Genomic DNA, 144,179 nt, shown 5'->3' with positions numbered 1-144,179 from the left:
TAAGACAGGACATCACGCTATGCCATATGGAATCAGCCTTTGAAGCCTGACACTCAGCTGTTTCCAGGTCTGTCTATGCTGGGAGGTAGGTGGGTCACATACAGAAGCTGGTGGGGTCCAGGTCCCTCCCCTGTTCGACCTCTGGGACTCACCTCTGTGGTGCCGGGCCACAATCACAGACGGTACACAAAACATCACATCTGCTATCAAGTCCAGGAACAGGTCTTTCTTTTTGACAGGGTCGTCTGTTCCTCCTAAGTATTTCTCAGTGGCTTCTGGAATCAGTTCCTTAGCAATGTACTGAAATAGATCAATAAAGTGACCACAACCCCCTGGTGAGTGATGCACCATCTCCAGCCCACTGGGAAGGGCTGCCTCAGTGGTGAACCTTACCAGCTCTGTGCTACTTCCTGCTAAGGTGGAAAGCGAAGTGGGAAAGGTGGAAAGATGGGGGAAACCCTGAGGCCCAGTATTCATTTTGCCATTTAATTGCTCTATGATTTGTGGCAAGTCATTGTCCCTCTCTGGGTCTCAGCCAATTCCCATGATTCCTAGACTCTTACAACAAGGGGATAGGACTTCCACAAGAGTGACATGGCTGTCTTCTGGTCCAGTTTCCCTTCGGAGAGTGGATAGCTCATTAACTGTTAAAAAAAAATTAAGCATTTATGAATCATTGGGAATTAATGAGAAGAATCAAACTGACCAACCAACCAAACCAACGCAGACTGAAAGTCCTCTAATTTTGGGGGTTTCTAAGGGCATGAGTTTTTACTGAAATGGGCAGAATCAATGAATCAAATGGGCTTATATCCAGAAACTCAAGCATTGCAAAGATTACAAAAAAAAAAAAAAAATTCGGAGAAGCTGTGGCAGTATTTTGCTGTGCATGTGTGTGTGTGTGTGTGTGTGTGTGTGTGTGGCTGGGATCCCTATAGTGGTCAGTGACATGGAGAGGCAAGGTGTCTGCCAGGCCAGTGTGGAATGGAGGACTCTGGAGAAGAGGACGCAGACCTCCCAAGTACTACCACGTGTCACATATGACACTGAAAGCCTTAGATCCTGCCTTCATGGCTTTGGTCTCTGGTAGAACCTCTGAAATCCTTCTGAGGGGCGAACTTCATATCTCTTCTCATAAAACAACTCTGCCCAAACCTCTGCACTCAGAGATCACCAAATTCTAGCATTGCTTCTAGCAGCTTAAGGCTGTGTCCCTAGAATGACCCCAGTATTCTTAACATACATGCCTGGGAAGGCTCAGCCCTGTCAAGACAATTTTCTCTGCTCCAGCCAAAACCTAGAGAGAAGCTGACACGCCCCTGAACCCAACTAGAGCAGTTACTCTAGAAGCCTGAAATGATAAACACTTTCTCTGCCCTTTGGGATGTGAATCTACCACCCAATCCTGTTTCCCTGAGGACCTGAGAGCCTTCTCTTCGTAATGCAAGCATTCAGGGAGCTCACTCCTGATCTTCCCAGTGCCTGTAGAAGGAGTAGAGGCTGACTTCAGTGGGTTCTTCCTGCAGTCTAATGCATGGCTTCCTGTCCTGAAGATAAGAGAAGTTTGTTTCTGCCCCAGGTGAGCCAGGATGAAGACATCCAGGTGGCCTAGTCACACGGACCAAGCCCCTCCCCACAGACCACACTGTGTTTCCCTTGGCACACCTGGCCTATGAAATACTGTCAGGCTTCTGTTTTGGGGATGTGAGTCCAGTCCATACTGGACTCTTCTTTCCCTGTGCAATCATGTTACTGAATAAACCCGTCCTACAACTTTAACCAGGGTCAGCTTTGTTTATCTTCAACTGGAAGAAGAACCCATCTTTACTTTTAGAAGCCAATCACTTTTTCCATTTATTTTTTTCCATCTTTTATTTGAGGTTTGGGGGTACCTGTGCGGGTTTGATCATGAGTAATTTGAGTCTCTGGAGTTTGCTGCATAGATTATTTTATCACCAGGTATTTATCATGGCACCTGATTAGGTAGCTTTTCCATCCTCATCTTCCTCTGACCCTCCACTCTTAAGTAGACCTGATGTCTACCATTCCCTAGAAGTCAACAGTAACTCAAGAAGAAGCCACTTTCTTTGGATATTTCCAATGAGATGATGAAGAACATGAGTGATTTTCGGGGGAACTATGCATAGCCAGCCCGAGGTGGGAAGCCAGGAAACCCCTGACTGACTGCCTCTCTGTATTCCTCAACTCCTTCCTCCCCCTAAGCCCCCTCCGTTTTCCCATCTGCACAATTATTTTCTCTACGGGCCCTCCCAGAACAGACACTTCAGGATTCTTCAAGGAAGACAATAAGAGAATCTAGGGAGAGGGAATCCCAGGGCCCTGAAACCCAGGTGGCCTCTGTGCCCTCCTGGAGAAGGTTTCCATGGAAATGGTAACACCTTCTGAAGGGGACAGCTGCCCGGGACTCAGAGTGGGGCTCAGAGAGGGAAGCACTCCTGGGATCAGAGACAGGAGGGCTGTTGGGGGTGGGTGAGCCCCTCCAAGAGGCCTGCGCCTTCTCACCGTTGGAAGATTCCAGCCAAACTCTTGCTTGTTAATTCCGACCATGTAGGGGACAGTGTGGAACTTTCTTTCAGCTTGAAGCTCTTCAGGTGTTTTCGGCAGCAGCACCCCATCAATCACGGTGGTAAACAAAGAGGGACTCTGGGAGAGAGCAATGCAGTGCCTGTAATTCCCTCCCTGGTCACACCCATGTCCCCAACTCTGCCTGTCTGAGGGTGAGACAGGTACCACAGATCAGCATGGCCATGGGCCATGGCTGCACATGCTCAGGGTCCTAACTTAAGGGGGTAGGTCTCTGTGACTCAAGGGTAGAACTTCAGGCAGAGACGGACACTGGTCAGGTGATGAGGAGAGGAAGAAATCTTCACTCAGATTGAAATATATGTATTATCTATATAAAATTACATGTCTATATATTTCCATTTGAAGTGCGTGCATTTCCCTCTCTCTGTCCACAGTTGATTTTAGGTAGTCCTGGCAGTTGCTTCCGATAAAGCTCCCATGAGTGCTGAATTAGAGAATACAGAGTCATCTCTCAAAGGGGAAATACTGGGTTAGGCTCTTGCAAACCTCTGGCCACAACATTTTCATCAACCTTCTTTTATGTGTGGGTTCCTGTTGAAAGACACTTCCACAGCTCCATCCCACACAAGAGACGTTACTTTAGCCCTTTCCACCACAGCCTCATGTATGAATCAGCCAATTTCCTTCTCCTTTTTCTGAACGTGCTATTTTGTGGATTTTTCAACACCAAATGCATGGCCAGCAGCACTGCAGCTCCTGCTTTACCCAAGCTTGTCTCACACAGGCACCTTCCCCGTAAGGCACAGCACAGCCTGCTTAGCTCAGGAATGCCAGACAGCCACGCTCCTCTTGGGGCCACTCTAAACAGTGACATCACCATAAAAAGCACAAAAATGCAGAACACATGGCATTAAATAGACCACGAAGAGGACGCTTGTTAGCACGAGAGATGAAACGAGAAGACAGGTGGCCTCGCCGGATCTCAGATGGAACGTGCCCATCATGCAAATCCAGCTTCCCCTGCTCTGTACCTGCCTGTGTGTGACCATGAAAGTGCCACCAGTATCGATTTTGGGGTTACAAGGACATTTTAGCAAGCAGGTGAATTTATAAATGCAGAATCCATGATTAATGAGGAGAGATGGTGCTATCTATCTGAATTTAAAAAGGAGCTGTTACTGATCCATGGCTGGCTTTGAGGAGGTACTGAACAGTCATCACTCAAAGAGCCTAGACTAGGACTTGATTCCCTATTAGAGAGAAAATCATTAAGGAAAGAATCAGTGATGAACTCACAGTATACTGATCCATGTCTTAATTTTAGGTTTTACCTTTGATGAATAATTTTTATACTGTCACAGATTAGAGAGAGCCTGACTCACGTGTTGCCACCAGGGCAGCTGGTTCTGGGTACAGTTATATTTTTATATTTCATGTTTAGTCACCGTGGTGTTAAAAATGGAGCATGGACATTGAAAGCGGATTAACACCATCTGAAGCCTGGCTCTGCTACTTACTGGCTGGGTTTCACCTGTGTGGGCCCCAGTTTTCTCATCTAAGAGATGAGTTATTGTGAGGATTAAATGGCTGAACACATGTAAAATACTTAGCACAGCACCTGGTGTCTGGAAGGGCTGAACGAATGTTAGGTATTACTTGTTAGCAGGGTTGCTGCGGGTCCCTCTCAGAGACATCAGTCCTCTGTGCCATATTCCCAGTTCCACACTCCATGGGCTGCATTTCCCTCCTGGATATCAGATGGAACTGGATAATTCCTAGCCTTTGAGACCCTATGGCTTCAGGGACCTTTGATCTGCTCCACAAAAGCCAAGCTAGTTGATAAGCTAGTTTTGGCTGCCTGGGGGAGATGTTCTGTGATGGGGACCAGACCCAGGTGGACAAGGTACAGATCCTAATCCAATATGGCTGAGAATACAGAACAGGATTGGGGTGCAAGTCTGGCCTCCTTGAGAGGCTGTCCAGTTTAGGTAGGCCTGCCCTGGGAGGGCAGCAAGAGGAGCAGCCCCTCTGGAAGGAGATGCAGGGCAGGCTATGTGGAGGAGGCGCTGCCCGCCTGCGGTGGGGTCTGGGCAGTGAATGATATTGACAGGTGAGGAAAGGAGGGAGAATTTCTAAACAGTGGGAATCGCATGAGCAAAAGGACACAGGTGTCTCTCTACAGGGTCAATTCCAGAAACACCCAAGAGTTCGGGGCTTGGAGAAATGCCATGGGGCAGGGTCTAGAGGGAGGGACAGGTGCAGAGGCTACCTTCTGCACAGTTTGGCACACAGTGTGCATGCAGGTGTGCTTTGAAGGACTAACTCCATGGAGGGAAGGGGATTTGTCTCATAAGGAAAGCCAGGCTTTTAAGAAGTGGGGGTGACATGCTCTAACTCTGTTAAGGAAGGCGAGTCTGGCTGCACCAAGAGACATGGAAATGGGGATGGAAGGTGAAGTAGAAGATATAAAAGTTGAGGAGAGAGACAGGAGCACCCCAGTTGGATGGCAGCCATGCGGAAGACTGCCATTAGCAACTATGACAAGTGATTGCCGCTGTCCACTCTGAGTTTTCAAGTGGCTGCCCTGTGTGGGCATGACCTTGCTTGTGTCAGAAAACTCAGGGCATCCTCCACTCCTCTCTCTTTCTCACCCGCTGCATCCTGTCCATCAGCAAATCCTCTCAGCTATTCCCTCAAAGATATCCAGACTCCAACCACTCCTGTCATCCCCACGGCCACAGCCCTGTCTAAGCAGCCAGGAGCCCTGGCCTGGATTATGGCAATACAGTGGCCACCCAGTTGGTCAAATGCATCCACTCTCCCCCTTTCCTGCAGTCTACCTGAACACCAGAGGCAGAGACCTTTGTGAGATCTAAGATCATGTGACTCCTCTGTTCAAAACCTCCAAAGGCTTCCCATCTTGCTCTGAATCCAAATCCAAGTAATTTGGATTCAGTACGGGAGAGTACAGTCAGTCCTCTCCAGCCAGACTGGCCACTTCCATCAGGGTCTCTGCAGTGGCTTTTCCCTCTGCCTGGAATAGGCTTCTCCAGGTTTCCTGACAGCTGGCTTCCCGCCTTCTCCAGAGCTTGGCTCAAATGCCATCTTCTCACTGAGCCATTCCCTGATGCTGCTACTTCAATTGAAACCACACACAAACTCTATCCCCTAATGCTACACACCATCAAACAGAATACACACTTGATTTGCTTTTCTTTTGCACTCTCCCTGCACTGTAATGGAGGGTCCCAAGAGGGCAGGGAATCTTTCTTGTTTCACTGCTATATCCCCAGCTTCTAAACAAGTCCTAGCACATATGAAGTGTTTATTAAGTCTTTGCTGAATGAATCTCATGCACTCCACCCAAGACCATTTAAGGAGAGTGCTGAGACCTCCAGGGAGGCAGCATAGAGGACAGGATTGTAAGATGCTGCAGAGGTGATGTCATCAGAAACAGTCAACCCACTGGGAGGTAGGGGTGGGGGTGAGGAGTTCGGGGGGATATGTTGGAATTTCCTGTGTGCTGGGAGGAGGCGAGTGTCCTTGGACTGAGATTCAGGCTTCCCCTCTCCATGCCTAATCATCCCTGCTATCTCTGCCTCCTGATAGTGGAAGGTTCTGGTTCAGCCTCCTCCCATAGTGCCATTTTGAGGAGCAGACAATGCAAAATAGAACGGGAGTGGGCAGAGCCCAGTGCACGCAGAGGTGATGCCTGGGAGCACTGGACTGGGAGTCAAGAAAATGGGTTCCAGGCCTGCCGCTAGTCCTCCTGGCTGTGTTACCCAGGTGAGTCACTGCCCCTCTCTGGGCCTCAGCAACAAACACACAGGAGTTACTATAATTACCCGAGAGAGGATTCTTTCACTCACAGTTAATTGGAGCTTAAAGGTGCTAAGACTCAAAACCTGTAATCAAGAAACAAAAGGTCCTTACCTCTCTGGGGTCTCCATGTAAATCCAGGGAGAAGGATATCTGTGAAGACAAAGGCAGACAAAGTGGGTTAGAGGCTTCCCAGGAGAACACTGACCTGGGTGACTGGGACAACAGAGGTTTCACGTTCTCCTTCCTGGTGCCATGCTGGCTGGGCTGAAAGGAAGTGGGCAGGACTCTGGCTCTGCTGGGCCTGAGCACAGGGTGAAGGCATAGCAGGGAGGGGTGGGCTCCAGCATGGGAAAGATGGGCCGGGGACTCTGAGCCAGAGTCGATGGAGCTCTGGAGAGGAAGCCCGCTCGTTGAGGCTGACTGGCCCCCCATCCCTCTCCCCTTCCTCTTCCCCTGGGAAGTACTCGCCAATTCTCTTTCAGAGACCTCCTTCTTCCCTCATCACTCCATGAATTCAGATATTGATATGTGACCCAGGGTGCTCTATCTCCCTGAACATGAATATTAGTTCAGGGATGGGCATACACCCATGTCAATCCAATAGAGTTTACCACAAAACTTCTGCAGGAATTGTTTAGTAACAGAGTTTTTTTTTTTTTTTTTTTTTTGAGACGGAGTCTCGCTCTGTCACCCAGGCTGGAGTGCAGTGGCCAGATCTCAGCTCACTGCAAGCTCCGCCTCCCGGGTTTACGCCATTCTCTCGCCTCAGCCTCCCGAGTAGCTGGGACTACAGGCGCCCGCCATCTCGCCCGGCTAATTTTGTATTTTTTTAGTAGAGACGGGGTTTCACCGTGTTAGCCAGGATGGTCTCGATCTCCTGACCTCGTGATCCGCCCGTCTCGGCCTCCCAAAGTGCTGGGATTACAGGCTTGAGCCACCGTGCCCGGCCGTAACAGAGTTTTTAAGTAGCTAGAACATAAGTGCCATTGTCTTTAATCTTCCCAGGAGACATATCTGCCTAAGAGTGAAGCCAACACAGAGATGTGCAAATCTGAAGGATAGAGAATGGTAGATTTTCAATAATATCCTGTGATCATCTGGATCCAGCCATGCCTGAAGCCATCAACTCGTGACATTTTCAGTTTACGCGAGAATGCTATCGCAACACATTTCTTTTTCTGTTCAAGGCACTTGGGGGAGTTTGCTCATCTCCTATTAGAAAGTCCTGACTCACACAAGCTCACTGAGACTCATCCTACCCCATGCTTCTCTTTGGTGTGTGTTCACCAAGATTGTGGTAACTGTAGTGTTGCACTGCAGTTCCCACACATCTGACCTGTGCTCAGGACATAACCAGTGTAGGTTTCTCCATTAAGGATTGCTGTCCCACTAGCCAGGAGAGAGGGAGAGAGTGTGTGTGTGTGTCTTTGTGTGTGTGTGTGTCTGTGTGTGGGTGTCTGTGTGGTGTCTGTCTCTGTGTGTCTGTATGTCTCTGTGTGTGTGTGTGTCTATGTGTGTTTCTCTCTGTGTGTGTCTATGTGTGTTTGTCTGTGTGTCGATATGTGTGTGTACCGGAGTCAGGGGATAATCATGGAAGTGCTTCCACAAGATCTCAGAAAAACTCAAAAGGATGTCCCAGGATCTTAGGGATGGGTTCCCCAAAGACTCAACTCTTCCCTTTTAGTCTGGGTCCTCTGAAGCCACATGCAGAATTGCTGGGATATTTCCCTCCTTCCAGGCATTAGAAAACAAGTGTGTTTGAATTCCTTGAACACTTTGGTCACTTAGAGTCTGAACCAAGACCTAAGCCCCAAGACCACATTGGACTCAACCCATGGAAACACAAGCAGAGTCCAGTGGTAGAGGCTGGCCCTGAGACCCAGGAGTAGCCAAAGGTCCAAGGAGAGAATCCAGGGATCAGGCTACTCTTGTGCTTGGAATTCACACTCTTCCCCCTCAAAGGCAATAGTTTACAGTGTCCCTGGGTGCTGTATCCTCTGGGTGTTTGTCCTGCTGGCCTTCCCTGTGATGAGAGACTGCCATGGCCGTCCATCAATCCTAAAGGTCCACAAGTCCTAATATGTGAGGACAGCAGGGGCAGCAGAAGATACTCTAGACCTGCAGGTGTGGGTTGTAGATCCCACAGTGTTGCTTCTGTGACTAATTTGAACTGTAACATGGGCCAATTACAAAATTCATCTGTCTTTGTTACCTCTTTTAAAATGGGCACAATGATCTCAAAGCTGAATTTCTCAAGAAAGATAAGGTGGAGTCAGGGTTAAGGGCATGAACTCCCAAATTCCGCTGTCTGGTCTCAAACCTGGCTCCTCCACCTTCCCTGTGAAGCATCCCTGATGACTATAATGAATGCTTCCCCTCTGTGCTGCCACCATACTCAACCTGCGAAGTATACGAATGTGTTTCTCTTTGGATAGTTCCCTGTGAGCGGGGAGTATGTCCCCTTCATGTCTGTTTCACTACCACTAACACCCACCCCTACATACTTATCATGGATGGATGGGTGGATAAACGGTGGAATGGATGGGTTCGCCAATATATGAGGTACAGTTGAGTTGGATGGATACATGAATAGATAGGTTTAAACTAACAGGTAGGTGACAACTGGATTGTTGGTTTTGGAGGAATGGATGATAGAGTTAAGATATATGGTGGCTGGATGATGCATGAATGGTGGATAGATTGAAAATAGATAAATAAAAAGTTGTGAAGAAGTTGATGTTAGATTAATAAAAAGATATCAGTGAATTGTATGAATTAGTGAACAGATAGATTCATAAGAAGATCATAGTGGATGGATTCATGATTGAGTGGGTGGATGACTATCCTAGAATGACAACTGAGTCAGAGTCTCAGAAAATCTAGAAAACTGGACCACTACCAGGTCTAATACAGAGAGTTTTTAAGTCAACGAAGATAAATTGTGACAGCTTTCTGAAAATCTTTGAGCTTAATATCTCCATTCCCCAAATTCAGGATGATGGTGTCCCCCGGGAATATGTACTGTTTAGTTTCTCAAAAATACATCTGAAAACAAGAATGGCAAAATATTAAATTTTGGTCAAATATCAAATTTGGTCAATTTTTTATCATGTTGTTTTTGGACTTTTTTTTTTTTAACATTTGTGCCATTTTTCAATAAAAAAAGAACAAATTAGATTCCCCATTCAGATACTGAGACTCCTGAGACTTGAAAAATTGTCCCAGGTAACTGTCCCAGGGCAAGAGGACAGCTGAAATGAAGTCTGGGACCAAGTTTACAGGATTTGGGCTACAGGAGCAGGCAACTTAACCATTTTCAATGTCGTCTCCAAGAGCTCCTCTTCCGTCTTCTGTCGCAGACAGTGAACCATGACAGCTGAGCTGGTGGTTTGACACCCAGCAGTGTTAGCAATTTTCTGCAAAAATCACAGGCAACAATAGAGTTCAAGAGTGAAGTCCCTTCCCCCCATCAGTATGGAAAAACGTGTTCTATCCCAATCCGGGCTTGTACAAGTGGCTGGGGTAGCAGAAGAAACTACATAGGGCCATGTAGTGTCCATGTCCCCTCTACATGGACATCTGGCTTTGAGCCAAAATGACCTCTGCACACCTCTTGTTTTTGCCTTCACTTATTCACCTAGTTTTGTTGTGTGAACAAATGAATCAATGAGTGAATTCCCCAGGAAGCAACCCTGGTTATCAGGCGCTCAGTGTGGAACCGCTCCAGGCCAACAGCCCACAAGTGGGTCTACAGAACTCAGACCCTGAGAGACACAAGACACCATCACTGCCCAACATGGTACCCGGCCCTGGCACAAAGGAGGAGTGAAGGCACAGACAGGGCACTGTATTGGCTGTCTAGGCCCATAAGCTGGAGTCTCAGCTCTGCCCTGATCACCTGCTGCCCTTGGAAAATCCCTTCCAAGCCCTGCACTCATTTGCCCGGCTCTGAAACTGAGAGGTTGGGTGTCTCCTTGCCCTTCCTGCTCAGCCACTGGGGCTTCAGTGGTTCTAGGAGAACATCAGCTAGAACCTATGGCAAGAGTGACCCCTGAGGATTCAGGAGCATAGAACCAAGGGGGTGGGGGCGTCCACCGGGGAACTTACCTCAGCCAGGGGCTTGATGTCAACCTCCTCCAACAGAGCAGGAGTGAGGGCCACACCACTCTCAGAAATGGCCCGGTGGAAGAGATTCTTTGACAATGGAGAGAAAATCTGGGAGCAGAATGGAGGGGAGGAGAGTTCATGTTCAGAGGTGGGGTCAGTTACTCACTCGCTCTTCCAGACTACATCCACCTCAGCTCTGCCCTGGTCCCACCCCAGTTCTGCCCTGGCCCATTCCCCTCAGATCCTGGGGGTCACTGGACACGGTGTCTCCTCCACTCACTTGGCCCGCTTGCCAGACTCACCTCCCACCCAAGAGAACCTCCCACCCAAGAGAACCTAAGTGGGATCAGGACAGGGCACAGGGCAGGGACATGACAGGAGGTGTGTGGCAGCTGAGCCTAACCAACAAAGGTATTGGAAAGGCAGCTTAGCATCTCCTAACCACAACTTCTGATTCAGCATCTCCATTACTCAGAGCTTATCCTATAAAATGATCCTGGAGGCACACAAAGATTTCTAAGGATGCCTCTGCTGTTTACAATGGTACACACTAGACATAACCCAAGGGTCCAATATTATGAGATTGGGCAAATAAATGGTTTTTCATTCTTATCGTGGAATACTGTACAACTGTAAAATACATTATTAAGGGACAACATTTAATATTTAGTAAAGTGTTTGTGTTGTATTATAATATTCAGGACAGTATTTTCATGAATAAAAAAGACAAAGATTGATAATAGATGATAGACCTATTGATAGGTAGATTGATGGATAGATGGATGGACAGATAGATATAAAGTCATGGAAAAGAAGACTAGAAAAATCCATGTCAAACTGAGCACAGTGACTATCCCTGGGTTATGGGATTGTAGATGGCTTTTGTCTTTCTAGGGCTTATCTGTATTTTTCCTTTTTCTCTACTTTAAAAAGTATAAAAATGTTTTCCTCTGTGTATTCAACTACAAAGCCAACACAGGAGTGAAGACTCCAGCAGTGGGCTGACCCTCTGCCCACCTTGTGGCAGGCGGAAGGCTTCCTATGGCTCCTGGTACTTCTCATCTGGTTTTTCACCCCAGCTCCCCCAGTTTCTCCCGCACCCAATCCCTCACTCCAGCAGGATCCCTCACACCCACAGGTCGCGTCTGTGTCCCACAACCCCTGCCCCATCCCTCCCTATCCCCGGCTCCATACCTCCTTCCTCTAGCCCGCCTGCCCTAGCTCACCTGGTCTCTCAGTGGCAGAGAGTGTTGCCTCCTTCCTAGGCATTAACCAGTCGTCAGACCACCGCAGAGGAACCCCCAGCCTGCTCAGTGTCCATGTCCCCTCCACATGTAGATCTGGCTTTGAGCCAAACAATACCTCTGCCCACCTCTTGTCTTTGCCTGCCCTTACTCATAATTTATGCCTATCCCTACTTCCCAAGAGAAGGGAAGTGAATCCTCATATTAAAATGAGTGAGAGAGAGAGAGACAGAGAGAGAGAGAGAGCTCAACCAAGCTAGAAGAGGGGAATGCCACCATTGCAGGCTGCAACTGGAGATACATAGGGCCCTGGGACATTAAGCTCAGCTCAGATTCCTGGGGGCCAAGGAAAGCTTGGTTTTTAGCTTTCCACCACCTGATGCTGGACAGTGAGTAGGGTTGGTCCTGAATACAGGTATTATAAGCAGAGGTGTGCATAGCTGGATTGACAGGTGTCTAAGAGGTCTCATCAGCATCACATCCAGTGTGGGGTTGGGCCTGATGCCAGGAGCACTCACAAGAACAGAGACACTTTCTCCTCCCGCTGACTCTCCAAAGATGGTCACAGAGCCTGGGTTCTCTCCGAATCTGGCAATGTTGTCCTGGACCCAGCGCAGGGCAGCCAGCTGGTCCAGGTGACCCCAGTTCCCTCGGCTGTGTTCATCCCCTGTGCTGTGAGGAAGAGAACAGATTGAGGGTGGGGAGCAGAGATGTCATGGCAGGACTAGAGATGGGGCTGGGGGCTCTCAACGAGAGCCAAGGCGGGTGAATCATGATGTCAGGAGATCGAGACCATCCTGGTTAACATGGTGAAACCCCATCTTTACTAAAAATACAAAAAATTAGCTGGACGTGGTGGTGGGCACCTGTAGTCCCAGTCACTCGGGAGGCTGAGGCAAGAAAATGGCGTGAACCTGGGAGGTGGAGTTTGCAGTGAGCCGAGATAGCGCCACTGCACTCCAGCCTGGGCGACAGAGCAGGACTCCATCTCAAAAAAAAAAAAAAAAGAAAGAAAGAAAAAAATAGAAAAGAATCAGGCTGGGCTTCATCCCACAAATGGGTATATACCCAAAGGATTATAAATCACGCTGCCGTAAAGACACATGCACATGTATGTTTATTGCGGTGCTATTCACAATAGCTAGACTTGGAAACAACCCAAATGTCCGCCAGTAACAGACTCTGGATTAAGAAAATGTGGCACATATACACCATGGAATACTATGCCGCCATAAAAAGCTATGAGTTCATGTCCTTTGTAGGGACATGGATGAAGCTGGAAACCATCATTCCGAGCCATCTATTGCAAGGACAGAAAACCAAACACCACATGTTCTCACTCATAGGTGGGAACTGAACAATGAGAACAATGAGCTGAGAACACTTGGACGCAGGGTAGAGAACATCACACACCAGGGCCTGTTGTGGGGTGGGATGTGGGGAGGGATAGCATTAGGAGATATACCTAATGTAAATGACGAGTTAACGGGTGCAGCACACCAACACGGCATATGTATACATACGTAACAAACCTGCACATTGTGCACATGTACCCTAGAACTTAAAGTATAATAAAAATAAATAAATAAATAAATAAATAATAAATTAAATAAATAAATAAAAACAGTAAGTTTTATTAAATTAAATAAAAAATAAAATTAATTAATTAAATAAATAAATAAATAATAAATAAATAAAAAATAAAAAAAGAATAAGGCTGGGCTTCAGCAACTCTGAGACCCTGCCTTGCCTTGCTACAGTGGTGATGTATGGTTCTACATTCACTCAACTGGCAACTATTTACTGAGCATCTACTGTATGTTTGACACTATCCTATGAGCTAGAGCACACCCGAGAGCAAAACAGGCAAAACCTGTGATGACACAGAGCTCCCACTACAGATCACAAGCAGATAAACAGCTGTATAGAGAGAATATAATGATGTCAGGTAGTCAAAGTGCATTAAGGTAAATACAATGGAGGAAGGAAAAAAACAGGGGTGGGACAGCGGGTGCCATTTCAGATCGCAATCAGGGAAGGCCTTCTGGAGGCAGTGGCATTTGAGGTTTTGGAGGCAAAGACCTTCAGAAAACAAGCACAAAGAGCACATGAGCCTTGTAAATCTCCGAAGAAAGGAATTCCAGGCAGAAGAAAAAACAAGTGCAAAGGCCCTGGGGCCCAGTAAAAGAAAGTGTGAGTCAGGAGGTGCAGCTAGAGAGAGCCCTAGGGCCCTGGTAAGAACTTCGGCTGTCATCGTAAGGAACATGGGAACCCCTGCAGGGTTTTGTGCAGAGGCATTGCATGATTCAATGCACATGTTAAGTGATCACTCTCAGTACTGTGCGACTCAGCCTCAGGACAAAAGGGGCAGGGATTTGAAAGTAAGCGTTAGGATCATAATCAAGGTGAGAGACAGAGAGCTTTGACCAGGTAAGGAGCCAGAGAAAGGGTGCGAAGTAGTGGATTCTGAAGGTGGAGCCAAAAGAGTTATGAGAAAATACAGAGTCCAGGCTGCCCACAGGGCCTTCTCCTGAGCCCCCGGAAGGATGGGGCAGCAGCAGCTGAGTGGAGGTGTGGTGGGAGGAGCAGTGGGAGTCAAGGATTCAGCTTGTTCCTCCTTCCGGCACCTTTAGACAGCCAGGGGTGGGGAGAAGAGAGTAAGTGATGCCTGTGGATTTCAAAGGTGAGATGGGCTGGAAATGGGGGCTCTGGGCTGCTCCCTGGGATCACTGGGAATTAGTAGGGAGGGAGAGGGAGACAAGAGAGGCCTGTGGACAGGGAGGAGGAGGGACCAGGAAGGGGACTGGGAAGGAAGCATGTCGCACAGGCTGAGCAGCCATTGGCTGCTGCTGGGAGGTCCTGTGAGGTTGGGTGGAGAGCAGAGGCAGGTCATTGGTGACTGCGATGAGACCAGCTGAGTGGCATGTTCAGGAAGAAACTTGACTGACATGGGTGGAGGAGACACACGGAGGAGAGGAAGTGGAGAGAGATCATGAAGCAGCTTTATTATAATGGGGAGCAGAGACACAGGCTGTGGCTGAAAGGGATGAAGATGATATAGCCAAGACTGACCTGGGATTCCTTGGTCATGGGTAGACCAGAACCCATCCTCCATCTCCCTAGGCCTCTTCATCAGTGAGGAGAATCCCTCCCACAGCCCTTCCAGCACTCACTCGAGATTGGGGTGCTGGGATGGTAACACTTAGAAAAGGTTCATAGTAGTTGCACCTTGAAGGAGACCTGACTCCTGTCCCCATGGAGACCTGATGGGGAAGACTCAATCCTTGCTTCCCGCACTTGCCAGATTTCAAGCGGAGCATGGGGTGAGAGGACGCCAACGCTCCTCCAGGAAGGGGTCAGATGCTCCCACACCCCACCATCTGCAGCCCTCATTTCTTCACCCACAACATGCCCTGAACTCCCTCTGTGACTCTGCCCCTTCCCTCCTTTCCATGAGAAGTCAGATGTGTCAACCTTCAAGAGCTGGGCTGCCTCCTAAGTGTCATGACAGAGAAATTCAATGTGCTGGAGAAACATAGGTGAAGAAGAGATGAGTCTTTCAGTGGAGGTAACTGGGGGCTGGGTCTTGCAGGATGATGAGCAGTTCCTCAAGTACTTAGCATTCCAGGCAGAGGAGTAGCACATGCAAAACCTCAGAGGCAAGTGGATGAGTGTGGCTGGGGAGTGAGAGGGTAGGTAGTGTCCAATTATGATGAGGTTTGTATGCTACAATGAGGAATCTAGCTAAGGTCTCCTGAGGGTTGACATGACCAGAGCTGGGTCCTAGCAGCCTTATGTTGGGGGTCAAAGTGCAGTGAGGAGAGTCTCATTTCTTACCTGAAGAATCCCCAGATGCCCAGACGGTACTGAATGGTCACCACCACCACGTTTTCATGGGCAGCAAGGGCCAGCCCATCATAGGTTGATGCCGCACCCATCCTCAGCCCCCCTCCGTGGATCCACACCATCACCTGGGCAGGGGGTAAGCAACATACCAGTTACAGAGCGCAGAGCCAGGGAGCACTCAGGTGTCTTGTTTGGTGACCTACCTGTTGGTCACAACTGAAGGAGGATGTTATCCAAAGTTCACCAGTGCCCAGCAAGGTTGCAAAAGCCAGTCTCTCTCCTCCAAAATTCTCCCAACCCGGGCCCGAGCCACCACCCCACTGCACATACCCTGGCTGCCCCTTTCTTTCTACCCAGCCTCCAATGCCTCCTCCTCCCAAGGCTCTTCATGCTGAGAACATCATCATGGGTATAGCAAAGGCTAAGGATGTCGTGTTCTCCCCCTCACTCCCATCACCCTCAAGCCTGGACTGTTCATGCACTCAGCGTATCCATGGGGCAGCCCTCGTATCTCAGCTTCATCTCAGTTTACTCTCTCATAGTGAAGTAAACTTCTCTGTGCATGAATGACTGTCTCAAGAAGCACACATACCTGTGATGGTGTCTCTTCCTTAAATGCCTCCTCTATGACTCTGCATCTCCAAATCCTATCCATCCTGCACAGCGCAGCCTAAAACCCACCCGCTTCAGGATGCCTTCAATCAATGGACTAATGCTGTCTGAGAACTTCCTATGTGCCAGGAACTCTGCTAATACCCGAGGATGAGAGTAGGTACAATTCCTAATGGAAGGTTCTTGCATTTTAAAAGTCCACATAGTGGGGAAGTAGTGAGAGTGACTAAAATAATAATATTGTAATAATATTATTCATGAATATAAAAGAACTCATAATATAAACTATGTACTAAGTGCTGTTCTAAGCACGTGTAGTTCTAGAACCTGTGGCCATTCCTGGAGGTTCTCCTGCCTCCAGGTTCCCAGAGCCCCTGTTTCTCCCACACATCTAATCCCTGCCTGCCTCCTGAGGAGGGACTCAGTGTGCATTCATCTTTGTGTGAAGGCTGAGCCCACAGGCTGGTCTGCAATAACATGCTGAAGAGAGGATATGTCTCTCTACAGCCCAGATGGCAAGATATTTGAAGGCAGGGGCTGCGTGGAGTGGGTTCATGTTCCTCCTTTTGCTGAAGCCCCAGGTCTAACTGTGTATATGGGGCACTGAGTACAAAATAGAAGAATGAATGAATGAATGAATGAATGAGTAAAACTTTCTCCCACTTCCTGTGTCTTACAAAGCACATGTAGGGCCAACTTCTAGTCACACGTTCACAGACCTGCTCCCCCACTCCTGGGCACCATGCCACAGTGCCCCTGGGAGACTGGCTGGATGTGACACTCCTTCCTCTTCCACCCTGGGGTGGCCTTCTTTGCCAGGAGACCCTCCCTACCCTGCAGCTGGCAGCCTGCCCCATCTCCAGCCCTTCATTTATTTGGGAAATGCTGACACATTGGGACATTGGGTCATCAGCCTTTATCAAGACAATTACGGAGGGAAATTACGTACAAAAAAATCCCAGATATTTGGCCAAAGGCAAAAGAAAGAGCTTCTGGGATTGTCCCAGGCTCCGCCCCCAACATCTGTACCCAGACAGTGAAAGTTACACCAGATGAACGTTGGTGTACTGGAGAAAGGCCACATAAAATCTCAATGCCCTACTCTGTGTCAAAAGCACTGGTTTGAAGATCAGAAGACTTGAGCCAAAATTACCCTACTGCGTGACCTCCCCTTCCCTGTCTGGGCCTCAGTTTCTCTATCTGAAAAGAAAGAGTTGAGGTGTTGGCTTTTCTCTAAGTTCCTTCCACCTCTAACATTATTGAAAATCATGTCTTAACCACTCTGGGTGTCAGCTTTTTAATCTAATAACTATAAGTAATCATTTACATCCTTCTATTAGCATGAGGGAACTTGGAACAATTAAGATGTTCATAAAGATACACAGCAAACTCCCCCAGAGTTCCTGTGTCACGAGGGGAAACTGAGGTGTGGAAAACCTGTGTTACCTGTGGAGGCCCTGAGGTCCTGGCCTGTGCAGCCCCCTCCCCAAGCTGCCTTCATCCCCTTCCGATCTACACTAGAAGATCCGGGGTACTGGAACTGACAGGCCTTGACCAGGGGATCCCACAGCTTACCGGAAGCCTGTTTTTCTTGGTCAAGTCAGCAGGAGTGTAAATATTGAGGTAAAGACAGTCTTCGGAAACCTTGAGAGAAATGTTCTCCTTTCTGTTAGTCAATAGGTCTGAGAGAAACTTCCCCCTCTTGGGATCCTGGGAACACCTGGGGAGGGGGAGAAAAGAACCCCTGAAGTTCAGCTGGATCTAAGCCAGGTGTCTTCTTTGGCAGCACCTTGGACTGGGAGGTTTAAGCCTGAAAATGGACTTGATATTTACAGACTTACCACATTGTAGTGGGTAGGCGGCTATCAGGGGCTTCAGGTGGGGGCGCTGGGACTCACTAAGGTCTCCTAAGACCAAGCAGAGTGAGAAGGGCTTCACACCTCTTTCCTTCCCGGAGCCTTTGGGACTCCCAGCATCAAGGAGGGGAGACAACAAATACACTGATCCTCCCTGGGAGGTGACATTTCCCTGAGTAGCTCAGGGGTGAAATCTTTGTGGGACAACATCAGGAGAACTGTGCTCTAGTCCTCTCTCTGCCACTTATTTGCAGGGTGACTTTGGGTGAATTCCTTTCTCATTCTGGGTCCCAAATCTACCAGGTCTAAGTGAGAGCAGTGATTTCTACATGGTTCTTGCAGCCCTGACACGCCAAGATTCTATCATCTGGCTCTTCCAGGAAAGTGCTGTTGCGTTGCCCTGATAAACGATCTCAAGGATACAACATAGATGAACATTGGTAATAGTTATTGAGTCCTCCCAGTGTTCCAGGCACTCTTTTAAGTACCCTTTGTATATTAACTCATTTAAGCCTCAGATCAGTCCCATTACATAGGTTCTATTATCTCCATTTTACAAATGAGAAAACTGAAACCCAGAGAGGTTAGAGAACCTGACCAATGTCATATAGCCAGGAAGATTCATGCCATGTGGTTCTTACACACAAGAATAGTATAAGCCACAGTCCCAGATCTCAAAGTACCAGAAGGCAGGCGTCACCGCCCCCAGTAGATACATGAGGAAACTGAGGCACTCAGGCTCTGGGATGACACAGCTGTCAAGTGACAGAATCAGAGCCAGCAAAGATGACTTCTTGATTTCCATCCTGGGAGATTTTCCTACAGAACACCAAGTACAAGCGGCATAACAATAATAATAATAATCAAAAGACATTCCAATGGGAAGAAAGGGAAAAAGAACTCAACTTCACTGGTCATCAGATAAATGCAAATTAAACAGGAAAATAATATTGCTGTTATTGTTATTATTATGTTGCCTATCCAATAGCCAAAATCATTTTTTAATGATCCCAAGCATTGCCAAGGGTGCACCAAATGGAGATTTTCATACATCAATGAAAGGAGTGTAGTTGGAATATTTTGGGAGGGAAATCAAACAAGAGATATATACTCTTTGACTCAGAAATGTCATTTCTGGGAAGTTATCCTAAAATATTCATAAATGTGCATAAAGGTTTCACATTCATGATGTTATGTTATTAAAAACATCACATGTAACTTAATGAACCCAAATACAAGCTTGGGGAAATTAGTTATGGTTCAATACCCAATGTAATGCAGCTGTTAACATCAGGCTGTGCTATTTCATGGGATGGAATGATGCTCATCACATACTTATAAATGAGCAAAGCAGGCATCCAAATTATCTCAATGTAGCATTCCATTTTAAAGGGAGAAAGTATAGCAACAGACAAAAAACTGAAATACAGACAACATATTAGATCATAATACTTTACCATCTAAAATATTGACAGTTGTTCTCTCTGAGTGGTGGGATATTGTATGTGATTTTAATATTCTTACTTTTCCTTCTCTGAATTTCCTAAATTTTCTGTAATAAGTATATATTACATTTGCAGTCACAAAACAAAAACAGAAAATATTAAAAAAAAAAAAAAAAAAGCAAAGTAAAGAAGGTAGCCAGAGACGGACTGCTGGAAAACCTCCGAATGCCTGGCTGCCGAGATGAGTGGGGTCTGCTCTGATGCCTGTAGGGTCCTTGGTACCCTGGGGAGTGGTGGTGAGGCCAATTAGAACCTTTGGGCTTTTCTTCCCAGCTTGGCCAGGGTGAATGGACACACCTGCCATCGTTCTCCTCAGGAATACGGAACTGGACACACTTGAGAGTTGAGCACTTACCGAGCGGACACCTCAGTACACTTGCCACCTACACACTTCCTGGCCCTCCCCTCTACCCAACTATGTCAGAATTCAAGACAGAGGAATTCATGAGATCCTTCTTTCTGATCTCCCTCACCTGCTTAACTGCTTCTTTGTTTCCAAGGCATTTATCCCATTCTAACATATCACATAATTCATGGAGTAATTTGCATGTTGTTCTTACCTGTCTCCCCCTGCTAGAATGCACACTCCATGAACCTAGGGATCTTGGCTTTGTGCACTAATGGATCCCAAGAACCCAGAAACATGTCTGGCACACAGTAGGTAGTCAATAAACATGTGTTAAATAATGGACTCCAGAATGCTGTGAGACTTCTGGAATGTTCTTAAGGGTCTTCAATGATCTTAAGGATTCCAGAGCAAAGGATCAGCCCACTGGGGAACTGCCTTGACTCCTTCCTGCATCACTTTGAGGCAAACATCCCCCACAGACACACCCACAGCCACCCCTGGCTTACATAGGAGGGTAAGAGGTGACATTCCTCACGAAGCTCCATGGCTCTGCAGGCTGCGGTGGAGTAAACCTCAGGGGTCCAAGAGGGGGCTTGGCAAAAGGGATTCCCAGGAAAACGGCCACAGGCTGTGCAAATCCTTCTAAGCTGACGAACTTCCCCAGCACTTTGCCATGCAAGGTGTCCACCACAGGTGGTGAGGATGGGTGCCCTGCTGGACGTGGAGAACAAATCAGGATGCATCAGAGGCAAAAGGCTGGACCTGGATTCCAGTTGGGGTTTGCCACTTTCTAAGTGCATGACCTTGAATAAGTCACCTAAACCCTCTAAGCCTCAGTTTCTTTTGATGTACAATAGGGATGAGGATCACTGTCCTTACTAACTCATTGAGGTGGTTTAAAGCGTAAATTAGATTTGGAGGCATAAAAACATTCAGCCAAAAATAAATGCAAGAAGGAGAACTACTAGGAAAGAACAAGACATTTATCTTCCCCCTTAGAAGCCTCTGGAAACATTTATCCATTAGAATCCTGGCACTGAGCCACATGCTGGATGAGAGGATGAACAAGAGGTGCCCCGAATTCTCAGACGCACTGACCCTTGTAGGGAAGGGTCACATATACACCTGGGCCTATAGACGGGAAAGAAGCGACTGTGTCCTGGGAGAGGTACCCATAAGGCAGTCTAGGAATTAGAAGAGGGGGCAAGACCTTCTGATTGCGGGCATCATGGAGAAGCTGGGACTTGCAGTAGGGGAGAATTGAATAAGGGGAGATGAGACGCAGGGAGTGGTACCCAGCAGAGAGAAGGGAATGTGCTGAGGCTCAGAGCAGCAGAATGCAGAGCTTGCCTGGAGAAAGAGGCATGGCCCACATGCACCAGGTGGTGTCTGAAGGGAGTGGAATACATTCCTGGAATGAGACAGCGCATGTCAGGGAGGGCCTAGAATGCCAGGCTAAGGGCTTGAGTTTTCTTTAGTGGACAAATAAGCAGCAGGGACCTTTCCAGATAAGGGAAATGATCAGGTCGAAGAACATTTTTCTGGTGGCCCTGGGCACATCTGATCCATTCTTGCAGCACAGACAACGCTTCCTCATTGAGCTGAAATTCATTTCCCAGCCTCCACATCAGCCCTGATTCTACCTGTCATGGGACCGCACTGGCCTGATCTGATCTGTGGCCTGTGGCCTTTCAGACACTTGAATACGCAGGCCAACCCCTCAGGTCCTGTCTGACTCCAGTGACCTCAATTTGTCTAAGCTTCCCTCCTACGAAACGATTTCCAAACTCTTGTCCTCCCAGTTGCTCTGCTTTGGATATAGGCAAGAAGGCAATATCTCCGTCAAAGTGGGGCCAGAGCAGAACAGAACAATTCAGATTTGATCTTACAGGGGAATATCCAATCGCAATGGAAACTCCCTATGCAAAGCCCAGATACACAACAGCATCCATGTCTCGTTATCAGCCAGCCCCACACTAAGAATATTTAACTTGTTTTCTTCTGTTGTTGTTGCTAATTACAAATAATATTGAGATAATTTCCTCGGAAGCATGTTTATAAACATAGCAATGGGTGGTAGCATTACATGTGGCCTGTTTTCTTGGTGATTTCCATGTTTTCTGCACTGTATGGGATTTCTAGTCTTCACCTGAAATCCTTCCCACCCCCATATTAATTATTTTAAAATTTTAAATAAAAAAGAAAATATTTATGAAGAAATATGATGATGTCTAAAAGGTACTTTGAAAGACTTGGAGACTGGGCACAGGGGCTCACATCTGTAATCCCAGCACTTTGGGAGGCCGAGAAGGGCAGATCACTTGAGGTCAGGAGTTTGAAACCAGCCTGGCCAACATGGCAAAACCCCGTCTCTACTAAAAATACAAAAATTAGCTGGGCATGATGGCGTGCGCCTGTAATCTTTGTTACTTGGGAAGCTGAGGCAGCAGTCCAGGAGGCAGGGATTGGAGTGAGCCAAGATTGCACCACTGCACTCCAGCTTGGGTGACCGAGTGAGACTCCATCTAAAAAAGAAAAGAAAAGAAAGAAAAACTTGGTCCCTGACCAGTTTTGGGGGACATGGAAGACGAAGACCAAAGAGCTGGCTTGTGATGCTGGATCCTTGTTTACATAGGCTCAGTGGAGATGTCAGTGGGTTATCCTGGCAAGATGGTGCCAGGATGTGGGCACTTCAAGACTGGAAGGAAGCCTGGTGAGAGAGCAGGGTAGAATTTTCTCCTAGATGGTGAGGGTACACACCATGGATGTGTATGGCTTCATCGAAGATGCCAGTGTGAGAGGGAAGGGAAGAAAACAAAGATCAAACACAGGGACCACTACAGCCAAGACCAAAGATCCATCAGAGTGGGAAGAAGAGAACATCCCAGCATCCTGGAAGTCCAGGGAGAAGAGGACAAGGTGCGAGCTAAGATTGCTGAGGGCTTCAGGGAAGTGGAGGAGGGTCAAGGCAGAGAAACCACTGGGCTGGTCTTTCTCAGCTCAGGGATTCACTTCAACAGGATGAGGTGGATGGCAGCCAGATTGCCAAGCATGAAAAAGTGGGTGAATGGGGGAAAGCAGAAAGAAGAATGGGAACAAGAGCAGTTGTCGCTGATGTTATATGAAGCATGAACATGGTGGGCACCTACTATGTGTCAGGCATGCATTCCATTTTGTTTAATCTTCAAAAAAGCCTTGCTGGGTAGGCATCAACACGCCCAATTTACAGAGAAGGAAATTAAGGAAGTGGAGGCAGCCTGTATGGTCTTCCTAAGGAAGGAAGTGGATGGTATTGCCAGGAGTAACCAGAAGTAAAGGAACATTCAGCTCCAAGTAGGGTTCCTCTCTTCCTCTGCCCTTCCCCACAATTCCAGAACTCTCACAGTGTCAGGCTGTCAGAAGGAAGACAGGATGCAGATGGGGCCTGGGCTGTCAGGATTCAGGATCCAGAGACAGACCCAGACATGATTTGTACTACATTTCCCTATGTGAGTCTCAGTTTCTCTGTCTATCAAGTGGCACAGGGATATTTTGAGGCCCCTTGCTGCACCCCCTCTAAGTACCACGTGTTTTGCTTTCTGTATTCTGATGCTCTGGCATCTGAGGCTTTGCTGACGTTGGAGAAACTGTCCCTCCCAGGGTCCAGCCAACCCGGATCCCACACCCCAACCACCTCTTTGATCCGGTTGCCATGCCCTGGCCACTACCCACTTGCCCTAATTTTGCCAGAACTAGGTACCAGACAACTAGGAACAGCCCCTGTGCCCCAGAGACCCCTGAATTATCCCAACTCGCCAGTCCTCAGCCTGGGGATGGCCAACTGAGCTGCCTAAATTTCTCGTGTGTGCAGCGTGAGGTGGTCCGGCCACCGGCCTCCTTGGGGCAAGCAGTGTAGGGCGGTCTCAGGGTGTTCACCGTCTGTGCGTCTCCGCCCGGGCCAGGCTGACTGGGCTTAGCTGCTCCAAGTCCAAGTCCAAGTCCAAGCCCGGAGGGCACGCACCACCGCGGAGCCGGACCTGTTGTGTCTGCCTTTTTACTCATCTGCGTCCACCTCAGCCCAGAGCAAGGATTTCAAAAAGTGCCCGGCATCTTTATGTTTCAGAAGGACTCACCCCAAACCGTGGAAGCAGCGAGAGTGCCCAGGACAAGAGCGCGGAGCCACATCCTGGAAGGACCACTGGTCTCGGGGCCTGCAAGGTCTTCTTGCAGCTGATCGGGACTGCGCTGTCCACCCAGGAGCTTAGCCCCGCCCTGAGCTACCGCCCTGCTCTAATTGTGAAATTTCAGAAAAGCCTTCCCTATCTCCAGAACTCCCTGGGCGACGCCTACCTACAGTCCCAACTCGCCAGTTCTCAGCCTGCCTGTCCTGCCTTTCCTCTTCTATCCTTGGAAGCCGCAACAAAAACACCTTGGCCTGTTTCATCAAAGCAGTCTGGTCTACACTCTCAAATTACAGAGAGCTAATAAATTCTACCAACTACTTGTTGTATAAGGGTTTCTTCCTTGCAGGACTCTAACTTCAGTACACTATGAAGGCCCCGAAAGTCCCGCACCAGCAGGCGGATGCTTTCAGGCAAAGGGATACTTTAGTCTGAGATCCTCAGAAAAACTTTAAAAATTTTAGAGCCACTCACAGTCCCACAGCTCAGCTGGGTAACTTCACACACATCTCAGCTCCCAGGGCTTGTGTTTCATAGCATTCCAGGTTCTCAAGATTGGAAGCGATCTTAAATTTTAACCAGTCTCCTTTCTAATGCCTGAATTAGCTTCACAATATCCTGCCGACTGGCCTAGCCTTCTGTCACACAGCTCCAATGTCAGTTAAATCACTATCTTCCAAAGCAGGAATTTTTGGACAGAATGTAAAAACGATTCCATCTCTCAATAGCCCCTGGCTTTAATCATTCATCCATTCATGTACCCATCCATTCTGTGAACACTTACCAAAATGCCTGGCACCTGGCCATGTATAATGGATACAAAAGCCAATTCAAGACATGGTTCAGTGTCTGAAGGGACCTCCATTGGTAGACAAGACAGATGGGGGTGGAGAAGCAGCAGGGGTGATGTCAAGGCAATGTGAAATCACCAAATCAGGGTGATACTGAGTGCTCTGGGCACACCTGGAAAGCTGTCATTTACAAGATGCTGGGGACACAAGGAAGTCACTTAAAGTCTCTTTCAGGAAATACAATGTATTCACTCAAAATAGTGATGTGCACAGCTGTTTGCTAACAATGAAGACAGGATGCGTTGTGAAAGGAGAAAATAACAGGTTGCAAACTGTTGTGTGGTGTAGGCAGCTCCTCAGAAAGTTCTACATAGAGTCTCCATATGACCCAGCAATTCCCCTCCTAGGTGGCTACCCAAGAGAACTGAAAACATGTCCATAAAAAAACTTGTACACAAAGAGCAGTGTCATTCATACTAAGCAAAAAGTAGAAAAAAACCCAAATGTCCATGACCTGATGAATGTGGAAATGAAGTGTGGTCTATGCGTGCAGAGGCATATCATCCAGCCATAAGAAGAACATGCTACAATGTGGATGAAGCTGGAAAACATTTTAAAGGAAAGAAGCCAGCCACGAAAGGTCACACGTCATATGATGCTTTTTATATGTAATTTAGATTACGTATTAATTTACTATTTAATAGGCATATTAGGCAGAATAGGCAAATCCATGGAGACAGAAAGGGGTTACCAGGGCCTTTGGAAGGGGAAAGAGGAATGACTGCTAATGGGCATGAGTTTTATCTTGGGGGTAGTAAAAATGTTCTGGGATTAAATAGTGATGATGTTAGCACACCTCTGGGAATATACTAAAAACCACTAGCGTGTACACTTTAAAAAGGTGAACTTTATGGTTTGTGACTTATATTTCATTAAAATAATGAAATATTTTTGGAATATCTAGATAAGTATAATATCCCATTTTAGTAGTGACATATGTATTTGTCTGCATAGGAAAATACTGGAAGGCTATATACCTAATTAGAATTACAACAGCCATTTTCTGGCTGTAACTTTGTCAGTGTTTTTACTTATTTGCATTTTCCACTTTTATTTCTTCATATATTCATTGACAAATATTTGCTGAGAGCTTACTGTGTGGCAAACACTATGCCAAGAGTTTTGTATGCAGGATCTCAGTTCTCAAAATAAACCCGTGAGATTAATGCTGTCTCACGATCTTAAATTGATTTCTGTTGTTTAAGCCACCCAGTCTGTGATATTTTGTTCTGGCAGCCTAAGCAGACTAATACATAGGCTCAACCAAGTCCGTTCTTTATTCCCAGAAGAAATTAAGGCCCAGAGATGGGGAGGGATTGCCTAAGGTTACACAGCAACTCAATGGCAAAGTCAGAACCAGAACTTGAGGCTTCTGCCTTCCAGCACAGTGTGGCTGGCAGCCATTTCTCTTGCTTTAATACATCAGGAAGATGTTCTAATTGGCAGCCTTATCTAAGGTAAAACACCATGACTTTGTACACAATTGGCTTGTCAGTTCATTGACCCAGGCTGAGCATGGTCAGGCTAAAGGGTTAGAAATGGCTAGGGGAGGCTGGGCATGGTGCCTGCCCCTCTGTAATCCTAGCAGTTTTAAGGGGCCAGTGTGAGAGGATTGCTTGAGACAGGAGTTCAAGACCAACCTGGGAAACATAGCAAGACCCCATCTGTACTAAAATAATAATAATAACAACAACAATAATAATAACAATAATAATAAGAAGAAGAAGAAGGAAGAAAGAAGGAAAGAAGGAAAGAAAGAAAGAAAGAAAAGAAAAGAGAGAAAGAGAGAAAGAAAGAGAGAAAGAGGGAAAGAAAGAAAGAAAGAAAGAAGGGGGTGGAGCAAGATGGCCGAATAGGAACAGCTCCAGTCTCCAACTCCCAGCGCAAGCGACATAGAAGACTGGTGATTTCTGCATTTTCAACTGAGGTACTGGGGTCATCTCACTAGGGAGTGCCGGACAATCGGTGCTGGTCAGCTGCTGCAGCCCAACCATCAAGAGTTGAAGCAGGGCGAGGCATCACCTCACCTGGGAAGCGCAAGGCAGAAGGGAATCCCTTTTCCTAGCCAGGGGGACTGAGACATACAACACTTGGAAAATCGGGTAACTCCCACCCCAATACTACGCTTTAAGCAAATGGGCACACCAGGAGATTATACCCACGCCTGGCTGGGAGGGTCCCACAGCCACGGAACCTCCCTCATTGCTAGCACAGCAGTCTGTGATCTAACCGCAAGGCAGCAGTGAGGCTGGGGGAGGGGCACCCGCCATTGCTGAGGCTTAAGTAGGTAAACAAAGCCGCTGGGAAGCTTGAACTGGGTGGAGCTCACAGCAGCTCAAGGAAACCTGCCTGTCTCTGTAGACTCCACCTCTGGGGACAGGGCACAGCTAAACAACAACAACAAAAAAAGCAGCAGAAACCTGTGCAGACGCAAACGACTCTGTCTGACAGCTTTGAAGAGAGCAGTGGATCTCCCAACACGGAGGTTGAGATCTGAGAACCGACAGACTGCCTGCTCAAGTGGGTCCCTGACCCCTGAGTAGCCTAACTGGGAGACATCCCCTACTAGGGGCAGTCTGACACCCCACACCTCACTGGGTGGAGTACACCCCTGAGAGGAAGCTTCCAAAGTAAGAATCAGACAGGTACACTCACTGTTCAGCAATATTCTATCTTCTGCAACCTCTGCTGCTGATATCCAGGCAAACAGGGTCTGGAGTGGACCTCAAGCAATCTCCAACAGACCTACAGCTGAGGGTCCTGACTATTAGAAGGAAAACTATCAAACAGGAAGAACACCTATACGAAAACCCCATCAGTACGCCACCATCATCAAAGACCAGAGGCAGATAAAACCACAAAGATGGGGAAAAAGCAGGGCAGAAAAGCTGGAAATTCAAAAAATAAGAGCGCATCTCCCCCTGCAAAGGAGCGCAGCTCATCGCCAGCAACGGATCAAAGCTGGTCAGAGAATGACTTTGACGAGATGAGAGAAGAAGGCTCCAGTCCATCAAACTTCTCAGAGCTAAAGGAGGAATGACGTACTCAGCTCTTGAAAAAAGAGTGGAAGAATTGATAGCTAGAATAATTAACGCAGAGAAGGTCATAAACGAGATGACAGAGATGAAAACCATGACACAAGAAATACGTGACAAATCCACAAGCTTCTTCAGTTGATACTCAACTGCTAGAAAGAGTATCACCGATTGAGGATCAAATGAATGAAATGAAGTGAGAAGAGAAACCAAAAGAAAAAAGAAGAAAAAGAAATAAACAAAGCCTGCAAGAAGTATGGGATTATGTAAAAAGACCAAATCTACGTCTGATTGGGGTGCCTGAAAGTGAGGGGGAAAATGGAACCAAGTTGGAAAACACTCTTCAGGATATCATCCAGGAGAACTTCCCCAACCTAGTAGGGCAGGCCAACATTCAAATTCAGGAAATACAGAGAACACCACAAAGATACTCCTCCAGAAGAACAACTCCAAGACACATAATTGCCAGATTCACCAAAGTTGAAATGAAGGAAAAAATCTTAAGGGCAGCCAGAAAGAAAGGTCGGGTTACCCACAAAGGGAAGCCCATCAGACTAACAGCAGACCTCTCAGCAGAAACTCTACAAGCCAGAAGAGAGAGGGGGCCAATATTCAACATTCTTAAAGAAAAGAATTTTAAACCCAGAATTTCATATCCAGCCAAACTAAGTTTCATAAGTGAAGGAGAAATAAAATCCTTTACAGATAAGCAAATGCTTAGAGATTTTGTCACCACCAGGCCTGCCTTACAAGAGACCCTGAAGGAAGCCCTAAACATGGAAAGGAACAACTGGTACCAGCCATTGCAAAAACATGCCAAAATGTAAAGACCATCGAGGCTAGGAAGAAACTGCATCAACTAACGAGCAAAATAACCAGTTAATATCATAATGACAGGATCAAGTTCACACATAACAATATTAACCTTAAATGTCAATGGACTAAATGCTCCAATTAAAAGACACAGACTGGCAAACTGGATAAAGAGTCAAGACCCATCAGTCTGCTGTATTCAGGAGACCCATCTCACATGCAGAGACATACATAGGCTCAAAATAAAGGGATGGAGGAAGATCTACAAAACAAATGGAGAACAAAAAAAAGCAGGGGTTGCAATCCTAGTCTCTGATAAAATAGACTTTAAACCATCAAAGATCAAAAGAGACAAAGAAGGCCATTACATAATGGTAAAGGGATCAATTCATCAGGAAGAGCTAACTATCCTAAATATATATGCACCCAATACAGGAGCACCCAAATTCATAAAGCAAGTCCTTAGAGACTTACAAAGAGACTTAGACTCCCATACAATAATATTGGGAGACTTCAACACTCCACTGTCAACATTAGACAGATCAACGAGACAGAAAGTTAACAAGGATATCCAGGAATTGAACTCATCTCTGCACCAAGTGGACTTAATAGACATCTATAGAACTCTCCACCCCAAATCAACAGAATATACATTCTTCTCAGCACCACATCGCACTTATTTCAAAATTGACCACATAATTGGAAGTAAAGCACTCCTTAGCAAATGTAAAAGAACAGAAATTATAACAAACTGTCTCTCAGACTACAGTGCAATCAAACTAGAACTCAGGACTAAGAAACTCAATCAAAACCGCTCAACTACATGGAAACTGAACAACCTGCTCCTGAATGACTACTGGGTACATAACGAAATGAAGGCAGAAATAAAGATGTTCTTTGAAACCAATGAGAACAAAGATACAACATACCAGAATCTCTGGGACACATTTAAAGCAGTGTGTAGAGGGAAATTTATAGCACTAAATGCCACCAAGAGAAAGCTGGAAAGATCTAAAATTGACACTCTAACATCACAATTAAAAGAACTGGAGAAGTAAGAGCAAACACATTCAAAAGCTAGCAGAAGACAAGAAATAAGTAAGATCAGAGCAGAACTGAAGGAGATAGAGACACAAAAAACCCTCCAAAAAAATCAATGAATCCAGGAGTTGGTTTTTTGAAAAAATCAACAAAATTGACAGACCGCTAGCAAGACTAATAAAGAAGAAAAGAGAGAGGAATCAAATAGACACGATAAAAAATGATAAAGGGGATATCACCACCAACCCCACAGAAATACAAACTACCATCAGAGAATACTATAAACATCTCTACGCAAATCAACTAGAAAATCTAGAAGAAATGGATAATTTCCTGGACACTTACACTCTTCCAAGACTAAACCAGGAAGAAGTTGAATCCCTGAATAGACCAATAGCAGGCTCTGAAATTGAGGCAATAATTAATAGCCTACCCACCAAAAAAAGTCCAGGACCAGATGGATTCACAGCTGAATTCTACCAGAAGTACAAGGAGGAGCTGGTACCATTCCTTCTGAAACCATTCCAATCAATAGAAAAAGAGGGAATCCTCCCTAACTCATTTTATGAGGCCAACATCATCCTGATACCAAAGCCTGGCAGAGACACAACAAAAAAAGAAAATTTTAGACCAACATCCCTGATGAACATCGATGCAAAAATCCTCAATAAAATACTGGCAAACTGGATTCAGCAGCACATCAAAAAGCTTATCCACCATGATCAAGTGGGCTTCATCCCTGGGATGCAAGGCTGGCTCAACATTCGCAAATCAATAAACGTAATGCAGCATATAAACAGAACCAAAGACAAGAACCACATGATTATCTCAATAGATGCAGAAAAGCTTTTGACAAAATTCAACAGCCCTTCATGCTAAAAACGCTCAATAAATTCAGTATTGATGGAACGTACCTCAAAATAATAAGAGCGATTTATGACAAACCCACAGCCAATATCATACTGAATGGGCAAAAACTGGAAAAATTCCCTTTGAAAACTGGCACAAGACAGGGATGCCCTCTCTCACCACTCCTATTCAACATAGTGTTGGAAGTTCTGGCTAGGGCAATCAGGCAAGAGAAAGAAATAAAGGGTATCCAGTTAGGAAAAGAAGAAATCAAATTGTCCCTGTTTGCAGATGACATGATTGTATATTTAGAAAACCCCATTGTCTCAGCCCAAAATCTCCTTAAGCTGATAAGCAACTTCAGCAAAGTCTCAGGATACAAAATTAATGTGCAAAAATCACAAGCATTCTTATACGCCAGTAACAGACAAACAGAGAGCCAAATCATGAATGAACTTCCATTCACAATTGCTTCAAAGAGAATAAAATACCTAGGAATCCAACTTACAAGGGATGTGAAGGATCTCTTCAAGGGGAACTACAAACCACTGCTCAGTGAAATAAAAGAGGACACAAACAAATGGAAGAACATACCATGCTCATGGATAGGAAGAATCAATATCGTGAAAATGGCCATACTGTCCAAGGTTATTTATAGATTCAATGCCATCCCCATCAAGCTACCAATGAGTTTCTTCACAGAATTGGAGAAAACTGCTTTAAAGTTCATATGGAACCAAAAAAGTGCCTGCATTGCCAAGACAATCCTAAGTCAAAAGAACAAAGCTGGAGGCATCACGCTACCTGACTTCAAACTATACTACAAGGCTACAGTAACCAAAACAGCATGGTACTGGTACCAAAACAGAGATATAGACCAATGGAACAGAACAGAGTCCTCAGAAATAATACCACACATCTACAGCCATCTGATCTTTGACAAACCTGAGAGAAACAAGAAATGGGGAAAGGATTCCCTATTTAATAAATGGTGCTGGGAAAATTGGCTAGCCATAAGTAGAAAGCTGAAACTGGATCCTTTCCTTACTCCTTATACGAAAATTAATTCAAGATGGATTAGAGACTTAAATGTTAGACCTAATACTATAAAAACCCTAGAAGAAAACCTAGGTAGTACCATTCAGGACATAGGCATGGGCAAGGACTTCATGTCTAAAACACCAAAAGCAATGGCAACAAAAGCCAAAATTGACAAATGTGATCTAATTAAACTAAAGAGCTTCTGCACAGCAAAAGAAACTACCATCAGAGTAAACAGGCAACCTACAGAATGAGAGAAAACTTTTGCAATCTACTCATCTGACAAAGGGCTAATATTCAGAACCTACAAAGAACTCAGACAAATTTACAAGAAAAAAACAAACAACCCCATCAAAAAGTGGGCAAAGGATATGAACAGACATTTCTCAAAAGAAGACATTCATACAGCCAACAGACACATGAAAAAATGCTCATTATCACTTGCCATCAGAGAAATGCAAATCAAAACCACAATGAGATATCATCTCACACCAGTTAGAATGGCAATCATTAAAAAGTCAGGAAACAACAGGTGCTGGAAAGGATGTAGAGAAATAGGAATACTTTTACACTGTTGGTGGGATTGTAAACTAGTTCAACCATTATGGAAAACAGTATGGCAGTTCCTCAAGGATCTAGAACTAGATGTACCATATGACCCAGCCATCCCACTACTGGGTATATACCCAAAGGATTATAAATCATGCTGCTATAAAGACACATGCACATGTATGTTTATTGCGGCACTATTCACAATAGCAAAGACTTGGAATCAACCCAAATGTCCATCAGTGACAGACTGGATTAAGAAAATGTGGCACATATACACCATGGAATATTATGCAGCCATAAAAAAGGATGAGTTTGTGTCCTTTGTAGGGACATGGATGCAGCTGAAAACCATCATTCTTAGCAAACTATCACAAGAACAGAAAACCAAACACCGCATATTCTTACTCATTGGTGGGAACTGAACAATGAGATCACTTGGACTCGGGAAGGGGAACATCACACATCAGAGCCTATCATGGGGAGGGGAGGGGGGGGGATTGCATTGGGAGTTATACCTGATATAAATGACGAGTTGATGGGTGCTGACGAGTTGATGGGTGCAGCACACCAACATGGCACAAGTATACATATGTAACAAACCTGCACGTTATGCACATGTACCCTAGAACTTAAAGTATAATAAAAAAAAAAAAAAGAAAGAAGAGAGCCAGGTCCCTGGAGAACCATGTTCTATTTTCCCAATGTTACTTGGCAAGCCTGCCCTTGTCCAGGCCAGACCATGATTGACATCAGGAAAGACCGGGCAATCAGCAGCCATAAATCACACAACAGTCCCAGAGCTGCTGATGGGTTCTTGCCTAAGGCTATGGACTGTAGCTGAAATGAAGCTTCTGGAGACCCAAATTCAAAAACGGATGCTCATTAGCACTCATTCCAGCCACTTGCAGGCTGGTGAGGGTCATTCTGTGATGGGAATGAGGATGCTGTGACAGCATGAGAATCAGTCCCCATAGCTAATTGACTCTGCAAAGATTGACCTGAGTGTTAGGGTTCCTCCCTTGCTTTATCCAGGACAGAAACCTGGTTGATAAACAGCATGCTAATAAAAAGCATCCTGGCCAGGCGCGGTGGCTCACGCCTATAATCCCAGCACTGAGGGAGGCCAAGGAGGGCAGATCACAAGGTCAAGAGATCATCCTGACCATTGTGGCCACCATGGTGAAATCCTGACTCCACTAAAAACACAAAAATGACTTGGACATGGTGGCATGCACCTGCAGTCCCAGCTACTTGGGAGACTGAGGCAGGAGAATTGCTTGAACCCAGGAGATAGAGGTTGCAGTGAGCTGAGATTGCGCCACTGCACTCCAGCCTGGCGACAGGGTGAAACTCCGTCTAAAAAAAAAAAAAAAAAAAAAAAGAGAGAGAGAAAGAAAAAGCATCCCTATCTCTATCCACAGGCGAAAATCTGGGTGGTTCTCCTAAGTAGAAAACAAGGTTACTCCTACTCACTCAGCACAACACACAAGTGCATATGCGCACACACACACATACGCACGGGCGTACATGAGCACACACGTCCGTTAATCATCCTGCCTCATGCCCTAGCCAGCTGGCCTTTGCAACCAGGGAAACAGCCCTGGCTCTTGGCTTATGATTTTCACGACGCTTTGCTCACAAAATATAAAAGGTAAGAATGAATTCTCCTCCTCATCCACTGCTCAATCACATGCCCACTTGGAACACCAGCCAATTCTGCAAACAGAGAATTTTTTGGCCACTCCTAGGTTTTGCCTGCCTCTGGCAGCAGCCTCTGAAACTCATTTCTGGTTCATGATGACTCTGCAGATGTGATGGGTGAGGCTGGAGCCTACCAAGCCTTACAATAGATCTCTCTTTTGCATAATAAGTATAATTTCCCTACATTACTTTAACTGTAAGCAATACATCTCTTGTTTAAGTGGCGGTTGATTTGGGTCATTGCTTTTCCCTGGGGAATCCCTCTGGTTTCCCATGTGGAACTATATGACGTGGAAAGTAAAATTCTAGGAACTGGCCTTAACTTCTAAGCAGTTGGGCAGGACTTGGGAGAGTGGGCATATCTGGGGCTTTAAATGAACTCCCCCAAACCCCTCCACCTCCATCAGTTTACCCAGCAGATATGTGGAGAGCTCACATTAGAGCAGGCATTGGGCGCAGCAAGTCCATGTCCTGCTGGGCCCCTCACTCAGCTTTGTCTCTGAACCATGGGATTGATCAGGTGTAGATTTTGTGGCGGAGAACACTGATCTGAGAGACAGAAGTCTGAGAATCCACTGGATGACATTTGGGAATTCCTTGTGGAAAGACAGGGAGTGGTTCTGGGGGAGGGGCTCTCTCACGCACCCTTCACGGTGGCTCCGCACTCCATGAATCCAGGATTCTATGACATTCTCCACTGCAGCCTAGGCATATGCAGTGTTTCTGGAACCTCAATTATTTTCATACTAATATCATGGTTTTTCGCCTCATCAGTGTATCATCTGTACTTTCATGAGCAGTTTTCTTTAAAAGAAGTCACTCTTTTTACTTCAACATGCTCACTCAAAAAGGAGACTTTATACCGTTTCCATAAGTGCAAGACCTGTATAACCTGCCATAAATTAGAGGTATGCATGGAAAATGTGTGACTTCGTTTTTTAAATTAAAATGATGGTAAAAATAAAGCAGTGCATAAAGAAATGCCAGAAAAAACACTTCTAATTTATAAAAGTGTGTAACTGAAAAAAGTCACTCAATGGGAAAAGTGAACCATTGAAGGCCAGTTAGTCACTTGAAAGCAGGGCCAGCCTTGATCGCCATCATGATCACCAGGTAGGTGACAAAGCAAGGTTTACCTACCTTTGGCAAGGTCATTGTCACCAGGGTCATTTCCTTCTGCTTCACAGGACGTCTTCCTGTTAACATTCAGTTCAGTGGGCAGAAATTGTACTATGTTTACACCTTCCCAGGACCGTTATACTTAGGGGGTCAGACTCCCTGAGGTCAATCAGGTCCTAGGACTGACTGATCAGAGTATCTGGAGGAAATTTTGGCCTGGTGGTGGGTCTCAGAGGAGAGAGCTGTACTCCCATGGGCATAACTAGTCAGCCTCAATGGCTCAAACAACTGACGATTGGGCCATGTACATTCACCAGTCAATCACCCTGTGACTGCTGAGCAAGAATTATTAGTGAGAGTAGGGTAAACTATGGTAGCAAATAGGCCCAGAATTTCAATGGCTTATTTTTCATTTACGTGAAGAAGTAGAGTGTTGTTGTTCAGGTCAACAATGTGGTTGTCCTCCATATGGTCACTCAGTGATCCAAATTAGAGTATCAGCAAACTTTTTCTGTAAAGTGCCAGATAGTAAATATTTTAGGTTTTGCAGGCCATGTTCTCTCTTTGGCAACTGCTGTGATAGTAAAGGCACCCATGGATGATACCTATGCAAATGGGTATGACTGTGTTTCAATTGTTTCATTCTTCTGCATATGGCTGGCCAGTTATCCCAGCACCACTTACTGAATAGGGAGTCCTTTCCCCATTGCTTGTGTTTGTTGACCTTGTCGAAGATCAGATGGTTTTAGGTGTGTGGCTTTATTTGTGAGTTTTCTCTTCTGTTCCATTGGTCTGTGTGTCCATTTTTGTACCAGTATCATGCTATTTTGGTTACTGTATCCTTATAGTACAGTCTGAAGTTGGGTAATGTGATGCCTCTGGCTTTGTTGTTTTTGCTTAGGATTGCTATGATGATTCTGGCTCCCTTTTGGTTGCATATGAATTTTAGAATTGTTTTTTCTAACTCTGTGAAGAATCAGCACAGGTAGTTTGATGGGAATAACATTGAATCTGTAAATTGCTTTGGGCAGTATGGCCATTTTAATGATATTGATTTTTCCTATCCATGAGCATTGAATGTTTTTCCACTTATTTGTGTCATCTCCAATTTCTTTGAGCAGTGTTTTGTAGTTCTTCTTGTAGAGATCTTTGACTTCCTCAGTTAGCCGTATTCCTAGGTATTTCATTTATTTGTGGTTATTGTAAATGGGATTGTGTTCTTGATTTGACTCTCAGCCTGGATAATTGATGTACAGAAATGCTAGTAATTTTTGTACATTGACTTTGTATCCTGGAACCTTACTAAAATAATTTATCAGTTCTAGTAGCCTTTTCGGGGATTCTTTAGGGTTTTCTAAGTATAGAATTATATCATCAGTGAAGAGAGATAGTTTGGCTTCTTCTTTTCCTGTTTAGATGCCTTTTATTTCTTTTTCTTGCCTGATTGCTCTAGTTAGGACTTCCAGGGCTATGTTTAATAGGAGTGGTGAGAGTCAACATTTTTGTCTTGTTCCATATCTCAAGGGGAATGCTTCCAGATTTGCCCATTCAGTATGATGTTGGCTGTGGGTTTGTCATAGATGGCTCTTATCATTTTGAGGTGTGCTCCTTTAATGCTTAGTCTGTTGAGGGTTTTTAACATGAAAGGATGTCAGATTTATTATTGTCTATTGAGATGAACATATTGTTTTTGCTTTAAATTCTGTTTATGTGATGAAACACATTTATTGATTTGTACTTGTTGAACCAATTCTTGCATCTCAGGGATAAAGCCTACTTGATCATTGTATATGAACTTTTTGATGTGCTGCTGAATTTGGTTTGCTAGTATTTTGTTGAGGAATTTTGTGTTTATGTTCATCAGGGATATTGGTCAGAAGTTTTTTTTTCGTTGCGTCTATACCAGATTTTGGCATTAGGCTGACGCTGGCTTCATAGAATGAGTTAGAGAGGAGCCCCTCCTCTTGGATTTTCTTGGAATAGTTTCAGTAGAATTGGTCTCAGTTCTTCTTTGTACATGTGGTAGAATTTGACTGTGAATTCATCTGATCCAGGACTTTTTTTTGGTTGGTAGCGTTTTGTTGTTGTTGTTGTTACTGGTTCAATTTCAGAGTTTCATATTAGTCTCTTCAGGATTTCAATCTCTTCCTGATTCAATCTTAGGAGATTGAATATTGCCAGGAATTTATTTATTTTCTCTAGATTTTCTAATTTGTGCACATAGAGTTGTTCATAATATTATCTGAGGATCATTTGTATTTCTGTGGTATCAGGTGTAACATCATTTTTGTCATTTCTGGTTGTGCTTGTTTGGATCTTCTTTGATTTTGTTAATCTAGCTAGAGGTCTATTGATCTTGTTTGTTTTTACTAATAACCAACTTGTAGCTTTATTGATCATTTGTATGAATTTTTACAACTCAATGTCAACTTCTTCTCTAATTTTAGTTATGTTTTCTTTTGCTAGCTTTGGGGTTGGTTTGTTCTTTTTTTCTAGTTCCTTTAGGTGCAAACTTACATTGTTAATGTAATCTTTCTAACTTCTTGATGAAGACGTTTGGTGCTATAAACTTTCCTCTTAACACTGCTTTAGCTGCATCCCAGAGATGTTGATAAGTTGCATCCCTATTTTCAATAATTTCAAATAATTTTTTGATTTATGCCTTAAATTTTATATTCACCCAGGAGTTATTCAGAAGTAAGTTGTTTAATTTCCATGTATTTATGCAGTTTTGAGAGATGTTCTTGATAATATTTTTATTTTTATTGCACTGTGGTCCAAGAGTGTGCTTGGTATGATTTCAACTTTACAAAAAAATTTTAACACTTGCTTTATGACTGAACATGTAGTTAATCTTAGAATATGTTCTGTGTGGCCAGGTGTGGTGGCTTATACCTATAATCACAGCACTTTGGGAGGCCAAGGCAGGCAGATCATTTGAGGTCAGGAGTTCGAGACCAGCCTGGCCAGCATGGTGAAACCCAGTCTCTACTAAAAATACAAAAAAAATAGCTGGCCGTGGTAATAGGTGCCTATAATCCCAGAGATACTCAGGAGGTTGAGGCAGAAGAATCACTTGAACCTGGGAGGTGGAGGTTGCAGAGAGCCAAGATCACACCATTGCAGTCCAGCCTGGGCAACAAGAGTGAAACCCCCTTTCAAAAAAAAAAAAAATAGAATTTGTTCTGTGTGCAGGTGAGAAGAATATTTGTTCTGCGGTTGTTTGGTGGAGTGCTCTGTAGCTGCCTTTTAGGTCTAATTGGCCAAGAGTCAAGTTTAAGTCTAGAGTTTCTTTGTTTGTTTTCTGCCTCAATTATCTATCTAATGCTGCCAGTGGAATGTTGAAGTCTCCCACTATTATTGTGTGGTTGTCTAAGTCTTTTTGTAGTCCAAGAAGAATTGTTTCATGAACTGGGGGGCTCCAATGTTGGGTGTGTATTTATTTAGGATAGTTAATCCTTCTTGTTGAATTGTACCTTTTAGCATTATGTAATATCCTTCTTTGTCCTTTTTTTGTTTTTTTTTTTATTATTATACTTTAAGTTCTAGGGTACATGTGCATAATGTGCAGGTTTGTTACATATGTATACATGTGCCATGTTGGTGTGCTGCACCCATTAACTCATCGTTTACATTAGGTATATCTCCTAATGCTATCCTTCTCCCCTCCCCCCACCCCACCACAGGCCCTGGTGTGTGATGTTCCCCACCCTGTGTCCAAGTGTTGTCATTGTTCAGTTCCCACCTATGAGTGAGAACATGCAGTGTTTGGTTTTCTGTCCTTGTGATAGTTTGCTCAGAATGATGGTTTCCAGCTTCATCCCTGTCCCTACAAAGGACATGAACTCATCCTTTTTTATGGCTGCATAGTATTCCATGATATATATATATGCCACATTTTCTTAATCCAGTCTATCATTGATGGACGTTTGGGTTGGTTCCAAGTCTTTGCTATTGTGAATAGTGCCGCAATAAACATACGTGTGCATGTGTCTTCATAGCAGAATGATTTATAATCCTTTGGGTATATACCCAGTAATGGGATGGCTGGGTCATATGGTATTGCTCATTCTAGATCCTTGAGGAATCGCCACACTGTCTTTCACAATGGTTGAATTAGTTTGCAGTCCCACCAACAGTGTAAAAGCTTTCTTATTTTTCCACATCCTCTCCAGCACTTGTTGTTTCCTGACTTTTTAATGATCGCCATTCTAACTGGTGTGAGATGGTATCTCATTGTGGTTTTGATTTGCATTTCTCTGATGACCAGTGATGATCAGCATTTTTTCATGTGTCTGTTGGCTGCATAAATGTCTTCTTTTGAGAAGTGTCTGTTCATATCCTTTGCCCACTTTTTGATAGGGTTGTCTGATTTTTTTCTTGTAAATTTGCTTAAGTTATTTGTAGATTCTGGATATTAGGCCTTTATCAGATTAGTAGATTGTAAAAATTTTCTGCCATTCTGTAGGTTGCCTGTTCACTCTGGTAGTTTCTTTTGCTGTGCAGAAGTTCTTCTGTTTAATTAGATCCCATTTGTCAATTTTGGCTTTTGTTGCTGTTGCTTTTGGTGTTTTAGTCATGAAGTCCTTGCCCATGCCTATGGCCTGAATGGTATTGTGTGTGTTCTTCTTAATAGAAATTGATTTAATGTCTATTTTATCTGATATAAAAATAGTGACTCTTGTTCTTTTTAGTTTTCCATTTGCATGGTAGATATTTCTCCATCCCTTTACTTTGAACCTGTGGGTGTCACTACATGTGAGATGGGTCTGTTGAAGACAGCAGATGGTTGGGTCTTCTCTATTATCTGGCTTGTCACTGTGTGTCTTTTCAAGTGGGGGCATTTAGGCCATTTACATTCAGGGTTAGTATAGGCATGTGAGATTTTGAGCCTGCTGCTGTGTTGTTAGCTGGTTATTACGTAGACTTGGTTGTTTAGTTGCTTTATAGTACCTGTGGGCTATATTCTTAGTGTGATTTTGTGGTAACCAGTATCATTCTTTTGATTCCATGTTTAGCACTCCCTTAATGACCTCTTGTAAGGCTGGTTTAGTTGAAACAATGTCCTTCAGCATTTGCTTGTCTGAGAGGATTTTGTTTCTCCTTCACTTATGCAGCTTAGTTTGGAGGAATATAAATTCTTGGTTGGTATTTCTTTTCTTTAAGGACACTAAAAATAGGCCCCCAATCTCTTCTGGGGTGTAAGATGTCTGCTGATAGGTCTGCTGCTAGCCTGATGGGGTTCTCTCTGTATATTACTTGACCCTTCTCTCTAGCTGCCTTTAAGATTTTTTCTTTTGTGTTGAAGTTGATGAATCTGATGACTATGCTCCTTGAGGATGGTCATCTTGTATAGCATCTACCTGGGGTTCTCTGTGTTTCCTGAATTTGCATGTTAACCTCTCTAGTGAGATTAGAGAAATTTTCGTGGACTCTAACCCCACATATATTTTGCAAGGTTGCTTATTGTCTTTTTTTTCTCTCAGGAATGCCAATGAGTTGCAGATTTGGTCTCTACATATTTCTTGGAAGTTTTGTTCATTAATTTTTTTAAAAATTTTTGTCTGACTGAGTCAATTTGAAGAACTGGTCTTTGTGCTGTGAGATTCTTTCCTCATCTTGGTCTATTCTGCTGATAATACTTTTAATTATATTATAGAATTATCGTAGTGAATTTTTTAGCTCTGGAAATTCAGTTTGGTTCTTTCTTAAAATGGCTATTTTGTCTTTTAGGTCTTGGATTGTTTTACTGGATTTCTTGGGTTAGGTTCCAACTTTCTCCTGAATCTTGATGAGCTTTCTTGCCATCTGCATTCTGAGTTCTATGCCTGTCATTTCGGTCTGGTTAAGAGCCATTGCTGGAAAGCTAGTGGACTCATCTGGAGGTAAGGGGATGCTCTGGCTTTCTGAGTTGCCAGAGTTCTTGCACCAATTCTTTCTCATCTGGGAGGGCTTATGTTCCTTTTACTGTGGTGTAAGTTGAGTATTGTCAGTTGGCTTCTGGGTGTTTTCAAAAGGTCAAGGTTCTGTTCAGGGTCTTTATTTGTGGTTAAATTCATGCCCTTGGTTTCATAGGAGGGCATGATAGCAAAATATTTTTGATGTGACAGTTTAGGCTATGATCTACTAGATCTTAAAAGATACAGAGTGGCTTAAGGGTAATGGGCAGTAGATAGGCTCTTAGCAGTGTGTCTCCTCTGTATTTCCTTTCATTTGCAGCCAGACTCTGCTTTGCAGTGGAGGAGAGAGGTAACCCCCTCACCAGGTTTGCTCCTGGGCCTTGGAGGAGGCCCCTCCTATCACTGGTGCTGTGCCCATGTTTCTTTTGTTGGATGTTCCAGACTGCAAGGGTCCCTGGCTGAGGCCAGGGCCCAAATATGCATTTCTTATGATGTCACAGCCCATCCTTTTGGGTCACTCTGGCCAGAGACCCTTTACAGCAAACAATATAGAACTCAAAAAAATACTGACACATTACTAGAATCCCATTCTATCATTAATAATTAGTCTCACTCCATCACTGCATTGTATGAAAATGTCTTCCAAGGAGAGACCACTTGGGTTGGTAGACTTATTGGAGAGATCTTGTTGGGTTCCAAAAGCAAGACTGGACTCTACAAAAATACAGTTTTAGCCTTTTAGGCATCTGTATAATTGAGCTAAGAGACAATATCATCACTTGCTCTGAGCCTCTTTTGAGGCGTTAGTATATATTGGATTTCCCTCATTACACAACCCATTTATTCATTCCTTTGCCCTCAGCTACTCTTCCTCCTCCCCATTTTTGCCTAAACTTTCCAACTTTTGGAAGGTACATTAGTTTTGACCACTGTGCTGGTCCAGCCAGATTGCAGGCAACAATGCTAGTCTAGCAAGTGCCTCCCCCTTAGTCCACTCCCATTCAGATAGGGTGAGGTTACACAGGTGCAGAACTAGTAAGATATTTCTACCACCTGGTAAAATATAAATGCATTTACTATGAACCCCAATTTTTACAGATGGGATCAGAGCACAACCCACCCCATCAGGCCCTTAGGAATTTATACTTTTTTTATAGTTGGAATCAGCCCTGGTCCTATAACCACTGCATCAGGTAGGAAAAAGAAAAAAAAGTTGATATAGTGTGAAGAAGATAAAAAATTTATAGTCATTATATCAGCATATTCTTTCCCTACTAAGAATTGCATAGTCACACCAGCATTCTCCCCATCTCCTCCTTCCCAGATTCACCAGGAAATCAGAGGAATTTATCCAGTGGGGGCACTCCTTCATCCCCTCCTGCTGAGTGTGAGCACACACCTGTGAAGGTATGCAAGTCAGCCCTTCAGCCTTGATCTCCCTGCATTTCAGATAACCAATGTTTTAGTTATCTGTTCCAGTTTTCTATCAAACTATTATTCTGAGGAGGAGATCTCTCTGCCCACTGTTGGACATTATAGGCTATATTGTGTATTTCTTGGTCTGAGGAAATGTGACTCAGCCATCCAAATTGGTGCAATATCTTCTATTCCAGTTCTTTTATGGCATTCTGAGTATTTGCATCTTCCACCAGGTAAGCAAAGCCCAGTCCAGAGACAGTGTCTATTCTGGTCAAGACCCATTTGTATCTCCCCGACCCCAGGGCTACCACCATCAGTGTCACTTGCCAGCTATGTTCAGGGCCTTCACACCAGAGTCTGCCACATAGCCCTCTGGAATGTCTGCCTCTTGTTGGTAAGCAGAGCAGTTCTTATTGGCATTTTGTGCCTCAGAGGATGCAAAAGGAATATGCCTAGATTCATTCCAGCTGCATTGCTGCCCTACCCCAGCATCCGTTCATTTCACAGAGCCAGGTGACCACCTTAAGCAAGCACACAGGGACATCTATTTACCAATTCCAATTACCTTTCAAATCTGGAAAGGGATTCTTCTGAAGGGCATTGACATGTCCTACTTTAATGCACCCCTCAAATTCCCATAGGACCATGCCCCATATGACCATCCTTTTACTAGGCCAGGTTTCCATTGCCCTCTGGCCTGAGTGTGTGGCCAGGCCACTGGCCCCAATATGGGGGCTTTTCCCACTGTTCAATTCTTCCATCATGCTAGGTAAACAGCATGCAATTCAACCCATTGAGCTGATTTGGTTTTGCCTACTTCAAACAAAGTGGTGGCCTTCCAAACAGGATGTTTGTTCACCTTGGAATTGCTGTCCACAGAACAAGAAGCTCTTAGTGCTCAGTTAAGAATGGTTTATAGGTCACTGTACAGCTAATACAACTCAGAAGGTCCTCACACAGCTCTGGAATCAGTCCTAGGGTGAAAGAGACTCTCTGTTTGTGAGTGCCTCCTCCTTGCACTCCCAGATAGCATGATCCTGTATAAACCATTTCCATTGAATTCTATTTCCACTGAACTCATTTTAATGGAATACTTCTGAACACTACCTTCCCCTAACCCCAGAGTGTTTCTTTCACATCACCCAAGATATCATGGGCATTTCAGGATTTAAGATCACTTTATGTCCTTCAGCCACTGAAGTAGCTTCAATTAATGTCCAATCACGAGGTAATAAGTGACCCTCAAGTGGAAATTCTCTAGTTCAAAGTCCCAGTGTTCATCACTGGGAGGTACTCACAGGCTTTTGCCATAAGTCCCGGTTTATGTTATCCCCACCCCACCCCCGCCAGGGCTATCACACTGAGAATTTGTTCCTACCAGTGTTCCAGCTTCTAGTTTACACTGTCTGGGCTCAGACAATCTTACTGGTTCCCGTTTATCATGTTCAATTAATATTGCTTGGAGGTTGGATATATATGCCTTCTGTTTTACAGTGCTAGGTAGGGTAAACATTCCCCAGTCAGATACAATGTCTATTCCCATAATACAATCACCTAAAGGAGATGCGAGCAGTTCACATAAAGCCTGCCCAAACATATTAGTTTTCATCCAAATGTTCACCTTAATTCCCTCAACTCTTACATTCCTCTAACTGTAGTCTCCATTAGGACTTCATCAACAGATTTCAGTTTTATAATACTAGGTAGGAGAAGTATTCTCCAGCTAGACAATATCCCTTCCCACAGAACACTCAGGCAGGCCAGGCGCGGTAGCTCAGGCCTGTAATCTCAGCACTTTGGGAGGCCGAGACGGGCGGATCACGAGGTCAGGAGATTGAGACCATCCTGGCTAACACAGTGAAATCCCGTCTCTACTAAAAATACAAAAAATTAGCCAGGCGTGGTGGCGGGCACTGGTAGTCCCAGCCCGGAGGCTGAGGCAGAAGAATGGTGTGAACCCAGGAGACGGAGATTGCAGTGAGTCGAGATCGCGCCACTGCACTCCAGCCTGGGGGACACAGCGAGACTTCGTCTCAAACAAAACAAAACAAAACAAAACAAAAACAAACAAACAAAAAAAGTATTCAGGCAAAGGAGAAACTGCTTCCTTACGTAAAGCCTGTTCAAATAATCCAACTTTCATAATCCTATCAGCCTTTACAATGGTATATTCTGTAAATCTAACCAGAGCCCATGTCAGGGCTTCACCACAGCACATGGGGGCTTTGGTATCAAGGAGCGCTGGAGTTTTTCTTCTCCAACTCCTAACCATTTCACCCACTCTTGTGCACAAAGCTTGGGTTTCCAGCAAGATGTTTAGCAAAGGGACCTTGGCCCTTTTGTCAGTTGATTAACCTCCCTAATCATAGCTCCCTGCAATTTTTGGTCAGGTGTCTCATTGTAATCTTTCCTTTCTGGCCTTTAGGGTAAATAGATCAGACTTCTTTGGGGGTCTTTTATGTTGGGGTATGTTTGGCCTGCCCAACCTTTTGTAGTGTTTTATTAAAACCTTTGTTTTAGGAACATAAAGTCAAACAAAGCTTGTTCTCACTCATAGTGAGAAGCTTTAAAAGTTGATCTCATAGAAGAAAAAGCTAGAACTAGGGGCTGGGAAGGGTAGGGAAAGGCAAAGACAGTGAGAAATTTGTTAAGGGAGACAAAATTACAGTTAAAGAAGAGGAATACATTCTAATGTTCTATAGCACTTTAGGATGACTATAGTTAACAATAATGTACTATGCAGTTCCAAATAGCTAGAAGGAGAATACTGAATATTCCCAATACAGAGAAATATTAAATGTTTGAGATGATAGCTCTCTTAATTAACCTGATCTGATCACTGTACATTATGTGTAGTGAAACATCACTACATGCCCCCAAAAATGTGTAGAATTATTAGGTTAATGCAAAAGTAATTGTGGTTTTGGATTGTGAATTTTAAATTATTATAACTAGGCTCAAACACATCTTTATTAATCAAAATAAAAACCATTACAATTAATACATTTTTACCAATGAGAAATAAGTTTGTTTATTCCTGTAGCATAAAAGTCCATGCTTCGGGATTCGATGAACTCTTGGAAAGCATTTTCTGCATCCTGCTGGTTGTGGAAGCATTTTCTCTGCAAAAAGTTGTCAAGATCCTTGAAGAAATGGTAGTCAGTTGGCTAGAGGTCAGGTAAATTTTGCAGATGAGGCAAAACTTCATAGCCCAATTAGTTCAACCTTTGAAGTGTTGGTTGTGCGACGTGCAGTTGGTTGTTGTCGTGGAGAATTGGGCCTTTTCTGTTGACCAAGACTGGTTGCAGGAGTTGCAGTTTTCAGTGCATCTCTTCGATTTGCTGAGCATACTTCTCAGATGTAATGGTTTCACCGGGATTCAGAAAGCTGTAGTGGATCAGACTGACAGCAGACCACCAAACAGTGACCATGACCTTTTTTTTTTCTTTTTTGATGCAAGTTTGGCTTTGGGAAGTGCTTTGGGGCTTCTTCTCAGTCCATCCACTGACCTAGTTGTTGCCAGTTGCCGTATAAAATCCAATTTTCATCACACATCACAATCTGATTGAGAAATGGTTCATTGTTGTTGCATAGAATAAGAGAATATGACACTTCAAAAAGGCAATTTTTTTTTTAATTTTCACTCAGCTCATTAAGCACCCACTTATTGAGGGTTTTCACCTTTCCAACTTGCATCAAATGCCGAATGATCGTAGAATGGTCAAGTTGAGTTCTTCAGCAACTTCTCCTGTAGTTGTAAGAGGATCAGCTTCAATGATTGTTCTCAATTGATCGGTGTTAACTTCTGATGGCTGGTCACTATGCTCCTGGTCTTCAAGGCTCTTGCCTCTTTTGCAAAATTTCTTGAACCACAACTGCACTGTATGTTCATTAGCAGTTGCTGGGCCAAATATGTAGTTGATGTTGCAAGTTGTCTCCACTGCTTTAGCATCCATTTTCAACTCAAGAAAATCGTTCAAATTTGTTTTTTGTCTAACATTATTTCCATAGTCTAAAATAAATATGAAATAAACAGCAAGTCATAAGTTATTAGCAAAAAACATAAAGCGAGATATGTGCATTAAAATCATGTATAGCATAACCACATTTATTTAAAGATGTATTCCAATATCAAACAGCACATTTCAACAGTGCAAAAACTGCAATTACATTTGGAAGAACCTAATACTATATGTCAATTAAAAGTTAAATTTGGGAGCATTTCCAAGATGGTTGAATAGGAACAGCTCCAGTCTATAGCTCCCAGTATGAGCTATGTAGAAGATGGGTGATTTCTGCATTTCCAACTGAGGTACCAAGTTCATCTCACCAGGGCTTGTTGGACGGTGGGTACAGGACAGTGGGTGCAGCCCACCGAGTGTGAGCCAAAGCAGGGTGAGGCATCACCTCACCCTGGAATTCCCTTTCCTAGCCAAGGAAAGCTGTGACAGATGGCACCTGGAAAGTCGGGTCACTCCCACCATAATACTGTGCTTTTCCAATGGTCTTAGCAAATGGCACACCAGGAGATTATATCCTGCGCATGGCTCAGAGAGTCCCAAGCCCACGGAGCCTCGCTCATTGCTAGCACAGTAGCCTGAAATCAAACTGCAAGGTGGCAGCAAGGCTGGGGGAGGGGCGCCCACCATTGTTGAGGATTGAGTAGGTAAACAAAGCAGCAGGGAAGCTGGAACTGGGTGGAGCCCATCACAGCTCAAGGAGGCCTGCCTGCCTGCCTCTGTAGACTCCACCTCTGGGGGCAAGGCATAGTTGAACAAAAGGCAGCAGAAACCTCTGCAGACTTAAATGTCCCTGTCTGACAGCTTTGAAGAGAGTAGTGGTTCTCCCAGCACAGAGTGTGAGATCTGAGAATGGACAGACTGCTTCCTCAAGTGGGTCCCTGACCCCTGAGTAGCCTAACTGGGAGGCACACCCCAGTAGGGGCAGACTGACACTTCACACAGTTGGGTATCCCTCTGAGACAAAGCTTCCAGAGGAATGATCAGGCAGCAACTTTTGCTGTTCAGCAACATTCGCTGTTCTGCAGCCTCCACTGCTGATACCCAGGCAAACAGGGTCTGGAGTGGACCTCCAGCAAACTCCAACAAACCTGCAGCTGAGGGTCCTGACTGTTAGATGGGAAACTAACAAACAGAAAGGACATCCACACAAAAACCCCTTCTGTACGTTGCCATCATCAAAGACCAAAGGTAGATAAAACCACAAAGATGGGGAGAAAACAGCGCAGAAAAGCTGAAAATTCTAAAAATCAGAGCACCTCTCCCCCTCCAAAGGAATGCAGCTTCTCATCAGTGACAGAACAAAACTGGTTGGAGAATGACTTTGACGAGCTGAGAGAAGAAGCCCTCAGACGATGAAACTTCTCTGAGCTAAAGGAGGAAGTTCAAACCCATTGCAAAGAAGTTAAAAACCTTGAAAAAAGATTAGACGAATGTTTAACTAGAATAACCAGTGTACAGAAGCCCTTAAATGAACTGATGAAACTGAAAACCATGGCATGAGAACTATGTAACAAATGCAGAAGCTTCAGTTGCCAATTCAATCACCTGGGAGAAAGGGTGTCAGTGATTGAAGATCAAATGAATGAAATGAAGTGAGAAGAGAAGTTTAGAGAAAAAAGAGTAAAAAGAAATGAACAAAGCCTCCAAGAAGTACAGGACTATGTGAAAAAACCAAATCCACGTCTGATTATTATACCTAAAAGTGACAGGGAGAATGGAACCAAGTTGGAAAACACTCTTCAGGATATAATCCAGGAGAACTTCCCCAACCTAGCAAGGCAGGCCAACATTCAAATTCAGGAAATACAGAGAATGCCACAAAGATACTCCTCAAGAAGAACAACTCCAAGACACATAGTTGTCAGATTCACCAAAGTTGAAATGAAAGAAAAAATTGTTAAGGGCAGTCAGAGAGAAAGGTCGGGTTACCCACAAAGGGAAGCCCATCAGACTAACAGTGGATCTCTCGGCAGAAACTCTACAAGCCAGAAGAGAGTGGGGGCCAATATTCAACATTCTTAAAGAAAAGAATTTTCAACCCAGAATTTCATATCCAGCTAAACTAAACTTAACAAATGAAGAAGAAATAAAATCCTTTACAGACAAGCAAATGCTGAAAGATTTTGTCACCACCAGGCCTGCCTCACAAGAGCTCCTGAAGGAAGCACTAAACATGGAAAGGAACAACTGGTACCAGCCACTGCAAAAACATGCCAAATTGTAAAGACCATTGATGCTAGGAAGAAACTGCATCAACTAACGAGCAAAATAACCAGCTAATATCATAATGACAGGATCTAGTTCACACATAACAATATTAACCTTAAATGTAAATGGGTTAAATGCACCAATTAAAAGACACAGACTTGCAAATTGGATAAAGAGTCAAGACCCATCAGTGTGCTGTATTCAGGAGACCCATCTCACGTGCAGAGACACCCATAGGCTCAAAATAAAGGGATGGAGGAAGATCTACCAAGCAAATGGAAAACAAAAAACGTCAGGGATTGCAATCCTAGTCTCTGATAAAACAGACTTTAAACCAACAAAGATCAAAAGAGACAAAGAAGGCCATTACATAATGGTAAAGGGATCAATTCAACAAGAAGAGCTAACTATCCTAAATATATATGCACCCAATACAGCAACACCCAGATACATAAAGCAAGTCCTTAGAAACCTACAAAGAAACTTAGACTCCCACACAATAATAATGGGAGACTTTAACACCCCACTGTCAACATTAGACAGATCAAGACAGAGAGCTAAAACGGATATCCAGGAATTGAACTCAGCTCTGCACCAAGTAGACCTAACCAACATCTCCAGAACTCTCCACCCCAAATCAACAGAATATACATTCTTCTCGGCACCACATTGCACTTATTCCAAAATTGACCACATAGTTGGAAGTAAAGCACTCCTCAGCAAATGTAAAAGAACAGAAATTATAATAAACTGTCTCTCAGACCATGGTGCAATCAAACTAGAACTCAGGATTAAGAAACTCAGTCAAAACCACTCAACTACATGGAAACTGAACAACCTGCTCCTGAATGACTACTGGGTACATAAGGAAATGAAGGTAGAAATAAAGATGTTCTTTGAAACCAATGAGAACAAAGACACAACATGCAAGAATCTCTGGGACACATTAAAAGCAATGTGTAGCAGGAAATTTGTAGCACTAAATGCCCACAAGAGAAAGCAGGAAAGATCTAAAATCGACACCCTAATATCACAATTAAAAGAACTGGAGAAGCAAGAGCAAATGAATCCAAAAGCTAGCAGAAGGCAAGAAATAACTAAGATCAGAGCAGAACTGAAGGAGATAGAGACACAAAAAACCGTCAAAACATCAGTGAATCCAAGAGCTGATTTTTTGAAAAGATCAATAAAATTGATAGACCACTAGCAATTGATAGGCCACTAATAAAGAAGAAAAGAGAGAAAAATCAAATAGATGCAATGAAAAATGATAAAAGGGATATCACAATCAATCCCACAGAAATACAATCTACCATCAAAGAATACTATAAACACCTCTATGCAAATATCCAGAAGAAATGGATACATTCCTGGACACATGCACCCTCCCAAGACAAAACCAGGAAGAAGTTAAATCCGTGAATAGACCAATAACAGGCTGTGAAATTGAGGCAATAATTAATAGCCTATCAACCAGAAAAAGTCCAGTACCAGATGGATTCACAGCTGAATTTTACCAGAGGTACAAGGAGGAGCTGGTACCATTCCTTCTGAAACCATTCCAACCAATAGAAAAAGAGGGAATCCTCCCTAACTCATTTTATGAGGCCAGCATCAGCCTGATACCAAAGCATGGCAGAGACACAACAAAAAAAGAGAATTTTAGACCAATATCCCTGATGAACATCAATGCAAAAATCCTCAATAAAATACTGGCAAACCGAATCCAGCAGCAGTCAAAAAGCTTATCCATCATGACCAAGTTGACTTCATCCCTGGAATGCAAGGCTGGTTCAACATATGCAAATCAATAAATGTAATCCATCACATAAACAGAACCAAAGACAAAAACCACATGATTATCTCAATAGATGCAGAAAAGGGCTTCGACAAAATTCAACAGCCTTTCATGCTAAAAACTTTCAATAAATTAGGCATTGATGGGACATATCTCAAAATAATAAGAGCGATTTATGACAAACCCACAGTCAATATCATACTGAATGGGCAAAAACTGGAAGCATTCCATTTGAAAACTGGCACAAGACAGGGATGCCCTTTCTCACCACTCTTATTCAACATAGTGTTGGAAGTTCTGGCCAGGGCAATCAGGCAGGAGAAAGAAACAAAGGGTATTCAATTAGGAAAAGAGGAAGTCAAATTGTCCCTGTTTGCAGATGACATGATTGTATATTTAGAAAAACCCCTGTCTTAGCTCAAAATATCCTTAAGCTGATAAGCAACTTCAGCAAAGGCTCAGGATACAAAATCAATGTGCAAAAATCACAAGCACTCCTATACACCAATAACAGACAAACAAAGAGCCAAATCATGGGTGAACTCCCATTCACAATTGCTTCAAAGAGAATAAAATACCTAGGAATCCAACTTACAAGGGATGTGAAGGACCTCTTCATTGAGAACTACAAACTACTGCTCAAAGAAATAAAAGAGGACACAAACAAATGGAAAAACATTCCATGCTCAAGGATAGGAAGAATCAATATCGTGAAAATGGCCATACTGCCCAAGGTAATTTATAGATTCAATGCCATCCCCATCAAGCTACCAATGACTTTCTTCACAGAATTGTAAAACTACTTTAAAGTTCATATGGAACCAAAAAAGTGCCTGCATTGCCAAGACAATCCTAAGGAAAAAGAACAAAGCTGGAGGCACCATGCTACCTGACTTCAATCTATACTACAAGGCTACAGTAACCAAAACAGCATGGTACTGGTACCAAAACAGAGATATAGACCAATGGAACAGAACAAAGACCTCAGAAATAATACCACACAACTACAAACATCTGATCTGTGACAAACATGACGAAAACAAGAAATGGGGAAAGGATTCCCTATTTAATAAATGGTCCTGGAAAAACTGGCTAGCCATATGTAGAAAGCTGAAACTGGATCCCTTCCTTCCACCTTATACAAAAATTAATTCAAGATGGATTAAAGACTTAATTTCAGACCTAAAACCATAAAAACCCTAGAAGAAAATCTAGGCAATACCATTCAGGACATAGGCATGGGCAAGGACTTCATGTCAAAAACACCAAAAGCAATGGCAACAAAAGCCAAAATTGACAAATGGGATCTAATTAAACTAAAGAGCTTCTGCAGAGCAGAAGAAACTACCACATAGTGAACAGGCAGCCTACAGAATGGGAGAAAATTTTTGCAATCTACCCATCTGACAGAAGGCTAATATCCAGAATCTACAAAGAACTTAAACAGTTTACAAGAAAAAAACAAACAACCCCATCAAAAAGTAGGCGAAGGATATAAACAGACACTTCTCAAAAGAAGACATTTATGCAGCCAACAGACACATGAAAAGATGCTAATCATCACTCGCCATCAGGGAAATGCAAATCAAAACCACAATGAGATACCATCTCACACCAGTTAGAATGGCGATCATTAAAACGTCAGGAAACAACAGGTGCTGGAGAGGATGTGGAGAAATAGGAACACTTTTACACTGTTGGTGGGAGTGTAAACTAGTTAAACCATTGTGGAAGGCAGTGTGGAGATTCCTGAAGGATCTAGAAATACAAATACCATTTGACCTAGCCATCCCATTTCTGGGTATATACCCAAAGGATTATAAATCATTCTGCTATAAAGACACATGCACATGTATGTTTATTGCGGCACTATTCACAATAGCAAAGACTTGGAACCAACCCAAATGTTCATCAATGGTAGACTGAATTAAGAAAATGTGGTACATACACACCATAGAATATATGCAGCCATAAAAAGGATGAGTTCATGTCCTTTGTAGGGACAGGGATGAAACTGGACACCATCATTCTGAGCAAACTGTCGCAAGGATAACAAAAGCAAACACTGCATGTTCTCACTCATAGGTGGGAACTGAACAATAAGAACACCTGGACACAGGGTGGGGAATATCAGATACCAGAGACTGTGGTGGGGTGAGGGGAAGGGGGAAGGATAGCATTAGGAGATATACCTAATGTAAATGATGAGTTAATGGGTGCAGCACACTAACATGGCTCATGTATACATATGTAACAAACCTGCACACTGTGCATATATACTTTAGAACTTAAAGTATAATCAAAATACATAAGTAAATAAATAAAACTTTTTAAAAAGTTAAATTTGAACTTAAAAAAATAAACTAAAATCTTTGTTTTAAACCCACCCTTTGCCTTTCACCTGGGCTGGTGTAAGACTCCTAATTGGTCTCTCTATCACTACTCTCCCTGCTATAGAGGCAGAGTGAGCCATCTGAATGGCCACATTTGTTTTTACCTCTCTATGTATCAGCCTTTGCATGCGGTTTTACAATAATATATGGCAGACATGACGGTGTGCCAGTTCTCAGCCAAGGCCGTAAAAGACCTTACAGGTGTCCAATCACTCCCTTGAACCCACATGATTTCCCTGGGGAATGAGACACTGCATGGAAGGAAGACATCCCAGGGGAGGCAATATAAGACCAGCCAGTTTCCAACTGGCTACAGACACATCAGGAAACCCAGTCAACATGTGGAACTTGGTCCATATCTGCAGAACTTCCTAGATGGGCTGCAGATTTACAAATTAAATACATGGTTGTCTTTATAAGTTTGGGGGTACTTTGCTACACCACAATCATTCACTAATGCACCATCTACACCCAATTATGATTGTATCATTCCACCCATCTAAAACCCTTGGCTCCTTTTTGCCTTTTGGAAAAAGTTCCACTGCCTTATCTCAGCACAGGATGCCTCTCACATTCTGAATTTTATGGTCTCCTACAGCCCCTTTGCTTGGACCCTGAAAATTTCTGCAGATCTTGTACTCTCTGCTACTGATTCTTGCTTCTGTGCTGTCACTTTTGCTATTCTTATGACCTGGAATTTCCCTAAGACACAACTCTAGCACCGCCTGCTACAGGGAGCCCTCTCTGATCTACCCACATGGGGCTCTGTGCATGATTTATCTGCTAGGTTATGAGATGCCCTTGTCTCATTCATCTCTATAAACCCAACCATCCCCTGAAGGCCTACATGTGCCAGATCCTCATCTAAGCACCAGGCATACAAATATGAATAAGCAGTTATTGCCTCCTGTCTCAAAAGTTACTCATCCCCTGAAAAATCATTTCAATAAACATGGCAAATGTAGTGATGGATAGGTTAGGAAAGGCATTTTTTAGGGCCTGATATCTTGAGTGATAGACAAGAGTTAACCAGGTCAGAAAGATGAGAGAGGGGGAAGAGCCCAAGGCTGAGCCTCAGGGAGACAGGGTGTGCTTGGATTATGTGCAGCTAGTGTAGGGTGATGGTGCAGAGAGGTGGGGTGAGATGAAGACAGGGAGGTAGAGGACTTGAATTTACCTAGAAGGAAATGAGGAGCCACTAAAAGGCTTTCCATGAGCATGCAATAGGTGCTCAATAAATGTTTCCTTATCAACACATAATCCCTCTACCCATTAGACTGAGAGCTCCTCCCGAGCAGGACTATTCCTTCTCTGTTTTCCATTGTTCTTTCCTGGAACTTAGTAGGACCATGTATGATTCTGATCAATGAATAAATGAATGAACGAATGAGTGCAACCAAGATATAATAGTAACAAAACAAAATGGATCTTTTCATTCATACAAAACTGTTTTTCACTCCCCTGGTTCCAGAGAGTGTTGAGGATTCAGATGGGCTCTGAGTAAGGGTCTGGATTCAGCCTCTGCTTAGTAGCAGAACTATGTGTTGGTGCCACCTGGTGGCCATGGTGCTCATATTATCAGTTAGAAATCTTCCTCCGTTGTTGCTAAGGCACCTGTCAGGCCGGGAAAGGGGAGAGGGAACTTAGAATGGGCAGAAATACTCTGCTCAATGAACATATCTAACCACCAGCTCAGTGGTGCCTCTGCGAATGCCATCCCCAGGTCTGTCTGTCTTCCTCCTGCAAGACCTGAGTCCTGAGTCCCCACAACTTGAGCCAAGGGAGTAACTAATATCAGACCATAGAACATAGATGCCCTTATCTGTGGCCTCGCTGTCCAGGGTGCTTTCCACAGGGATGGTCTTGTTCTCAGCAGATGAGGGAACCTGGGGCAAGGAAGCTGCAGAGAGGGAGGCAGTGATCAGTATCTCCTCAATGTCCTTCCCATCCTCTCCCTAAGAGAACCATGATTCTGTTCAGGGCAGCAACGTACCCAGCAAAAGTTCTTACTTCTCCAGACTCTCTTATAGTCACAGGTTGCTGTGTTGCACAGATTTAGCCAATGGGGTGTAGGCAGACTGTGGAGGGGTTCCAGGGAAACCACTCTTCTCCAGCGTGACAAGAGATGATTCAACTGTCTTCTGCCTTTACCTTTTCTCTCCCTCCCCCTTCCTCCTGCCTGAAACGTGGGCAAGGTGTCTGCAGGTGGCTTCACCATCTTTTCTCTATGAGGATGAGCACTACATGCTATGGATAGTGGAACAAGAAGCTGGAAGGCATCTGATTTTTTAATTACTTTTTAAAGCAGCTTCAGAGCCATCTGAGGCTTCTGGACACATCCAGGCAGGGGCCACTGTTGAAGTCCTTCTCTAGGACTAAAGTTAATTCTCCATCTTCTTCCTGCTCAACACCTTCTCCCTGACCCATTGCCTGTTTGTTACAAGAGGATAAGAAAACCCCATTTATGAAGAAACAATAGTTACATTTCTGTTAGATGCAGTCACTTGCATCCTAACATATATGTGCCTAATCTTTTTGCTTTTGGCTAGTAAGCCCAGGCTAAACCTGTATCTGGCATAAAGAACCAAAGAGTACAGGATTGGGGTGTTTCTGGAGAAAGCCAGGACAGGTACTTTTCCTAGGAGACAGGGAGCCTCTGTCCAAACTGAACTCCCTCTTACTATGTGATCTAGAGCAAGTTGTTTGCTTCCTAGCACATTGTAGGCACTTAAATGTGTGTGTGTATATATATACGTATACGTATATGTACATGTGTACATGTACATACGCACATGTACATGTATACATGTGTACATGTACATACGCACATGTACATGTACATGTGTACATGTACATACGCACATGTACATGTATACATGTGTACATGTACATACGCACATGTACATGTACGTATGCACATGTACACATGTATACATGTGTCTAGACACATGTACATGTGTATATACACACATCTACATGTATATACACACACGTCTACATGCACACACACGTGTGCACACACACGTCTGCATGTATATTCACGTGTGTATATACATACACACGTCTGCATGTACATACACGTGTGTATACACACACATCTACATGTACATACACGTGTGTATACACACATCTACATGTATATACACGTGTGTATATACACACATCTACATGTATATACACGTGTGTATATACACACATCTACATGTATATACACGTGTGTATATACACACATCTACATGTATATACACGTGTATACACATACACACATCTACATGTATATACACGTGTATACACATACACACATCTACATGTATATACAAGTGTGTATACACACACATCTACATGTATATACACACGTGTATATGCATACACACATCTGCATGTATATACACGTGTGTATATACACACATCTACATGTATATACACGTGTGTATATACATACACATATATACATGTATATACACGTGTGTATATACATGCACATATATACATGTATATACACATACATACATGTATACATGTATATACATATACATATATACACATATGTGTGTATATATACACACATATACATTTACATATTTTTGTTAAAAATAGGCATATATGTGTATAACACATATGTGTGTGTTAAATTACATATATGTGTACAACTTACCTATGTATACACATAAGTAAAGATATTTATTTAGTATTATGCATTTGCAATTGAAGAAGGGATGGAAGTAGAGGAGGACTCACGTCCATACCAGCCTGACCGTGTTATGCCATGTGGCCAGGAACCAGGGAAGGGCGCAGATCATTGAATGGTTAAAGACACAGACTGGAACCAGACTTCCTGGGTTCAAATCCCAGTTCCAACAACTAGTAAGTTATTTCATCTTTTCGTGTCTTAGTTTCCCCCATTTATAAACGAGAATAATCATGCTATCTCATGGAGTCATTAGGAGGGTTCAGTGACTGATATTTGTAAAGCACTCAGAACAGTAACTGACACAAGGTAAACCAACCTATTTGCTAACTAAAGGCAGCGCAGCCAATTGGCCTTGTCCAAGGTGCTGATGCTCTAAAGCCTTGGAGGGCATGTGTGACCGGGATGTGGCCTTATCCTCTCAACTGTTTTAATGAAGCCACATACTCTTTGTGCTGTGTTGTACTTCCAACTCCAAAACTCAAGGACAAGGGCTCCACAAATGTAGCTGTGGAGCCCCAGATTCCCTAATCTTGTCTCTGACACTCCCTGGTCTGGCTCTGCAGCTCATTTGACAGGCCAGAGCTGCAATGCTCTCCTTATGTGAGTGGGTATGCCTCAAATGCTGGCCCTACACTGTCCCTTCTCCCCTTGATAGGGGATTGTTACTACCAAGTGACTGCAGATGTGGGTCAGGGGTCAAAGGCAACTACAAGGGGGCAGTTTGGTTGCCGTGGTGCAAGAAAAGAGATTTAGCAGGGTCCTGGGAATGGCTCGAGGTGGACGGCAGGCAGGTGCCCTGTTGCTGGGCTGACTGTGACCAGGTGCTACGGCTGTGTTAGGCCTGTCTTCTTCTGACTCCATGTCTGTCCCTCCTGGGCTGGGGTCTGGACTGCAGCCTGGAGCTGCAGGGGTGCGAGGAGTACTCCCCACCTAACAACTATCCTTTGCTGCAGAGATGGTGGCTCTGTGACTCCTGGGCATTCCAGGCTGTGGCCCTTCCTGGGCCTTCTCTGGGGACAGGGTGGTCCTCTTTGATGTACTGCAGCCCAACCCTTACCCTCATGCCCTGCTAGTCTGACCCAACCCAGCCTTCCTCAGGCCTGAGGCTGGCAGAGCTGGTAGCTGATAAGCAGGACACCAGGACCCAGACAGTTGCCAGCTCTTTGAGGAGTCTGCCTCTGTCTCCTCCCTTTCCAGGTCATAGCCAAGACTAGGGCCAGGCTAGAGTAACATCTACCATGCCACTGGTCTAATGGGGGCTGACAGCCGAGGGCTTACAGGGGAGCTGGGTCCTGCAGGAGGAAAGGTCTGTGGAGCCCGGGATTTCCAGAAGCTTGAACTTCCTGCCCAGGTGGTTGCATGCACTCGGGCCCAGGGAAAACTGGATTTGGCTACCCAGATCCAAATTCAAGGACATCATCCAAAGGAGGGCACCATCCTAAGGAGGGGATCCAAGAGGACGAGGAAACAGACACCGATTTGGCTTTGTGAAAACACGGTGGTAGTCGGGTTGCCTTTGAAATGGGCAGAGGTGATGAGAGGAGGAAATAGACATTCATCCTGTAACAGACATGAACCAAATATACAATAGGATAAACGGTGTAACTGGTACTATTCTGAATACAATATTAACATTTAATTCTCCCCATGGTCTTATCAGGGGTCACTACTGTCTTTCCCATTTATCAAAGATAAACGGAGGCAAAGGGAAGTTATGTAACTTGCCCAGGGATTCACACTGTGGAGTGCTGGAACCAGGGATTGAATCCAGGTACTGCAGCCACAGAGAGTTGCTCTAAGTGTACATCACCTTGTTTCATCTTCCTGAAAACTCCCTTGTGGGAATCGTATTCTCACTCTTCAGAAACAAGAAAGCCTTTGGAAGTTTTACATAACTTGTCCAAGTTTTCACAGCAGTCAGTGGTAAAGCTGAGACTCAAACCCAGGTCTAGTCTAACTTCAGACCCTTCACTCTTTCCACCATACCAAAGGTCTGCAAACCACAGACCTCAGACCAAATCCAACCCACCACCTGATATTTATAAATAAGATTACTTTCATGCTACAACAGCAGTTGAGAAGTTGCGACAGAGACCTTTACAGAAATAGTTTGCCAAGCCCTGCACTAAACTTATAGGATGAACAAAAGGCAGCAACTCTCACCTTTATCTGTCACTGTCTGCCTGACAAAGTAGCCATTTATGTCTTCATATGAATTAGCCCATCAACTTCATGCAGGCTCCCTGAGTGTATCCCATAGAGTCAGAAACAGAAAGGACTTTAGAAAATCACCCAATCCAACATCCTAATTTTACAGCTGGGAGAGTCAAGGCTTAGCAATGACTTTTCCAACATGACTCAGTCATCACATCAGAGTAGTTGGTCTCAAGTGGGCACTGGGATACCAGAACTTTTCCTGAGCATTGATCCCTAACAGCATTGATCCTTCCAGTCCTGTTTGAGACTGTGTGACGAAGCAATGTTCCCAGTCCCCTGCAAGAAGCTCCCATTAGGTGACCAAGTCCTTATAACTCTGCAGTCTCTTCCCATAGTTCTTTGGTACCCGTCAGGACTTGTCTGGTCCCTACTCTACCCTATTTCCATAGGGCAGCGAATATAATGTGAAGAGCATTGACCCAGGCATGAGGGGACCTGACTTTGTCCATCAGTAGCTGCGTGACCTTAGGTGCGTCACTTCTCAACTCCAGCCTCAGTTGTCTCATCTACCTAGTGTGCACGGTGTTCTTGTTGCTGCCTATCTTGCAGGCTCATTGTCAGGGGAAAAAAATGAGGTATTTGCTGTGGGATGATTGATATGAAAAGTCAAGCCAGGCCCAGTGACCTGCACCTGTGATCCCAGCTACTCAGGAAGCTGAGGCAGGAGGTTTGCTTGAGACCAGGAGTTTGAGACCAGCCTAGGCAACCTAGCGAGTCACTGTTTCTACCAAAAATAAAATTAGCCAACTGTGGTGGCATGCACTTGTAATCCCATCTACTCAGAAGGCTGAGGTGGGAGGATCACTTTGAGCCCAGGAGGTCAAGACTGCTGTAAGCTGTCATCGCACCACTGCACTCCAGCCTGGGTGATAGAATGAGACGCTCTCTCAGAAACAGACAAAAAAACAAAGTCAACATAATGCAGGGCAATTGAGATTCAGAAATAAGGTCTATTGTCATCCTCATTTAGTTTGGGGTGAAGGGCAGAGACCTATGCCATGTATCATCAGAAGAGAGAGGCCCCACGGTAATATATACTTGTGGGTTTTAAATATTTGAAAACTTGATGAATGTATGGATCCTCTTTCCCCCAAATTGAGCACAAATTCATTCAAACAAAAGTTTGAATTTAATCTCAGAAGATTCTGAAAAATTTTGAAGCCCATTCGTGAGCACTCAGTTCTGAGCACTCCCAAGCCACTGTAGAGAGGAACAAATGGAGCCCCAGAGAGAGACTACGTGTATCAGTGCCTTTGGGGAGGAGATAAAAATGAAGCTATCCAATCTCCAGAAGTAGGATGGGGTGCAATTAAATTGGGGAAAATTCAGAAGCCCACCAAGTGCCTAAGGTGAGGCTTATCTGTGTTCCTTTGGCTTCTCCTGCCGTGTTGTCAGCCTAGGGGACAGGGTGGAAGCCTGGGCCACCAGATCCTCCATCACCCCCACAAAAGAGTTGCCCTTTCCCTCTCTGGACCAGCTGCTCTCCCCTCCTCCCACAGGACCACTGCTCACCAGATCTCGTCAGGCACAAGGGAATGCCGGAAGTGCAGCTGCCTTCTGTTTGACTCACTATAATAAAGCCCAACTCCAATTTTGGGTTGAAACAAAATGATCAGAATGATAATAGCCTCTCTGGGATATCTGCCCAACTCTAATTTGTGAGGCTAAACCACTCCTACCCCAGGGTCCTTGGCATGAATATATTTGCATCTCCCAGTGCTGCTGTACAAGGCTGGTTTATGACTGTCAAAAAAAAAAAAAAAAAAAAAAAAGCAAAAAACAAACAAACAAAAAACCTAGGAGCTCCAAATGGAAGTGATCTTAGAGGTTGTGCAACCTCCCTCCCCCCAATTCCACCTGACATTGCATCCCCAGGAGACATTGCCTCCTATCTGCTTGCATATCTCCACAGCTGGGATTACCACTTCCAGCAACAGCCCATTCTCTGTTCTGGTCGAATGTTGCAAGTTATCTTCCTGGACTTCCTACCATTGGCACCATTTCAGCACTTGGACCCACCACACACTCTCTGAGAGGCTTTACATATTTGAAGACATTGACTGAACAGTTATTTGACAACACCTCTTTTATATTGGTATCACTATCTACTTGCTGGCTTGCATTAAAAATAATCACCTGCAAGTTCACATCTTCCCCAAACAATGACAATATTCAGTTTACATCTTCCTCAGACAAAGACTTAGATCTTCTAAGGGTCTAAATGTGAATGTATCCCTCTCCCCAGAAAACTTCACACACGCACCAAATTGTGCATTTAATTCAATCCAACAGGAGGTTCTGAGTCCCTCGAAACTCAGCCTTAGAAATGAAAACTAAACTGATCTAAACTTGGTATCACTTGGTGACCTCTTTTTATTTAAAAATACATGTTAATCTCAAAGCTAAGATTACAGATTTAACCCCTTCCAATCTCCTTTTCCATAGGTTATAAAAAGAGTTATTTGATGAAAAGATGGGTCACTATGACCAGACGCTCTTCTTTACTAGTAGGAAGTTGATCATAGACTCACCCACCTCCCTTACATAATTTGTAGCATTCCACCTTCATGAAGAAAGTATTCAGAACTCTACTACCAGAGACACAGCCCAGGAAATATTCTTTATTATTCTGGACACTTATATTTCCATGAGGAGAACAACTTTTAAAATAAATCCAAATCAGACACAGAAATCTGCATGACATTGGAACAGTCCATGACACAGAGAGGACACAATTGAAACAGTCTTTATTTACACAGAAGCAGAGAGACAGAGGGATGAGGGCAGGCACCCCAAAGTGACTTCACATTCACCAATGTTTCAGTGGCTTCTGAGACCACAGCAGAGCTGTGGATCCAGGGACTCACAGGGTACGACAGTGTGTTACCTCCAAAACAAAAGGGTTGGATTAAAAACAAATACCAAGTGTTTCTGGCATCAGCTGAAAAATATCTGAGAAAGAGGAACTATTGAATGTCCAGAAAAATCAAAGTTCTGGAGGCTAGAAATCTGACATTTCTCTGATAGAGAGATCATTGCTCATCAGTTCAGTTTGGAAAATTCTTATGGTTAAGTGATGTGCTTCCTTCATTGTAAATTTAACAGGAGAGCATCATTATGAGACATGTAGGGCTTTCTTTAATGGAATGGAAACTTTCATGATCTGATATAACTCCTGATTTTAAAGACAGAGAATCTTGAAGCCCCAAAAGATGAAGCCACTATCCCCAGGCCACTCAGCTAGTCAGCTGCAGACCCAAGTCTGTAAAACTCTATGCTGTGCTTTTTCCACCGTACCACACACCTTCTCTGTTTTTCTCTCTGTGACTTTCAAAGGAAATAAACAAATGAAGTGAGTTCAATGGGCTTCTTTACTAAGAGATGATTTCTTTGGTAAGAATGCTTCAGTCTCACATTAGTAAGGCTGGAAAACAGATCATATAGCAGGAACTGGCTCCCATCTGAGTGGTAACTCCCTTTGAGAATTAAGGCAGCTTCAGGGATTTCTGTTCAGCAGGATATCTGGCAAGAGTTGGTAGCTCTCCTTCTCCCTTGTCTCGTTTTCATCTAGAATGAAGGCTAAAAGGTGGGTGCTAAATAACTAGACATTGAGTAGATGTAAATGTGATGTTCTCAAACTAATATTTTACATTTCATGAAAAACAATAATTCTTTAAAAACCTGACAAAATATCAAAAGTGTCAAGTGTCATATACAGTACACAGCACCCTTGTCCCGGGTGACCTCTGCTATTTAAAAACAAGCTGCACAAAGGAAGTCAAAGATGACTTAACATAAAGCACATACTCTCTCTCCATTATATGTGGGTGAAAAGGTAAACCCAAATGGTCTCCGAGCACCTCCCCGAGAACTTCCAAGGGCTTTCTGGGTACCCCCACCCTCCCAGGGGACCCAGGCTTGGAGCCAAGTTCTCATCCCAGATTCAGGAGCCAACTTCTGCCACAAGGCAGAACCACTGCGCTGGTTTGGTGTTGGTTCAGCTAGCACCACATCCCCGATTCACGCCGGGACAAATGTCTGGAGGCAGAAGGGGCCACATGCAGATGGCAAAGAGGAAATGGCAGGCTGTCTCGGAAGCATGCCCCTGCTCTAATGCACAAGGCTTTGCTGACTGTTTGCTCTCATTTCAGAGAAGAAGACTCAGCTTTTCACATCCAACTGTTCCAAAGAGTGATTATTTTCATCAAAAGAGAGTAGCTAAATAATTTCCTCTCTGGAAACCAGCTAGAGGAAAATAAATGGCATTCTCTCCCCTCTTCCCATCCTCCAACACATTGTTCTTTTGCTAAGAAATTTTCCTTTGCCGTTTGAATGAGTTTTTACAAATGACAGCCCTGGGTTGGGTGAACCATATTGTGCAGGGAATTTCAAAATAACCTGGGCTGAGAGTCAGGGGATGTGAACTGAAGGTCCAACTTGATCTCTTAGTTGCTAAGAAACCTTGAGCAAGAGTGACTAAAATGCTGGGTCTTGGTTTTTTCACCTGGGAAATGTGGAGACAGAAGCTATAGCCCTGCAGTCCTCACTGGGCAGATGGCAGGTAATGTGCATAAAAGTGCTTTATTACAAAAAAAAAGGGGGAAAAGAAAAATGGTAACACGTAGGAAGAAGTTACCTTTTATGGGAGGATTTAAAGTCACTAATGGGACCCAGAGCCCGACCTGATTGTTCTCCTCTATTCTCAAGCCTCACTGTTCACAGGGCTCCAAGACACCTGCCACCTGGGCTGTCTCAGGCATTCTGCTGACCTTTTTATATGGAAAGATTCAAAGTCTCTCAATTTTCCCTCTTTTCTCTATAGAATGACCTGAGGACCCTGACCCAGCAAGGAAACCTCAGAACCCTGGGAGACAAAACCATCTTCCTGCTCCACCTTCCTGCATGAACCCTCTTCATGCAGGATCCACCAGGCTCAATGACACCCCAGTTTGAGGCAAAGCACCTTCTTGACGTGCGAGTGCAGTGACTTCTTTATTTTTTCCCAAGATCCTTCAACAGAAGCTCCCACAGTCAGAATAAGAATCCCTCCAACAAGGGTATAAGAGACTCTAATGATAAACAGAAACCCCTCCCAAAGATGCCACCAATTTAGCAAACTAGGAATCACTTCTCTTACTGAACTATGAGTAACCACCACCACCACCACCAGAGGGCACCAAGTGCAAGTTTGTATCAGAAGTAGATCCAAGTAGAAACCTAGAAAGTCTCCGAAACCACCAACCTGTCCCATCCACTCTCAATATTCTCCCCTCCACTTGAGAGAGTATTTCTGGGCTGCTTGTCTCGCCCTACCCTCCAAGGTGCTACATCTAGTGCATGAGAGTTTTTGCAGCCAACTCTCCATTTCTCAAGACCCCTGGTCCACTCCAGGTGGGACTCCCACAGGGAGGCTGTGCAGGTGTCCACAAACAATAAATTAACATGACAGCCTGTCAGGCTCCCTTTGGGCACCCACCTGGCCTTGTGAGGAGAGCACGGTGAAGACACACATGTGGCCTCACTTGGTCCCTGTCCCCGTTTCCCCAGGCAGATCTCAGCAAGTACAGATGGGTTTCTGGGCTCCGTGTCTTACAGACCAAGAGCAGCATGAGGCCTCAGTAGATGTGGCTTGCCACGTGGCCTCTACCAGCTTATCTGATGTAGGTACCTCCTAGAACCTGCTCACTAAGGTTCATTTACCCTCTTCCTCCTGGCTCCCATAGCTCTGGGCCATCTGACCACCAAAAGCTGGAGGAATGTTCCAGAACACACAAACCAAACTCAGATTGCCCAGAGTGAAAATCAACTATGAATGTTTCTACTCAAAATCCCTCAAAGCATCTATCCACTGACTTCATTTTAGGGACAAATAAATCTAACTCCCAGGCTGAGGCTCAGACATGAGAGGGCTGTCTAGGGTGGGCAAGAGGAGGGTCTATGTACCTTCCCTAACCACCCCACTAAACTCAGCTGGATTTTGTTTGATTTTTGGGTTTTTTGGGTGTCTGATCAAAAGCCCATCCTCTCTCTGATTTGGTGGACTAAGAATTTCTGTGCCCAAAGTCTAGGCAAATGTGGTGGAGGTTTCCGACCTCATGAACCTAGCTTCGGCAGGATCCCAAAGTGGGAGAGATTTCCCCCAAAACAACGGGGACAGAACAGAAGTCATTTTCCTGTTTGTTCCTCTCCTCTGAGCTAACAGCCCCCAGGCCAGATGCACAGAAGGTGAACAAAAACTACAGTCACGAAATCATTTGTAATTGGGAAAAGAAGAGAGGATAAGAAATGACAGCTTCCAGGGGAGGAATCCCAAGACGGTGTCCGGGGTGGGAGCGAAGTGGATGCCTGTGACCTGGACATTGGCATGGGGTTCCTCCTTCTCCTCCAGGCAGGCTCAGATGGCCAGCCAGTGTTGCAACTGCAGAGAAAGATGGTGAGGACTTGATGACATGGTGGGGACCGACAGGAGCAAGGGCCAACTGGCGGGGGCAGCAGGAAGCCGAAAGGAGGCAGAAAAATGCCCCCTTCCTTCACGGACCTCAGGGAACATGTAGGTCGATTCCCTAATTGTCACAGAGGCCCAGAAAGGGCAGCAGAACCTCCCCAAAGTCACACAGCAAGCCTGAGGCCATGGGCTCGCAGGGAGCCTCCCTGTCCCCCATCCCGATGTTTCTAAAGGGAAAAGGCAGCTCACACTGGGTTTCTGGGTTTTCTGGCTGTGAGGTCCAGCCTTGGGCAGTGCACAGCAGGAAACAGTCAGGGCCCGCCTTTGTGATCTCCACCCCAGAGGTTTAGGCTGCACCCACCTGGAACTGTCTGACATCCCTCTGAGCCACCAGGTGGTGCTCGTTCTCTGGCGTGATGCCATAAGCCAGTCTCTGAAAGGAAGAGAAAGGGAGGAGGCCTCAGCTTGGCCCCGGGACACCCTTCTGGCAGCCTGATTGCACCCCCAGATGAGGGCCACCTGCTATTTGACCCTGCAGCCCCACGTGGATAGTATTCAGGGTCTGTACAAGACACCTCCAGCCTTGTTTGTGGAGCTGGTCCATTGAGTCATTCATTCAGCCACTGTTTCTTGAGCTGCCTACTGTGGTCAGACATGGGGCTAGGCCCTGTGGATCCAGACTTGAAGGAGACCCATGCAGTCTCTACTTTGGGGGAGCTTACAGCCCATGTAAGGGATTGGAAATGAAAAAACACACACATCGTCTTAGACCCAGAATGGAGAAAGTACGGCAGGGAGAGTGTGGAAGGAAGCCTCTGGCCCTGCAGGGAATCAGGGAAGCCCTCCTGCGGTGGAGGCACTTGTGGGGTCTCAAGCCATGTGTTCTGAACCAACAATTGATCACTGATAGCGGGAAGCCTCTCCACTCCCCAAATGTGGAGAATAGAAGGCTCAGGCCCCAGTTCCCATGTCTAGAATGAGGTCACCGAACACTGATCCTCCCAGTGACCAGGAACAGAGGTCCCCAGACTTAGGGATTTCATAGACAGGAAACGTATCACAAAGAATGAGAGTGAGGACTCTCTGTCTGGCATGCCCTTCCTTGAGTTTCTGCGCAGCTCCCAAGGATGCCATCCATCCTCATTTTGTTTACCTGCCCTTCGTTAGAATGTGAACTCCATAAGGGTAGGAATTTTTGTCTAGCGCCTCGAATACTGCCCAGCATATATCTGCGTCCCAATAAACACCTTCCAAGTGAGTGGATAAAGGAATGAAGGAATGAAATCTTTGTTTTGTAAAGTAAGGATATGAGGAAAAGACTACCACTATTAGTTTACGAAAGAAAGAGTATTTTAATCAAACAGGAATGACATAATTTCAGAATTATGGGCAGTTTCCTAAATATTTATATAAATGTGTGTGTATGTATATATGTATGTATATATACACACATGTACATATATACACATGTATAAATATTGGCATATATGCAGAATGCATAGAAAGAAAATATAGTTCAGAAATCTTTGGTTTAGGCTGATCAGATTATTAGGTTCTGGAAAGAGGCAGGTGAAAACCAGAAGGAGGAGATCACAGTGTGATTGGATGGGGAGAGCTGGGACATCTGGGGAAATGACAAAGCTTAGACGGAGACACGAGAGTGAGCTGGGTCCAGGCAGTCTGTCTAATCAATCCTTAGTGAACTCCAGGGCTGAGCTCACCCCCAAGTAACATGTACTGAACACTTCCTGCGTGCCAGACACTGTGCTAAGTACTTCCTTTTTTCCAGGGTAGGTAATACTATTCTCAAGATACAGATGTGGAAACTGAGGCTCATGGTGGAAAATAACCTGGGCAATGAGGTGGGTCCATCTGACCCTAGTGTCTGTGTCCTTCTGTCTCCCTGCCCCCACCCCAACAGGAATGAGAGTCCTCCCGTCAACCCCCTCAGCCACCTCCCACCCTATTCCCTTGGGGAGGCCCAAAGCTCACCTCCCAAAGAGAGCCCTGCGTGCTGAGGAACTTGTAGATGACGTAGATGGGCACCAGGACCATGGAGGACAGGGCAATGCCCCACCCCACCCAGTTGGCCCAGGGCGGGAAGATGTAGTCGTCGTACGTGAGTGGCTTGAAGTTAATGATGCTGACCACAACCACGAACTAGAGATGGGCAGGGAAGGAAGAGAAAGGAAGACAGGGCAGGAGAGAGACAAGAAAGGAAAGAAAGAAGGAGGTAGAAGAAAAGTGGGAGAGAAATGAAGAGCAGTGCGCATCACAGCAAAGGGAGGAAATAAGGAAGGAGAGAAAGAGAGAAAGATATGGAGAAATGAGAAAGAATCAAGAAGCAAGTGGTAATCAAAAGGAGGCAGATATGACAGGGAGCAAGAAAAGAGTAAGAACAGAACGTGACTTTGGAGGAGGCATAACAACCCCCAGGGACCTGGCCCCAGCTCAAGAACCCCCGAGTAAGGTGGATGTCTGCCACATTGTCCACAGGGCCAAGCAGCCCAAGTGACCCTTCTGAATGACCAGGGCCTCTGGATCCCAGAGCCTCCTCCCATAAGAAGCAAATATCCCCACCCAGCTCCATCCTGGACACAGCCCCCTCCCCACACACAGGGCTTCCCTGCAAACACTACACACCAGGAGGAAGGCAGGACTGACGAACTTCCAGCATAGTCTCCAGTATAGACCCGGCCTGAACCCCATCATCTGCTGGATGTCATTGCTGAACCTGTCCACTCCTGTGCACACACAGAGCAGGGCTGTTACCATGGCCCCCGCGATAGCCCAGCCAGGGCCAGGTCCTCCCATGAGGTTCTGGCCCGAGCTGGAGAACAGGGCAGTGAGGCGAGATGCTGACACACAGAACTTGGGAGACTTGGGGATAGGCACTTTGTAATGCAGAACAAGGGAGAGGACAAACTCTAGGACAGTATCCCCTTTCATGTGCCACCCCAATTAACCTATCAGAGGGAAACCTGGGCTCAAAGAGGTGAGGGGATTTGCCCCAAGTTCCAGAGCTAGTTGGCCTGACTCCAAAGCCCAGCTCTTTCCTCTTGCTCTGAAAATAACAACAACAACTATGCATACAGCACATTCCCTGACTTCAATCTGATAGGAGAGCCCAGACTCTTCCATTGACTCTCTTTCTGAGTGGCAGCAGAGTGAGAACGAACATGTTGGTGTGACACTTGTGGGGAAAAACAAACAATGAACACATTTAAGGGTTTGTAAAATATTCTCTCGGTTCATTCCTGAATAAGTTTGCCAGAAAAAATACAGGATACCCAGTTAAGTTGGAATTTCACATAAATAATGAAAAAAACTAGTATAAGTATGTCTGATGCAATAGTTGGGCTATACTTACACTAAATAATTGTTATTTATCTGAAATTCAAGTTTAAGTAGGCAACCTGTGTTGTGTTTGCTAAATCTGGCAACCCCCTGGCAGAATGAATTATATGACTCAGGGGTCAGCATTTTCCTAAGGGTTCCTCTTTCAGGAGCTGATGCTGGATACCTCAGCGGCCTTTGCAGCCTCCTGTTAAAGGCAGGTTCATCCAAAGGTGAGCCAAGGATTGAGATTTGGTCCCAAAAACTGACTTGCTGGACTCTGGAATTTTCGGTGGCTGTTCTGGAAATGGAAGGCCTCTCTGCACCTCCAGGTTAAAGGATTCTAGGAGGACTGGGAGCTGAGGCTTTTCCACACACTCACATACCATAAAACCAGGAAACTCCGATGGCTTCCATGAGGACAGCAAAAAGGATGGAGGTGCCCGCAGCAAAGGTGTCCAGGAGGGTCAGCACATAAATTCCACCCTGGTACAGGAAGAGAAGAAGCCAAGAGGCCTTCTTTGGTCAAACGTGGGAACTGATTGTTGTGTCCATCAACTCTTACCTGCCCTGTCCCACTTGCTCAGAACCCTATTTGAGAATACAGGGCATAGGGTTGTGGTGCTGTTGAACTGACGTCACAGTCACCTCAGTTTCAGCCAATAAAGAGTTAGATGGGTTCCAAAGGGACTTTTGCTGCCCTTCAAGTCAATAAGCAATAAACAGAGCTGTGTGGAATCCTCAGCATCAGAGATGGAAGAAGACAACTGGGCCTAACCCTAGTGGGTCAGGCCGCTGAATTGAGGATGCTGGATCCCGCATTGTTCTCCCTGAGCTCAGCCCCAGTTCCAAGGCTAGGAATGTTTGACTTTATTGAAATGCAGCCTCAGAGGCCCCCAGGTGACCAGAAACCAGCCCCTACTCACCTTGGTTATGCAGAACAGGGCAAGAAGGAAGGTGCCGAAGGTGACGCCAAATGTGAAGAGTTTCCGGTGTCGCTTCAGGACCTGGAAGTCGTCTGCCAGGCCCGTGATGATAGCCTCCATGCCTCCCATCTGGAGGGAACCAGGCGGGGTGGGGTGCAGGAATGAGGGTCTCTTTGGACCTCAGTCTCAGGCCCCAGGGTTCCTAGCGCCTCCTGCAGCCCAGGACTCACGCAGGCTGCCTTGCCTCTCTTGAGAAATCAGCATGTCCTGCCTTCTTCCCCATCCTCTTGTCCCATTTCTGTCCTGTTCTGAGGCAAACTCAGAACTCAGAAACTATGCGGGAGAGGGTAAGGGTTAAGTCAACTCCTGTCTCCCCTACTCAATAGCTACCTGTCTCCTGCCTACTCAGCCGGAGTGGGTACAGATAAGCTGATAGTGGAATGAAAGCAGTAAAACACCAAAACCCCTGACACACATTTACATGTCAATAAGGGTCTCTGGAAACAACTCCTGCAGAAGAGCTTCTAGTGATGGGAACTTCAGGCAGCAGTTTTTGATATGGATTTTTGGCTGCCTTTCTAATGATCAAGCAAAGTGGTCACTTCAAACTCCAGACTCTTAGAGTCTGAAAGGGTCTCATATCCCACTGCTATGGGCAGATTGCTTCCTTATAAGGACACTGTGAGGGTAGACAAGAAGCACACAAGCTACCACTCTCCTCTCCTCTCCCCTCCTCTTGGCAGACAGTGCTAATCAAAATCAGTATTCTTCATTATAAGCCCAGAAGCAGCCTCAAAATCCTTCTCAACACCCTGCTCCTGGCAGATCTGATGATTGAAAGCAAAAGGCAGTGGAGGGAAACCCAAGTGCCAGCTCTTCCATAAGATTTTTTGCAAACTTCCAGGCATGATGTACTAAGTAAGGGTAGACATATCTGAATGTCAGTACAACAGCACCACAACCCTATGCCCTGTGTTCTCAAATAGGGTTCCGAACAAGTGGGACGAGGGCAGGTAGGCATAAGGCTGACTTGTCTGAAGTCTCTTCTTACTTGAATTTCCAAGATGTCAAAGGGATTCCTATGGCTCTTGGCTTTGGCCTAAGTCTTATCTTTTTGAGTGAGGACTCACTTTTTCTTTTTTTGTCTGCATTTAAATAGGGCCTTCTGGAAACAACTATTAACCTGGTGTTTGAATAATGGGAACTTTAGGCCCAGCACTGTGTGTTGGGGAAGGGAGTCAGGCCCAGTGGGATGGGGGACAGGTATCCTGAGGAGGGTCACTCACTGAGCTGTCAAGGCCCAGCGCCAGGAGCATGATGAAAAACACGACAGCCCAGAATGTAGATCCAGACAGGGTAGAAATGGCCTCTGGATACAGGATGAACACTAGGCCAGCTCCTGTAAGAAACATCAAGGACTTCATCAATGGCTGAAACCATTGGTCTGAGCTGCACATAGTAGGGGAGCATCTGTGGGCCCAATTGTTCAGTCATGTGTTGGTGGACAGAACACAGGTCTAGAGATAACAGATGAAACCAGCATGAACTTACAGCTCACCTGTGCATCGGAGAGGTTGACCCCCAACAGCCAGGCTGGAGAGCAGTTCCCTGCCTGGACAGCTACAGGCTACATGCTGCAAACCCCACCTCCTATACTCTACAAGGGATCTACTCTTACAAAAGCTTGGGGTCCTCAGAAACCGCAATTCAATTGCTCACTAGCTGGGTGATGCCAGACAATGTATTTAGCTTGAGTCTCAATCTTCCCATTTGTAAAGTGAGTCTATTGACACTTGCCTGGCAGCCTTGTGAGAACTAAGTGGAGATATTTCAAGTGCTTAGCCCAGGGCTGGTACAGAGAGGACATTCCAAAATCTGTTCCTTCCATCCTGACTTGCAGGGTGCATGGGGCCTGGGACTGCTTGGAATTCCCACTAATAACCTCAGGGGAAAGTCAATCACATTGGTGGTTTGGACACCTCCATGGACAGCCTAGCGGTCCTACAGCCATGTAAGAGCCATGCAGCCAAGAATAAGGTGGGCTTTTCAGCTCCCTCCTCAGTGGGCTGGGGCCCAGGAGGGCTGCCCACCCACCTTCTGTGGCCACATCCTCAATGTTGACCTTGTGTTCATGGGCCATGTAACCGAGGATGGAGAAGATGGCAAACCCAGAGACGAAGCTGGTGATGCAGTTGATGCTGCTGGTCAGCAGGGCATCCCTGGGGGAAGAAGCACAGTGAGGTCAAGTCCCTTGACACCCTCAACCCTATGCATTGACTGCTGGGCTGGCTATAGAACCTGCAGCCTGGCCCCAGCATCAAAGGCCATCCCCCTTCAGCAGCTCCTGCTGCCACATGGATCCAGGGCCCCACCATCACTGGTGCAGGAAGTAGGCTAACTGCTTATGGATGGAATAGCCTGATACCAGAGTCTACTGGCAAACTCCTGCCAGGGAATTGAGTCACCAGTCTCCTTCAACAAACCTTCCATGGCTGCTCCCCAGTGCCTCCAACTCCTCATCCTGTCATTCAAGAGCTTTGCGAAGAAGACCCAGCCTTCCTTATACATTTATCTTCCAAGACTCCCAAGGTGTACTCTGAACAAACCATAAACTGGTCCATAAACAAACCACTTCTTTGCATTTGCCTGTGTTGTCCCCCTTCTCCCCCAGTGCCTGCTGTCCACTCCACATCTGCCTAGCATAATCCTAACTATCCTCCAAGGCTCATCTCAAATTCACCTCCATGCACTGGTTTTCTTCTGTCAGGGGCTGATCACCCCATTTCCTTACCTCCCTATAGCCTGTCCCCCTGGTATGAATTCATCAGACTCTGTCATGTACCAAAGACACTGTGATTCTGCCTTAAGCCTTGGATAGAGTGTAATGGAAGCGGACCCAAATTTGTGCCTGTGCCTGAAGTCCCCACAGCACTGGGCCAACAAGATGTAGCATTGAGTGCTTCCTGAACTGAGCTAGATCATGGCCTTCTGAGTCTCAGTCTCCTATGGAGTCTCACATCTGACCCTGCCAGGCCCTCAGCAGCTGGGATATTCCACCCCTGCCTGCCTGGGCATCTGATGGACAGAATCCATACTGAAATCTTCACAGTTCTGCTCTGTCACAACTACCCATCTCCCAGTACTGGTAACCTCAACTTTTCCCGTTCCACACCCCACGTTTGTTTAAGAGGCATCCTGAAATGAAATGTGGTCATCAGAATCCTTAGAGGACATGTTCCAGTTTATAGAATGCCCAGGATGGTTCACAAGAAGAAAATTTGGCTTGCCCAGGGAGAGTTGGCTTCCAGACCAGAGCCCTCTCTGCCATCCCCACAAAAGTCAATCCCCAGGATTTACAGCTTCTCGGAATTCTGAGAAGAATCTTACCTGTAACAGTTGTTGTCAAATTTGTTGTAACTGGCAAATGCAATCAACACTCCAAATCCAGCCCCCAAGGAAAAAAATATTTGAGTTGCGGCATCAATCCACACCTGAAACCAGCAGACAAAAGCCATCAGCCTCTGCTTCCTACACCACTGGAACACCTCACTGCTCTGGAAGGGCTGAGAAACCCTGGGGATGCTCTGAGACCAGAGGAAACATGGTCTGAACCAGAAATGGGCAGCCCTGGCAACTCCTTCCCCTGCATCCTGTACAAAATGACTGCAGAGAGAGGCTGGGCCTCTCCAGCATCTCCCAGCCTTGGGTAGTCAGGAGTGAGCTCACCCTGTAGGAACTCATTCACTCCATTTCATGCCCTGATTTTCAAAGAAAGTTAACAAAATGAAAAGTTCTAGGCTAGAGTGTGAATGGGGCAAGAACACAGGGTTATGGCCGTCTTAGGAGTTATGGAGACGGCACTGTCAGAAAGTGAGGACCATTCCTAGTGGGCTTCTACAAGCCATAGACAATGGTGACTCCTTGGGGGCCAATGGGGCTTACTTATTCCATCAGTTGGGTGATAAAAGCCCATGGCTGGAGGCCTGAAGATCTGAATTCCTTTCCAACTTCTCTGTCTCATGTTCTAGCCCTGGTGAAGTTCATTTCTCTCTGTCTGTTTCCTCATCAGTATAATGGGAATAATTATACTTCACCCACTCAGACTAAGAGCTGAAATTCAGATTTTTTTTTTTTAAAGCCAGGGTCTCACTCTGTCACCCAGGCTGGAGTGCAGTGGTGTCATCTTGGTTCAAGCATCCTGAGTAGCTGGGATTTCAAGTGCACGCCACCATGCCCTGCTAATTTTTGTATTTTCAGTAGAGACAGGGTTTCCCCATGTTGGCCAGGCTGGTCTTAAACTCCTGACCTCAAGTGATCCGCCCGTCTCAGCCTCCCAAAGTGCTGGGATTACAGGCGTGAGCCACCACACCCAACCTTGCAATTCAGGTTTGAGAGATGTCTGTCATGCCCCTACTGGTGTTAGTCCAGGCTTCCCCAGCTGTGCAAACAGAGGGCAGCATGATCTGATGGGGGAAGACAGATCTGCTCCTTGATACTGCACTGAGGGCTTAGCTTCTACACATCTGAAAGGCTTAGCATAAACAGTCACAGAACAAATAGAAGTCTGACTTATTTTGCAATTTACAAGGCTGATTCTTGTCTTATGCTCTGTTATCTTTCTGGCAGCTACTACGAAAATAGGTTTTCTCTTGGTTACTGGTCTATAACACTGCAGTATGTTGGAACATTACAACTACGGAGATGCATATTGGGATGCATCTCTCTTCATCCTGTGCTGCTTAGGCCTGCCAGGATTATTATGGGTTCAAATAAAGAAGCCCGGAGAATTATAAGATAGCAATTGTAAGATGTTGAAGTGTTCTCACTGAGGGGCCCTGCAAGAGGAGGCTGGAAGTAATCTCAGCAGTTATCTTAAGATGCTCAAGGTACTGAGTACCTCTATGATAGTCTCTGCTCCCACCCTCCCTGCCCTGCACTGGACTCCACTACCAAATTCACCCACTTTCACCATAATTTGGGTCTCTGGACAGGGGCAGTGGTTGGATGAGGGTTTTGGGGAAGAGAGTTGGCAGGGCCTCCCTGGTGGCTAAAACTGTCCTTGTGCCAACATCACAGGATGGTAGCAAAGACCAGGTTTGGGGATCTGAGAGTAGCAAGAGGGCAGGGGGTGGCTGGGGTTGGCTAGGGAGCTGTGGGCACAGGACAGGAGCAAGGTCCCAGGACATCATGTCCTCTTCACAGGGAATTTCTCTCCTCAAAAAGAGTAGTCTGTGAAGACCACCAGATGGAACCGCAGAATCTCAGGCCTCCAGAGAGAGATGGGTGGGCTTATGGAGCCTATCAGGTGCAAATCCACATTGGTCAGATGGGGAAGCTGCAGCTCAGACAGGGAAGGATCCTGTCCAAGGCTACACTGTACATTTGTGGCAGAGCTGGGACCAGATTTTCCATCATCACCTGCTCCTGAAAACCCTCCCACAAGCCTGGCCCAAGGCTTGGTGGTCACTGAGCACTGACCGTGGCCTCTTTCAAGCGGTAGAAGTCGATGTGCAGGTAGGCATTGATGCCGTTGGAGGCGCCGGGCAGCGTGACGCCGTGAACCAGGAGCACGAACAGCACGAAGTAAGGCAGCGTGGCTGTGATCCACACCACCTGGGCAATGGATAAGTTCAGGTGAGAGCCTTGCTCTGGCCCCAATCCCGTGGTGGGCTGGCGGGGCACAGAGTCCTTTCCCAGGGAGCCAGTCATGCTCTTTCCCACCTTCCTTTACCCAAGGCACATGCTACAAGTTCCAGTTCTAGGCAAGGCCCTGAGGCAGAATCCAGGGCTAGACCAGTAAACGGACACAGGTCACACCCTAGAGAAGCTCAGAACCCAGAGTGAGAGTCAGCTGCACTGGGGATAGTACTATGATGGAAGCCAAGGGCACAGCGGGGCAAAGACTAGGTCCTCATAGCACAGGATGCCGCCTCATCCACAAAGCCACCTCTCCTGACTCCTTCAAGGAAAGACTCTTGACTCCATAAATGAAGAGCTTTCCCATAGATAGAGCTCTCTAAAGGAAAAGAGTCTAGAGAGGTGGTGAGGTACCTGTCATTGAAGTTGTCCAAGTGTTGCTATGAATACAGGCATTGGCAAAGGATTGCCTAGATCAAGGTGCAGTTCATGGACCAGGTAGAACTAAGTACACCCACCTTTGTGCTCTCCCCTTTCCCCCTCAGTCCTGTGTCCATCACACCATTGCTACTTGTTGCTGCATGCACCTATCTGACTGGCAGGATATTTAGAAATATCAGTCTCTCTCTCTCTCTCTCTCTCTCCCCCCACTCTCTTTTTCTCTCTCTCCATCCTCCCTCTCTCTCTTCTTGCCCTCCCCTCCCTCGTCTCCCTCTCCTCCACTCTCTCCCTTTTGTTTACATCTTCCTCTTTTTCTTTACCCCCCCCTTCAAGTATATTTTCTTTCTTAAGCACATTGCCCAGGAAGGGATGTGGCTGGACAGAAAGCAGAACCTCTGACCATTTTTCATCTTAGTGGGAACAGATGTGGGACACAGACAATGGATCTTGTTCAGGAACACACAAAGGAAGAGATTATTCCAGACTAAAAAGAAACACCCCACCCCTTGTCCAAGTTGGAGGAACAGAAAAGAAAGGTAGAGGCAGGGATGGGGGTGTTATGTGGGTTTCCTTGCTGTTCCTTCTCAACCTCGGCTACACATTCAAATACCCTGGGGGAAGTTATAGGTACAAATGTTAAAGCTCAGCTCTCATTCTTGGGAGTTTCTGATTTAGTTGGTCTAGCGTGAGCCTGAAATGAGTATTTTTTTAAAGCTCCCCAGATGATAAAATTGTGCAGCCAAGGTGAGAAATCACCACTAGGTAGAGACAGCCATGGGTAGCCTTGCAGAAAGAAGGCTGTGCCCAAGTAAAAACTCAGGTTAAGGTCAACGTAGTCAGACTCAAGGAGGACTCAGCTGAAACATGAGAAAACCTATAACTTAAATGCCAGATGGTTCCACCCCCGCAAAGCCCTCGAACTACGTAGCCCCAAAAATCTTCACACATCCCTAAGGAGAAAGTGGAAACCTTGAAACATGAAAGTTCTTTGCCAGGATAAAAAGATATGGGCTCTAAATGAAAATAGAGACATAGAAAATAAAGCCATATGTTTTTTATACTTGTGTTTAAGGATGGCGATTTATCCTCTTCTTTTACTTGTCTTTCCCACTACATCATGAGCCCCTTAGAAGTAAAATCCTATATTTTTCAAACTTGAATCCCCAGAACCTGGCATATATGAGTCCTAATAAATGTTTATTATATGAATGATTGGACTAGGCAGCGGTGCAGATGAATGATTGGATTGTTAGGTAAATGGATGGATGAGTGGATGGTTGGATTATGATTGGGTAGCTGGTTAAAAGGATGGATAAGATGATTAGGTGGGTGGAGGGTTGAGTAGATGGATGGATGAATGGATGGATAAATGGATGGATAGATGGATGAGTGGTTGAGTGATAAATCAGAAAGTTAGTGGATGACTAAGTCAAAGAATAAATGCATGAACAAGTGAATGAATGAGTAACTGAGTCAGCATGGGAGTGAGTAAATGCACAGTGGTAGACACATCTTCTGGGCTCAGAAGTAATCAGGAAAGCCTCCTCTGTTTCATGTTATCCACTTGTTTCTCCATCACTCCCTTGTTCTAAGAAGGTCTTTGTGGAAATGGGATTTCCACTTGTTTTCTTTCAGGGAGGCAAGAACAGGAAGGCCAAATTGCATAACAAATAAGGAGGGAAACATGCCCTGGAAAGTGAAGCTGTTGCATCTGGGTGACCTTATGTTAATCAATCTTGGATTCAGTCTCCTGATCTAGGACAAATAGGTGTAAGCTCTTGGCAAAAGGCACAAGGAGGAGCTCTCACATCTCCTTGTGATTGGTTCTAACTGCTCTGGTCTCCTAAAGCTTATGTCAATAGCTGCAGCCCAGCTGCAATGCTCAGCCCAGCAAACCAGGTGAGACTACACTCCTGTCATCAGAAAACAGTATCTTGACTTCTGACTCCAAGGAATCTCCCATTGGGCCTGGATATGGCCCTGCATTGGCCATGTTTGATGGCTATGGATTCAGTTTCCCTAAGGAATACATCAGGCCGTGACTGAGCTAAGACCCTGACTATTATAGTCAAGCATCAAGATAGCAGGAAACTTGTTTTGTCTGTGCCCATGCGTTCAAAGCTAAACCATCTGAGTCCTGTTGAAGATTCTCAGAATTGGCAGTGGGTGTTACTTCAGCTGCCTAAGATCTTGTGTTGAAAGAAGGATTCCTGGATCTTTGGCCAACAGTTCACTCATGTTCACATGTACCCTGAATGCACAATGGGTAAACAGAAGAAAGGCTCGGGTTCTGTCATCTCCACCCCAGGCTTCTCAGCTCTCAGAATTCCAACTTGCAACACAGCTCTGGCCATGAGAACCTAGACTTAGTCCAATTTTGAGCACAAGATCAAGAAAGTAATGAGCAGCCCATTGGTCTTGGCAAATGTCCTTAGTCCCTAAGGGAGGTCACTGCTTTCTGTCACTTTAAATCCATACCTGCTGGTGTTTCTATGGATAATTTGTGGGGTTCTAGGTTACCAAATTCAAACTGATGGCTCACAATCAAAATGAGGACCTTGGCTCCATAAAAGAAGGAACTTTCAAATTGATAGAGCTCTCTCAAGGGAAAGAGCTGCCCAGGAAGGTGGTGAGGTGTTTGTCACCAAAGTTGTGCAAGCCTTGCTATGAATCCAGGCATTGAGCAGAGGGCTGCCTAGATCAAGGTGAGGTCCACAGACCAGCAGCATCAGCATCACCTGGGAGCTTGTCAGAAATGCAAATTCTCACCTCATACCCACTGAATCAGACTCTCTCAAAGAATGACCCAGGAATGTGAGTTTTAGCGAGCCATTTTGGTGATTCTTACACACATGAAAGTTTGAAAAACACGGCCCAGGACCTGCTCTAAGGTTGACTTGGAAACAGATGACACATGTCTGCACTTCATCACTGTGCATCTGAATCAATTTACCCTTTACTGATTAAGAATTTGTGATCCTCTGAACTGGGTTTTAGGGACATTTTCACTAACAATAAAGACACGATTTTACAAAGCGGGATTTATGAGGTGTGGGGTAGGCTCTGATGTTACTGAAGAAAACACCAAGCTACAAATATTTTAGTCTACGCCTCACTCATGTGTGAACGATGCTGTTCATTATAATTGAGTCCAATCCAGTCACTAAAGTAAGCCAGGACCAGCACAGCCTTCACTTGCCAAGACTGGAGGTATGAACATTTGCAATTCATTTGAGGCCAGCTCTGAGGCTATGGAAGCCTGCTAAGAAAAGCTCAATGTCCTGTTCCAGGTTCAGTCTGGAAAGAAATAAGCAATACTCTTGGTTTTCTCATAAGCCAGTTTATAAAAACAATTAAAGACAGAGTACAGGAATGTCCTGAGTGAAGCTCCCCATTCTAGAAATCTCGTCTAGAAATCTCGTCTCCATGGACTGCCTGTGGCATGCCTGCTTAGGGACTTATGCAAAATGTGGGCTGTGGCTTCAGATGGCACATGCAGAGGGGACTCATATTCCTCTCTCATTGTGTTTCTACATGGGGGACTTTCCTAGTGTAACACCCTGGTTCGTGCCTCACCACCTTCTCTGAAGGTGCATTTTAGAAAGAACTGAGCATGCTCAGCCCCACTCCTCCTGGTCTCTTTTGCATCAGCCTGCCTGCAGACAACATATACTCCACTCTAGCCAAGAGCTAAACTAAGTGGGACAGGCTCTACTCTCTTTGGTGATGGCCATGGGGAACCCAGTCTCGGAGTGTAATATTAGAAGTCTATGGTTGTCCTATGCCAAGGCCAGAAGCAGTATAAAGCTCATACATCTTCTGCAGTTCACAGGAGTGGGCCCTGTCTCCCCTCGGGGTCTCTGTCTGTGCCTGCAGAGGCCAGGAGAACTCTGTTCCTGGTACCTAGGAAAGGTGCAGAGAGTGCTAGACCAGGCTGGCCTGGGACTTCCGCATCTCTACGACTTTGCTTATGTAGTTCCTTCCACTGAGAATCCCTTCCCTCCACCCCACCTCTACCTGTGCCTGCCTGACCTTGTAGACCCAGCTCGAATGCCACCTTCTCTATGGTCTTTGGAGACACTTTCAGTTGAAAGAGCTTCCTTTCTCCACTAATGCAGCATCTCACACTTTTTGACCACGACTCATGCTAAGAAATACCTTCAATATCAAGACAAAATACACATAAACTTACAGATAGCTGTAACTGAAACAAAAATTCCAACAGACAGCTCTTACTTTACTATGTGCAATGATCTCTTATTATCTAGACTTTTTCATTTTTAAAAAGTGTGATGACCCACTAAGCTGATTTAATTACGGTTTTTAAACCCACAGTTTGTATTTCTATTGAAATGTAATTCGACTACTGGATGTGAAATTATCTCCAAGGTAAAGTTAAGCTTAAAAAATAACAAGATATATAATAGTGCACATAGTTTGTGACCACTGGTTGTTATTAAATGGGGACGCACACATATGTCTCTGGATAGAGACCCAAGAAGCTGGTGACATTGGTTGATCCATAACCTGCCTGCAATACACATAGACTAAAGCAACTGAAGAAGGAACCTGTCTTATTCTCGCATCACTAGTACTAGCATCAAGCCAGGTACATACTAGGTGTCCATAAGTGGTTGATAATTTGAATTAAATTCAAAAGAATACTTAATGAAGTTCCCCAAACTTATATACCCACCCATCCTTCAATCACCCAATAAATATTTACTGAAGACGTACTAGGTGCCAGGCATCAGAATGGTAATGGTCCTATCCTGGTTTTGCTCAACCCTAGACTTTCTCCAAGCCCTGGTCTGCATTTTGTTTGAGTGTTTTCTTAGGGTAGATACTGTGTCTCCAACATGCTGATAGGAAATTCTATCTTCAGTTCTCGATGGATTTCATCCCTACTGGCTGCTGCTCCCCTGCTACTTTCTTTGCTCTCAATGGCATGACCAAGAACTCTAAGAGTATCAGAGAGAACTCTGGTGCACAACCCCTTTCCAAAATCAGTTGCCTAATGAGGCTTCTCCCAAATTAACAACCATTAAGGTTGATTAAGGTAGACTGTTGAGGTGTGGCCCCCAATGAACTCACACCTGTGTGTAATTCCTTCCCATATGGACACTAGGTTTTACCACAACACTTGTTTTAGCCACGGGGACAATAGCAAGAATGATGCAAGCAGAGACTGGAAGAGCTACTGTATACCATTGTGGCTTGTCTGCTTGGAACATGTTCTTGGAACTCAATTGCCATGCTCTGAGAAGCTCAAGCACCATAGAAAGTCTATGTGGAAACATTTGAAGATGCTCTGGTTGGCAGCTCCAACTTAGCTCCCAGCTAGTGCCAACTGCCAGCAATGTGTATGCACCATCTAGAATAGCCAGCCCACTGAAGCCATGTAGTCCAAGGAATATCACATGAAGCAGAAGGACGACCCAGCTGATCCCAATCAACCCACAGAATTGTGAGAAACAATAAAATGGTTGTTATTTTGAGTCACTACATTTTGGAGTGGTTTGTTACACAGCAGTAGCTAACCAGAACACTGGAAAGAATATTTCCCATCCACATCCTCTTTAATACAGTCAAGCTTCTAAATAGACCCTGTAGAGCCCAAATGGGGTTGTTGTTTCCATGATGTTCCTCGGGCTAAAAATCAACAGGAGCCATTTCCTGAATATTCCTCACCCCTGAGAGGCTGACTACAGGGAGACAGTGTCACCCAAGTTCAGAATGCCAACTCTGGACTGGCCCTCATGGGTCATCTAAAGCTATGCTCTTCTCGTGAAGGCACCTGGAACTCTGGGGGCACTTCTTTCTGTATCGGAGGAAACACAAAATCCAGCATACATCTGAATATCTTCTAGAGCATTGTTTTTTTCCTAAAAAATTCAGAGGGGGGATTTATTGATTTTACGGTCATATTCCAGAGTAGGATGCAACATTTGCAAGAAGATTTAGGTCGAGATTCAAGATTTATCAAGGGCATATTGATAGCATCTCTAGACTTTGTCCTGAGACCTTTGGGGTATCCCAGTCCCTGGTCTCTGCTATTAGGGAAGCTTTGGCAGGAAAGTGTGAGAAACTCTGATCCACTTATACCCCTTCAACCTATTGTTGGCGAGACACAGACTTGGGGAAGGGAAGGGAAAGGAAGGAAGGGGTTTGTCTAAGTCAGTGGCAGAATTGGGGCTTGAATCCAGGCTTTGCACTTCCAGCTCCATCTTTTTTGTCCACCAACTACATAATTATTGCTAGAAATAATCACACCCACCAAGGTTGATCACCCAACCGAAAGAGAAACAAAGAGATATTACCTTTCCTGATGTCTTCACCCCTTTCCAGAGGCTAAAATACAAGACGATGACGACGACCATCAGACAGAGCAAGAGCTGCCACTGGGGCAGGCCGATGTCATGAATCCCGCTGCTCTCATGAAGGTGCAGGACACCACGCCTGCCCAGAGGAGACGGGAGAGGACCAGGGTAAATGGTGTCAGGGAGGACAACAGGGGCCGTGACCACAGGCCAGTCCCTGCAAATGCACACTGATGGAGACAGGACCTGGCCACTCTCCCCTAACTCGGGGGTCCCAGCCACTGCCATGCACCACAATGGACCTGCCCTGGTCAGCCATGGCCTGTGCCCAGGATCAGTCTGTCCTAGGAGAAGCAAATCATCTGGGGAGATTCCAGGCTTATGGCTGCTGTTAAAAGACAAAAATCTCTTAAGTGCCTGTTGCTCACCTAGCCTTAGAGTAATAAATAGGGAAGGTTCCTGTCCTCATAGAACTCACACTGTAAAGAGCAGTTCTCAGCAGGAGGGAGGACTATTTTGCCTCCGACCCCCACCCCAGAGGATATTTGGCAATGTCTGAGATGTTTTTTATTGTCCTGACTTAAGGAGAGGTGGTGCTACTGGCATAGAGACTATAGGTGCTGCTAAACATGCTGCAGTGTACAGGACAGTCTCCAATAACAAAGAATGACCCCTCCCAAAAGGTTCATATTGCTTAATCTGTGAATCCCTGGTCTAGAGACTGAGACAAGAGTGAGCATTTCTCCTATTGGAGAACAGCTACTAAAGCTAAAGATATGCTTACCCTGTGCCCTAGATATTGACTCAATAGAAAATTGTACACATATTCACCAAAAGACACGCTCTAGAACGTTTATGGCAGCATTATTCATAATAACCCCAAATTGCAAAGTACTCAAACATCCATCGACAGTGGAATGGATAAATTAGGATATATTTATAAAGTGGAGTATTTTTTTTTGAGACAGGGTCTCATTCTGTCACCCAGGCTGGAGTGCAGTGGCACCATCACGGCTGACCGCAGGCTCAGCCTACTCAGGCTCAGGTGGTCCTCCCACCTCAGCCTCCCAAGTAGCTGGGAGTACAGGTGTACATCACCACACCTGGCTAATTTTTGTATTCTTTTGGAAGAGACTGGGTTTTGCCATGTTGCCCAGACTGTTCTTGAACTCCTGGGCTCAAGCGATCCAACTGCTCCAGCCTCTCAAAGTGCTGAGATTACAGGTGTGAGCCACCACATCTGGCCTAAGTGGAGTATTATACAGCAATTACCTCCAGAGGGATGACTCTCGCACACACTGCTGAGAAAAAGAAGTCAAAGCCAGAAGAGCACTTCCGTCTGACTCCAGTCATATAAAATTCAGCAACAGGCAAAACTGACCTAAAGGATTAGAGGTCAGGAGAGGTGTACCCTGGGATGGGGGTGAGGGGGTTACTGACTGGGAGAGAACATGATGGGGACTTCAGGACACTCATCATGCTCTTTCCTGAGCTGGGTGAGGTTACTGGCTGCGTTCAACAGGTATCATTTTCTGAGCTGTCACTTGATGATAGTCACTCCTTTGGTTAGCTATCAATAAAGTGTTTTTTTGTTTGTTTTCGTTTTTTGTTTTTTGTTTTTGTTTTTGTTTTTGAGACGCAGTCTTGCTTTATCTCCCAGACTGGAGTACAATGGCGCAACCTCGGCTCACTACAAGCTCTGCCTCCCGGGTTCATGCCATTCTCCTGCCTCAGTCTCCTGAGTAGCTGGGATTACAGAAGACCGCCATCACGCCGGGCTAAATTTTTGTATTTTTAGTAGAGACGGGGTTTCACCATGTTAGCCAGGCTGGTCTTGAACTCCTGACCTCAGGCTATCCATCTGCCTTGGCCTCCCAAAGTGCTGTGATTACAGGCATGAACCTCCGCGCCCAGCCTGGTTTTTTTAGTAAGAAAAACAAACAATACTAAGGTGGTCTGAGAATATTGGGGTCCCTCGTACAATCTACAATGAAGAAATGATAAAGAGAATTGTAAACAAAATGACCGTTTGCTAATGAGAATCTAATCAAAGTCGTTTAGGAGCTAAGGAAAGGTCAAATAAGACAGACTGCTGAAACAATACAGCAGGTCCCAGGGGAGAAGGGTTCCCCTGACCATTCTGCACCCTTGCAAAGCAAAGCAAACAGAACTGGGAACAACTTGGTGTAGTATTTGCTCTGCACCCTAATCGTTCATTCCTCACTGAAGGCCCGCTGTGAGCCAGCCCATCTGGGCCTTGGACACACACAGGAACTGCTCGTGCACCGTCCTGACTCTGCCTTGGTGGGCTTGTATCGTAGCATGTGAGGCAACACTACATGCAAATTCACAATAAAGCATGACACATGTTGGGAGGTTCAAGGGAGCTGCAGGGGCCCCCACAACGAGTTCCCACTGGGTTCTTCTCTGTGTCTCACACTCAGAGGCAACAGTCAGCTGCACATTGCCCAACACCCTTCAAACCCAAATCCAGTGTCACCTCTCCTAGGAGGCTCCCCTGATCACCATTGATAGGAATCCTTCAACCCTTCCAGTTCCTGTGGCTCTTGACTCAGTTGCTAAGAGAGTCTGCCTGTTCCTGCAAGGTCAGGGCTAACTGTATACAAGGGTCTCCCAGGATGAGGAGGTGAATTAACCATTCCTGGTCCCCAGTGCTAAGCCCAGAACTGGCAGTTAGACCTGTTAGTTCATGAGAGATCATTGGATTAGAAACAGATAAATGTTCCCAGCCTTTCTTGCTAAACCCAACAATCCCTCTACTACTGAAAATGAGATTCCAGGATCACCCCAAGGAGAACAAGGAAGGAAAGAGGGTCAGTCTCCCACACACTCTCAATCTTTCTCTTAGCAACTCCTCCCCTCACTTGTGGCAAATTTCTAACCCTTTTGCCCAGATCTTTCATACTGCCCAGGGCACCACACATTTTCCCATGTGGAAACCTCCCTGTCTCATTCTATAGGCGTTTGCACTCAGCTAGAGGTCCATTCAGAAAGCAGCTGCTTAATAGATTTATATAGCCAGGCATGGTGGCTCATGCCTATAATTCCAGCACTTTGGGAGGCCAAGGCAGGTGGATCACCTGAGGTCAGGAGTTCGAGACCGGCCTGGCCAACATGGCGAAACCCCATCTCTACTAAAAATACAAAAATTAGCTGGGTGTGGTGGTGCATGCCTGTAATCCCAACTACTTGGGAGATTGAAGCATGAGAACTGCTTGAACCCTGGAGATGGAGATTGCAGTGAGCAGAGATCTTGTCACTGCACTCCAGCCTGGGCAATAGAGCGAGACTCCATCTCAAAAACAAAACAAAACAAAACAAAATAAATTTGTACTAAGGTGTTAGAGGCAAACAGCTTAACATATCATCCTTCCCTGGAAGGTGGCTTTAATTCCAAAACACACATTAATGGCAAAATTGTACACACCTGCAGTGGATAAGATCAATTGTCTGTCTGCCAGAGGCAGATGACAGCCCTTGCTGGAATCGTCACAAATGATGCAGGAAGATTCCGACTTGTAAGGAAAACATATACCCTGAGTCTGGAAACTTACTTAGCTTATCCTTGGGTAGGAATTAAATTTGTTTCCAGGCAGGTGAGAGAAAGGCTGAAGGCCACCAGCGAGGCTGATTCATTCACTTTTTCATCATTTATCCACTCAAAATAGATGTCTGTTATTTGAAAGAATGTGAAGGAAAATAGAAAAATGTGGCACAGAAATTGTCTGAGCTCTGGGGTCAGACAGACCTGGCTTCCCACCCTAGCCCTACCACCAGCTCCCGTGTGACCCGAATTCTTTTATTGATTCCACAAACTCTCTCTGCACCTCTGCTCTGAGCCAGGCAGTGTGCCACGGGCTGGTGGCATGGCTGTGGAGAAGCAGGTGACGGCTCCAGCCCCCTGGGGCTCTCAGGCAAGGGGACAATAGTGAGTGTAAGCATTCCCCATCACCGAGTCTTTCCCTTTTCAGTAAAAGGACTCTGATGAGGGCCGAGTTATAGAATATCAGATAATAATACCCTGAACCCAGGAAATGCTCAATAAATGGTAATTATAATGATCATTATGGTTGAGTCCTAGGCTTCAAGGAGCAGCAGGTGTCAGCAAGGGAGTTAAGGGTACCCAGAAAACTCAGTAGAGGGGGTCAGTTGGGGAGACTCCGCTGTGAAGGTGGCAGGTGCCTTCTCTGCTGGCCGGAAAGGTGACAAGAGGTACACCGGTGTTGGGGAGGGAGCAGTCAGGAGAGGGGATGTGAGCATGCATGAATGAATGAGCAGAGTTGGGTAGGTCATCAAGGTCTACCCAAACCAATGCCCCGTCCCCAGAATGGCCCCCATCCCTGCAGCTCCCAGGCCAGCTGTTGTGGCCTTAAACTCTCACCCTGCATCATCTCCCCCATGCAATCAGTTGCCATGTCTGGTCCCCGCTAATGCTATCTCTTGGCTGCTCCCTCCATCACCACCCCCACTCTCCCCATCCCAGGCCAGACCCACATTCTGTCTGTGATGGTTAATATTCAGTGTCAACTTGATTGGATTGAAGGATGCAAAGTATTGTTCCCAGATGTGTCTGTGAGGGTGTTGCCAAAGGAGATTAACATTTAAGTCAGTGGACTGAGAAAGGTAGACTCACCCTCAGTCTGGGTGGGCACCATCTAGTCAACTGCCAGTGTGGCCAGAACAAAAGCAGGCAGAAGAACATGGAAAGACTAGACTGGTGTAGTCTTCTGGCCTACATCTTTCTCTGGTGCTGGATGCTTGCTACTCTCAAACATCAGATTCCAAGCTCTTCAGCTTTGGGACTTGGACTGGCTTCCTTGCTCCTCAGCTTGCAAACAGCCTATTGTGGGATGTCACCTTGTGATCGTGTGAGTCAATATGACTTAGTAAACTCATATGAGATGTATATCATTAGTCTGTCCCTCTAGAGAACACTGACTAATACACTGTCCTTCCAGAGTTACTGTAAATGACTCCCACTCTCTCCCAAATCCAGTCTCTCTGCCTCCTGTCAGCCCCCTTACATCCACTGTCTGTGCCACTGCAGAACCATCCATCCAAAGTGCTGTTCTAACCTTGCCACTCTCCTGCCTCCAAAGCCTTACAGGCTTCTTAGAACCTAAAACAGTGGTTCTCACTGGGGGCAACTTTGCCCTTGCCTTCCAGGGACATTTGGCATGTCTAGAGAGACATTTTTGGTGGTTACATCTGGAGAGGAGGGAGATGCTGCTGGCACCTAGAGGGTAGAGGCCAGGGATGCTGCTAAACATCACAGATACACAAGACAGTGTGCACCCCTGTCCCCCAACAAAGAATCATCCAACCGAAAATGTTGAAAGCATCGAGGTCCAGAGGATAACAATGCAAGTCTCTCAGAATCTGAGGCCTTCCATAGTCCATCCCGTGCCAAGTTCATCCCCGGCCTTGCCACACCCTGCCTTTCACCCCTGGCAGCAGCAAGCTACTTGTCAGTCCCTGGTCATAGGGTGCATCCATGGCTCTGGGCCTGGGGACCTTCTGTTCCTTCAGCCAGAACACACGTCCGAGCCCAATTTGTCTACCTGGCAAACTTCTCATCCTCATCTCAACTCAAAATGATCCCCTGACTTAGACCCCTCTGCTATGTCCTAAGAGAGAGAGAGAAAGCAGAGTAAAGGGTGGCAGGGCATAGGCATATTTTAAAAGACAGAGGACCAGGCTGGATGCGGTGGCTCACACCTACAATCCCAGCATGTCAGGAGGCCAAGGCGGGTGGATCCTTGAGATCAGGAGTTCGAGACCAGTCTGGTCAACATGGTGAAACTCTCCTCTGCTAAAAATACAAAAATTAGCCAGGTGTGGTGGCGTGCACCTGTAGTCCTAGCTGCTTGGGAGGCTGAGGCAGGAGAGTCACTTGAACCTGGGAGGCAGAGGTTGCAATAGCCAAGATTGAGCCACTGCCCTCCAGCCTGGGTGACAGAGTGAGAATCTGCCTCAAAAAAAAAGAGAACCAGAGGCGTGTAATGACCCTATCTGATGCTTAATTCCACTACTTCCTGTGGTTTTATGGGACAGGTGTTGAATAATGTCAATTGTCATTTGGTTGACTTGACTATCCAAATAATGGGGGGGGGGGAAGCATGGAACCAATCGTCCTTCCCCTGAAACTTGCCAAAATACCTCTGGTGTCCAATCTCATGGTTGAAATGCCCCCCACAGGCCCAGCTGATGCCCCATGCATGCAAAGTCCACTTTCAGGGTTGTAGAGGTTGTTTAGGTATTTCATCAGTGAAAAGATCTGGACTCCCAAGCTTACGCCCAAGAAAAGCAATGAGAATCCAGCCCCCTCTCCCCAGCAGGCCCAAGCCTTGGGGGTTAGTACAAGAAACTTGTTCTAGTTTTCCAGAAGTTTAATGAAAATGAATCATCGTTAAGTGTACCATCCAGGCTTTCTGAAGTCTACACGCCAAAAAAGCTCAATTTCTCACTTGATATTTAGCACAGATGATTAATACTAGGGTGGAGGGAGACTTTTCTTCCTCACCAGGGACCAGCATGGGGTGGAAGTTTTCTGTTGCCAGGCACATGTTCACCAAAGGTGGCCTTTTACAGATAAAGTTACAGAGCTGCAGTTTCTTTTAGTGTGGGGCTGCTTGGCTTTGGGCCCAGAGCCTGGGGAAAATAGCAGTTTTGTTCCCTTGAATGATATGCTCAGTCCATCAGCCTAAATGAGTACAGGGTGATAACAGAATTGGCCAGGAGGTTTGGGGAAAGAGAAAAAATTTTCTATTTCCTCAGGATTGGCACTACAAGTCCCACTCACTGGGTTCCCAAACTGAGTTGAGGGGACGTTTTTCAAGCAGAAACATTTAGAAAAAAGGGCAGCATGCCATTAAAAAAAAAGTCTAGAGGCAGCTGATGACAGTGCTGTGCATTACAAAGCACAGAGGCAGGCTCCAGGCAAGAAAGGGCAGCGTGAGAAGAACTCCTATCTACTTGACCAGGCCCCTGCACTCCCAGCTCCACCACTTACCTAAATCCCGAGCCTCTACTCTCTTATCTGTAAAATGGGAATAATTTCCACCTCCATGAACTGTGAAGATTAAATGGAATTTGGATGTGAGGAGATCCTCAGTGCTTGGCTGATGGTAGCAATGAAGGTTTGCACGGTTAGTGGAGGGAAGGTGAAGGAGAGGAAAAAAAGAGGGAAGATCTGTAGGGCAGAAGGCTCCTAAAATAAGCCCTGTAGGCTGGGTGAGGTGGCTAACACCTGTAATCCCATCACTTTGGGAGGCCGAGGTGGGTGGATTACCTGAGCCCAGGAGTTCAAGACCTGCCTGTGCAACACGATGAAACCCCATCTCTACTAAAAATACAGAAAGTTAGCCAGGCGTGGTGGTGCATGCTTGTAGTCCCAGCTACTTGGGAGGCTGAGGTGGGAGGATTACTTGAGCCTGGGAGGTCAAGGCTGCACTGAGCCGAGACTGTGCCACTGGGTGACAGAGCAAGACCCCATCTCTTTTAAAAAAACAAACAAACAAAAAACCCTGCATTCAGTTCTACCTGGATCCCCCAACCCTTTCAGCCCAGTGCATGAGGAGGCCATCTTTTCCCACCACTCTCTGCTTACAGCTGAGCTTGGAGGAAGCTTAGGGCTGTAATTAAAGTAAGTAGGGTCTCAAAACCTATCTCACCTCTCCCTCCTGTTGGGTGTCTCTGCTGGGGCCGACATACTAGCCATGAAGACATCAGAGGAGGAATCAAATGCAGACTGGACTAGAGACAAAGTTATCATTTCCCAATTTAACTTACAAAACAAGGGTTGCTAAGAGTAAAAAGAAAAATCATGCTTTTTCCTTCATGGGAGGATGAGGGGGAGAGCGTTCAACCAATCACATGTGTCGGCAGCACTCTCTGCTCCACTATTCTTTACCACCTTCCCCTCCAAACCATGTTCATAAGACAGAAAGGCCTAAAACCCCCACCTGCAAGCTCTCTGATGGTTCTGGAATTTTCTGAGACCATGCTCCTCCTCAGAAGATTGAAGGAGGCTCTAGATTTTCCATGACATGAGACTAAAGAGATGTCAGCCTGACTCTAGCAGGAGTCTTACTCCAAGACAGTAGAGTGCAGTGAGTAAACAGGGGCTTCCAACATTGGCTGGATGTTAGAATTGCAGGAGGGGCTATTGATGGAAATTTCTGTGCCCTGGTTGTACCCGGACCAATGAAATCAGAATCTCTGGATGTAGAATCCAGGCCTCCATGCTCTCCAGGTGATTCTGATGTGCAGTTAAGGTTTAGAACGCTGGGCTAAGATCTTGGGCTTTGGAGATAGACTACCTAGGTCCAAACCAACTTTTAATGCCACTTCTAAACTCTATGACCTCGGACAAGTCACTTACTGATTTGTGCCTGTTTTCTCATTCAAAAACATAATTTTAGACCACTGTGGTCAGGATTAAAATATAGTATAGAAAGGGTGCTTTGCACTATGGCTGGGATGCAATCTAAACTGGGTAAATATGATGTGTGACCATGACAATATTTCTGCATAATAACAAACATGTATAATGGATAGAGGCCAATATAACACAGAGGTTAAGGGTGCATGCTGTGAAGTTCCCCTGCCAGGCAGGGCTGGGGTTAGAGTGAGGAGAAGTAAGCTCCTACAGTGCAAAATGGAAGGAGATGCCCGTTCTCAGGGTCTTGCAAATGCATGCTGGCTGGGTCCAAATCTTGGCTCTGTGCAGTAATAGTTGTGTGGTTGTGAACTTTGCTGTCTCAACTGCGAAATGAAGCCTCCCCAAGAGTGTGATGAGGATAAGAGTTACAGAAACCTCATTAGGTGGGTGTGAGGCTTAAATCAAAATAATACATACGAGGAAGTTAGCAGAAAACCTCATACACATGGTAAGAGGTTAGCTATTAATGTGATGGTGAGGAAGACAGGTTTCTTACAGCAGATGCTCACGTTCAGTGACAGCAGTGGTTCAGATCCTCCAGGAGGGCTGGAGAGGTATTTGAGAATTTGATGACAACTTAACTACAGACCCTCTCCAAGAAAAATTCTAAAACACACAATTTTTACACATGCACGTTAGAAGTCCATGGGAATCACGGATGAAGACAGGTGGATGCAGGTACAGGACCCTTAGCAAATTCTCTGCAGTGAACCATTGAAGATATTTCCTGGATCCTGAGAACACTGACTCCCTGAGGAGGCAGTAGACTTTTCAGAGGTCACTTTCAACCAAACTAAATCCCCTTGGCCCTGCTGCACCAAGATGGCAGGGAAAGAGATGGTCCCAGGATAACCCCCATCTCCAGACAATCAGGACTCATTCCCAGGTTCTGGGCTTGGGGAATCCATAGGACTGAAGGAGAGGAGCACTAAAGTTTTGTTGTTTGTGAATATGTTTTTTTTTTTTTTTCACACTTTTTTGCACTGGCCACATATGTCTATTTAAAGGTAAATAAATTAAAATTAAATTAGAAATACAGCTCATCAGTCACACTAGCCACATTTCAACTGTTTGGTAACTGCCTGTGGCAAGTGGGTACTGTAGTGGATTGCACAGATATAGACCATTTCTATCATGGCGGGAAGTTTTACTGGGAAATCTTGCACTAGGCCAGGACTCAGCACACCATGGCCCCCAGGCCAAATCTGAGCTATGGACTGGTTAGCTATGACCTGTGAGCTAAGAATGGTTTTTAGAGGCAAAATAAAACAAAGAACATGCAATAGGAACATATGTAGCCCGCAAATTCTGTAATATTTACTCTATGATCTTAAGCAGAAAAGTTTGGGGACCTCTGCTCTAGACCATGAGTGTCCTGAGGGTGGAGTTCAGGGGGAATCTATCCTGTCTGCCCCACAGCTTGTAACAGGTACTTTCTGCTTACCTGCTAGCATGTTAATGTAGGGATTGATGAAATGGAACTGACCCATGCCTGAGGGATGAAGACAATGGATGCTAGCTACATTGTGCACAGAGCGCTATGCAAACATTTTAAATCAGGTGGCTGAAAACAAGTCAGTCATCACCCTCCTCAAGGACATAAATGGATGAAGTAGAGGCTGAGAGGATTCAGGGAAGCCACAAATTAAATAATGATGGTTATGAGCTCACACCCAACAGAATGGCTATTAAAAAATCAAAAAATAACAGATGCTGGTAAGGCTGCAGAGTAAAGGGAAAGCTTATACACTGTTGGTGGGAATGTAAATTAGTTAAGCCAGTGTGGAAAGCAGTTTGGAGATTTCTCTAAGAACTAAAAATAGAACTACCATTCGACCCAGCAATCCCACTACTGGGCATCTACCCAAAGGAAGATGAATCATTCTACCAAAAAGACACCTGCGTGTGGATGTTCACTGTAGCACTACTCAAAATAGCAAAGAAAATGTGGTGGCCAGGTGCAATGCCTCATGCCTGTAATCCCAGCACTTTGGGAGGCCGAGGCAGGTGGATCACCTGAGGTCAGGAGTTTGAGACCAGCGTAGCCAACATGGAGAAACTTCGTCTCTACTAAAAATTCAAAAATTAGCTGGGCGTAGTGGTGGGTGCCTGTAATTCCAGCTACTTGGGAGACTGAGGCAGGAGAATCACTCGAACCCAGGATGCAGAGGTTGCAGTGAGCCAAGATCGTACCACTGCACTCCAGCCTGAGTGACAGAGAGAGACTCGGTCTTAAAAAAAAAAAGAAAAAGAAAAAGAAAATGTGGTACATATATACCACGGAATATTATGCAGCCACAAAAAGGACAAAATCATGTCCTTTGCAGGGACATGGATGTGGCTGGAGGCCATTATCCTAAGTAAATTAATCCAGGAACAGAAAACCAAATACTGCATGTTCTTATAAGTGGGAGCTAAATACTGAGTACACATGGACATAAAGACAGGAACAGTAGACACTGAGGACAACAAGAGTGAGGAGGGAGGGAGGGAGGGGGACAAGAGTTGAAAAACTACCTATTGGGTACTATGTTCATTAGGTAGTTTTGAGCATAGTACCTGGGTGGCAGGTTCAATCACACCCCAAACCTCAGCATCATGCAATGTACCCATGTAACAACCTGCTTGTGTACCCCTGAATCTAAAATGAAAGTTGAAATAAAATAATAATAATAACAACAACAATAACAGTTATGGATTAAGACCACAGAATAAAATAAATATCCAGGGGCTCATACTGATATAAATGAATAACTGAATTAATAAATAAATAGGGGAGAAGGGACAATTCTTCCTTAAAGAAGAATTCCAATCAACTAATCTAGAAGGAATGATAGGCTGTCTGTGGTGGCTCACGCCTGTAATCCCAGCACTTTGGGAGGCCAAAACGGGTGGATAACCTGAGGTCAGGAGTTCGAGACCAGCCTGGTCAATATGGTGAAACCCCATCTCTATTAAAAATACAAAAATTAGCCAGGCGTGGTGGTGCACACTTGTAATCCCAGCTACTCAGGAGGTTGAGGCAGGAGAATCACTTAAATGTGGGAAGTGGAGGTTGCAATGTGCCGAGATGGTGCCACTGTACTCCAGCCAGGGTGACAGAGCGAGACTCTGTCTCAAAAAATAAAAAAATAAAATAAAATAGAAGGAATGATGGAAATTATAAGTAGATAAACATTATGGTAATAGTCCTTACTTGCAAGAATCGTCAATGAATGCTAAGAAATGTGGACAAAAATGAGAATCAAGATATTTGTATAAACTCAATGTATGTCCCTAAAAGACACTTATTACTTAAAAAAAGAAAATAACTTTCTCTACACAGGAGGAAGCTGGCAATCTCCACCTTAATCAAGTGTGCAAGATTAACATCACCAGCAACAAGACATTGATAGCATGTCTCCCCACCCCTGATGGAATGCACTGAGGAGGGCACAGCATCCTTTCTAGGATAATCTTGCCAAAATGCATAACCTCAGTTTAATTATGAGAAAACAACAAACAAAGTCAAATCAATATTTCACAAAATACCTGGCCAGTACTTTTCAAGTGTCAAGGTCATGAAAATCAACGAAGAGCAAAGACTGGAGAAGATTAAAGAAACGTGGCAATTAAATACCAGAAAAGGACATGAGTGGGAAAATCGGTGAGATTCAAATAAGGTCTGCAGCTTGTTAGCTAACAGTGTATCAATATTAATTTTCTGGTTTCAAACTCATACCATGGTTACCCAAGGCGTCAACACTAGGGGAAACTGGGTGATGGGTATATGCACTATTTTTACTACTTGTTTTGTGTAACAGTATTTCAACATAAAAGTTTCTTTTTTTAAATGATATTCTGTCTTGCACCAACGGCCAGGGCTTCTCATGTACACATGGTCCAGATAATTTCCCAGAGTTGCCAACAGCTGGCCTGCTTCCCACTTCTTGAATTTTCTCCAAGCTCTGATTATGTTCCCCCACAGGAACTCCAGAGGGACAGCAGCCCAGGGTGAGTCAGACTACAGCTTCAGGGTCAGATCAACTTGGGTTCAACCTGCAGCTCATCGCCTGCCCTTGAGCCCCAGCTCTTCCCTTCTCTGATGTCATCAGTTCCCGTGTCACCTCCTCAGAGGGGTCTTCCCTGACTACCCACGCAACCGTTCTTTTCCCTCCAGGATTGATTTTTCCCACATACCTGGTTTCAGTTCCTTAAGAGCAGTTACACACCCCAGAAAGTGTTGCATTCCCTGAAGTGCACACACACTCTAAAACATCCTCACTCCCTTACCCGTTCACTTGTGTATTATCTTCCCTCCTCCACTTTCCTCCCCCAGAATGCAAGCTCCTCCAACTACCTCGACCATAGCTGTGTCCTCAGCCCCTCACCCAGCATCAGGCCAGTGGCCACTCAGTAAACATTAACATCCTGACGGCATATGTCTCCTTGGTCTGTGGCTTTCCTTGGTGTTTGGCTCAGGTCATATCAAGCACTGGCCTCAACAGGCCCAGCACAAGGGGTCTGTGACTTACTCATAAAACTCCGCTGCCGGCGTGAACTTGTACTTGGAGTACTTGGTGTGGTTGCCAAGCACGGAGCCATTGAGGAGCTTGGGGTCGGTACAGTTGGGGCTGTTCCAGGTATGGCCACAGTCGGTCCAGGGCAGGTTGAGGGTGAAGGAGGAGAAGAGGTAGTAGAGTGACCAGGCGATGATGACGTTGTAATAGAAGCCAACGTACAGGGCGATCAGGATGACAGCATAGCCAACGCCTGGGTGGGAACAGGGGGTAAGGCAGGGGTCTCCCAGGCCCAGCTCCACAGCCACCTCTCTTTGGGTATGGCTCCACCACTGCACTCCCATTCCCTCCGCCTCTCGTTTCCTGTAGCACAGCGGTCGCCAACCTTTTCAGCACCAGGGACCAGTTGCATGGAAGACAATGTTTCCACAGATTTGGGGGTGGGGATAGTTTCGAGATGAAACCGTTCCGCCTCAGGTCATCACGCGTTAGTTAGAGTCTCATAAGGAGCACACAACCTAGATCCCTCGCATGCGCAGTTCACAGTAGGGGTTGCGCTCCTTTGAGAATCTAGTGCTGCGGCTGATCTGACAGGAGGCGCAGCTCAGGCGGTCATGCGAGACATGGGGAGCAGCTGTAAATACAGATGAAGCTTCACTTACCCGCTGCTCACCTCCCGCTGTGTGGCCCGGTTTCTAACAGGCCGCCGACGGCACAGTTAGCAGATTGCCAGAGTCCATAGGCGCCTGTCATCTCTTTGCCTGATAACTCTCTCTTTCCACTGGAGCTCCCCTGCCCACTCAACCACCTTCTTGCTCCCAGTGGGCAGCCATGTTAGGAGCTGGATTGTGAGTATCCAGCTCCCTCGCCCCATGGGCAGGATAACACTGACGGGTGTTCATATTCTCCCCTGATGGGACTGAGCTCCCTGCCCAGGGTGGCACTGATTTGGTGCACGCCCTTTATGGCTGCCACCCCTTCCCTACCCCCAGCTGCTGCTCTCTAAGGATCACCTCCCACACTAACTACTTACACTTAAATCCTTGTCTCCGAACTGCTTCTGGGGAAACCCAACCAAGCACTCCCTGACTGGAATTTCAGCCCTGTGTGCTTTCTGGGTCCTATTCTCAATCACCTGCTTCGGGTGCCAGTATCGTGTGCCTCAATGTATCATAAGCTCCTTTAGGGGTAGTTCTATAGCTTTTTTCTAGGGTAGATGTATTGTTTACCTACCCAACATTGCTTTTTAAGGAATTAGCCTTAAGTTATGATTAGCCTGTGAGGTGTGGGTGAGGCTATTCCCCACTCTTCCTCCATCACGAGATGTATGCCTGGCCAATCAGAGCTTTCTCACAGTCACAGTGATTGGTTAGTAGATGGGCATATGCCTCAAGTTAAACCAATGAAAATCTTCTCTGGAACTTTTAAGGAAGCTATGACTCTATAGAGGTTTTTGTTTGTTTATTTGTTTGATTTTGGTAAAATTTAAACTTGGTAAAATTTAAGCCTGGAGTTGCGGATGGCCATCTTTGCAGGTACTTGAGAAGAATTTACCTGAGACTGACACTAACAGAAAAAAAACAGATCTGAAACACGAAAAGAGAGAGAGATTCCAGACATCATTATTTGGGCATCTGGATCTATCTATACCTGAAGCCAATCCCCGGACTTTACTGTAACAGAAGTCAATTCTCTTTTATATTGAAGCCAGTTTGAGTTGAATTTCTGACAATTAACAACAAGAAAAGTAATGAATGCACATGTCTTATAAGACTGTTGCACCAGCTGTATCTCCCACAGGACTGAGTACAGAGGAGGTACTCAGGAGACACATGCCAGCTGAGAAGAGGCTCATGGGAGTCACACTGGCCCTCGTTGCCCCCTGTGCCCAGTTCTCCAACCAGTGCTTGGGAGAGACTAACTCTTCCTCCATGTCCTTCTCCCAGCTGTATAGGGGCCAAGAAATAGCAGTTGCTCTGGCTACTTTCTGCAGATGTGTTCTTAGTCCCAAATGCAAGTAGGCTTCATGTTATATTTCAGCTGCTATCAACTAGTTGTGGCTATTGTACGAATCAGCTTTCAGGCTGGGCTCAAAAAGATCCATGATCAACTTCTAATGTCTGCCATGGGAGCAAAAGGAGAGACTAGTGGTATATGTGCTCGGTACTTCTGATACTTACGTAAAAATTTCCCATACAGGAAATAGACTCTCTGGTCACTCAGCAGGTAAAGCTGGATTAGAACCCAGGTTTCCAGAATTTCTATGCTAATGCTATTCCCAACACACTGAATGCTCTCCATGTAACTTGGAATGGTGGACAGTCTTGACCTTGTCAATACCTGTGAACCCCACATGACAGGAGGTCTACCTTAGATCTCACCACTGGAGCAGATTCCCCAGGGGCAACAGGGAAGCCTTTGTGAACAACCATGACACTTCCTCCCACCCCTTCTTTACCTTTGAAGAACGGGCAGATTTTCCACACGGTGGCAGCCCCCTCCCGGTTGTACTGTCCCAGAGCCAGCTCCATGTAGAACAGGGGCATCCCCGCGATGATAAGGAACAGTGTGTACGGGATCAGGAAGGCACCTGGAGGACACAGGGGCAGAGTGTGACCCGACAGACCCCTGCCCCCTCCGCCCAGGTCTTGAATCCATGTCTGCAAGAGCTGCAAAGATCCCGGGCATCTGCTCAGCTGGCTGTTTCCAAAGGTGACACACAGCAATCAATACTAATCATCATAACAGTAACAGTATTTGTAGTAGTAATAATCATAACCATAATAGTGAGATTCTGTGGTCAAATTAGTAAAATCTAGGTTAAGCAAAGCAAAATAGATTTGCTTATTGCAGGCTTCTCCTAGTCTTTGATACACACAAGTGCATGCTGTGATGTGTCAGGAGGGGCATCACAGGTGTAGCCTTTACAAGATTTATTTAAACACTGAACATTTTCTTTCGTGAATCATCACTCTGGGAATGCCAATCTAACCCAAACCCTTCCTTTTACAGGCAAGAAAATTGAGACCAGAGAAAAAGAGACAGTGCCTAAATTTACATGACGGAGTTTCTAATTTTGCTGGTATCCATATCACTTAGGGTTGCATGTGGCTTTCCCAAACATGATCTCACTGGATTCTTCTTAGAGTTTCACAACAGCCTGCAAACATAATAACCAGTCAGGGTCATTATGTACCCCCAGGGCAAGCTGAGGGGCAGAAAAGGGAGTCTAATGGCTCCTGTTGGTGCTGCTGGTAGGTAAGGGAAGCTGGATTCACATTCCAGCCTTCCAATCCACTAGGTCCCCACTGTTATAGGTGGCTGAAGCAAAGGAGCAGAGGTTCAAGTTCCTGACCAGGGAAGTTATCCACCCAGAACATCACAGAAACTTGATGGGGTCCCTGGGCACGAGGCAGCAATTAATTCCTGGGAGAATTCCCTTGTGAGTGGAAGATGGATCAGTGGTGGGGGGCAGGGCAGAAAGGGGGAAAAGGTAAAACTACTGTGATATGAGCATCTCCTATGGACTTGCACGAATCTGAGTTGCAGAGACAATTCTCAGTACACCCTGGCAGCCCAGGGTGTGCTTAGTGGGCTCTGACTCTGCAAGGTGACTCACTGGGACACATGTCATATGAGCCCCAGCTTGCAAGTGTGCCCAAAGCAAAACACCAGCTCCTTTCCACACACAGCTGGAGGTGGCCAGGCCAGATCTAAACTCCTGTTACCACTGGCCTTTAGCTAAGGTGTTGTAACCCTGGAAACCAAATACTCTCTGACCTACCCACATCAAGAAAACAGGAAATACTTTAACAATGGTAACATTAGCACTATTAACAATAGATACCAGCAGCTCACACTTGCTTGTCCTCTTCTGAGCTCCAAGCACTTTCATTCAATCCTCACCACAAAGATCAAAGATCATTATTATTTCCATTTTACAGATGTGGAAACTAAGGCTTCAAGATAGCAAAGAACTGTGGCAAAGTCACATGATACCTAGGGTCAAACTCACTCAGCTACTCAGACTATCAGTCTCCACTTGTTTCTCAGGGCACCTCTCCTAAGTAGGAAGCATGAAGCGTTGGCCCCAGTGCTGAGAGACCCAGTCCCTTCTGAGTGGAAGATTGATCAGTGGTGGGGAGCAGGGTGGAAAGGGGGAAAACGTAAAACTACTGGGAAATGAGCATCTCCTGTGTATCAGGCAGGACCTGGGCACTGGCTATCTGTGATCTCACTTACACAAACCCTCTGACATAGCAACTGCTATACCCATTTTTCAGATGAGGAAACTGAGGGTTGGAGAAATTAAGTGACCTGACCGACCTTAACCTGCTGGTAAGTTGTGGATCTGGGATTTGGGTCCAGGTCTGCCTGGCTCAAGAACTCCAGAGCTGTTTCCAACATGCCCCAAAGATTCCAGAACATTCCAACCTAGATGAAGGACATGAGTCTTAATAGGATCAGAGGGTAGGTTGTTCTGAAATGGGGGATCTGGGACCAGCTAAGCCATCTGGTCTATTGGTCATAGGCTGGCCCAGTGCTACAGCCACTGCTCCAGGTTGGAAGTCTCTGGAGTGGCCATGTGCCATTTTTCTCCTTCCTCTTTTCTTCCTTTCATTCTCTGCCTTTCTCCCTCTCCCACATAGAGAGGGCTGGTTTGCCACCTGACCCATGTCTCTATGCACATTGCTGACAGTAATGGTGGTGCTGGTGTGCTGATGTAGATGGAGGTAGTCAGTGGGGTTGGTGAAAGTAACAAGTACTATTTGTTGAGCACCTGTTATATACCAAGCTGCACACAAGTTTTTACATAATTATTTATTTAAAACCACCCCTGAGAGAGAATTACCACAATCCCTTTTACAGATGAGGACACTGAGGCTTAGAAAGGTTAAGTTGCTTGTCCAGCTAGCAAGTATGAAGCTCGGCTTCAAACCTGGATATGTCTCAGCCCCACTCTGCCTTGTGGCCAACTGCTACTCCCCTTGAGGATCTAGAGCCAGGGCAAGGGGCAGTTAGATAGGTGTATTAAACTGTTTAATAGGGCCAGGCACAGTGGCTCATGCCTGTAATCCCAGCACTTAGGGAGGCCAAGGCAGGAGGATTGCTTGAGCCCAGGAATTCAAGAACAGCCTGGGCAACAGAGTTTGAGGCTGCAGTGAGCTATGATCATGCCACTGCCCTGTAGCCTGGGTGACAGAGTGAGATGCTGACTCAATATATATATATATATATATATATATATATATATATATATGAAAACAAAACAAATAAACAAAAACTTTTTGATAGGCCTGAAGATGGAAGTCAGTGGCCCAAGGGAACATGGGGAAGGAAAAAGCCAGGAGTCACTGCTCAGACCTCGCCACTGTGGGTTGCCCCCAGCAACTCCATACTCTGCTGCATGGCCAAGGAAGGGGAAAAGTAACATCAGCCAGTTAACCAGTCGTCTCACTTTGGCCAGTTTCCTCAACTCTAAACCTCTGGGTGGCACTGCCAACACATAGGTAAATTGCCCAGTTTGGAGTCATTCTTCCTCTGCTGGCTGGGAGGCACAACAACATGAGAAAAGGAGGGAAGATGATGGGTCTGCATGCACCTGCGGCTCTTCTCTATGAGTGCATTTGATATGGGCCAACCAAAGCTTCATTCAGGTGGAAACAGATTAAGAAGACCAAAGAGTGGTGAAATGGCTAAGTAGGAATGAAAAACAGCCAGCTACTCGTGGCCAGTAACTTATTCTAAAAGAGGACAGCTAGCTTGCCCAAGGCCTCTTGCAGAAGGAAACCTGGGAGTGTTTCCTTTTCCTCTTGTAGAAGTAAACTCTTCAGGCTGAAGAGTCAGGAAGGGGCTCCAGAGATGAGTGAAGTCAACTGAGGTTGCCTCTTTTATAAACAGCTCTGCAGTGGTTCTCTGGAAACCGAGGCTGGTTGCAAACCCCCTAAAAATTACTGCTCTGCAAGGCTTGTAACTACCATACTCGTGTGGTCCTGCTCCATCTCCATGTGTGGCAGTGCCAGCTGCAACCAGCCTCACACAGGGTCCAAGAGTCTCAGAACTGCAAAGCCAGAATCTTATCTTAGGTCTGGAATGCCCTGGCTGCATGGGTGCTGGGCTGGTGAGGGCAGACCTGGAAAAACACAGGCAGGGCATGCCTCATGAGGGGCTCAGTGCCCAGTGCCTGGGAGTCTCCAAAAACCATATGCATGCACAAAAATGCACACCTATGCATACTTATGCAAAAGGACACACACTTTTATGTCGACACACTCACACAACCACATGAGAAAAAGAACTGTCGACCATGAAAGAAACTCTGAGCAGTGATCTTTGGATGAATTTAGTAAGAAAAGCATTAGTCCCATCACCTCTGGCCCAACCACACTGCCTCCCATCCCACTGTTAATGAGTAACTCTTCTGGGTACAGAAGGGCTCTGGAAGCCTCTGTGCAAATGCCAAGTACCCAGGAAGGGAAGCCCAGGGGTCTTAGGTTTAGAGTGCGATGTGCTGGAGCAGGCCCTAGCAGGTGAGGAGGACCCCAGGTAGAGGGCTGGAAAGCCTGGAGGAGGGGTTCAGTGAGGGGTGAAGTGGCCAAGACCTGCTGGGGATCTGAGGAGAGGTGGAGGGAGTGTGGTCAAAGAGGGGCTTCAGGAAGGAGAGAGACTCCCCTGACACCTAGTTTGTTGAGGACAGGATTCCTCAAACTGTGAATTCTGGCCACACCCTGATATATATGCAAGAAGTGCCAATCCACAGAATAGTTCCCTTGATACACACAGCTCAGCTACAGGCTGTCGCTGCCGGTGTCATGCACCAGAGCCCCAAGAAAACCTTGGTCCATGCTTAGGGAAGCTAGATTTGTCCCCCTTCCCCAAGGGTGCCCTAACAGCACAGCAGGCATCGGGATGCAGGAGAAGGTGAAACTTTAGTCAGGAGACAGGGTTGCTCGCACTTCGACACATTTAAAGGTGACAAATCAACAACTGTTAAATAAAACATGTTCTGTCTTCCTACTTTGATAAAGAGATCTTTGTAATAGTTCTATTATAAAGTTCAAGGTTGGAATTCTCAGCTCTTGGAGCTCCAGGCTGGAATGTGGAGGTACAGGGGAAGACCCGTTTGCCTTGCCCCTACTTCCTCCCAGCTCAGTCTAGCCATGTCAGAGCTCTTGCACACAGGTGTCTGAGCTATGTCCACAGACCTTGCAGACACCCCCACCTCCGGCAGCACAGCCCACACCACAGAAGAGGGAACCCAGCAAGAGGTTCATGTAGACCCAGAAGGGTGCCTGAGGCTGTTTGGGCAGGGAATTCCACTGTCTGGGTATTGGAGGGTGGTGGGGTATTTGGATGGGGAGTGTGCTGGATGGGCAGGCACACTTGCCTCCCATGAGATGGAAGGGGCAGAGTTGTGCTCTCTGAAGCATGGCGGTAGGGCAGGCCTTCATGCCTGGACCTAAAGATAATCCTGTCCCTCAGCCCTGCTGTGTATAGCTATGTGACCTTTTCTAAATGTACCTTCTCTGAGCCTTAGCTCCCCCTTTGTAAATGGGATAATAACACCTGTGTCACTGGTTTGCTGTGATAGAGATGACGGAGGTGAAGTGCAAGGTACTTAGTGGGTGCTCTGTAAATGGGACTCATGTCTTGTCATTATACTCAAGAGCACATGTGCAGCAGCTCCGTCCACTGGAAACAGGAAGTAAAGGCTCTCTTATGTGGTGGAGTGTGGCGGGGTGCTTTGTGGAGCACAGCGTGAATGCTGGCTGGAAGCCACACGCAGGACTCTGTGGCAGTGCTCCGGGATCCTCATGTCCCTGCCCCAAGTGGGGCTGGCTACTCTACCCTTGCATGCAAACAAGAGTGCTGACCATGAACAAATGCAGGACAAAGGATGCCCCCAGGCCACAGCCAGCACCGTTACCTAGAAAGAATGCCCTGTGGTGCTGCATGAAGGATGGCATAAAGGTAGTGGGAGGGGAATGCATGCAGTGGAGAGATTTAGGGAATGGAACCACCGGCCATAGCGGGGGACAGGATATGCCAGGCCAAACCTTAGCTGACCCTAGAAGAGTTCTGAAGCTGAGATGGCTCTTCAGACGTTCCCTACTCAGGAACCTCCATGCGTTTGGCTCTTTTGAAGCTCCTGAACCCTGTCCTCTTGGGCTTTCTATGGAGGTGTCATTGGATAGGCATGATTGGCCACCATGATTGAACAGAGTATGATGTAATACTAATAGGCTGAGTGGGAAAGCCCAGCAAGGCCTGTCTGTTCAGATTCTTCTCGGTCTCTGTGGAGCATTCCTTCCCCCAGGGCCTGGGGCAGGACTCCTTCTGAAATGGGGGTTTTATGACTCACAATTAGAAAGATGGGTCAGAGAATTTCTTTACTGCCAGCTCCAAGAAAGGCAGGCCAGGGAAAAGTCCTGCCTTGGAGAGATAAGGGGGCAAATGGAAGGAGGGCAGGAGAAGGTCAAAGAGAGAAAGGTTCTGTTTTCTGAGGCCTAAAGTGCCCCGATGTTACAACAAGGGCTATTGGTATTTTGAGCCAGGAAAAATAGATCAATAGATAGACAGATAGATGGATAGACAGATAGACTGATAGGTATCATAGTAGTACACAGATCTACAGTAAGAGCTCAGCTGTAGGGACCCAAGGTGAAGGTGAGGTAGTGCCTTGGTCCGTTTAGCATTGCTATAACAGAATACCTGAGGCTAGGGAATTTATAAAGAAAAGAGGTTTATATGTCTCATGATTCTGGTGGCTGGAAAGTTGAAGGTTGGGCAGCTGCATCTGGTGAGGGCCTCTGGCTGCTTCCACTCATGGCAGAAAATGAAAGGGGAGCAGGGGTACCAAGCAAGAGGGGAACCAAGAGAGTGGGGCAAGAACCCACTTACCCTCTCCAAAGAACATTAATCTATTTATAAGGGATCCACTCTCATAATCCAAACACCTCTCACTAGGCCCCTTCTCCCAACACTCCCACACTGGGGTTCAAACTTCAACAGGAGTTTTAGTGGAGACAAACAAACCATGTCTAAACCACAGCAGAAAATGTAATAAAGTGTTCCTCTGAGTTCTGTGAGGCACTCTAGCAAATTAATCGAACCCAAGCAGGGGGTGGGAGGAACCCTGATTTATAGACAGTGGGTCGGAAGCACAGTAAAACAACCTGGGGCTTACGATAGGAACATAAAGTCTGGGGCATTCTTGTGGGACTGAGCCGTCAACCTGTAAGATCTGATGCTATCTCCAGGTAGACAGCACCAGAATTGAATTGAATCGGAGGTACTCAGCTGGTGTCTGCTGCAGACTTGATTGCTTGCCTGATGTGCTGGGAGAAACCCCCAAACATTTGGTCACAGATGTCTTCTGTGTTGATTGTTGCTGTCGAGTGGAAGACCTGGAAACAGGCCCACTGAGGGAACGCACCCACTCCCCTGATGGATTAAACCCAGCTGCTCTAAGCAGAAAAATGGGGGTGGAATTCAGGGAAACTGGCGTGGGGCTACCCCTCCTCATGTGGTAATTCTCCATGTGCTGGTCACTTTGGAGGATCTGGACTTGATTTTTCCTAATAAAGCTGTGGCTTTAGTAAAATCTCTGTGAAGATTCTGGTTTCCATTTCCTCCATCCTGGTCTCTTTAAAAGAAACACATCAGAGGGAGTTTGGGTTGCTCAGAAGTACATCACAGAGGAAAACACGGCCCACAAATAACAGAGCAGGACCTCACCTCCCTCATTTGGGATTAACACCTCCAATATTGGAATCGAAAATGACAGACTTTTAGGAGATCTGCAGCAGACCATGAGCCCCCTTAAAGGCAACGATTTTCTTTTGTTCATCTCCATATTCCTGGCATATGATAGGCATTTAGTAAATTTTTTTTTTTGGCTAAATAATGGATCTCAGCAGTGACTCACATGAAGGATGCAGCTAATGAAAGCCCTGGGGCCTTTCTCCACTTGTGCTGTGGCCTAATCCTTACTTAGGCAGTTGGATTTGGGACTGCAGGGCAGGATGTAACATTTATCCCTATTAAATCCCAATCTTGTCAGGAACAGCCCCTTTCAGATCCTTTTGACAAGCTTGGAGTAACAAGCCAAACCATGCCAGTGACCTCAGATCAGGGTCCCAGATGAGCACCACATTTCTGCCAAGGGGTGTACAGACTTGTCAGCTGAGTGCCACACCAGCTGGCTGGCTCATTGTGCATCTGAGCTGACAATCAGTGTCTGGCTTGGCAAGCCTGGTGTGTAGATGGCCCCCTGCAGCCAAGCCAGATGTAAGAGCACTGAGTTTGGAGATTCCTGACCTCTCTAGCCGCCACTACTTCACACTTGGTGTTAAGGATCCCAGATATTTCGGCCACAAGGGCTCCCAAAGGGCTGGGGGTCCCTGAGACTCTGAGCTTCCTTGGGGACAGAAGAGAGTCCGCTGGGGACGCAGAACCACAAAAGGTCATGGGACCCCATGCAGGAATTATAAACCCCATTTTCCGGTGAGGAATCTATTTTGAGATAAGGTTAGGCTGTCAGGAGATGGAGCAAAGCCCAATCCCTGATTCCTGAGTCTGTCATGCTTGGGCTCCAGACCCAAGTGGGACTACTTTCCAGCATTATTTCCTTTTATCAATTTCATCTTAGGATGAATTCTGCTACTTCCAAAATCAGGATCTTGCCCTACTCCTAAGTCTAGCATGCAGTTAATATCATTGAACAACAACAAAATACTAATGACTACATTTATCGAGTCCCTATTATGTGACATCATTTCGAGGAGTTTACATATATTGTCTCTGATGCCATCTCACCCTGCAAGAAGGTGCTGTGGTTATTCTCCTCTTCTGTGTAAGGAAACTGAAGCTCAGATCAGCAAAGGTGAGTGATTTGTCTGTCGTTACCTTTCTAGCAAAAGTTAGACTCAGACCCTGAACCTAAAGACTATATTTCTCTACAATGCACAGCTCTAAGCTGTCCTCAGGATGGGACCCAAACAGAAGCAGCCATGTGCAAAGGTTAATTCACAGCGGCCACTTCCCTGGAAGAAAGGCAAACATGAGCACCCAGTCCATCTTCCTGCTCTTCCCCAGGGACCATCACAGACCAGGATCACAGGTGCAAAGGGAAACTCTAGAATTATCACCTGGTACTGCCTCCTCATGGAGACCAGCTGTTTGAGAAGGCTCTGAACAAAGCTCCGAAATTTCTGAGAGTGGCTTTCCGCTCCCAAAGCCTCCCGCAGGCCGTGCATCCCAGCAGCTGGCCATGGGGAAGATGATCAGACAGGCTGATCTTTTCCAGTAATTTATTCAGAAAACATTAGCCAGGGGCCTAAACCACTGGCACCTTCATCATTTCAAAACATCCTCCAGTCTGGGCCAGCAAGAACAGTCGGAATTGCAGAGGTTATAGTGTTAAGACTGGCACCAGAAGAGCACACTGACAGCTGTTAAATAACAGGCCAGGTGAGTCCTGGCTTCGGTGTAACCCTGAGCTAGGGCATTGGAAAGGAATAAATCTCGTGGTATTATCCCAGGTCATGTTCAGCTATAGCTGGGAACTTGAGGCTCAGAGTGGGGCTGTACTATGCCCGAGGTCACACAGTGAGAGGCAGAGCTCAGATTCAAACTCCAGTCTTCCGGCTGCTTCTGCAATTGCAGGAGACCCACCTTCCTGACCACTTGTTCATCCCTGGGGCTAGTTTGGGAATTACTGAATGAGAATTGATCCACAAAAAGACAGAGAAGCCAGGAGGCCTCAGCAGAAATAAAGCCCAGAGGGGGCTAGCTCAGCATGTCTGAAGGGATGAGGAGTAAGTGAGAGAAGGAGTTACTTCATACTCTGAGATGGACAACTGTACTCCTCCCTGACACCAACTGTGAACATCTTAACCAGAAATGGAAATTCACTGGTATAATATCCCCACCCCTTAGCCTGGCATTCAAGGCCTCTGCAGCCTGGCCCCAACTTGCCCCTGCACCCTTATCTCTCCCGGTTTGCCCTGCAGCCAGCCTGCACTCCTGTTCTCTGAGATGATTCCATGTACATTCCTGCCCCAGGTGCACAGCTGGAGATCTCCTCCCTTCTCTCCGCTTGTCTGCACCTCCCCATCCAGAGCAGCTGAGCTTTAACCACAGCCCACCTCCACCCAGCCCTTCCTAAGCAGCCCTTCCTCAGGCCTTTAGAGCATTTGTCTAAAGCACTTGTCTCTCCAACCATGTCATACATCATCATAATGACATTAACAAAAATCAGCAGCCACCTTTCCTAAGGTCACGCTCCATTCCAGACTCTCCTTGAGTTATTATATTTGGTCCTCACAACAATGTTCCAAGCTGAACAGCATTATTTCCATTTGACAAGTGAGGAAACTGAGGCGTGGAGACTTGCCAAAGCCATACAGCTAGAAACTGGAACCCAGGACTCCACAGCTAAGACCGCGAATGAATAGACTGCCCCTGCCCCACCGGTGTATGTGGCTTCACTTTATTAGCTACCGCTGAGTGTTTCTGTTGTTGTTTCTGAATACGGTTGGAGGTCTCTGAGGGCTTGGAGCATTTCATTAACTTATTCAACAGTAGTTTCTTGGGTATCTTCTACCACATTCCTGTGATCTAGGCCTTATCTTAGGCATTAGACATACAGGGATAAAAAAGTTACAGTCTCTGCCCTCATTGTGCCTTTTCCTGTTTGGGAGACAGATCCACAAAGAGACAAACCACCAAACAACTTGGAGTGAGTTGTGTTTTAAGCTAGCAAGCCCGGGAGAAGGAGTTTTCGGCCAACTTCACCTAAAGATTGGAACTTGTGACAAGTTTGCTCCATTTTGCATCCTAAGAACCTGGTCTAGTACCCTGCATACAACAGGTGCTCTTTATTTGCATTGCTGGCAATGACTAAATGAGCACACAGTGTCAATGAAAGCCCTGGAATATCCATCTAGCTGACTTGTCAAATTGGCCATCTGGATGCTTTTAGTTTCAACAAACACATAGCGCAATGGGAAGAACTTGTAGCAGCATGACAATAAAGAATCGGGTGATTAAAGCTCCTGGCAGGCAGAAGTGGTGGTTCATGCCTCTTAGTGACCGTGACCCCTGTAGAGCCTAGCACTGTGCCTCATACCAAGAGGAACCAGAAAAATATTGCTGATTAATGATAGAGCCTTCCACTGTAGGGACAAGCAGCCTGGGGCGGTCACTGAGGACAGGCGGGATGGCGGATCTTAAGGTCTCTCATTCATCATCTCCCTGCCTGTTAAAAAATATAGAGAATCTGCATTTTCTCCCTTCCTGGGCCCAAACAGCCATGCTCAAACCTACCCAGTAACCCTTGAGAGGCTACAGCGGCCGAAGGTGGGAAAGTTTCACCTCTGGATTAGCTTCTCCTTTTCTCACCTTTCTCTCTCTGCCCATGACCATCCCAGGGCCAGACACAAACATTGAGCTTGCAGAGTCACAAGTTTTTCCCCCAGGGATCAGGCCCTAGATCTCAGATGCTCCTGAAGCTCAGGACTGCTGTCCCAGCTATCTGGTCTCAGAGTATCTGACAATGACAGACCCATTTCAGGAGGTGCTGGGGAGACCATGGACACAAACCTCCATCTGTCAGCTCCAACCTTGGGTTAACTCTCTCGTAGGAAGAGCTAACTGCTTTCTTACTCAGCATCCTCTGCTGAGAACCACCTGTGCCCTACGGTGATCCCATTCCTTTTTCTTTTTGAGACAGAGTCTTGCTTTGTCACCCATGGTCCAGGCTGGAGTGCAGTGGCGTAATCTCGGCTCACTGCAACCTCCACATCCTGGGTTCAAGTGATTCTCTTGCCTCAGCCTCCTGAGTAGCTGGGATTACAGGCGTGTACACTACGCCCAGCTAAGTTTTTGTATTTTTAGTAGAGACGCGGCATCACCATGTTGTCCAGGCTGGTCTCGAACTCCTGAGCTCGGGCAATCTGTCCACTTTGTCCTCCCAAAGTGCTAGGATTACAGGCATGAGCCACCACGCCCAGCCCCACTCCTTTTTTGCAAACACCGAGTATTGCCATCCCAAAGCAAGTGTCCAGAGTACACATAGAAGCAAGGGTTGTAAGTCCTAGAGCCTGTGAACAGGTCATGAGCTTTCCCTCTACCCAGCTCCAAATTCTTGCCCTTCCTCCCTCTGACCTCCCTTAAGTCCAGAGTCACAGCTACCACCCAGCAATGCAGCCCAGTGGAGAAACAGGCTTTCAGACCTGGGTCCTCCTTCTCCAGTTTCTTCCTCTAGAAGGTCTATTTTCCCACACTCTTTGCAGGGTACCTCTGAGCTCATCCCAGCAAAAGTGGCAGGACTGGGAACCCTGACTCCCAGGCCGCTTCCCTGGCCTGGGGTTCTATGTTGTTCTTCCTGGATTGGCTGTAGGTGATCTCTAGGCTGTCATTCTCAGGCAGGTGGCCAACTGGACCACCCAGCAGGAGAAGGGCTGTTCCACTGGAGTCTTCTTCAGGCCCCTCTCCCACTCCTCCCTGCAATGCAGCTAGGACTTGAGGAGGTAGAGGTTTCACCCCAATCATCTAGGCCTCCTGACTTGAGCACCAGGCCAGTTCTTGGCACCTACTGGCCTGATTTCACCTGGGCTGTGCTCCCTGAGAGTGGCATTCTTTCTGATACTGGCTTCTTCTTGTGTGTTTCTATCCCCAAGACCACAGGGCCTCCCCAGGTGCTTTCAGAGAACCCAAGTGTTCCCACTGCTCCTGGCCCAAAGGTTCCTGCCCCCAGGTTCAGAGTGCTAGATTTGGGATCACTGTGGGTCTGGTTGTCAAATCCCACCCACTTCTGGTGCTCCTTCAAGAGCTCTTGGAACCTCCACCTCTCTTCCAGCAGACCATCAAATGGTCAGGCTCCCCTACCCAACCTGGCACCCCAGATTCTCTCCTTTCCATCCATGCCCCTGTCATGACTTTAGGGTCATGCCTCCGTTTACGCTGTTTTGCTTCCAGGGTGCCCAATCCTGACACTTCCACAGGAATGAACTCGAGGTACTCTGCAAAGAGTCTAGCAAAATGACCTTCCAGAGGACTCCAATTCTTTTTTTTCCGTTAGCCCTGTCCAGTTCTTTCTGTGCCCCAGATTTGCCCCTGTCTCCTGGCTTCCCTTCCGTGTGTATTCCAGCTCCTGTCCCAGCCACCGCTGCAGACAGCGGACCTCCCAAATTCAAATTCCCAGCCCGACCCCGCGCTCACCGCCGCCGTTCTTGTAGCAGAGGTAGGGGAAGCGCCACACGTTGGCCAGGTCCACTGCGAAGCCGACTACGGACAGCAGGAAGTCGATCTTCTTGCCCCAGGTCTCCCGGGGCTGCGCATCGCCGTCGCGGGGCGCCAGCAGGCACTGGACCCCGTTGCGCTCCTTCACCACCAGCAGCTCCGCAGTTTTGCGCGCCCGAAGGGGCTGCTCTGGACCCGCGTCCGCCCCGCTGTTCTCGGGCTGCACCTGCGGGTTCATTCGCGCCAGAAGCATGGATGCGGCTGGCGAGAGGAACTTTAGCGGTCCTGGGGGCACGCCGAGGCACTGCTTGGATAAAGGGAAAAGAGGTGGTTACTGGGCCATTCTTCCCTACTTGCAACTCCCAAGACCACCTGGGAGTGCCTTGGACACTGGGGTGAGCGCTCGCTGAGCGAACGCAGGGTTCCCAGAAAAGGGCGCGCGTCCGCTGGAAAAATTTGGAAACAGAGGTTGGGGCAAGCCGGAACTCAAGAGTTGGAGACCTCTTCTGACAGCCCTGTGGGTGCGGCTGAAGACCCTGCAGCACTCTTCCTCGTTCACGCACTCTCGCCTGCCCCAAATGGTTGGGATTGAACTCACCCAGGCTGAGGGCAGCGTGCCGACCCACTCCCCAGCTCGGGTCCGCGCCACTTCAACAGCCTCGGGAGCCTCCCCGGACACTTAAAGTCACTGCACTACAAACTCGCTGGCCCTCTGCTGGTGCGTCTCGGCCCGGGCCTCCCCGGCACACCTAGCTCGGTCCCGCGCTCAGGGCGCACTCACGTGTCCGGCAGCGAGGGGATCCCTGGTGCCTTGCGCCCTGCCGGCCCCCGACCGGCGGCGCCTTGGCAGGCTCTCGGGCGCGGGCTGGGGCTGGGCTCCGCCGCGTGGCGTTCGGGCGGGGCCGGGGAAGAGCTGGAGGCGCGGGGCGGCTGGCAGGGCGCGGACTGACTGGTTCTGGCCGTGCCTGGCGGGGGCCGGGCTGGTAATGTAGCCTGCGCCCCAGGTAACGCGCCGATTGCATTAACCCAGCGCCCGGCCCGCTCCGTCTGGAGCCTGTTAGCGCTAATGGAGACTGACAGCGCGGCCGGGGATGGGCAGGGGCGGGAGCGTGGCGCGGGCTCCCAGGGATCTGGGGGACCCGGACGCGCACTTTCTATCCTGCGCCGAGCACCGCTTGCCGCTCCCAAGGACACCAGGCTATGATCTCCCACCACGGGGAGCGAGTGATAGACTCTCCAAAACTGGGGTCTGCGTCGTGTCAGAGAGGAGACCAAAAAAAAAAAAAAAAAAGGCCTGGGGAAGCAGCGACAGGTGCTGCACCAGCTCTGTCGTCCGCAGCAGGCCACTTAAACTATCTGGTCAGAGTTTCTTTATCAACGAAATGGGAATGTGCGGTTCAGGGCCCAGTACTGCAAATAGGCGGCCAGCAGGCTGTTGGGCAATTTTGTTTGAGCGGCTTAGCATGTTGACAGGTCACAGCCCAGCACTTACTCCTGCATCTGTTATTTATGGGCAGGGTAGCAGGGCATTTGAGGTTATGACCCGTGTTCTATGAGGCTGAGAACTACTATTTATTCATTCAATCCTTCATTCATTCACCCCTTCAGACATTTATTCTTCCATATGCCTGCTGTGTGCCAGGCACTGTTGTGGGCTCTTGGATTACACTGACGCAACACAACTCGGAGATTCCTGACCTCATGGAGTTTACTTTCTACCAGCGGAGACAGAGGAAACGGGAAACATAATAAATACACACGTTATATGACGGGTGAGGGAATGGGGGGTCAGTGGGGCTGCAGTTTGCATAAGGGGTCAGGGAATTTGAGAAGGTAACAATTAGACAAGTAAAGGAGTGAGCCATTTGGACCTGATAGTCGTTTTCTCATTCATTGATTCATCTATTGATTAATGTATTAATCCATGTAGCAGATGCTGATGTGTGCGTGAACAGTGCTGGCTAGAGAGGAGATAGCACCTGACTTCAAGGAGCTCCCAGACCAGTGTGTAGGGTCTATCATAACCCAGTGTGGTCAGGATGGATTGTGACCACAGATGTGTGGGAGTAGGGTGGAGCTGAATCAGCAAGAGAAGCATCCTGTTGATCCGAGGAGGCTTCAGAGAGGTGGCAGTGCTAAGTGGGATGGGTGGGGCTTGATCAACCCAGCCACACTGACTTTTCCATTCTGTAAACACCCTGACCTCGCAGTCCAGAGGTCCCTTCCCGACCACTCAAATCGAAAATACACCCTCACTCTCCATCCTATCACCCTATTTATTCCTTTGTTACATCACTATCCGAATTGGTCCTAGTTGTTTAATTTTATGTCCCCCCTTGGGCGGTATGTGAGCTCCATGAGCACAGAGACCTTGTCTGTCTTTTATAGCACATGTTCTGGCACCTGGAACATACTAGAGCATCAACCAGCATGTGAAGTGAATGAGTGAATGAGTGAAAGAATGGTGGTGCGTGGGGGTGTTTAGAGCATCTGTACCAGAAGGACAATCATGACAAACGTCCTCTGGGCAGGATGCAGAGGGGAGAGGAAGGGAAACCTAGAGGGGTGTGGGTTCCCCTGCCTTCTAGGGACAGACAACAGAAGGCAGGTGAGGGAAAAGACTGAGCAGAGGTTTGAGGACAAGAGCTCAGAACTATAGGTTTCCACACATGAAAGGTGTTTATCTCCTTTGATCTATTGGACCACCATGACAATCCTGTAAGGAAAGCAGGAAGAGAATCATCTTTCCATGTTTCAGGTCAGGAAACTGTGGCTCTGTGGGCTAAAGGGACTTGTCCAGGGTCCCACAGATTGGACATCATAGAGTGGAAATGAGAACCCAAGTCTCCTGGCTTCCAGCCTCTACTCCCTCCACCAAGTCATGGTGGAGATGCTCAGAATCTCTCTAGTAGTCATGGTCCCCTCCTCTCCTCTACCCCACACCCCATCCAACTGGTTTTCAAGTGCTGAGAATCCCACCTCTGAAACACCCTGCAAAGCCACAACAAAGAACCCTCACCACCCCTCACTGCAGCAGCCTCCTAGCTGGTCACTCCACATTCAGTACCTTTCCAGCTGCATCATCATCACCAACTGCCAGAGCTCTACCTAGAACTCAAGTGTGACCACCTCATTCCTCTGCCTGAAACTCCTCTGAAACACACCAATACATAAACATGATTTAATTAATTCTGGATTTGAGGTAATTTTATTTTCTTCTCTATACTTCTCTGTATATGCCAACTTTTCCACAATGAGCATTTGATACTTATCCAATCAGAAAAAGATAACCCACAATTTAAAAAAATCCTCCAACCTTTCCAAGATAATGCCTAAACACTTTGAGGAGTACAGACAAGACTCTGGCTCTTTAACCACACCTCCTGCTATTCTAGTTCTCTCCTCATTTTTCCCGCAAATTCTTTATCACCTCCAAAATATGCTTTATTCTCCAGTAATACGAGAGATACTAAACTGCTAGTGGTTCCCTGAATACCGTGTGTTTTTTTACACTTCTGGATTTTTTAATATGCTGTTTCCATCACTCTTTTTTCTACCTGGAAAACTCCTATTCATCCTCCAAAACCTCCAGTCACCTTCACTATGAGGCTTTCCCTGATAACCACCTCCTACAACAGAGTCAGACTCCTCTTTTATACTGCTGTGTATATTTGCCTGTACCGTTATTTGTGAGACCTCCCTACCAGGGTCAAGGACAGTGCCTGATGTATTCTGTTACTTAAATGGTGCTCCAGAAACATGTATAATACAGAACTAGAAGAGATCTCTTTCTTTGGTTGGGTTTGGTGTCTTTGGTTGGTTTCATTTTGTATTAGATTCCTCAAGAAACAGAACTGGAAACAAAGATTTGAATATAAGTAATTTATTTAGGAGATAATCCTGGAAGCACTCGTTGGGGAGAGGAGAAGTGAGACAGCAAAGGGAAGGATTAAGGAGCACTTTCTGCTGGGGAAACTGATGCTCAGCCCTGGTGGGGACCTCGGGGAGACTGCATAGAGCATACCTCAGGGTTGTCTCACTTGAGGAAAAGGAAACTGGAGCATCTATCCATGAAGGATGCCCCCAGAGTGTCAACTTCCCAGCAAGTCCAGCCTGTCTGATGAGAGGGATGAGCCTGTCCTGCTGCCAGAGAAAGGCTACCAGCAGAGCCCCAGGTACTGGCAGCAGGAAGCCACTGGGTTGGATCTGCATTGGCAGGAACAGTGGATGATAAGGGGTGTGGGCATGGAGCTGGAAGTGTTTGCTACAAGGGTGGAGGGAGGCATTTCTCCCTAACATGCACACCATCAGAGGGCCAATCAACAAGTCTGGGAGCTCCACCTGTGGTTTCAGAGACTACTGGGGGTCAGCAGCGAGAACACTAGGCTGGGACTGGGCTGAAAGGGAAGGCGTCTCTCGCCGTCTCTGGCCCAGACTCCCCGCCATGGGGCCATGTGGCTTCTCTAGGTGCCCTTCTTCCTGCCCAGCCAGGTGGCCTGAGGGCAAGTTGTGCACGGGAGGCTGGAGCATTATCAGAGCTAATGTGATCTCTGGGGAGGCATCACTTCCACTTACCATGGCACTTGGTGACACAGGCCATGGGATAAAAGGCAATGGCTGATGCTGTGAGTCCATCTTTGACCATCTCCCCACAGACACTGGAGCCCTGACACACAGCGGCTGGGCTGGGACACATTTAGAATCCAAGGGCCGGTGTCCCCTAAGGATGCTATCAGAACCTACACCTCCATGGCACCAATGGGGAGACTAAGGGAAAAAAGGAGGGGAGGTTTGCCTGCGTATTTGTTTCCTCCCTCCCTCCCTTCCTCCCTCCTTTCCTTCCTTCCTGCCTGCCTGCCTTCCTTCCTTCCTTTATCTACCTTTCTTTCTTTCTCTTTCTTTCTTTCTTTCTTTTTTCTTTCCTTTCTTCCTTTTTCTTCCTCCCTTCCTCCCTTTCTTTTTCTCTTCTTTCCTACCTTCCTCCCTTCCTTTTCTTCTTTCACCCCCTCACTTCTTTCCTTCCTCTTTTTTCCCTCCCTCCCTCCCTTCATTCCTTCCTTCCTTCTTCCTTTTTGTTTTGTCTTTCTTTCTTGATCAGGAGACAATAGGCCTATGTCACACTGCAGCTGACCTGCCCTGAATTCATTCATCATTGGTATAAGTTATGCTGGATTTACAAATAGCGTAAGACCTCCATCAGTTGAAATCCGCCTCCTTCAGGACACCTCCCACTAAAGAGTCCTGGGGATACCTGAGACTTCCGACCTGTGCAGATGTGGCTCAGTGCTTAGATTTTTCTCTTAATTCCTAGCCCAGCTGACCATATTCAGGGACTGGCATTAAAGAGCATCTGTTGCCTGCTGACTTCACATTCACATCCTCTCCCTGGGCTGCTCCCCTGAACTTCATGTGCCTTTATCAAACTACAGACCAGACATCACTACTTAGGTAATCAAAGGCCCCTGGAAGTCACCATGCCAAAAGTAGGATCCTTGACCTCCCCTTCCTGACCCATACCACACCTCCTCCTCCACAGTCTCCCTACCAAGGTGATGGCATCTTCTTCCTTCTAGTTCCTTGGGCCACAAACCTTGGAGTCAGCCTTGACTCCTCTTTCTCTCGACCTTCATCCAATCCTACTGCAAATGGCTGGTTCCAAATCACGTCACACTGCTCCACCTCATGGTGACTTCCCTGTTCCAAGCCACGTCACCTTTTGCCTGGATTAATGTGATAGCCTCCGAATGGCCTTGCTGACTTCTCCCCTTATTCCATGAGGTTTAAGTTCCACATAGCTGCTAGAAAGACCTTCTGGAAAAAAGTTCAGAGCCCATCACCGTCTCTCCCCAATGGTTTTTATCTCCTTCAGAATAAAATCCGAAATCTAATCCCAGCACTTTGAAACGCTGAGGTGGGAGGAGTGCTTGAACCCAGGTTTGAAACGAGTCTGGGCAACATAGTGAGACCCTGTCTCTACAAAAATTTTTTTTTAAATATTAGCCGAGGGTGGTGGGGCGCACCTGTAGTCCCAGCTACTCAGGAGGGTGAGGTGGGAGGATTGCTTGAATCTAGGAGGTGGAAGCTGCAGTGGGCTGTGTTTGTGCTACTGTACACCAGTCTAAGTGACAGAGTGAGACCTTGTCTCAAAAACAAACAAAACTCAAAGTCCTTCCATGGGTGACATGGATGAATAGATAAATGCATTCTTTGGTGGACTTGCCAATGCAAGTCCAACTGAGCCCTGCAGTCCCCATGGGAAGTCAGATCAGAGAGGGACAGAGGTGCTGGGGGAGAAGAGAATAGGAGTGGCCAGTGGTGTGGCAGAAAAGCACTGGGCTGTGAGACAGCACCCTGGGTCCTGACTCGGGCTCTGCTGTTTTCAGGCTGTGCAGTAATGGCCAACTCCATCAGCAAGATGTAGATGAACCATAGAAAGAAGAAAGAGGCAGAGCACATGTCGTGGAGCCAGGGAAGGAGAAAGGGAAGGAGATGCCCAGGGCAAAGGGACTCAGTCTCCCAGGAGGAAAAGAGGAACTTTGCCCTCCCCTACATGAGACCCCAAATATATCCTTTGGCCTTAAGATACTCATGTGAGTTATGGAGGGAGAAGACTCACAACTGGTTTAGCTTCCTCTCTAAGACAGAGGGAGGTTTGGCCAACTGACTAGGCTGCCAGCCTGTACAGGGGCTCTGTCCACCTGAGAATATCAGAATTGGACAGAATCTCAGAAACCTTACATCCAGTTGTCACTCTGTTAGAACACCAGGTATTCCTTAGATAATCTGATGAGACATGGAATTTCCTCCCAGAAATACACACACACACACACACACACACACACACACACACACAGCATTTTAAAATTTAGTATGAAATTTCTCATACTTAAGAAAAAAGTGTACACAGTACATCTTTCCGTGTATTTGTCTTTTTTCATGTACACAGCATTTTAAATAGAGTTTGAGGCAGATTTGCAAATCCTGCTTGAATCTCTTATCTCTCTTATCTCTCATCTCAGAATCTCTTAAAATAAAACATGTATTATCTTTTTCACAGTTCAGATAATAATAATATGAACATACAAGAACCCACCTACCCCTCTGGGTTAAGAAATAAAATATCTCCATACCTGACAACCCCACACCCCCTAAGCACACTCACTCCTATTCCCTGCTCCAAAATAAACATTATCCTGAGTTTGGCAATCACCACTTCTTTGTTTTTCTTTATAATATTACCATCTATGAATATATTTCTAAACAATGCATTGTTAGTTTATTCTTCTTCAAACTTTATGTAAAAGGAATCACACTATAGATGTTGTTCTGTGACTTTTTTGGCCCGATATCATGTTTCTGAGATTCATCCTTGCTGATGGGATTGGCTGTAGTTCACTCGTTTCGTTGTTGTTTATATTCAGTCTGTTGTATGAATAATAACAATTTATTTATTCACCCAACTGTGAAGGACATTTGGATTGTTTCTGGTTTTTTTGTTTTGCTTTGTTTTTGTTTTTGCATTTTGAAAAATACTGTCTATATATGCTTTAAGATGTCACCTACACAAATGTGCAAGAGTTTTCCTAGGGTTTATTCTTAGGAGTGAATTGCTGGTTTGTAGGGTGTGTTTTTGTTTAGCTTTATCAAGTAATGCCAAACCATTCTGTAAAGTGTTTGTACTAATTGAAACTCCCTCTAGCACCGTGTCAATTCTTCATGTCTAGTTTCTTCACATCCTCCCTAACCCTTGGTATTACCTAGGCTTTTAACTTTTGCCAAACTTTTGGGTGTGAAATGGTATCTCACTGTAATTTTCATTTGCACCTCCATGACTTCTAATGATGTTCAACATCTTCTCACAAATGTATATGGGTCATCTGTGTTTCTTTTTCTTCTATGAGATGATGATGCATATTGTTTGTGCAATTTTCTATTGGCTTGTTAATCTTTTTCTTATTAATTCACAGTACTTAATAATATATCCTGGTTACTAATCTTTGCAATGTTGCCAACATCTTTTCTTGGATGCATTGTAAGGCTTTTTGCTCTGTTGGGTGACTTCGATAAGTAGAGGTTATTAGCTTCAATGTAATTTAATGTAGCAATCTTTTCTTTTGGTTTCTGTATTTATGTCTGGTTTAAGAAATATGTCCCTAGCTGATATTTTCCAAAGTTATATTTTAAAATTTGACAGTTTTGTTCTTCATATTGATGTCCACCTGGAGTCGATTTTTGTATAGGGTGTGAGGTAGGGATTCCACTTCATTATTTTTCATTTGACTAACAGATAACAAATTGTCCTGACCCAGTCCTTAAGTAGTTTCATCTTCTCTGCTCTAATCATCAGAGAATTATCTATCATAAACTAAGGTTCCTTGTACAGTTGGGTTTTTTTCTGGGCTCTCTCTTCTGCTCTGTTGGTCTATTTATCTGTGCCCAAGAATTACCACACAGTCTTTTTTTTTTTTTTTTTTTTTGAGACAGAGTCTTGCTCTGTCCCCCTGGCTGGAGTGCAGTGGCACGATCTTGGCTCACTGCAAGCTCTGCCTCCTGGGATCATGCCATTCTCCTGCCTCAGCCTCCTGAGTAGCTGGGACTACAGGCGCCCGCCACCGTGCCCAGCTAATTTTTTGTATTTTTTTTAGTAGAGACAGGGTTTCACCATGGTCTCGATCTCCTGACCTTGTGATCCGCCTGCCTCGGCCTCCCAAAGTGCTGGGATTACAGGCATGAGCCACCGCGCCCGGCCACCACACGGTCTTAATTAACATTGTTTTATAATACACTTTCCTATCTGGTGAAGCAAGATTCTCGAGCTCCTTTTCTTTGGAAATGACCTGGCCATGCTCTTCCCTACAAATTTCTGAACCACCTTGCAGAGTTCCATGAAAAACCCCACTGGAATTTCAATTGTTATTGCATTAAATCTATAGATCAACTTGAGGGAGAACTGACATCATCACAGTGTTTAGTCTTCCCATCCAATAGCACAGTACATGTTTCCATGTATTTGTCTTCTCTAACATACACAGCATTTTAAATAGAGTTTGGAGAGAATACGCAAACTCCTGCATGAAATCCATCTCAGAGTCTCTTAAAATTATTGCCCTCTAGTGTCTGAGCTCTTTTCTTTTTGCTCAGAAAACACTTCCCAATGACTTCACCAGGAATACATTTGGACCAAAGTGATTCTTACAGTTATCTTCCCACTTCTTTTTTACTTGTCTCACTGGCTCTCTGATGTCTATTCTTGGGAAACAGCAAATTAAGCTTTTGTGGAGCCTGGAGAGACAGAATGGTATCTAGGCTAAAAGCATGAACTTAAGAGCCACTAGCCTGAATTTTAACCCTGACTCCACTGTGGGCTATCTGTGAAATCCCGGCCAAGTTCCCCTACTTTTCTGTGTCTCAGTTTCTTTTCCTTCCTTCCTTCCTTCCTTCCTTCCCTCCCTCCTTCCTTCCTTCTTTCCCCTTCCTTCCTTCCTTCCTTCCTTTCTTTCTTTCCTTCCTTCCTTCCTTCCTTCCTTCCTTCCTTCCTTCTTTCTTTCTTTCTTTCTTTCTTTCTTTCTCTCCTTCTTTCTTTCTTTCTTTCTCTCCTTCTTTCTTTCCTTTCTCTCTTTCTTTCTCTCTCTCTTTTCTTTATTTCTCTCTCTCCCTCCCTCTCTCCTTTTCTCCTCCTCCTCCTCCTCCTTCTTCTTCTTCTTCTCCTCTTCTTCTTCTTCCTCTTCTTTTCTTCTTCTTCATCTGTTTCTTCTCCTTCTTTGTCTTCTTCTCCTTCTCCTTCTCCCCCTCCCCCTCCTTCTCTCTTTCTTCTTCTTCTTCCTCCTCCTCCTCTTCTTCCTTTCTCTCTCTCTTGTTCTTCTCTCTCTCTTTCTTTCTTTTTCTTTCTTTCTCTCTCTCTCCCTCCCTCTACCCTCCCCCCTCTCTTTCTCTCTCGCTCCCTCTTCCCTCCCTTCCTCCTTCCCTCCTTCCTTCCTTCCTTCCTTCCTTCCTTCCTTCCTTTCTTCCTTTCTTCCTTTTGGTATAGATGGGGTATTGTTATATTGCCCAGGCTGGTCTCATACTCCTGGGTTCATGCAATTCACCTGTCTCAGCCTCTTGAAATGCTTGGATTACTGGCATGAGCCACCAGGCCTGGCCTCAGTTTCTTCATCCATGAAATGGGTAAGATGATGATGAGGATAAGGGCACTTAGCTCATAGAACTGCTGAGAGAATTAAATGAGTAAATACATGTAAAGCACCTAGACAGTGCCTGTATCACATACACGTTACTTCTTATTGTTGTTGTTATCAAAACATTTAATTTCTCTGTGTCTGTGGGAGGCAGGGATCTTCTCCAGAATTTTAATTTAGATTTCTCTAACTTCAAACGACAAAACTGGGTATAACTATTACAAGTGTGGCCTTTGGACTTACAAAACAAAAACTGGGTTGAAAGCCTGATTTCATTACTTGCTGGCTAGGTGACTTTTGGCTTCTAAGCCTTAGCGTTCCCACCTATAAAATGGGGATGACAACACCTGTGAAGATAATTAGTGGGTAGCACTGTATGAAGGGTCACATTTCTTAAGGCTCTACGATGCAGTGGTAGTTGTGTCCTCAAAGGTCACTGTTTCTTCCTAGTGACCTTTTGCCTCTTTTCTACTTTTCCAGCTCATGCCTCTGGCAGATTTGTTAAAAGTGCAGATTCCTGGGCCCCATCCCAGAAATTTGAATTTAGTGGGTCTGCAGTGGGAGCCAGGAATCTGCGTGTTAGTGGCATGTTTATTCCTGTTAAAAAAATAACTTGAGCTTTCAGATAGTTGAACACGGGGAGGTTCCTGGAGGGTGGTGCACCAGGGAGAGCATGGAAACTCCAACCCTCTTCCCCCAAAAGCCACCCTACTCATCTCTTCATCTATATCCTTTGTAATATCCTCTATAATAAAATGGTAAATGTGAAATCACAACAGAATCTATTCAGTAAGGTAATGCCCAAAGCAAGGAAATCATATAGCCAGCACCCACGATGTCTCCCCAGTGATCTGCACTTCCCAATACTCAGGCCCCTGTGGAATGCCTTCCCACACCGAGTCAGGGCTGGCCTTGTGTGAATAGTGGAATGTGGTAGGAATAATGCTCTGGGACTTTCCAAGTGAGGTAAGTAAAACAAGCCTTGCAGCTCTGCCCACAACTCTCTTGGAACCTTCAGTCTCCATGTGTGAAGTCCAACTTCCCTGAGGGTGCCATGCTGGAGAGATCACAGAGAGAGGCTCTGAGACCACAGAAAGAGAAAGAAATGTCCAGCCAGCCCCCAGTCATTCTAGCTTCAGCCAACCAAGTTATCCCAGTTGAGACCCTTGACATCATGGAACATCAATGAGTCATTCCCTTTAAGCCCTGCCCCAAATGAAGACTCATGAGTAAAATAAATAATTGTTGCTCTTTAAAAAAATAGTAAATCCAGTATTAGTGACGTGTTTCATAACCTTTGTCCCAAGTTGAGAGTGACTGGCAATTTGTGGACAATTCAGCTCCCTCAGACTGGTGTGTCCTCCTTATGCTCTGACCACTTGGCAAAAAACAGCCATTTCCTGCCTGGGCTCTCTATTCCATGAAGACATGAATGGGTCCCTTCTGAAACATGGAAGGGAAAAAAGCTGCCTCACTTTCACTGTTTAGGGGACCATCTAGGAGGTAGCAGGAGCATCCATCAACCCCCCAGAGCAGGGGCATGGATGGGTGAAGGGACAGAGGGTGTGAACTGCACCCTCTTCAAGGGAATCATGAGGCCTTAGCTCAGGGTTGTCTGCAATGAAGCCAAGGCCTGGGGGATGCACCTAGTCTGGGCTGGTCCTGCGCTGCATTCGTGCCCAGGACCCTGAACCTACTAAATTATTTAGTGATGGTGGTACACGCAGTAGTCCACCCTCTGTGGACTACATACAGAGAACACCTGCCTGAAACATGTTCTTAAGGAGTCTGCCTCCTTCTCTGTATTCTCAGCCCTCAAAATGAAAGCTGGGTGGTCTTTGGGTAAGGACAGGGGAACTAAGAGGTAGGGTGCGGGGTAATGATTTGCTACCCCTCTTTCTGGTAAATACCACTACCCTCCCTTCCTAGTTTCTTAGGAGGCCCTTGATCTCTGGATCCCTTAATGTGATCAGCAGGAATGGTGGCACTCAACTTCTGTACTGCCTGGGAGTTCAAATCTTGGCTTTCACTTAGCAGCTTTGCTACCTCAAGCTGATGTGTGCCTCAGTTTTCTCACTTATCAAATGGGGCTTAGGGCTGGGTGCGGTGGTTCTCACCTGTAATCGCAGCACTTTGGGAGGCTGAAGCAAGTAGATTGCCTAAGCCGAGGAGTTTGAGACCAGCCTAAGCAACATGGCAAGACTCTGTCTCTACAAAAAATACAAAAATTGCAAAAATTAGCCAGGTGTGGTGGTGCACACCTGTAGTAGCAGCTACTCAGGAAGGCTGACATGAGAGGAACACTTGAGCATGAGAGGTCAAGGCTGCAGTGAGCCATGATCACGCCACTGCACTCCAGCCTGAGTAACAGAGTGAGACCCTGTCTCAATAATAATAATGATAATAAAATTGGGCTCATTATAGTATCTATCTATTGGGGGAGTTGGAGGGCTTAATTGCATCAGCGACTGCAAAGTGCATCAGCAGTGATGAGCACATACTATAAACATGATAGACATTTGCTATACACTTGGCAGTTCTGTTCACTTAACAAAATGGCTGAGGGTACTATGCTAAGTATCATTTCATATGAGACGATCATTGTTCTCATTTTGCAGATTGAAGACAATGTTGAAAGTGGTTAGATGTCCTGTCTGGACTGCATGGCTAGAGTGGGACAGAGGGTGGGGTTTAAGCCCCGATCCCGGTGGGCTCCAGGGCACACACTCTTCACCCCTGTTCTATCTCCATGGCTCAGCGGTTGCCAGTTTGGGCCTCACTTGCCTCACTCCATCTCTCTGCTTGAGCTCCCTATTCTCAGCAGGGCTGCTCACCCTTTTTGGCTGGGAAACTTGAGGCCATGGCTGATGCATTTCTGAACCCAGACATTGTGGTTTGTCAACCACCATCCCCGTTGACCCTTTCCCCTCAAGCAGCTAGAGTCCTTCCCTCTTCAAGGCTCACCTCCCACCTCAAGCTCTTAGATCCACCCCTCCCAGCAGTTCTGGGATCTGCCCCAACCCCATTTTGTTTCTCTTCTATTTTTCTTCTCTGCCCCCTCTGCCTTTGTCCTGCCCACCTTCCAGGTCTTCAGGATCTGCTGCCAGTCTCCCCTTACTGCTGTGTGTCATGAGCTTTGCCCTTCCTTCCAGGTAGCTGGCAGAAGAACCCTCCACTTCTTTGCCCCACTTTGTACCTCCCTGCCTCACTTCCACTCCTGAAATTACACGGGGTAGTAGCAAAGCAAGAGGTCAGACCTGACTCCGACACGTGGTCCCAGGGTCTTCCCACACCTACGTCCTCTCTATGGAATATTTCTCAGAGCAGGTAGTTGAACATGGCTCTGGCATCACTCTGAAGGAAGGAGATGTACAAAAGATAGGTTTTGATGAGGAGGCTGGGAAGAGTTGGAAGTCCAGGTAGGGGTGGCAGTGAGGGGAAGGTCCAGGCTGGGAAGGATATTTGGTGATAACAGAGGTGGGGAGAGGTTATCATGAGGCCACTCTGCCTGTTCCAAGTGCCACAGGAATCCTCACTGAGTCCTCCAGCACACGCTGGAGGGAACTCTTGCAAGGGGACTGGCAGCTGGTCTACACTGCCCACGTGTGGATGTGAGCCATGGAGCTGAAGCTGAAGTGCATGTCCTGGGGAGAGTTAGGTCAGGAGTTGGTGGAGAGACTTAGGCCTTAGGAGAAGACTGAGGGATAGACCTGCTGGCCTCAGGAATGGACATGCAGTCACCAGGGGGTGCTACACATATATTCTGTGTGGCCCAAGAGCAGACCCAGAGCCACAAACATGTGCTTCAAGGAATCAGATCCTAGCTCAATGTAGCCCAGGAGGGAGGTGGAATGGCTGTGTCTGGGAAGGCGGGGGGCTGCCCTCCGCGGAGTGAGTGCCTGCCCGCCCCTGCCTCAGGCTCAGGGAGAACCAGTCCGGGTAGCTGGAGAATGGAATGGGGCTTTGTTTCAAAATTTTCCAATTTTGCTAATAGTGTCCCTCCCTTTTGTTTCTCCCTATCCTCTAGCCCACCTGTAACAAGACCTCTTGCCATGCCCCCATCCCTTAGAGACCATGATGGTCAGAGCTTAGAGGGACTTTGCAGATCTCTCCTGAAGTAGAGAAGTGCAGCCCCAAGGAAAAGGGGCAATGGCTCAGGGCTGTGCAGGCCCTGCTTTGAGTGACTTTGAATCACAGAGGGAGAAAGTTCCACTGCTTTTCATGCTTTTTTAGCCCTGATTACGAAAGGAGTGAGTCTCAATCTGGTGTTCATGTGTCTGTAACGACTTTCACTTACTAATAGCCAGTTCAACAGAGGGAAGTCAGGCTTTGGGTCAGAACTTTCAGGCCCAAACCACATCAAACTAGAATCTCCTATCAGTGATTTCTTTTCATTGCTTTATTTTTACAGTTATCTCTTTATGGCATGTGATGTTAGTGTTTTATTTATTATACGATGACAATATAAAGTTTCTTTCTTTATTTCTTACTGTTAACTTAAAAAATATGGATTATTCCCAAGCATGTATCTACACTGTCACTATAGAGTATTTCTGCTCTCACTAGATACCTGCTCTGTAGTGTTCATAGATGCCAGATAGTGAAAGCTTAGATACACGTTTGGGAATAACCTGTCTTATCTACATACATAATACTTACCTAGATAGCACATATTAAATATATGGTATACATATATAATGCATAATTATATAACAATATGTATTTACTATTAAATGTAATATATATTATTAGGAATAATCGATATACATACCATATACACACAAACACACATATTCAATATATACACATACTGTATATGTACCTATGTATGAACTATATGCATATATTATTACTTACAATTACACATGTACATTTACATATAACTAAAATGTTGTGTATATCCCTAAAATTTTATACATATAAACTATATATGAAAACATATATATAAATGTTTATATATAAAACATATATATCTTTGCATGAGGCTTAACACACAGAACACACAGTAATTATAAATGCGCTTTTTACATAGTGAAAACACCCATGAAACCATATCCAGGCCATTAAAAAAAGAAGAAGAAAAATGACCAGAATCTGAGGAGTCCCCCTGGTTGCCCCTCCCTGTCAACATCTCCCTCCTCCCCAAAGGTAACTGCTATCTGGACCTTGAACCTCATAGATTTATTTTGCCTGTCTAAACCATTTTATGCATCACTTTTGTGCGTGTTTAAAGTTTATACAGTTGGCCTTATTCCGCATGAATCCTCCTGCAAATATTCTTGAGGTTTTTCCATGTTGATACTTGAGCTTCCTTTTTAAGACAAATGTATTTAATTAAGAAGAATGAGTTGATTTAAAGGAAACGTCAAATTCATACTAGGACAAGTTGATAAAGGAGTGGCAGAATTCAGGCAACATTGGCTCGAAGCCCAGTATCTTCCCCTTTTAGAGGCGTGCAAACCGAGGTCAAGGGCCATAAGAGCTAGACCGCAGGTCAGTCTGCATGTTCACGACACAGCTGGGATGAGGTTCCAGCCCAAGTGCCTGAGGCCAGAGATCTTTCCTACTACGTCATGTTGGCAAGAACATTCCCCTCCGCCTTACCCTACCCCACAGCTCTATTTCCTAGCCAACGTTGGCTCTTAACCTTGAACTGCAGAAAGTAAGCTGTTTTTGTTGTGTTTTATTGATCATTTTAGAATTAAGCCTAGAGTCAGGGTGGTGTATTATTGGGGGACCAAGTCCCACCAAGGCAGCTGTCCAGCCTTCAAAGTTATGACAAGCCTTCCACTTGGCAGCCCACCTCGGTGACCTATATTTTAATATGTGCTATTAGATTATTGCTAATGAGACATCTTAGGGATAAAAGAATTATGCTCGCTGCCGGGCTATGGTAAAAGTACAATTGAATTAAAGGCTGAAATCGTTTAGGACTCTGCTAGACAACCTGTCCCCCAGGCTGGGCCCGAATGGAGATATTAAGCTTTGGAAATTACACAGGAAAAATAAGTATAATTGATCTAAGGTAACTTCACTCGTCTAAATTAAATAATGTGATTGTTACAGGCAGAAAGGCTTAGGATGAAGAGCCGGGCGGAAAAGGCTTGCTATCTGCAAACAAAGTTATAAGTGAAAGCCCCAGGGAATTGACTTTCCCCTGATGAGCCGAGCACCCTCCTGATGGCTTCTGAGAGTCCACTTGGGCATCAGCAGGAAATGGACCTGGTCTGAATGTTATAGAATCTGAGGTTTACCAGGCGCCTCTGACCACCATCCTCACCAGCCCCTTCCCAATGCCCTAGCGAGCTCATGCCCCACCCGGCAAATTGTCCAGTGCTGTGTGCACAACTCTCTTGCTTAGAAGAGATTTCTCTATCCTAGCACTTTGAGAGACCATGGTGGGCGAATCATCTGAGGTCAGGAGTTCGAGACTGGCCTGGCCAACATGGTGAAACCCCGTCTCTACTAAAAATACAAAAAAATTAGCCAGGCATGGTGGCAGGTGCCTGTAATCCCAGCTATTTGGGAGGCTGAGGCAGGAGAATTGCTTGAACCCAGGAGGCAGTGGTTGCAGCGAGCTGAGACCATGCCATTGTACCCCAACCTGGGCAACAGAAACGAAACTTTGTTTCAAACAAAGCAAAACAAACAAACAAACAAAACAAGAAGAGATTTCTCTGCTAGTGGCTATAGCTGCTTTTGTTTCCATCCACAGGAGTCTTGTGCTCTGCGAAGCCTAAGGTCCATGCACCCTCATCTCCCTGGAACCGGCCTCCAGAACCCCATGCCATCGTCTATAAATTGTACAACTGTGTGCAGAGTGCCAATTAAGACCAGTCTTTAAATGAAGATATTGTATTTGCAGAACTTTGGAGCTCTGTCTCCAAGGTGCTCCCTTTCTCTGGCCCAAATATTTGCACTTCACCAACCCTCTCATTGATTCCAGGTACTTCGGGGCAATGCTAGTCCTGATGCTGTTCATTGAAAGGTAGATGCTGGAGTCTCCCAGGCAGGAAGAGGTCCTGCAAACCTATGAGGGCTGAGATTTCCCAGGTCCTCCACTGATTTCTTTCTGCCCCCACTGGCGGCTCCCTTTGCTTTCCCTAGCATCTGTCTGTCCCACCCCTAGGCAACACAGCTGACTGCCAGCAAGGTGAGACTTGAGGGTTCCCCAGCTATTCTTACCTTGTCCCCAATATTGCTGTTCTTAGGCCATAAAGCCCATAGTTAAGCCTCATGTTTTAAGTATCACGCTTCTCTGGCTAAAAACCAACTAGAATATGTTTAAAAAAAAAAAAGAGAGAGAGAGAGAGAGAGAGATTCCCTCTCTCCCTCCAATCTTTCTTTTTACCTCCTTCCCTTCCTCCCTCCTTTCTTTCTCCCTTCTTTCTTCCCTCCTTCTCTCCCTTCCTTTCTTGCCTCTCTTAAACATTTCTTGAGTCATCCCTATGTATCAGGAACAATTCTATGAGCCAGGTTTATAGTGGTAAGCAGGACAGGTGAGTTTCCTGCTTAAAGTCAAGCCAGGAGAAAAGTCTAGAAACGAATAAACAAGGAAATAAGTAAGATGTGGATAGATCTTGACAAGTTCCCAGAGTGGTAAGTTAGACTCAGACTGTCTGGGAAGGACCTGCGGCCGGGTGCTCAGAAATGTCCTCTTCAAGGTCTCTTGGGTTGAGCCCAGCCCTGCAGAAAGCCACAGAGGAGTGAGTTAGGAAGAGGCAGCACCAAGTTCAAAAGCACTGGGGAGAGTTGGAGGGAGGCTGAGCAGAGAAAGAAGGGCAGTGCCATCGTTGTGAGCAAGGGGAGATGAGAGTGAATGAAGCAGTGGGAGTGACCTGATTTTTGAGTTACCTTTTGGCCACTGTAAGGAGGGTGGCTTTTACTCTGAACACAGTGGGAAAGCCATTGAAGGCTTCATAGCTCAGTAGTGTGATCAAGTTTGTATTTTAAAGGGTCTGTCTTACTGCTGTGTATAGAGTGGTGGGCAGGGGTGAAGCAGGGACTGGTCAGGAGGCCCTGGAGCCACCCAAGAGGGGAGAGGGTGAGAAGAGTTGAGGCTCTTCATCCAGGCAGGAGGAGAAAGATTGGCCGGAAAACAGAAGTGGTTGTAATGACTTTCTTTTTTTTTTTTTTTTTTTGAGACGGAGTCTCACTCTGTCACCCAGGCTGGAGTGCAGTGGCCGGATCTCAGCTCACTGCAAGCTCCGCCTCTTGGGTTCACGCCATTCTCCTGCCTCAGCCTCCTGAGTAGCTGGGACTACAGGCACCGCCACCTTGCCCGGCTAGTTTTTTGTAGTTTTTAGTAGAGACGGGGTTTCACCGTGTTAGCCAGGATGGTCTCGATCTCCTGACCTCGCGATCCGCCCTTCTCGGCCTCACCAAGTGCTAGGATTACAGGCTTGAGCCACGGTGCCCGGCCTGTAATGACATTTCTATGTCAATGTCCATCACACAAGGACCGTCTGGGGACATTTTCTGATTCTAAAAATATATAAAGAAATAAATTTAAAGACTAAATGAACATTCTCTCTCTAGTTCTTTACAGATACAATTGCCCTGGCTCAGAAAACTTGCTAACTTGTCCCATCCTGCTGGGAAACCATCTTTGGGCCTTTCTCTGCCTTTTAAAATCGGACACACAGAAGCAGCTTCAAGGGCCGCTGGCTCTCTTGATCAGTCTGTGAATAGGACAGAACACAGATTATGGTGGTTCTTAAGTACATCCTCAAACCTCACCCTGTCAATGAAAAGGTGGGTTTTTAGAATGTGGAACATGAGAAGTCTCTGTTTCTTAAAAGCCAGTTATTGAGTTTGAGAGACTGTCCACATTCATCCCTAGAGATGATGCTTTTTAAAGCAGAAGCACAAGCTACAGCTCTAACTTTCCCAGTATGGGCCTTTCCTGTTAATTCAGGAGGGAAAAATGAATTGAATCTCATATACCTCAATCCTCCCCATTGCACTTTGCACAGGATCCACTCTGGGCCTCAGCTTTTCCCTCTGTATAATGGGTGAAACAGTTCCCAGCATTCACACCTGCTCTGACTTTCTTTGTCAGGGGGAGACAGATTCTTACCAAGAGGGAGTCGGTGGCCATGATGGACTTATGGACACTGTCACTGGCGGCACTACCCGAGAATGCTTTGAGTGAATGGTGACCCCCCACCCCTCTAATTGTGTCCTGGGGCGGGGAGCTGCTACTGACCAGGCAGGACTCAAGTGAGAGGGGAGGGCCAGAGGCAGGATGGTCTGGCTCAAAGGGCTCGCATCAGTGTTGTAATTACGTTTTCCCGACTTCTCCTGTTGTTTTGGCCACCTGGGGTCTTTACAAAACCTTCATTACTTTCCAATTGTCTGATTTTCTGTTTTCCTGTTACCTTCAGACTTTGAAATTAGTTCAGTGACTCAGCCATTTGACTTCTTATTAATTCCAGGCTCCTGTATCCCATCTGTCCATTCCCCTTCCCGTTTTTCAGAAGCCTGGCTTGTATAATACTTTAACCCTTCCCGGGCAGACACAGATGAAGCCACTGCCAGTCACTCCCTGTTACCTGTGCCTCTGAAGTATTATGGCTCTGGGTTACTTCCCACTTGTTATATTTTATGTGCAGAGAGTCTCATTTCCAGAGTAGAAATTCTGAAGTTTCTGCACATTTTCTTGAAATAGAAAGTCAAGACCCCAAATAAACGGGTCAGTTGAATACCACAAAATATTGCTAATGAGATAAATCACAAAATTTCTAGGATAGAAAGGACTTCAGAGTTTATCCAAAACAACCCTTCTCTTTACCATTCAGTCCCAAGGGTGGTCATTTCCCATGTGCTTGAAGTCCTCCCATGACGAAGTGTTTGCTACTTCCAAACACAACTGATTCCACCTTCAGACATCTCTCATTGTTAGGGAGTTCTTTAGGTCAAGATCTGCCTCCCTGTAGCTTCCACCAGCTGGCCCTGGGTTTAGCTCCTGGATCCACACAAAATAAGTTTGTCCTCACCCTTCTACATAGTAACTCTGCAGACATTGAGGACAGGAACTACCACTCCCTCTCCCCACCCCCATCACCACCACCCACCCTGGGTTTGCTCTTCTCTGGGTACTTCCTGCCTTTAGGTGGGTCTTAAGAGACTGGCTTCAAATCAAAGCCACTAGAATTGCCTTTGGAATTCAACAGCTGCCAGGGACATCAAAGCTAATTGCTTAAGAGGCCACGGGGACACATTTCATCCCTGCCTCAGCCACTGACTTTCTCTGGTTTCATTTATCTGGTTTACATCGATTGCATCCCTGAGAAATGCAAACATTTGTACTGCTTCACTACCCTCAAGAGACCTGCCCCTCCTCTCTCACCAAGGACAGGTCATAACTATTTGGAATCACTCAAGAAGGTGCCTCCCAAGGGTCACTAGGGAAGCTGTGGCATTGCAGAGCCCAATGTTCAGGGCAGATCATGGAAGGAGTTACCTCTATTACCGGGAGTCACCACCAACCAGCGCCTTGTAGGCCAGCTACAGCCCCCAGTGGTGTTTGTTTGGTACACCCAGTGCTTTGCAATCCAGGAAATTTCACATAAAACCTCTGCAATTCTGGCTCCTCATAAAGCATCAGGAGCTCTGTCTGACCACTGTGTGTGTGTGTGTGTGTTTGTGTGTGTGTGCGTGAGAGAGAGAGAGAGAGAGAGAGACAGACAGACACTGGGTCTCCCAGGCTGGAGTGCAATGGTGCAATCTTGGCTTACTGCAACCTCTGCCTCCCCATTTCAAGTGATTCTCCTGCCTCAGGCTCCCAAGTAGTTGGGATTACAGTCACGTGCTACCCATACCCGGCTAATTTTTGTATTTTTAGTAGACACCGGGTTTTGCCAGGTTGATCAGGCTGGTCTCAAACTCCTGACCTCAAATGATCTGCCCGCCTCGGCCTCCCAAAGTGCTGAGATTACAGGTGTGAGTCACTGTGCCTGGCTGTCTGGCCACTCTTGAGTTAGGAGAGGGCACAAGCTCTTCTGGTGGGCCCCAGGCTCCTTATTTCCTACCTGCCTTATGTTTCTGACCAGCCTCTGTGATGTTTGGAGGTTTGTAATCCCTGCCCTGGACACTTTCACCTGTTTGCACCAGCACTGGCCTGATGGTGGTGGAAAGGGCTATCACTGTCTGGGAAAGGGCTATCACTTTGCCTCTATATGAACATCCAGGATTCTCCATTCCCACCAACCTCCCTAGCCATTGCTGGCCATCCACCTGAACTCCTACCTGTGGGAGTGTTGCCATTCATCTTTGCACATACCATTCTCTCCACCTAGGGCACTCTTTCCCACCCCCGCAACCTTACCCCACTGCCCACCCCATTGCCTGATAAAGGAGTATCCATCCTGCAGGATGCTTCTTTCTCTGAGTGCATGGTGTTCTGGTGTGAACCTTCATTTCCCTGAGCTCCCTTAGCATACTTTTTTGTTTGTTTGTTTTTATGCGTTTGCATCTTTTTATGCTTTAACATCTTTCCCATGGGAAAGAAGAAAAAGCAGAGCTCCTGCAGGCAGTGTGATCTCAGATTTACACACGTGAAACAGAAGATTATGTAATCTGATAAAATCACGGTTATTGTTACCCTCAAAGGACTGTAGAATCTCAATGTGTGTTCACATTTATGGTGTCCTAGATGAACCAGAAATAAATTCCAGAGTGACACCACTCAGGGTGGAGGCATTGTACATCACTGTACAAACACCAGGCAAACCTGGTGTTTGGAGTGTAAACCAAAAATAAAATTCTAAGCCTCCCAAACTACTAAATGGAGCCCCCGCTCTTGGCCAAGGAGATTCCTAAGTAAATCTGAAAAACTAGTTTGGGCCATGATGGGAAGGCAGGGGTCAGGCACGTTTTATCATGTTAGCAGCGGTGAATCTGTACAGGTCTGCAGCAACCTCAATTCTTGCCTCCTCAGAAGAAAGAATTCAACTGAGGGGCATAAAGCAAAATAAGAGACCAAGGCAAGTTTTAGAGCAGAAGCGAAAGTTTATTAAAAGGTGTTAGAGCAAGAACAATAGGAAATAAAGTACACTTATAAGAGGGCCACACAGGCAACTTGAGAGACTCAAGTGCATGGTTTGACCTTTGACTTGGAGTTTTATACATTGGCATGCTTTCAGGGGGTCACATCTTTTCTCCCCTGATTCTTCCTCTGGGCTGGGCAGTCTGGCCTGCCGGCACTTGGGAGGGACCACATGCACAGTGCATTTAATAAACTTGTGTGCATGCTCACTTGAGGTGTTCTTCCTTCACGAGTTGAGTGTTCCTAGAGGAAAGTCATATACCAGGTTAGCTCTGCAATTTTGCCTGTTAGTGTGCATGCTTAAGTCCACTTGTCCAGCTCCTGAGATCTTATCAGAAGCTGCCAATCAGCAGCTTCATGTGTTTTCTATCTATTGGGAAACTGCCTTTCCCTGACTCCAGCTGCAACCAATTATTATTCTGGAAAAACAGTTTAACAGTCACCTGACTATCACAGGATGATCACCTGACATTCCTGGTGGGGAGAGGACTCCCTTGCCCTGCTCATGTCTGACTACCTACCTACTGAAACATTTCCCTTTTCAAGAGTCCAAGACCCCAATGCTTTGGGGAAAATGGATAAAGATCACTTTTCTGTAATTGCTTCCTGGTGATGGAGGGATAGTGGTGGTTGTTTTGTGGGTCTTGGCCTCTTGCTAGGTGTCAGGGCAGGGTGGCTCTGTGGGTTGGTGGAAGTGATATCCATCCAGGTCCAAGGCAGACAAGGGCAGGATTTCACCTTTGTCATGTTCCTCTGATGGGCAGTCTAGGAATTCTCTGTAGAAGAATGACTCTTGAATATTGAGAGTATGGCATCCCTCACTGAGGATCATCTAGAGCTTGATGGCCTGAAGGTGAGAGGCAAAATAAAATAAGGGGTTGAGGACAGCTCCAAAAAATCCTGAGGCTGCCGACATGCCCAGGTAGCTGGTGACTATAGTCATGCCTGCTAAGACTTGGGTGCGTGGGGTTGCTAGCCAATTCCAATATGTGCCCAGAATTAGAATATTGATCCCTCTTGTTTCATCTGAGCTGCAACCAGAGATCACTGGTTGGTTCCAGGAATAAGCAGGGTTAGTCTAAATTAGAGACAAAAACTCAAAAACAACTGATGAGGTTAGAATCTAATAACAGGCATACCACGGTCATTAAAAAATAATTTTTCTCTCTCCAGTCCTCATTTTTATTAAAAACAAATTATGGTAAGACTGATTTGTTTGCAAAATAAGCTTTCATCTTGTTATATTTGGCCCAATTATTTGCATAAAGGGCAGCAAGAATAATTATCTGCCATATAGCCACCTTTTAAAATTGGCTTTGATGGAATTTCATTTCATAGGACATCTTAGATAAGATTTTTTAGATCCTTAACTCCAGCCATTGGACTGTGCCATCAAATATCTGTATAAATTGGGTAAATTTCTCTTCTCTTGAGGTCCCAAGATAACTTGGCCTCCTGGGTCTGTAAAAAACTGACATTCTTTACTTACCACGAGTCAGGAATTCTGCACAGGGAGTGTATAGGCAAGGTATGAGGCCAGTTTTCCCAAGGGACTTTATTGGCGCTATAAGTCAAATTTGATTCTTTAATGGAAAGCATGTCATTCCACTTAAAGCCTTGGTAAAATAACCAGTGTCTCCAACTGTGTCCTGCTACAAAAGAAAACAGATTCTTTTTGCACTTATGCAAATAACTATATTGCCATAAGTTAAGAATACTCATAAATAGTTTCCAAATTTTGGAGAAATTTCTCCAAATTTTGTTTATAGGAGTACACTTTACTCTATTGTTAAAAGCTGTAAATAGCTCAAAAGAAACGTTTTCTTGGTTTTGAAAAACAAAGGATTACCAACATTTTAAGCAAAAATTCATAAAAGTATTATTTTAGTCTTATATTATTTAGTCTTGATATTCATAAACATTTCAGCTCTCCATGAGGGTCCTGAAAGTTTTTCCCCTATTCTGATGTCACAGTCTCCAAAATTATCAGAAACCTGCATTTAAGAGTACCTGTTCAAGTCCTATAGCTGATTAGAAAATCAGCTTTTAAAGAGGATGAAAACATCACAATTGTTCATGGATGACAAAAAGTCTTAGGGTAGCCATAGTCAAAGATACAATTGACAAGGAAATTTGTTACCTCGGTATCACACAATAATTTAACATTGACAATTATAATTATTATTGGTAATGTATACTAAGTCATATCAGAATTATAGGAGTTTTTCATAATTTTGGAATGTATACCAATAACACATTTATACCAATACAATCCTAAGAAAGCCAAATTTTACCTTTGCATTCATGTAATATTGATGTCAAACCCAGTTCTTAATAAAATCTTATAGACAAATCTATCCAATCTTAACCAGTTTGACCATAAGGTAAGATTCTCATAAGCCTCTTACAATTTTATGTTAAAGAGCAGAATAATGCTTTAAGAAAAATCAAGTTGTGCTTTTATTTCAATGTTCAATTTATGGATAGGCTACATAATGCTCCTTTAATTTTAGCTAGTATGTTCACACACATAATTTCTTTTAGAAGATTAATCTTTTATAAATCTTTCACAACTTCCTCAAATCTTCAGCTTTATCCTATCTAACTTAAAACAATCCTTTAACCCTCTAAACTAGGCCAAAAAATTTATATTCCCATGCCTTTTTATTATCTTTTGCCAAAAGCACATTCTACTTTCCTTACATGCCTTGCATGTAAAACTGTTTTTCCAGTAGCCTCAAGTACATGTTACACTGTTAACTCTTAACCAATTTAACTTTTGGTGAAAACCTGGTAAGTAAATAATTCTAATTATGTACTAGGTTTGGAGCCAAGGACACCAGATAAAGTGCAGATAAACTCTGACTCTTTCCAGCATAGCTAGGGGGCATGGCTAACTCTGTATGTTCTTAGGTCTTACCTAACTTTAAAGCAGGCAAGTTGTACAGTTAAGAGTCATAGTAGCAGTTTATGACCTTAAAGCAGTTAGAAGAACTAATAACCTTTAAAATTGTATAACATTTATTTTATAAATTCCTTTTCACAAACCTTTTTATTACTATCTATGACATACTTGGACTTTCTTATTCTAAACATCTCTCTTTTTTAAAAAAACAGTCATTTTTACTTTAGGACAAGAACTTATCATTTTAATATAATATCTATTTTCTTTATAACCTTCCTTACCAAAACTATCTCTTTACCTTTATAACCTCTGGATTAGACAAGTCATTTTCCTTCTGTTAGAAAGTCAAGATTTGTATTGCATGTTGCTGTGTGAGTCCTGTGAAGGGGGTGCAGATGAGGAGGTTGTGTGTATACTGTGGAAGTTATCCTCCTCTCAAAAGATTGTTCAGTTAGTTTTGCTAGAGTTTGTCTGAACAAGTGTGGGCTATTTCTAAACCCTTGAGGTAGGACTGTCTAGGCTGAAGTTATTGATTAAAGATTTAGGTAGCTTTCCCAGGACAAATAGGACTATTAGAAGGAAAGATGAATTCAAATGTTGGGTAAATGTTAAGTAGGTATCCATCTTGAAAGTATATTTTTGCCTCAAAGAGGTGTGTATAGACTTTACCAGGGACTGGTGGGAGAATGTTAATTGGTCCCTTAAGTAATATAAAGGGGGTGTGAATCTTTTTTTTGAAGGGAGGGTATGACATTTGCCCCCATTACCCAATAGGATTTGGAGGAGAGTTGCTTAGAGAAGGAGATTAGCAAAGAGTAAGTAGCGCATGAGCCCAAAAGGGAAATTTATCATATTACTTGCTGACTCCAGAGTTGCCCTTGTCCTGTTGATGGCAATGTCTGATTTGGAAGCCTGCTGGAGTGCAGAGCACCTTCAGCTCAAGGCCACCAGGGGTTGGGATTCTGTCCTGGAGAACATTCAGCCTTCAGGACAGTGCTGATTCCTATGTCCAAGCTTGTGGCAGAGGGGGCAAGCCTTGTGGGTCTTTCTCCCATTTATCCCACTGGGGAAGTTTGCTTTCCAGTGGCTTGGCTTTCTGCACTGATGGCAGTTACCTGGGAGGGTATTCTGAGGCCAACCTGGAGGGGGTTGGTAGGTTTGCAGAGAAGCCAATAGTTGAGCCTTCCTCTTGTTTCTGCATTTCTCTTTTTTCTTAGCCCTGTTCTGCTTGTCCTGATCTTGGTTATAAAAGACTGAGGAGGCTAATTTGAGGATTTCCTGCACAAGGACACTAAATTCTAAGACTGACTTTTATGATTTTCTCCTTTAATTTTTAGGCCAAACAGTATTACAAAGGAAACCTAGTTTTTTAAGATTTTGGGGATCAAACTTTTCCCAGTTCTTCAGGATGCACCCAAGGGGCATGTCCTGAGGCAGGGAGACATGGTTATCCATCTGCAAAAAAGGAGAGCAGAAGAGAAAAAAAGGAAAAAGGAAAAGATGACATTCCCTCTTACTTTCCTATGATCCTGAACAGGGCATCCCCCATTCATCCTTAGGGTTATAGAATGAACTGATCTTACCATGTACTTAACCTAGGTCCCATCTCGTCACGATTACCCACCTGAGAACAGAGGAGATACTGGAGTGAATAGGAAGGCCCCTATTCATCATTGGGGTTCTGGAATGAACTGGTATTGCCATATACCCCTAATCTTGTCTCCATCTCTGTTCAAATAGTAATCTGTTAGCCTGGGATCAAACTTCATCTCTGTCCTATAGGTCTCTTGTACCTGAAGCCTTAGGCCAGCCTATATCCTTATCTTCATGACATAACAGTGACTCTCACATGGAGCATTCTTGCAACAAAATGATTATCTCTTTTCTCAGATTCCCATTTCTCATGTTTTTTGGGTAAACAAGAAGCCTGTTTCTCAGCTAACTGCTGCAAGAGGGATGGACTTCCCTCCCTTTGAATATGATCTTGAAGGTCTTGATGCATAATGAGAAGGGCATGAAATTGATTAGAGAAATAGAGGCTACAGGAGGAAGTGGGAGGAAGCAAGAGGAATGCTCATGAAAAGCCTTCATATACTTATAAAAATAGCAGCCCTTGGATTCCAGAGAGTGACATTTATTTACCCTGTTGACATCAAGAAGGAACCTCCAGAGGACTTAGGCCCTGGGATAAGGGCTCACAAATGGCAAAGGAAGAATACCCCTCCTCCCAAAGGAGTGGATGCTAACTCAAAAAATCCAGGTGGGGGTCCTCAAAGGACCCAGAGTGAGGCCCTATTCAGTCAGACAAACTGCTTCAAAAGCCACAGGAGAACTTAGCCCTGATGTGTAACGGAACAAAAAACATAAGGTAAGTAAGTCATAAGGAGCTGGCAGAGCTGGGCTTCTGATGAGTATCTGTCCCAGCAATATGCCAGCAGACAGGTGAAGGGTTGGAGGTCATCTGAGCTGGTAGGGTAAAAATAGTACAAGTCTCAGGGGATATCTGCAAGGGAGCCCACGTCTTTGCTGCCATGCAAATGCAGCAAGAGCCATAAGCGCAAGCATAACAGAGAGTGTTTTTAGGGCAGAGAAGGAAGTCATGCAGCATGCGAAGTGAAAACAGAAAAGGCAGACTTGCCCCTGAGGTGGACAGTCTGGTGGGTGTGCAAGGCCATTTCGGAATACATTCAGAGAAAACAAGAGAATAAGCAAGGCAGGTTTTTGGGAAAGAACTGATTTCAGCTGAAAAAGCAAGGAGAAACCCCACACATTGAACAGTTTTAGGCTTTAGCTCTGCCATTTGTATGAGCCTCCTGTACAGGAGGGCCATTAGTGTCTCCAGTCTACTTGGTGCAGATTCCAAGGTCATTCCCACCCTTGCGAGCCACCCATCAGAGTGAGCTGAGAGATCAGCTAGGGGAAGCAGAGCCACTGGGGTTGAGAGGAATCATTCTGGGGGTTGGTTAGTAAGCAGGAGAGTGACTAGGGAGAATGAAACTGCATACAAGGGTTGAATGCCTCCAGACATGTATGGGCAACTTGAGAGATTCAAGTGTGTGGTTTGACCTTTGACTTGGGTTTTATGAATGGGCATGCTTCCAGGTGGAAGGGGTTGCATCTCTTCTTCCCTGATTCTTTCTTTGGGGTGGCCTGTCCACATGCGTGTGTGTTACTGAAGTTGTGCACATCTCACTTGAGGTGTTCTTCCCTTACCCGTTGAGTATTCCTAGAGGAAGGTCATATACCGGTGAACTTCACATTTTGCCTCTTGGTGTGCATGCTCCAGCTGAAGAAGGTGAGGCATAGAGGTATCTTACCACCAGGAAATACATCCAAGTCATGCAACACCAAAGTATGTTAGCAGTGGTGAGTCTGTAGGAGTCTGCAGCAACCTCAATTCTTTCCTCCTCAGAAAAATGAATCTGACTGAGGGGCATAAAGCAAAGTGAGAGACCAAGGCAAGTTTTAGAGCAGAAATGAAAACGTATTAAAAAGTTTTAGACAGGACTGATAGGAAGTAAAGTACACTTGGAAGAGGGCCAAGAGGGCTACTTGAGAGATTCAAGTATGTGGTCCATTTTTTATTTTTTGAGACGGAGTCTCGCTCTGTCGCCCAGGCTGGAGTGCAGTGGCCGGATCTCAGCTCACTGCAAGCTCCACCTCCCAGGTTTATGCCATTCTCCTGCCTCAGCCTCCCGAGTAGCTGGGACTACAGGCGCCCGCCACCTCGCCCGGCTAGTTTTTTGTATTTTTTAGTAGAGACGGGGTTTCACCGTGTTAGCCAGGATGGTCTCTATTTCCTGACCTCGTGATCCACCCGCCTCAGCCTCCCAAAGTGCTGGGATTACAGGCTTGAGCCACCGCGCCCGGCCGTGGTCCACCCTTGGACTTGGGCTTTATACATTGGCATGCTTCTGTGGGTTGCATCTCCCCTGATTCTTCCCTTGGAGTGGGCTGTCTGCATGTGCAGTAGCCTGCCAGTGCTTGGGAGGGGCTGCATGCTCAGTGAGTTTACTGAAGTTGCATGCATGCTCACTTGGGACTCTCTGCCCTTACTAGTCGAGGGTTCCTATAAGGTCATATACCAGGTAAACTTTGCCATTTTGCCTCTTAGTGTGCATGCTTGGGTCCCCTCGCTCAACTCTTGAGATCTTATCAGAAGTTGCTAATCACCAGCTTCAGATGTTTTCTATCTACTGGGAGACGGCCATTCCCTGGCACCAGCTGTGACCAAATATTATTTTAGAGAGTCAGTTTAAGAACCACCTGACCATTACCTGATGGTCACCTGACATTCCTTTGTGGGGATGGGGATGGCTTTTTCCTATCCTGTTTATGTCTGACTATCTACTATAACAGTTATACCCTCCTCCCTTTGGAATTCAGGCACAACGGACCAGCATTAACATTAAAACAGAGATCTTAACATTAACAACACATACTCTGTAGCAATAAGATACTGAATTCCAACCTGACTCTAGACAGACATCTAGTATAGCATCACATGACAAATAGCAGGCCCTAAAAAAACAAGGTGCTGATTTCTGCCCCACCTTTTCATTCTTCAGGCTTCTCTCTGCTCTCATCAATAGCAGTACTTTGTTCATCATCGTATTCACCATATACCCCTAGCTGCTACCACAGTCCCGGCACCAAGCTACTTTGTTGACTGTCTGACTTGGCATTTAGGGTCTGACCCGATGTTGTGCTGTATAGTCAGGAGCGAATGGGAAAGCATCCTTCTAATGTGCACACTGCCCAGTTGCCCCAAGAGTGTGTGGGCATGCGCTTCTGCAGTAGAGGCCTGAGGATCTAAAGGGTTGTTGCTGAAGCTTGTTCAGCTCTATCTTTGGAAACAATATGTTCACATAAAGTGCTGTTTTGTTTTTCTAAGACTGTTACCTCAAGTACCTCAAGCTGGTGGCTTAAAACAACAGAAATGTATTATTTCACAGTTCTGGAAACTAGAAGTCTGAAATCAAGGTGTCAGAAGGACCACGTTCCCTCTGAAAATTGCAGGGGAGCCTTTGTCACCTCTTCCAGCTTCTGGGTTTGAAGGCAATCCTTGGCGTTCTTGGCTATTTCCAAATAAGATCACATTTTAAGGTACTGGGGGGATAAGACTTCAACATATCTTTTAGGAGCCAGGGGGATAAAAGACGTTAGACCCATAACAGGTACCAAGGTCTCTTTTCAGAAACTGCCAACCATTGCTGCCTCCAAGCTGATGGCCAAAGGATGACTTCAATGACAAAATCAATTGAGACGCTGCCATGAATGACCCGAGCTAACTGGGTCTCTCAGCCCATGCTGGCTCACCCACAGGCCCACTAAGGGGCAAAGTGGGTGAAGCAGGATGCTGGCATGTTGGTGTGGCATTTCCTAATCCTGTTTAATCTGTACAATGTGACCCTGGTTGGGATGTGCTGACTCCATCAGACATACCAGTCCTATCTGGGTTGTAAGTGGTTAGGTATTATTAGCGTAGGTCCCAGAAAGCTGTCCTTTTCTCTTCCTTCCCTAAAGAAGTATCAGTATTGTGAGTTGCTCCAGATGTGGGCCAGAAGCTTTCTGGTTGCTTCTCCTGATTGGGCTCAGACTAAGGACCTTGAAACTCTGGTGATGTCCTAAGTGGGTGTGGTCTTTTCTTATGTGGCACAACCTTGGCCACAGACCAAATCCAGTGAGTTCAGATAATATGATGGAATTTAGATATTTTTATAGTACACTAGTTATAGTGAAAAAATGATAAGTTGATTCGTATTGGAATGGATCTATTAGCGGATGTTGGGGATAAGTGAGAAGCTGTAACTTAGCTTTCCTTTGTAACTCAAGGGGGAAAAGAATATATGGTTTGATGCAAACTTTAGAAAATAAGCTTGATATTTTTTCCAGTTTGGAGTTCTGGCTCACTTTGCTAAAGTATCCCATTTGACAAGACAAGAAAGCCTGCCTGTTCTGAGGAAGGTAATTTATACTCATCAGGAGTTGTCAATAGGATGGTGAGAGGCTAGAACATAGTACTCAATCCACCCCCACCCCACACTGCCCCCATCCAAACTGAATTGAGAGCCATCATTTATGCCAGGGATCAATCAGAGTGCATTCCTTCATTCCATTTCTTCCTGACCGTCGTTTGGAAGTGGTTTGGAAAATGAGTACACATCCTCCCAATCTCCTTGGTCCTACCTCTGTCTCCCTCCACACATCTGTAAAACGGGTATCCTAGAATATCTGAAGGACAACTCAGGCAAGATCTCTACTGACCTCAGAGAACCTTGGAATAAAAAATATCACATTATATCCATTGGGGTCTCTGAATTTTCCAAAGCTCAGATAATAATGTCAGCTTTAAAGAAAATACTTTGCAGCCAGGCATGGTGACTCATGCCTGTAATCCCAGAATTTTGAGAGGCTGATGCGGGCAGATCATTTGAGGCCGTGAGCTTGAGACCAGTCTGGCCAACATGGTGAAACACTGTCTCTACTAGAAATACAAAAATTAGCTGGGTGTAGTGGTGCACGCCTGTAGTTCCAGCTACTTGGGAGGCTGAGGCATGAAAATCGCTTGAAGCTAGGAGGAAGAGGTTGCAGTGAGCTGAGAATGCATCACTCCATTCCAGCCTCGGTAACAAAGTGAGACTCTGTCTTAAAAAAAAAAAAAAAAGAAAGAAAAGAAAAGAAAGAAAAATACTTTGTATTTGCATAGGGTGTTACACTTCCCAAGGTTTTCTTTCACTCTATTTTATTTTATTTTGTTTTATTTATAGAGGCAGCATCTCGCTATGTTGCCCAGGCTGGTCTTGATCTCCTGGACTGAAGCAATCCTCCCGCACCCAGCCTCTCTCACCCTCATTCTCTCAGTTTCTTTCTGTCTCTGTTTCTTTGTCTCTCACCTGCACACACGCGTGCACAGTCATACACACACAGAGAGACACACACATGAGTCTGGTCTGAACTGACCCTCACAAAATTTCAGTGACAGTATATAGATGAAATAGTATCCCCCATTTTACAGATGAGGAAACTGAGTCCCAGGGAAGGTAAGGGATATGACAGTAAGTCTGTGGATAAACACAGGGACTAGAACCTACGTATCTTGACATTGGTGCTCTTTTCTCTGCATTACAGGCTCACTTAGAAGAAGAACAGCTGAAGCACAGTGAAGGTGTGGAATGGGAATGGGGAAGGGTTAGGCTAGAGGGTCAGTGCCTAGATTTCTTCCTGAGCTGCTGCCCTCTGCAGCCTGTTCTGGGTGCAACACCTGACCTAAAGTGCATAGATATCCTGGCCCCAAGCCTGGCAGGCAAACTCTCTGGGAGTAAACAAGGCTTTTCCTCCCACCCCCACAACCCTCCCATCTCCCCTCGCTGTCTCGTGATGCTGGCCTCATCCTGGAGCGCATGCGTCAGAGCTATCAGGGCACTGGGGCTGGGTGACCTCTACAGGAACTCATCCATAAACACAAACAATGGCTCAGGAAGTGCAAGCCTTTGATGTGGCTCAAGGGCCACCTTGTGAGCACGTGGGGCTCCCTTCAAGGTCATTTTACTCATGTGTGGCTTCACCAGTGTCCAAGAGCCCTCTCCCATCTAATTTCATCTGATCTCTCTCAGGCCCTGTGTGGTAGACAAAGCAATGATCATTATTTCCTTTTAGAGATGTGCAAACTGAGGCTGAGAGAGATTGAAGTGGCTCGGTGGTGGTGTGTAGGAATCAGAGCTAGCCGACAAGTTAGGGATCTTGGAATACTAAGACAACTGTGTCCTCAGAGCTGGGGGACCTCTCTCTATATTCAGAGTTGGCTCCAAGCAGTTGTTCTGCCTCACAGGGCCTCACCTCCTTCATTTGTCAAAGAGAGCTACTGCTTCTTCCAGACATTGCTAGGATCCAAAAAGGTAGCTTCTTTATGATGCTACTTTGAAAACCATTAAAAAACTAAAATGAAACAAACAAAACCTTTTGGCCTCATGATTCCAACGATCTACTGAATCAATGACTGAATGAAAAAAAATTGGGGTATATTTATGGCTGTTATGAGTGAGCCCAAGCTAGAAAGCAAAATCATTCACTAAAAATGTTCTCTGAGGATCAGGGTGCCATAGAACATATCACAGGTCCAACTGTCTGGTTCCTTCTCTTCTGAGACATTTGTGGATTATGTTTATATCTTCCCACAGCTGTTTTCCATTTGCCAGACTTCTTTATAATGTGCATGACGCAGACATTGTGGGCTAGTGATGGGGAAAGGGGCACTCTTGGCAGTTTTAAAGGCAGCATCCGCACAGTTTTGGTTTTCATTTACATGTTACTTACACAATGAGTCCAACTGCCATTGGGAAAGTGACAGCACTCCTCTTTTAGGATTTCTGTGTTTTGTTTTTCTTCTCCAGGAAACTTTCAGATTGAGAGTAGGTGGTTACTTCTTAGTCCAAAAATATCACAGCAGGAGTGGATAGGTAAGGTGAGGCCTACAAATGTGGCTGGATGTGGATGAAAAGGAAATGGAATTTGTAAAGATTAAACCAGTGCCATATGTATGATACAGTAAGAGATTAGCAAACCAATGTCTCATTTTGTTTCAGGTTGAATCTATTTACTGAAAAACACTTGTGTTTTTCAGAAATTAGCTATATCAGGAATTTATTTTAGGCTTCCCAACCTTTCCATCCATTTTCTTTGAGCTTTCCTCTAGCCTATGCATCTGAAACTTACCCCACATCCAGTGATAAGTGACTTCAGCAGGCCCATCAGCTGTTCAGAAGGCCTGTGTTTACCTTTCAGAAGAAATGGATTTTTCCTAACAATTATGCCAAGCACAGAGATTTTGCTTCAGTTATCTCAATTTAATTTGTAGTGCCTTCTAGCCTGAAATGCTGACAAGCAGATGACTGACTCTAAGAAATCTAGAAAAATTTGCAAGTTTATATTACAAATGTTTTTCCACTGAATAAAACTTTGTGTGTGTATGTGAATAAAATACATTTGGGGAAACTTCTACTATGGAGAAGTGAATTAAAATTCAGCAATGCTAATTC

General features: G+C 45.7%; 2 protein-coding genes and 1 long non-coding RNA gene across 6 annotated transcripts; all 3 read right to left on the bottom strand.

Annotated features, from left to right (window-relative positions):
- Nucleotides 1–12: 12 nt before the first annotated feature.
- Nucleotides 13–24,184, bottom strand: LOC117088598 (liver carboxylesterase 1-like). The gene is made up of 11 exons (XM_033219849.1): nt 24,001–24,184; nt 20,395–20,599; nt 17,754–17,898; nt 15,558–15,691; nt 12,239–12,392; nt 10,477–10,584; nt 9,681–9,785; nt 6,481–6,519; nt 2,524–2,664; nt 564–644; nt 13–300 (listed from the first exon to the last, which is right to left on the bottom strand). Exons 1-11 carry the CDS (start codon nt 24,050–24,052, stop codon nt 13–15), a joined length of 1,452 nt encoding a protein of 483 aa, XP_033075740.1. The 5' UTR covers nt 24,053–24,184.
- Nucleotides 24,185–61,428: 37,244 nt separating this feature from the next.
- SLC6A2 (solute carrier family 6 member 2) lies at nt 61,429–110,439 on the bottom strand. Of its 2 annotated transcripts, none has more exons than XM_033218435.1 (14): nt 109,992–110,439; nt 97,225–97,356; nt 94,782–95,019; nt 81,804–81,942; nt 74,884–75,018; nt 72,793–72,896; nt 71,500–71,624; nt 70,692–70,804; nt 69,406–69,534; nt 68,866–68,965; nt 67,787–67,887; nt 67,136–67,303; nt 65,505–65,576; nt 61,429–62,265 (listed from the first exon to the last, which is right to left on the bottom strand). In XM_033218435.1, the coding sequence occupies exons 1-14, from the start codon at nt 110,263–110,265 to the stop codon at nt 62,209–62,211; spliced, it is 1,887 nt and encodes a 628-aa protein (XP_033074326.1). In that variant the 5' UTR covers nt 110,266–110,439; the 3' UTR covers nt 61,429–62,208. The 2 variants fall into 2 exon arrangements, with proteins under 2 accessions (XP_033074326.1, XP_033074325.1); XM_033218434.1 differs by lacking the exon at nt 61,429–62,265 and adding an exon at nt 63,673–65,116.
- Nucleotides 110,440–132,178: 21,739 nt separating this feature from the next.
- On the bottom strand, nt 132,179–138,659 carry LOC117087800. 3 transcript variants are annotated; one of them, XR_004438916.1, is made up of 3 exons: nt 133,726–138,659; nt 132,758–133,083; nt 132,179–132,479 (listed from the first exon to the last, which is right to left on the bottom strand). It is a non-coding gene; the product is annotated as an uncharacterized LOC117087800 (long non-coding RNA). The 3 variants fall into 3 exon arrangements; XR_004438917.1 differs by having other exon boundaries at nt 132,179–133,083; nt 133,726–136,596; nt 136,725–138,659; XR_004438915.1 differs by having other exon boundaries at nt 132,179–133,083.
- Between the last annotated feature and the right edge of the window lie 5,520 nt (nt 138,660–144,179).

The sequence above is a fragment of the Trachypithecus francoisi genome, unplaced genomic scaffold (assembly GCF_009764315.1).
Source record: "Trachypithecus francoisi isolate TF-2019V2 unplaced genomic scaffold, Tfra_2.0 Lachesis_group10, whole genome shotgun sequence".
NCBI lineage: Eukaryota > Metazoa > Chordata > Mammalia > Primates > Cercopithecidae > Trachypithecus > Trachypithecus francoisi.
Note: the sequence above shows the minus strand (reverse complement) of the source record. Positions and strands in the feature narration are given on the sequence as shown.

Excerpts from the sequence above, each read along its gene's own strand:
- LOC117088598 (XM_033219849.1), bottom strand. The coding sequence starts at position 24,052 with ATGTGGCTCCGCGCTCTTGTCCTGGGCACTCTCGCTGCTTCCACGGTT. Across the intron at positions 20,600-24,000 it reads CGCTGCTTCCACGGTTTGGG|GGCACCCATCCTCACCACCT; the intron begins GTGAGTCCTTCT and ends CACGTCCAGCAG. Across the intron at positions 17,899-20,394 it reads GTCACCTCTTACCCTCCTAT|GTGTTCCCAGGATCCCAAGA; the intron begins GTAAGCCAGGGG and ends CCCCCTCCCCAG.
- SLC6A2 (XM_033218435.1), bottom strand. The coding sequence starts at position 110,265 with ATGCTTCTGGCGCGAATGAACCCGCAGGTGCAGCCCGAGAACAGCGGG. Across the intron at positions 68,966-69,405 it reads CCCTGTTCTGCATAACCAAG|GGTGGAATTTATGTGCTGAC; the intron begins GTGAGTAGGGGC and ends TTCCTGTACCAG. Across the intron at positions 67,304-67,786 it reads TCAGTCCTGCCTTCCTCCTG|TTCGTGGTTGTGGTCAGCAT; the intron begins GTGTGTAGTGTT and ends GCCCATCTCTAG.